Below are 144,179 nucleotides of genomic sequence, written 5' to 3'. Positions count from 1 at the left end.
AAGAAAACTGCTGAGTGAGTCATACCCAGCTCGTTGTGTACGAGGTTGAGCCCACCCATCCAGGCAGCATCCAGATGCTGTGCAGCTATTTCATTGCCTGATGTTTGAAAGACAGATTTAGAAATATTACTCTTAACATCCAATTTAATGTAATTACAAGAAGAGCAAAATCATTATTAAAAAAACCATAGAAATGTAACAAGGATATTAAGAAACATTTGTTCTCACCCCAGTATATCACTAAGGCAAAGTGTACAAAAAAGGACTATTAATTGCATAGGTTTAACCTTGTCTGCCAGAGCAAAACATCTGTGCTCCATTTAAAGACCGAATGGCATTTAAAAATCAAAAATCAAAGTAGCAAATATCTGACATGGTAGCTGTAGTAAGTAGTATATTGTGTCTTGAAAGGTAAGATATGGATAGCAGTTTTGGCAAGATCTGGTTTTGGCTAACAACAACGATTTGAACTTGCTATTATGGCACGCAGGGCAAAGGTAAGGCTATTCGCTAATTGTAAGCACATAGAGAAACCTAACAAGCTGATGCTTCCTGAAAGAGTTAGTCCAGAATAGAAACTGTTTAGAATTATAAAAATATTAAGTTATAGCACTTAGGAATGTCATTGGCCAGAGAGATCCCTCAGATCCCCATTTACTTTTGACCTCGTAGCTTCCCTATCTATGCAGTGGAGAATATGAATGAAGACAAGCAGGAACCAGCACGGGCTACTTCTTTAAAATGAGAAACAAAAAATCTCTGTGAAGGAGTCCCATGGGCCTCCCACTGCTCACAGAAACTGTCAGGTTGAGCGAGACAGAGGAAAGAGGGACTCGGTGTAGAGGACTTCTTCACCAAGCAGTCACACTTCGATGGCATGTGCCAGGAGGGAGCTGACAAGGATCTCCTGAGACTTTGTGGACCCTCAGATGGGGAGTGTGTGAATTTGATGAGGTCTGGGGAGAAGCCAGAGCCCCCAGCTATGGGGGGAAGCTTCAGCCAGCTTCCCTGGGTGTCACACTCGTGAGGGGGAGTACATCTGCCACACTGTACTGTGGCAGGATGTGAAGGCAAAGAGAGGCAGAGGCAGGTGTTCATGAGGCACAAAGATGTCTGTAGGACAGCCTGATGATTATTGTTCAGCTGGCTGTGTGGGTGAAGGGAAGGCTATGCAGAGGAGGGGTGTTCGACCCAGACTTGGTTCCAAGGCGGTCAGGAAACACCTGCACAGGACAACCACACTGCACCTACCTCTGCCAGCAGCTGCCTACAGCCTTCTGAGGCTGAGCGCATCAGCCAGGATCAAAATCCTGTGCAGAGGAGCCATGCAGGTCTGCCAGAGCCTCGTGCAACCGCAGGCACAGGCCATGGCTGCTGGGAGGCAACACCACATCACCTCTCTAAATGCTGCCGCTCTGCAGCTCCAGGCTCCCTCACCAGGACTGTCCAACCCCAGGAGACATGGAGCTGAGCCATGAAAGGACAGTTTCATTTGTTTCCTTATAATTCCTACTTAGCCTGTAAACAATGATGTGAACCCTGAGAATGGTTCGTGCTGTATTTAAGGAAGGGGACAGTGGTGACCTCCATATAAGCCATCCACGGGTTCTCTGACAGTGATGCATTTTGGCTAGACTGAAGTAGGCTAGACATGGGCAGCTGGTGATCTCTCATTCAAAAACCAGCATGCTGCTTCTGAATATACTGCTGTGTAGGCTTTGTGAGTATTACAGCTCTTGACACTTCTTGACATTATCCAGTACGTGGGCTCCACTGAAACAGGCTTAACAAATATAAATAAATACAATGATAAATGTAAAAACTAACAGCAGCATAACACAAACTCTCTTTCCCTTCACAGCTTCACTATTTGTTTCCTACGCCAATTTAAACAACCTTGTCAATTAACTACTCAAAATGTAGTCACTATTTTTATGAACTGGCTGAACTGTCAGTCATCAAAGATAAAGGGAAAAAGTACAATCCTAAACTGGTGTATGAGGTGTGCTCTGATGTACAAAGAGAAGTGAAGGATTAAAATGATTACACCAGACTGGGCAATGAGAACGTAACAGAAAATTGATACCATGATCACCAACAACAAACACTGAAAGCAGGTTAGTAGGTAAACTAAAGAGAGCTCCCAGATATTACAGAACTAAAAATACCGTCTGGAACAAAGCAACAATTTCCTGTGGCATTTTTCATAGCAAGTTTTACTAAGCCAGCTAAATCAAAGGTATTAGAAAACAATTGTGTGAGAACAATTAGGAGAAGATGATTAGGTTCAGGTAATATTTGAAGAAAAGCAGGGAAAACCCAAGTTATTCAGGAAGGCTATCGCAATTAAAAGGGAGAAAAAAGAAAAGGCTCTACCTTAGTAGTCTCAAACAGCCTCAGGAGAGGCTGCAGAGCCTGAAGCTGGATCAAAGAAGAGCCCAAGGGTTAGAAGGGCTGTGAAGAAATTGATAGGAACTTTTATCTTTTGGTCAAGGCTAGAAAGTAGTTTTTCAAATGATTCCTGGAATTAATTGGTTAAAGCTTTTTCACCCACACTAGCACTGTAAAAGGACTTTGAGGTTTGGAGCTGGTGCTTTTTGAGGATAAGTAAACATACATACATGTCAATCCAGAGGCAGTCCCTGCCCCAGAGACTTCCCAGTCTAGACATAAAGCATGAATCCTGATGTGGAAAGCAGATAGGGAGTGGAAGATGTTTTGTTGACAAAACCAGTTGTGAAATACACGGCACTGGGAGACAGCAGGAGAACTGGTGATTGAAAAGTGGAAAAAAGAAGTTTGCCAATATAAAGAACAAAATGCCTGCTGCTAATATACCTGTGATCAGATCAGAAAAAGACTCAAAGAATGGGGGGGGGGGGGGGGGGGGGGCGAAGTGTGTATGAGAGGTTTGTAAAAGAACTACAGAGAAGTTCTCACCATAGAGAAAATGTTGATGTAAATAGCAAACGAAACCACAGAGCCTCACCTTTATTGTTCTGCCTCCTGAGGCTGTATCTGTATGGGAGAGAGAGGAAGAACACTGCCAGAATTAAACATGTGTGATAGCAGTTAGACACTGACTTTTCCTCATTTCGCTGTCAGATCATGAAGTTATGACACTTATTTATTGACAGGTTTGGTTCCTGATAATTATTAATGGTGTTTATTGAAATTACCACCACAACTAAAGACCACTGTGCTATGTACTGTGTAAACACAGAAAGGCATTTCCTGACACTAAGTAAAGGGCAACAATAATAATAAATATAGCAAGTGGCAATGAGAAATTAAATTAAATCCTCTGTACCTCAGTAACACATGACCATTCAAGTTTCATCAGCTAACTGCTTCTGAGTGTCACAGTAGGAACAAGTCTTGAAAAGGGATTTTGAGGAGGAAGGTGAATTTCAGGAGATTCCAGTTGTTTAATGTGAAGTCATGCCTCTGAAATTCTGTCAGAAATTATTAGCGAAAGTTAGGCTTTATTCTTTTGTTATGTCTCCCCTAATTCCTTTTCACTTGGTCTGTCATCGTAAATCCATCTGTTTAATTTTTGGTGATTACATATGTATACCCACACACACGCAAACTGTCTCTCAGGCTTACTCTAAGATTTCTGACTAGATGTTTATCTACCTGATATCAGATTTTTTTTTTCCAAGTCCTTTGGGTAAGATCAGATTGACCTCTGATAGACCTAAGGCTCAAAGCACTGTTTGTACTTGCAGATAGAGTAAAAAGAGGAAAGCATTTTTTTTTGCCAGTTTTTCAACTTTTCCTTCTTTCTCTGTTACCTTTAAATATGCCAACTCTATGACCAGAATTATTATGTTCTGATTTATTGTTTTCTTTTGTTGGGAGCAGGATTTGTTTGACTTCGTTACACCACTCTTGCTGGTATTCTAGTCAGCTGTATGCCTTTATCAGCATCCAGAAGAAAGAAGAGAAATCTCTTAGAAATTCTTCTACCGGCATGCAAGAGCTAAAAAAATGGTTGGGGTACATTAGCCTTGAAAGGACTGCTGGCACAGAAACCCCCCTCCCAGACCTTTTCCAGGAAAGCTCCGGTGAAGACTCATAGCTACACTCTCCTTCTGGTGCTAGTAACTCCTGAAACTCTTCCACAAGCAAAAGGCTTGGGAAAATAACATCAGCTTCTCTAACCTCCCTCAGGAGGCTTTGTCTTTGAACTCCCTGCCATGGCCAGGAGGAGACCACAATCTGTCTGTATATCTCAGTACCAAGGTGGGTAGTCACCCCAAGAGGTGACTTGTGACTTCCCTCTCCTGGTGCAGGAGAGGACTCAAGCATAGAGGAGTGCCACTTTCTTCCCTACTTCACTATTTATGTTGCAGGGAAAAAAATGTAGAAGTTAAAGAAACTGCACAACGGTTACAGGATGTCCTGTTGCATTTATCTAGCAATGCAGGCGAATGACTCACCCAAAATATTTGATGATCGGAAACTATTATGTTTTTCTTTCTTTCTGACATTTCTTCCTGAAAGCATCAAGCAAACTCTGAAACATGGTTAAAGATGACATCTTAAAGGTGCAAGAATTCAAGGAAAGAGTAAGAAAACTAAGCCTGTCTTTGAAAGCTTATCACAGTCTAGAAAAAAAATCACGTGAGAAAATGTGCCTGCCCATCTCTGAAAGCTGTGTTACAATATCATCCAGATCACTGGAAAAAGTCCTGCCCAAAGCATATTCTTTGACACGGATTATATACTGAGTTTATTATCCTAATTACTTTTTTTTTAATAAAAAGGTGTCCATGAATGGTTAGTCACGCCAGCCACAATTCACACTAATATTAACAACCTTAAAATGTTCCCAGTTTGTGTTTTATGGAACCCAGTTCAAGGTTACTCATCTCTGAGTATCCAGGCTATAGACTGCTGGCATGTGGCCTGTGCGCAGCTATGGGGATGCTTTGGTGTCTTCTTCCTCCCTTTGCCACACCTCCTCTGGACCAAGCTGGGAGGGGAGAAACCTGAATCCCAGTCCCTGCTCCAAGGGACATATAAAGAAAATGGAGATCAGTTATAAAGCCTGGCTGTACATGGCCTTGTACGTACCTGTCCAAAGGAGTCAGCAGTTCAACACAGACCAGGAGAGGAAATACAATTATTCTCATTTCATAGAGAAAAAATGGAGGAACTGTTACAGTGACTTTCCCAAAGCCATGCGGGAAGTCTGTGAGAATGGAGGCTATTTCCATTGAGTACCGGGATAATAGCCTGAGCACTCAGTGTTTACGAAGAGCCTACAAGCCCTTTATTAAAAGTACAGAGAGAACAAGGCATGTGTAAGTTGTGAGGATATTCAACACACGTTGCTGTTGGCTGACTATACATAATACAAATAGCACATACTTTTGGATCTGTAAAGGAAAAAAGAAATCATAATGTGGCTGATTGGGGATGAGAGCAAAGACTGTTAGAGGATATTTCAATAGGAACCAGTTTTTTGTGTGGTCATGTCTAAGAAGCAGCCAAGAAACATTAGGCATGTTAACCCAGGAGGAGCGAATAAAGGGTCAGGATGACCATCAGATGATTTTATTTACCTTCAGGATTTAAGACTGTCTTGCTTCATATTTTCTCAGCAACCAGAAAGCTAGAAATTTACATGTGATTTTTTCACTGTGTTAATGAAGTCAAGATTATCATGTGGTTCCTCGATTACCATCAGCCGGAGAATTAAGAAAACATCAGATCCCATGACATTCACAAGATTGTGAGAGTTGATAGGGCTGGCTCTAAACACACGGAATTATGTCTACATGCTAAGATTATTTTTGGTACTGAGTGGTCAGCTATTCCTGGGTAAACTTTCTACCTCTCTCTTTTGCTTAGAAGAAGGAATTTTTCAGTGCTATGCAATAGAGAAACAGATAAATAGCAGTTCATCTCCCGGGGACAAGGCAGAAAAAAAGGTGGGAGGCAGAAGAAGACCAACTTAAGCAGCTCAGCAGCTTGGCCAGACACGGAGCTCTGCTCTGACTTTCAGTTCAGAGCTTTGGACCCCAGCACCATTTACACAGAAGAAACTGTTTTATAGAAGTCCACTGGTTTATGCAAAACAAGGCATAACTAAAGACAGTCTAAGAATATCATACTTAAAACTCACAAAGTCCATGTCTTAAAAAGTCCTTTTATGGGCCTTTTCCAAAATAATAGTTCCCTCAGGCTCAAATGCCTCATACCCAAGTAAAGGTTTTGTTTAATTCATAAAGAAGTTGATTTGTCTGCTAGATTGTTTCCCGTGGATCAGCCTGTTCGCAAACACAAAACATACCGGCATCCAGCTGGGTGTTACTGCTGCCAATTTCAAGACAATAAATACTTCAGTACAGAGCAAAATTCAAAACTTTTATTCCACAGAGCAATAAAAGCAGTAGACATTGCCTACTGACACACTGCCAGAGTAAATATTACCTACTGTCTAAATTTCCATTCAGAGCTTTCATCAGGTCAAAGTACCACCATGGACATTATCAAGCTTTACGCTGCATTAAAAGAGTTTTCATGAATGATTGAAAAACATTTTAATTAGATTTTCAAACATATTACTCATTGCATCTTAATGAGCTACAGTCTCCTTCAATGGAAGTATATATTGGGTTGGTGCTCTTCTCCTGAAGATAGGGGGTGTTTTGGGGATGAAGCCTTAAGGGAAGAGTTAAATGGCTTCCATAGCATTTCTGGCACCCCAAAACAGGTGTCCCTAGCACATAAAAAAAACAAGGGGAAGTGTCTGAGTGCAGCACACCTACAACGTGGCCCCTGGCAGCAGCCAAGCCAAGAGCAGATATTTGAGTTCACTGTTATTATTTGGTTGTTTGCTTTATTATTTGGTTGTTTGCTTTATTAATACACCCAACTGCCACAGGAAGAAGGATGTGTTGATTGTACGCAATAAGTACACCATCGGTAGGTTGGGTTAGGGACCTGTCTCCTAGTGTTGGTGGAAACACTCACTGCAAATAGACCTGCTAGGTTCTCAACTAACATGCTAGAAATAGGACCATTTGTATATTTTTTCCTTAAAAATAAACCCAGTATGTTCCAATCACATATTCTTGCACATATAACAAAAAGTCAGTTTGGCTCTGTCTGCACCTTCAGTAAAGCCACGTACCAGTTCACAGCTTCATCTTGCAGCCGGAGCGAGATGCCCTGTGTGCAAATACACCCAGGCAGTGATCAACAGACCTGGTTCTGTCCTGAGAGCTCCAGCATGAACATTTCACCTCTCCCCATGTTGGCAGTTAAATGGAGGATGTAGTTTCTATTTGAGCAATTCGAGCTACTGCACAGACAGAAAAACCCTGTATCAGCTGTGTTAAAAACCCAGGCTGTGTAGTGGGTCTGAAAGGTGAAGGGACTTGGTTGATGGCAAACCCAAGGTGTGAAGCAAGTGTCAAACCTGATGACTTACCATAATGGATATCTGCCAGCAGCTCCTTTACTTTCACACTGTATGAAAACCAGCTGAGATGCTTTGTCTGGTAATATTTCTGGGTAGATAACAAGGGAAACAGGCTTTAACTTCTGAATAATATGCATGTGTAGCCTGGTGAGGAGGACGATAGTTTACCTAATGGAATATAGTTGACTGTACCACAGTTTGAGGGCTCTAGGTATCTCCCAATCATTACAAAGGCAGATTTTTATTCTCCCTAAGAAAATTATATTCCCCAGGCAGGAGATAGACCATAAAATGAATATGGAGTGTCCTAACAAGGCTTTAAAATAAATTAATTTATTTAATTTCTAATTTCTATTTTTTAATTTCTAATATCTAACATCTATTAGATAATCCAGTCTCTTTTCCTCAGTTCAATGCAAGTCCTTGTGGCCCATCTTCCAAGGTTTCAGCTGGTCTGGATTTTTTTCTTTCTTTTTTTTTTTTTTAATTCCTTTGAAATGTCCCCTTAGAGCTTTCTCCAGTGAAATATCATCAATTTTTCAGGAAAACATTCTTCTGGTTTAATAACATACTGTTATTGCATCAAGCAGTGCCACACTCGAATCCTTCCCTCTCTTTGCTTTTATTGACTTGCTCTGCTACTTTGCTTCCTTTTAGGTCAAATTCAGATATATTTTTTTTTAAGGCAGTTTTTAAAAGCAAGACTTTTCTCTGCTCTACCCACTGCCTACCAGCTTTGTTTCCAGCTAGAGGGGCACACATGGCATTTTCAGGCTGCTCCATGCCGTAGCCTGGCAATGATCTGAAGTGTCTCCTCCCAGGGCTGGGGAATGTGTGCACAATTGGTAGGAAACATAAGAGCAGCCCAGGAGGGGCCAATACAGAAGCTGTTCATTAGGGCTGCTTCAAGTGAATGTGCTCTAAAGCAACATGCCAAGGGATGGGAATTGCTTAGGGACTGCATTTTTATTTTGGTCAAAAAGAGGCATTTGGTGGGAGAGAAACTCTGAAGAAATGACAGGAATGAGCCACAGAGGAGACAGAGGCAGAAAGAATGGTTTTTGGAACATCAAGAGTTAAAACTAAGAGGTTGTAATCTATTTATGGAAAAGAGCTAAGAGCTTTGTGTATGTCGTAACCAGTCCCAGCTCTTGGAGCCATCGAGGTGGCAGAATCAAACTCAGAATGCTAATTACTGTAACTGAAGAACGAGTATACTTATTATCTGATATAAAGCAATTTTAGAAACACCCACAGTTTTAAAATAATAGTAATAACAGTAATTGAAAACATGAACTGACAAGTCACTAACAACCCATTATATCACAGCAGTGTGGAAGAGCCTCGTATCTTTACAAAGCACCCTTCTGTCAATCCTTGACAAATATACACACCCCAACGTGGTCTAAAGAGCTGCTGCACAGAATGAAATATGTCACAGCCCAACAGCCAAATTGTGGTGTTTCTGCTAGGTCTTTTTCTTACTGGAGTAAGGTGGAACTCAAAAAAGCATATCAGGAGCTGGCTTCAAAAAGACATGGTTTGTCTAAACAGGTTTGTCCCTTGGTGAAAATCAAATTAACTTTTCTGAGCTATCTGTTTTCAGCTGGACCCAGGCAGGGTTCTGACTTCTCTTATTTGGGCTCATATGGGATAAGAATAAAGCTTAAGACACCAGAAGCTAAAAGACTGGCCCTACTTATCACACAGAGGAGCGATTCAGAAGATGTGTTGCAGAGAGACTTGTTGCTTAAGCCAGAACTCTCAGGTAAGTACCCTCTCCCTGGGGAGCTGCAGCTTGTCCTTGCCTGCATGTCTTCTGAGTCAAGGCAGACGAGAGGAGGGAGGAGGACGTGATTCCCATGTTGCTCTGTGTTTTCTTAGCCTGCCTTGAAAGGGAAAAAAGACAAAAAGTTTTGCAAAGAAGCAAGAAACTTAGTCAAATACAGACTGGATGCGGTAGGAGGAAAAAAAAAAAAAAGCCGTCTTTTCTTCCAGCCATTCTTGACTTCATTTCATGGAATTCAATTTTTGGAAGTAGTAGCACAACGCAACTGAGAAAAACAGCTACGTAAAAGTTCCCCCTCCCTATTCCACATTGGCATTCAGCAGATCTAGGATACCTTATCCTGTGGCTGCCCGTGGAGAGTGACAAGCAGAGGACGCGGGAGGAGGAAGAGGGAACGTATTTGCATTCCTTGTACTTTCTGAGTTTGGAATTTTAATCTGATATAATCTATAGGATGACCCAGTCTCTAATTAGCCTCAGAGCTAATGAGCTGCAAGAGCACTGTAAGTCAGTTTGCCTTCCTACAGCCCTTCTGTGTGCCCTACACCAAGAGCAGCTCAGCCACATCCAGGCTTGCCATTTCCTCCAGGTCGGTGCAACCTTAGAAGCTGAGATCTGGCTGGACCCTCATCCTAATTTTTCAGTTATGCAGGGGCGGCTGGGGAACTGGGGGCTGACTTTGTCAGCGTTTTCCCGTGAGCTCGCACCAGGGCCGTGATTTGCAAGTTTCCATCTGTGGACAGACCCAGCCTGCTTACTGCCATGCACAATGCGGTTACACTTTGCTCTCTCCTTGTGCCTTTCCGGATGCCTGCCATCTGGCAGACCCCGCTCACATTTACAGTACTCTCCGAAGAGGGTGACGGATTTGCTTGCCACCAGCCGCACAAACACACACATTGTACGGGGCTGGCTGCGTGCCTGGCTTCTCCCAGCTACAGCGTAGCCCACCCGTTCTGTACATCTCAACCCGGATGCATAATCAGTTTAGTATATAATAATAATTCATTCTTGTTTCAAAACAATCTTGCCCTACTTGCTACCACTTCATTAATTTCTTAGACCGAATTGCATCATTTCTTTTCTGAGTTACACCCAGCAGCTCCACTTCTGCATTGTGGCTCCAGAGCTGCACTGCCCGGAGCATCCACAGGCATAAGGATGGGAAGCATCTGTATGCACGCGGTGGCTCACAAGATCGAGGTGAATGGGAAAGAGGTGGAGGTAATGTGTGAGATAACCAATCTAGGTAACTGTGGTGTTTACATAGCAGCATCTGATATTTTAGAAAAAACCCACAGTAGATATATAATTAACAGAATAATATTTATTATTAAGTGAACCTCTGAGCCAACACCTGTAAGGGTGGTGCGTATCTGCAGCGATCACATGAGGTGTCATACAGGTTTAGGCCATAGAAAATGCCATGGAAGAGAAGGAATGATGATTTTGGAGAGACAGCCAGGATTTGGGCACTCCCTGTCCTGTGCTATGCCAGTGATACTCCAGTTCCCCGCTGCCTTTCGCTGCTTCAAACCAGCCTTCACGGCTCAAAGCAGAACAGCCCTGTGTGCCCCACATTCACAGGGCCTTGCCAGCAGCTCGTGGGCCCTGCTTTCACAGTCCCATCTGGGACTGCTGTTCCCTAGAGAATAAGATACTGGTAGTTTGCCAACCAGCCTGAAATCATTCAGTTCAAACTGAAATGAATTTTAATGAAGGCAAAGTGAAATTACATTGACATGCAAAGTAGAAGTGTTCAGTTGCTGTATGTAGAGACAGACAGACATAGAAATAAGGAGAAGCAGCACAGATGGCTAGCAGTGATTTGATTTATTTTTTTTTTTAGCTCCAGTTGGCCCTCCAGCTCTTCCAGCTAGAAAGCATCAGGGTGCCGAGCTGGAGTTCAGTCCCTGGGTAAGGCACCCGTGTTCTCTATGTATCTCTAGACTGGTAGTTTAATTTGGATCAAGAACACATTTTTTAAATTAATTTTGTGGTTGCCCCCCTTACTGTGGCTCACATTGCAGCATAGTCTTGGAGTGTGCAAGCTGGATTCCTGCCTGGGGGAAAAGTAGCCAGAGCATTACTTTCAGCACCAGTGCGCACTGAGCCCACAGGACCGGATTAGAGCTGCTCTGTGATAAAATCTGAGCAACGTGTGCTGCACGGGGCCTCTGCACTGGCTGCTTCCCTCTGTAGCTCCCTTCCAAGGGTGCCGCATCACCTTTCCTGCATGGCTGGACACTGATTTTGGGGGTGGAATCTGGGTTGCCCTGGTGGGAAGGCAACATGACGGAAAGAAACCTGAGAATCTCTCTTCTGCTACAAGGAATGGATTTGGGGCTCATGCCATCCCTGGTACCAAGTGTTCAGCTAGAATAACCAGGCATCAGCAACAAATCATGACTTCAAAACTTCTGCTGTATACTCTTACAATATTATTTATTCACAGCTCTTTGTGTTAACCCCCAATGGTCTTAGGAAACACAGTTTATAGTGCAAGCAGCAAACTGCAGCATTGCTATTTTCTCATATGACCCGAAAAACCAACAGTTATCACACCTCAGCAGCTAAGTGTCACCACCTCAGGCCACTGACTCATTTTGACCTGCTTTTAATGAAAAACGAACCAGGAAAGGACAGTGCAGGTGCTAGCCTGCATCAATGGGGGCTGGCTGCCAGTTGCACTGCCTTCGTCCCCTGGCTTTCTTCAGAGACCCATGGGGAGCTTGAAGTGTTTAGGTGCTGTGGAGAAGGTACCTGGTATCACCTTGCTGCCTATTCGGGTCACATTGGCCAGTTATTCTTTACCCCCAGCACAGGACAGCTGGTTCCCAGGCCTAGCAGCTGAAGCATCTGTGGTATTTTTCTCTAAAACAGAGTTTTCCTTGTGTCCTACAGCAGTTGGGAGTCTTGCTGTGGCCAGTGTGGAGCAGCTCGTGGATTTACTTCCTTTGCGACAAGCTGTGGATAATGGTCCTGCTGGTGGGCATCCTAGCATTGCTGCTTGGTGTGTAGTCTCAAAAACATGACTTGACACCTGTCACCAAGGTCATCTGATCACTCTTCTCATGTAAATGAAAAATGAAGTTCCCTGCATGGCTCAAAAGGCAATACAAAACTCATATTGCAGATGAAGACAGGAAAGGAAGACGCAGTGTTTGCTTAACACAACCTGGACTCCAGCAGGAATTTGATCTTTTCTTAATATTCCTTTATCTAAGCTATTGTGAATTGCCATGGATTTTGCTATTCATTTTTGCTCACAATGGTCCTCCTGTGCAAGGCAGCAGCAACTTTAGCATGAGCAAACCTGTGCAGTAATCCAGTCTGCTCCCAGGCATTCCCTCAAACACCTGCACTAGCCTGGGCACCACAATCTGCTTTTAAATCTCTCTTAAAACTCATGAACTTTCTGCAAGACCAGATACCTATAAACTGTGATCTATAAATTCTGGCTCCTTTCATTTCTCACCCAAGCAGTTGACTTCCAAGCTGGGACCCACTGCTCCTTGGAATTTCTTCTCCTGGCAGTTTTCTAAGGTCCCTAATCCTCACTTCATCATGTCTGTCCACATACTCCGAGCTGGCCAAATACTCAGGTTCACTTCTATCATGGTTTGTAGCTGTCAAACAGCTGCTCATCACCGGTTCCTCCTCTGGGCTGAACAGAGATCATGAATCTTCTATGGTTTTCTGAGCCTTCTGTGCTGGGAAAGGTCTTTTTTTTTTTTTTTTTTTTTTTTAGCTAACTGGACAGTGGTAATTTTGCCAAATCAACCAAATTAGATTTCTTCTTGGCAGACTTTGATTCTTCAGCCACCGCATCTGTTTGTGAACCAGTTTCCTACTTGCAAAAGATGCAATGATTTCTCCATTTTGAAATTTTACAGTAAGTGACAATAATTTTAGATTACATCATTCTTCTCATTAACAGAGAAAACAAGCATGCAAGAAGTCAGACTGTTTCCTACTTCAACCTATTTATAATAAATGCCTCCAGTTCTCTAAGCAAAGCTGGTAAATCAGCGCAGCAGCAGAGACAAGCAGCATGGTCAATACCAGCTGCTGTAAAAATTATCTCGACCTCTCTTCAACTCTGTGCCTCAGGCCAAAACATGAGGTGGACCTGCTTACAAAGCAATTGCAAAATAGTTACATTTTGGACGTTCTTATCTGATTTCTGAACTATTACAATGCATCCAGGTCTTGTTTTTGTGTTGGCTGTTTTCTGGGTTGTTTGTTTTATAACTGCAAGGACTACAGCTTTCTTTTTAGACGAAAGCTCTTCCTTTTTTATTTTTTTTGAGGCAATACTCTTTACAAGCTACAAAAAAAAAAAAAAATCAAAACGCTGCCAGTAAAGTCACAAACCTTGGCAGCCAGAAGCAAAAGTGGACACAAACAGTGTCTCTCGCAGCCGCTGCAATCCAGGCACCGTGGCATTCAGTTCTGCAGCCTGAACACAGCTCCGCTGGCCCTGCACTCTGACCTGCTCCCAGGACTCAGCTCATTCCTGAGCCACCAGGACCACTTGCTTGTGGAAGATGTCCTGCTCTACATTACCAAACCACGAAGGTTGTTCTCAAACCCGACCCTTAACAGCACCTCTTCTAGACAGGGTTAACGAATACCCCCGCTGGTAATTTCTGTATTGGGTGAAGAACCTCCATGAGACTCGCTTTTCTTGGATGAACTGGGCTTCTCGGTGTCAAACCCCAGCACTAAAGCACTTCCCAGAGTGTGGTTTCTCCCGCAGCAGGAGCCGCAGCCCGGGGTTCCCCACACAGGCACTTCCTGGGGAACTCCAGCTTCCCGTTTGGGGATGGTTGCTTTCCAGAAGTAGAGGTCTGAGCCTGAGCTGCAGATAACATTGCGCCTGCTGGGAACATCCAAATGCGCTGAGGTCCAAGGGAACCCTTTGGATAAGTCCAGCCGCAAACTGCATCCACTGGAAATGATTCCTGCACCAGCACGGACGTCTGGCATGGGCAGCCCCCCGGACCGACCCCCCCAGACCGACCCCCCCCAGGGCAATGGGCTCTGCCAGTTTGGAGTTTTCTTGGGCAAAGCTGTCCGTGTTTAACCTTCCTAGGCAGACTTTCAGATTAAGTCTGCATATACGGGGAAAGCAGAGGGTACAATTTGCCCCCCTGTTTGACATAATCACAGGCTGTCCCGGTACCTGGAACAAATTAATGAATACCTTAGGATGGGTTTTGCCGTCAGATCATAATACCGCCTTTCACAAAAGCTCTTGCCACTGTCACCATTGCTGTGTCTGACACTGTGACAATGTGATGAACCCCCGGAGCAGTGCACTCATATGGTAAATATATTTATTCAACCTTCAATAACTATGCAGAGGAATATCCTCTCTGATGCCCATTCTTTGGCCACATTTTTAGTATAAAATATTGCAGAAAGGTATTTCATTACTCCCAACACAACAAAGGCACACTGCAAGCCCCTTTAGTCGTGTTTATGCAGTGCTAAAGCTCTGGTGGTGCCATTGCACTCCCCTAATAAACCACAGGGGTTTCACAAGAAGGTTGCAGCACAGCACTGAGAAAGAGGAAGAAAATGAGTTGAGCCACAGAGGGAGACAGGAAGGATCGCGCTGCCATCAAACCCAGACTGCCTCCAACAGCACATTTTTTTTCCTCGGCAGTCTGAGAACCCAGAAACCTGGAGTGACGTTTCGGGTTTTCAGTGAAGCCTGTGCTGCTGGGTAGCGCTTTGAAACTCACTCTAGTTTTAGACCATCGTGAGGTGATGGGCCAAGACCTGAGATGTGTTGAAAGGAAGAGCCCAGCAAACACATTTGCATGAGACTTGAAAAAGAGTGCACAAGGGGTGCATGGCAGAACCGTGCTCTGACACCCAGAGATGCCCCTGCCGTGACATGTGCTAAAAAGACACCAATCCTTGGATCTTTATACAGACAAATCCCCAGCTGACTCAAGTTGGCGGGAGGAGAAGATAAATGGTGCAACCCTGCAGTATGTTGCAGGGTTTGTTTTGCAGAGCTGTGTGTGCAGCCCAGCTGGGGAATTCCCTGGTGCAGGGAAACCCTTGAGGAGAGCCCAGCTGCTGTCAGGGCTCCCAGGCAGGCTGCTGCCCTCCCCACCTCCAACCCAGGCAACAGCCCTGCTCAGCAATGCCCAGGCACTACCAAAGCTTCAGGCATCTTTGGGAGACACCGGAGGACCACACCAAGCAGAGGTAGAAACCAAACCCTGATGTGGTTTTAGCTGTTCCTGTTGCTTCCTTTTAGCTAGCGATCCCTTCTGTAGCCTCCTGACTAACAAGCTGCCTTTTTTTCCCTCTGCGAGTGTGTGAATGGGCAATACGCTGCCGGAGCAGGCTGGACCACTTGACAGCTTCACCATCTGACAACTGAAGCAGGAGAGAATCTGAATCGATTTCAAGTCCGATTTTAGAGCACTTATTCCTTCACCACTGCACACACTTGCAAAAATACCTCTGTTCTGTTTTCATACAAGTATCTAAAACTTTCTCACCACTGAAAATCAACTTTTTTTAAGTACTCTGGATCACACCAAGATATTTCACTGGCAGGAAAACCAAGATTTTTTGTGTTGGAAAGGCTAAGCTAGCAATGCTAAATTAGTTCATGCTACACATTAGGACTACCTTCCTTCCTTGGTATTTGGAGGTGGAAAGATTTGTGGCAGGGGGGGAAAGGACAGTTAAGGCAAACAGTGAGTATGAGGCATATGAAAGCAGAGAGAGTAAACCAAATGAAAATGACCCAATTTTCTACCGATTTGTTCAATGAGTTACTGCAAGTAATTTTTCCCTTGTGCTATTTATGGGATTTCTCTCTTCTAAATGTTACCATGGTCATTGTGGTGTAACACTAATTTGTTTACATAACCTGAGTTGCGCATATAGACCCAGATGTTACTTCAGAACCACTACACTTGGGGAAGATTTTCTAAAACCTACACATTAAAACTTCATGGAACAGTGATTTTTTACCATAACACTAATGGGGCCTGCTTCAGAGAAGGACACAACACTAACCGTCCTGCCACGAAGAGACGGTTGCTCAGCCCTGCTGATGCTCTGCTCCCCTTGAATCTGCAACTAGGCTTCAGCATTTTAACACACTTGTTTTAACTGTATGTTCTATCGCTCCTCTTCATACCATGGGCCAGAAAAAGAAACCGATGGGTTTGGTTCAATATTGGATTTCTTTACGATAAACCTAAGAGATGAGGAGCTCTGGAGCACACTGGAAAGTATAAAGCAGTATATATTTATTGCATTTAGTCCAAATATTAGTTAACTTCCCCCCAAAAATCTGCATTTTTCCGACAGCTTATTTTGTGGCTTAAAATTGGTAAAAGACCAAACCTCTATGAGCATTGCCACTTCACAGTAGCAATGTAACTTCTTTTTAGTCTAACATATCATACACAGAATACCACTCGCATCCCAAAAGGGTATTAATACTCTGGGCATGAGTAGTCCAGAAATTTAACTGCATCTCAGCCCGCATTAACTTTATTTCTACAGTATAAAACAGAATAACGTTTTACAGAAGCTCGTATCATGAATGAAGCTGTCCTCTATGAAGTATTTGTTGGTTGAAATTACTAACAACAAAGTAAAAATACTCGTAGATGTATTTTAGGCTTAACAGACTGATTCACAGCCTTGGGGAACTTCACCTGTTCTGTCCGAGTGGGAAGCTGAGAGCAAACATTTATCACAACCCAGCAGAGCGTATTCTGACTTCAAGTTTTGTTTAACCAAAAAGAAAAATAAAACCCAACCTTTTGTACTTGTTGGTTACAGAGAGGAACAGCCATGAAAGATATTCTTCCACTTGTGGTGCTTCATGTGCTTGCAAGGCTCAGCAGAGACCTTTGATAAATCATTCATTTTAACCAGCAGGTTCATTATATTGCAAATAAATATTAAACCAGTACATGTCGTACCTTTCATGTCAAATTTCAGCTTCCACATTTTGCATACTGGGCACCGAACAAAATCTGATTACATTCCTGAAGGTAAAAGTAAATTCACTGGTATTTCCCCCATAGAGCTTGCTTTTACAGGAGCAGCATTGGCAAGATCTCAAAATGTTTCTGAAGCTACTCCTTAACTTTAGGGAGGAAAAGAGGACAAAAGAATAAGACCACAATCTCTGTATGCAGCAATAAGCCCAATACAGTAAAATTTTAGTGTAGAGAGTACTGTGACAATCACAGTATTAATTTATTCTTCATTTGGCCTCATGACTCTTGGATTTTTTGTGTAGCTTGGAGCGAAAAGTTAACAGCATCATTACATGCATGTGCCACTGCCTCAGTAGGTTTGGACCTCCTATAATACCAGCACTCTTGCCAACCTCCCCTGCCTCCTAGTAGCAAAATTCTACGGAATACTGAAGAGCAGATAATTTCTTTCCTTTACAATTCCCTTTAAATATTGACACAGAGGCTGGCACTATCACAGCACTTCCTCCTTGCTGTGGTACAGCAGCAAAATGCAATGATACAAATTAGTCAAATTCTCTTCAAAGTAATCTAAAATACCATACATGAAGCATGGATGGAATGGCCATTAACAGCTTAGCACTCGTCTGGCACGAGTTTAGTGCCATATGGTTTAGTGGTGGACTTGGCAGTGATAGGTTAGCGGTTGACTCCATGGTCTTAAGGGTCTTTTCCAACCTTAACGATTCTATGACTCTATGGATGGACTGTCAAGTTAGAAAAAAAAATGATGTCCCAAGTGCTATTTTACCGTATGGTGAACTTGCACCGAGTCAGGCTGCATACGTGTTCTTTAACATCACATACATACACAAACACTTTGGTCTCCTAACTGATTTGAAGAGTTCAATTTCATTCCTTACAGGGGAAAAGAACCAAACCAACCTCTTATTTGGTTATGCTACACAGTTATTCTATAGAGTTTTGTTTGTCAGCACTAATGCGCAGTTTACTGCGTAGCCTCTGCTGCCTTCAGTGTCCTGCTGCACTCCAAGCAGAGGAGAAGCAGCACTTATTGCCTTTGAAACTATTTCCTACACTCTTACCTGAAAAACAGGTTCAAAATTGATCTTGGGCACTTAACACAAATGCATTTCAGTGAGAGTGACATATCTATGCCCTAGATGCATCTCACCCTAGATGCATCTCACCTACCTCATTTTCTGCTGGAGAAAGGCCTAAAAGCCACTCTTCCCTGCCAAGCCCCAAGTGAGAGCAGACAGCCCTCACCAGGGAGAGGTGGGCTCCCTCTGCTCTACCTGAAGCCTGTGCAATGATGCAAAAAGCCTCAAAACGACAGGGGACACATACCCTTCTGTTTACTGAGACAAACTTCCAATGAGACGGTTTCTTCAAGATATCTTTGTAAATAAGAGGGCTAGCAAGGAGGAAAAATATAAAATAAATAACAAAACCCAGAGGGTAGAGGTTTGTGTCACCAGCCACAAACACGTCTTGCTCTCTCCCTGTCCTGCAACAAGCCAGAGTACTCACTGTAAGACAAAGCAAAGCTGAAAAGGTTTCCCAGCGAGCATGGAGCCAGATGTTCAGATGCCTTTGTCTGTAAAGCACAGACAGCAGTTCTTGACACACGGTGGCTTTCAGGCTATTCTTTTTGACCCGCTGAACACTTGAAATCCGAGCAAGTACAGAAGTAGCACACGTGAGAGTTGCAAAGAAATCCTGAACTCCCCTTCAACTGGTCGGACTTGAACCTTGCAAGACTGCATTTTATAAAGATCTCTTTTCCTACGTTGACAGCTACTCGACGTTTAGAATTTTGCCAAAGTTATTATAAAATATTTATTGACAGTAGCAATAAACAACAATTTTTTTAAGCAAAACTTAAAGTGGAAAACGGCTGCAAGTAGTTTTTGACGAGCCAGTTGTACAAAAGCTTAAGCAAAGCAGCAGTCAGGGACATTGGTTTGGGAAGAATCCACACTGAGTTCAGGAGATGTCATGCCTTATTAGATCACCAAAATAAGCTGTTATTGTCTTCAGTTTGTTATTGAGAAAATTTTGTTCTATTTCCACTTTCCCGCCTGGCCCTGCTAAGGAAGCCACCTGAGAAACAAAGAACAAAAAAGCAAATCAATCAATGCACAGGAAAAGAGGCAGAACCCCAAACCTTTTATTCCCATGAGATACCACCTAAAACACATCTTTGCCTCTGTTAATACTAGTGACAATATTCCTTGTACCTAATGCTTCTGGTACTCTTTCGGTGTCTCCTTTTACTCACAGAAGTGGTTTGTGGCTTTCTTGTGACTGAAAAATCCTCTCACTCCAAGCCATGAAAATAAGAGGACTTCAGAACTAGACATAAGTAGTCATCACTTCACATGCTGTGCTGAGGCAAGAGGTGCTAGCCTCTGGCTTGCAGGGTACTTGCCATTTGAGACACCCAGTTGCAGCAAAAAAAGTAAAACTCCTGGAATTAGGAAGCATAAAGGTTGCACTGAAAAGAGTGTGGGGCGGGGGGGGGGGGGGGCACAACTCAAACAAAAGCAGCCCCAAACAGGCAGAGAGGCTCACAAAAAACCAGTTACAGTTTTGCTGTTGGTACTGCAAGCCAAAAAAATAGTAGTTGTGTGCACTGGAGTCTCAGGCAGTGTTGAGGGTAAGGCCGCAGGCAGCTGAGTAACTACAGACAGGGAGAGCCCGTCAGGCAGCGCTGGCCCCACCTCTCGTGTTTACAATCACTGGAGTGAGAATTTCACTGTTCATGCTCTGTTGACTGAGCTCAGTACTCACCTTTAATGCTTACTGGTTACAGACAGACAACGTTTGGCAGCGGACTTTGCATTTTGGACTAGAGCATGCAATACTCTCTCCTCTGCTGTTCCTACTCGTGATGCCTCATACCGCTTTGAGGGATGACGGCCATACAGCCTACAGATTTCTCACCAGGACAGACTGCACACCCAGAAAGACGATACCACCACCAAAACTGGCTGTTGGCTGTTTTTTTCCCCCACACTGCAGACCCCAAAGACCTGTGCTGTGGGTGTGCGCAGGGCGTCCCTGCTCCACAGCCAGTGCTGCTCCGTGCTGCTGTTTTCCCTTCCTGATGTAGGAAAATAACTGCTACAGTTCCCGGTCCAGGGAAACTTCCTGGGCAGACACAAACTGATCAAGGTCTACAAACCCGCAGTAGATTTTTAACTGATCTTTAAACTAAGAAGTCCCTGCTGTTATCAGCTGAAACTGAAAGTGCAGGCTGCATTATTGACACTTACAAATTCCTTTGAGACTTGTCTCTGTAGTCCAGGTTTAAATATAAACATGCTGAACTTCCTCTATTTTACTGTAAGTAAAAAGTCAGCCTAGTAGCAGGAGGAAATAACAGATTAATCTAAATTATACTTTGAACCTTTCACTTGCCCAGAAAATTACACTTATCTAAACCAAGCATTTACTTTTCTGCTTTGGTTTTTTTTCCCTTTTCATTTTTTTTTGTTTCTGCAGACAAAAACAAAAGCGTGGGCAGTTTCTTCATCCTTCAACTTAATGGTAATAGGAAAAAAAATCTCCACGTTCTTGTTAAAGAGGAACCTGCCACTTAAGTAAAAAAGCAGAAGCTGGCTGACTTATAAATAGCCAAGAATCTGAAACTGGCAAGTGATCAGGAATGTTGATTTTAAGACTTATCTTTTCTTACTTGAAATCCTAAAAGCAGTTAATATTGTGGGCAATCCACATTTTTTTTCTAGGCAGACGTTAAGTTTGTACTTCTAATTTATTATGAACAAACGCTGGGATGTCCCTTACAAAAAGTGTTAGAAACTTTGTACTTTATAGCTAATGTTGTTTAACTATTCTAAAATATTAATTGGATTAGTCAACTTAATTTAAGAATATTGAAGGTACTGTCTCGGGGTTATGTACTCCTGCTTTCAGGCACAGTTTGTGTCACTAGCATATCTAAGTATGACTAATGCATTGATACTGAACACAAATGTTTACTAAATATTTCTCTTAGGAGACCAAGTAAAGCAAAATGCTTCACTGGTAACACAGGCAAATACTGCTCCTCCGCTGAGGGGTGGCATCCGCCAAGGACACCTGAGAGGTTACAAATGCTGTGTCTAGTCTCTAAGTGTTAAATCCAGGAAAACTAACAGAAATTTCAAACAACTACTAAAAGTATTTGATAAAACCAAAGGTGACCAAAACCTAAATAAGCACATGGGCGTAAGCTCTGCAGGGATGGAGCCGGTACTGCACACTCCTCACCCTGCCGACGTTCAGAGGAGAGAAACGCAGATCTTCTGTGAGGATGCTTATTTGTAAATTGCTGGAGGTTGCACATTTAATTACGTAGGACTTGCCAAGTTTTCCTCAGAAGGGCTCAGTCAACCTTGACAGCGTAATGAGGGAAAGCTGCCACACACCAAGCTTCAGAAAGGTGCCAGCTTGGCGGATGCAAGCCCTCTAAAAATAACAGCAGATTGAGAAATGATGCTTTCAGAAAAGCAAAGGTGCTCACCTATTTTTAGAAATACCACATGCATCTCCTGTTTTCACAGTGAACTACAACAGTGACTATGGAAAGGCTTCTTCATTTTTTAGAAATTGGACTAGTCCAAAATTTTTTTATTTTGCGTTTTCCTGTGAAAATATGACTATTCCCTGCTGGCAACTCTCCTCATCCTGGTCTGTTCTTTAGCCCAAACCCACATACTCGGGGGGGCAGACACTGCCTCCTTTGCTGCGCTGGGTAATTCCGCACGTGCCACACGCCTCCCTGGGCAGAGGCAAAGGGTGCAGCTTCAGCTAACGCCTCCCTGCATTCCTCTCACCTGGATGCTTCATCAACTGCTGACGGAAATAGTCCACAGCTACAGAGAGAGCCAGGGAGCATTAAAAAAAGTGGCCAGCAGGTTTGGTCTCAAGTTTAAAATAGGAGACACCAGAAAAGAAATATGAAAAGGGACATGAACAAAGAAGATTACTTCAGGAGCACAAGTTGCTTAAGGTGCAAATTTGCTTTATATTTTTCAGGTGTACTTTTGAACTCTTAAGGTTTCCCTGCTAGCCTTGCAGGTTCTTTTTCATCATACTGAAATTCCTTTAGTAAAGTACCTTCCTATCTGTTCCAGCCACCAACTAAGTATTGCCATTTTTTGTCCCCTCCAAGAAACTTTTCTGGGGTGTGAGAAATACAGGCTTCTTGGCTTGATAGGCAGTCACACAAGGACACTGTGATTCATTTAATTTTATAGAACACTAGTAAAAAGAGGAACCCCCCTCCCCACACAACCAACCTAAAGGGTAGGGGGGAGAAAAATCCCAACCCACTTAGGAAAAAAAAAAGGCAATGGGTGTTCTTCACACTGAGCATAATAAAACAAAATGCTCTCAGGCAGTATTTTTCAAAATGTACAGGAATGCAGGTGAATTATGCCACTGCCATGGTGGTGCTGCCACCCTTTGACAGGCCAGAGATTTATTTATTTTTTTTAAACTTAAGGTGGGCAAACTACAATTCAGTATTCAAGTGCTATGAGCTTTAGGAAGACTGAAGATCAGAAGTGCCACTCTGAAAAGCTGTACACTGGGAGCATCTTCTGGCTTTATCTTTTATCAAGGACAGAGAACAGACGTGAGTTTAAAGTGGGCTGCTTAAATGCTGCCATTAACAACATGACAGTCACAGCTGAAGTGTACGCAATTACATTCATTAGAAAGGATCAGCCTGCAAAACACATCAACCCACAGTTTTTTACCTGCCAACTCACCTAATACCCAAGCACCTTAAAAATACAGTCAAATTAGTCTGAGTTCCTCTCCTGGTCCCTCACTCTCCGTTTTGCTTATTGTTATATTTACTCCTAAATAAAGATGGTATTGCTTGGCAGGTGCCATTTGGCTAGGTCTCCAGTCTAAAATCACAGCTAAATGAAAAGGGACAGCGGTAGCTTTACTAGTCAGCCTCCCATCAAATTTCTTAATTCACAGAGGTTACCATGTATTTTATTAAACTGATCTCTCTGCTATAATTTTCTGTTCTCTGATTGACACCAGATAGAATTAAAATAAGTAAATAGGTAAATGAGGTTTACTCATCTTTACACTCCCTTCATTGACCTGTAATTGAAAATAAATGGACTTTGAAAAACAGAAACACAGCAAACATCTTCCTGACCAGGCACTAGACTTGCAGACAAAACAAGGCTTTGGTGTCTAACTCTAGATTATCTCAAAATGGATGATGAAGATGGGGTAGGAACAAAGGCAGGGGAAAAAAGAAAAGTACCTGCGTAATGTGTATGCTTGACTACCAAGGTCAAGAGCACTTTGCTCAATTCTGAGCTCAGGGAATCACCCTACACACTAGACAAGGAACAAAAAGTAATTAATATCTCCTGGCAGTATTTGGAATATAAGCTAGGTCTGAGACACCAACATTTAGGACAGCAAGAGCTCCAAGAACAGTGAAATTTCACTAAATTAGGCATAGCTATCACAACCAACAACAAGGAAAAAAATCAAACTCCAAACCCAGGAATCTAGTAGATTCATAAAGTTTTGCACCAGTTATCAAATCTTCAAATAGTAAAGATCCACACAAAGTTTTCAACACAGAAACAGGAAGACATCTGAAAAGTGACTGGTTAAAAAAAAATAATTATCAACAGTGCATAAAGACTAACGTAAACCTTTTCCTGCCTCCAGCCCTGCTTCAGTTTTTAAAAACACAGTATCGTGAGTGAATAAATGCAGCCTGTATGATCTTCCTAGTGGGGACTCTGTTACAAAACTATACGACACCAAGCAGACTGCCTGTAGGTCAACTCATGATGGATGGAACTATAACTGGCTGGTAACAAATAAATCACGAGCTAGTTTAAATGGAGAGAGGCTGCCAATTTGCATTACGATCCCAGTTTATATAGTTCCAAGTCAACCAGTAGGAATCACATGGGAGAATACCATAAATAAAATAAACAGAAGAGCATACGCCTGTGAACACCTTGCTAGTGCACAGCATTTATCACTTCCCACAGGATCTCCCACACAAAAGTTGTGAACGTCGCACCACAGCCACCACACAGCTGCTCTCATGCAGTGCATCCTCCCAGTGCTGCCGCTGTTGCATCCCCAAGTAGTACACCCACTGTCCTGTGCTCCTCCAACAGGCCTATGCTCCTCAAAAGCTATACCGGCTTGCCTTCAGCAAGGTTCAAAGAACACAGACATTTTTGAAAACACTTTGATCAGTCAAGTGATGTGGTCATGGAGAACAGAGGCTGCAGTGCTACAGTCTTGACTAAAGTTCACAAAAAAAACAGGTCTTGATTGAAACTTAAAAGACAGAACCAGCTTTTCCTTTGCACAGGCTTAAGTTAAAACCCTTGAGGTGCTCTCTAAAGTTTCAAGGACAGGGAAAACTCCTGCAGATACTGAGTAGTAAGTTATCTGCAGCCATCTAAAAAAAGCCAACTAACCAAAACGAAAAACAAAACAAAAACACCCCCAAAACAATCAACCTGACAATGTTTTGCCTGTCATGCCTTTCTGCTCATGATTTTAAACCCAAGTATCTTGTTTGGTCCGTCAAATTTACAGAATTATGGTTGATGTGGACAGCAATCAACAATTAAGATTCACTGTTTATTCCAATATGTACTATATGATATATATTAATATATGTAATTATGTTAATATAAGAACATTAAGTTCTCTTAACCATAAAGTTTGTTAAGAATTTACTCCAATGCTTTATGAAGAGCAAAACTGTATATATGATTTGATGAAGAAATACTACTCAAAAATGGTTAAAAGAAAGAATATTATTATTTGACACATATAACCCAAAAAGCAGTATTGATCCTCTCCCTCTATTACCCTACACTGTTATAAGGGCCAAAAATAGCTGGCTGAAAAAGGGGACATTTTGCAGAAGTTTAAAGCAACTCTAACAGGAAAAGACATTATTTCCAATAAATAAGAGAGCTCATGTTTATGAAACTGTGAAGCACACTCAAATTTTGAAGAGGGGCTGCTTTTCAGTCATTCAACTTTTCAAAATACTTGACACTTTTTAAAAAAAAAATTAGATCTTTTCTCATACCCCATACCATCAAGAAGCCTGCTAGTGCAAAAAATTTAGAGCAAATTAATAGGGTCCGTGATGTGGTTTCACAACACGGTGGCTATAACCCTCTGAGCAGAGTCACAGTGCCACATCCCTTCTAGGGATCTATATTTAAGCTTCAACTCATCCATACAGAGAGAAAGGCTTCTGAACACTGGCATACCTTTCTTAAATCATATGGGTTTTTCTTTTGTCACAGGCTGGATCTTGGATAGACCAAAACTTCTCTAACTCAAAAGACAGCTCTCAAGTTGAATAATAATGAGGCATTTTAACTCTCAGGATCATCTTCAATTAGCAGCGTCACTCATATTCTGTCTTAAGAGCAGACCAATATTATTATAATAGATTCACTTGCTCTGCTGTAAGGATCTGAAAGATTGAAACGTTATCTGAAAATTGGCCTCAATTATCCTGCTGTTTTGATATACTAACACACGACCCAAAATTAAAACTTGCACTACTGTATGCTTGAGATATTGTATATACAACATTTCCAGCGGCTAGAAATCAGAAAGAATTAAAGATAACCCCATGGTAAATAGATAAATGTGTAAGATTGTCTTTTTGCTGAAAGAAGAATCTGTTTCTGCATTAAACCCCAGGCATTGAGACTACATTTGCAGTACTGTGTCCAGTTTTGGGTCCCCCAGTTTAAGAAGGACATGGAACTCCTTGAGCAAGTCCAGCAGAGAGCTACCAAGACGGTCAGGGGACTGGAGCATCTCCCTTACAAGGAAAGGCTTGAGACACCTGGGTTTGTTCAGCCTGGAGAGGAGAAGACTGAGGGGAGATTTCATCAATACCTGTAAATATCTAGAGGGTGGCTGTCAGGATGATGGGACTAGGCTCTTTTCAGTAGTGCCCAACAACAGGACAAGGGGCCATGGGCACAAGTTGGAACACAGAAGTTCCACCTGAATATGAGAAAAAACTTCTTTCCTGTGAGGGTGACAGAGCAGTGGAACAGGCTGCCCAGGGAGGTTGTGGAGTCTCCTTCCCCAGAGACATTCAAAACCCTCCTAGATGCATTCCTGTGCCCCCTGCTCTGGGTGTGCCTGCTAAAGCAGGGGGGTTGGACAAGATGATCTCCAGGTCCCTTCCAACCCCTACCATTCTGTGATTCTGTAATTTGTACAATATGAATGTCTTCAAAGAATGGTGAAGAAGTTTAGGATAACCATGAGGGCACAATACAGTATCTGAGCAGTTAACCATCCATGGTCAGGGTAAGTAATAAACTCCTCATTCGTCAGTACCCCATCTCTCAAACTTGGCTAGGCTGGTAAAGATGTGGCCATCTGTCTCACAACATGCCAGGTCACCAACCAACGTTTTAGGCTCCTCAGTTTACTGGGGAGAACCATCATGCAGCCTGACTCCATTCTGACCACCAGTGAAAGAACAATACCTCAACAGCAGCATTCAAAACACAGCTTACATGAAGAGTCAGAAGCACCACTAAGTTAGTATATGAACACTTGGGAGGGTACGTTTAGGTATCTTATGTAGCTGAGTATGCCTTCTGCAATAAGGTCTTCCACCATTAGGAAGGTCCTACAGCAACAAATCCCAAGTTCCTCGTCCTTTGCAGCAAATATTGAGATACAGAAGTATTTTCTGGTACAGAAAACAGCCCATGCAAGAGATCGGGCTACTTGGGATGAGTCCTGGTCCCTGAGGTGAGTACACACTTCCCACTTTGCACAATGAGGCAGATCACAGCTTGCTGAACATTTCATAAACAACATTTAATCATTCTGTCTCAACAAACTTGCTTCTGAAGTCACTCATAAAGGTCTCTGTTACATTTTGCCTGAGTATTAAGACCTAAATGTAGGATCTCCCTCAGATACCACCCTTCTTCCCCTTCACCTGGTAGAAATGAAGCAGCCAAGAAGAGGAAGGATGCTGGGGAAGGTTGAGCATTCCCTGCTGCCACTAGAGTCAATCAACAGCAGAGCAAGGGGAAGAAATTTATTTTCATTCACTTTCACCCCCTCTTTTCATCAAAACAAATTCTGCCAAGGCATGCATGTTTACTTTTTTTTTTTTAATATCAGCTTAAACTAGTACTGCTAATTCCCACAGAAGACAAGAACAGTTTTCAACTACCCAAGTATTGTTTTCACTTCATTTTGCTGGGGTATAATTTTCATTTAAATGTGCAAGCCTATCTCAAACAGTGATTTCCAATTTTTTCCTACTTTTTGGGAATTCTAAGGAGGTCAAACTTCTTATTTTGCTTTTCAAAAACACCAGGGGCAGCAAAATACAAGTTTAGCCCCCCACAACTGAAGCAGTATTAATATGCTTCTGACGGGTAGTTTCCACGACTTACCCTCTTTTTTTTTTTTAAAGGGACGTGAAAAAAACTTAAAGGACTCATGTAAAGATGCTGCAAAGAGATGGGTATCAACAAGGGTGTCACACATGAGCTACATAACAGACACCATTAATAAAACAATATATTTTTATGTATGTGCACACATATACAATTCCTGATAACTTAATTAGAAAGAATATTTTGAAAGATTGATTGGACCTAAAAATGGACCTGCATACATTACAAATTTTCTAACAAGTACATGCTTGTAAACAAGATTTGATGCAATTAAGGGAAACAGTTCACGTTTCTTGTAAACGAACTAACCATATTCCACTGGTTCGCTGCTCCCTCTTGAGGCAGAAGTACAGAAGTTCGTTTCTCCTCTTCCACCTAAACTCTGAACTTTGTAACGGAATTCAAAGAACCCCATCTCTCTCTACAAGAATAACCCCACGCAGAAAAGGCTGTGCCTGCAGACATAATAAGCACCGGTTTTGCAATAAAATCACGTGGAACAAGGTTGGATGTCTTGTCTACTATTAAGGCAATGAACACCAAGTCCTCCGACACAACTACGTCAAGGTCAGCTACCAGCTGCTTTCACACCAGCAGCAGGATCCCTATTCTACATTAGCTATCTAGCTGTAGAAAGAAGCACGTATCTTCCACTAAATTTGCACCACCTTAACTAAAGGTTAAACAATATTTTTATTTTAAGGTTGCTTTAACTGCTGGGCATTTATTTCCATTTTTGCTTGAGGTCCACTGTCAGACAAGCAAACCTGCACTGATACACTGCCTTACAGTCGGTATAACCATTGCAAACCTCCGTGAAGATGTTAATTAACTCAGCTTCTACATCAATTTTAACTGACAAAGCACACAAGCACACCTTGGCTGTAGATTCAAGCCAGTCAACGAGAGACAAGAGGCAGAGTACTTAAAGTTTTAATAACTGCCACCTTACATGTTAAGCATGTTAGACCACCTATTTTAGGAGCTAAGCATCTCTGAAAGCCTTACATACGTGTATGAGCATACAGAGTTAATATCTGAGGACACAGAAGAAGCAAATCTTACATTCCTGAGCAACGCCATCACAAATCAAACTCAAGTTTTTAAGTTTCCATTCAAATCCAAGGCATCAGATAATCTGTTCAGCAAATAATGCCTTATCCAAGTTATTCAGTTTTCAGGTATTAATCTCCTGCAAAAAATGTTTAAGATTTACTTCATCAAGCTTTTATATGTGCCTAGAGCTTATGGACTACATTCACAAGCCAAGCTCCATCACTACCCCCTAGCAGTGGTGTCCACAGGCCCTTGCCAAGGCATTTGTTGCAGCAGAAGCCACCCTATCTGGTCCACAGCAAAGTAAGATGGATGAGAACTGCAGGCAAAACCATGAGCAAACTGCGAAGACAACTGTCTCCACTAACCATTAGGAACTTCAATGATACATTTTTTTTCCCTGGAGTTTCACAGCCCTGGAAGCGTAGCGGCAGTAAATTCAGAAACTTAATTCTTAAATACAGCCAGAGACGATGGCAGCCAAACCCATAACCAGTCTCCTGCGGACCAGAGGGGGGACCGCTAAGGTCATGTTTGGGACGGTCATGTTTTATACACCTCTGTCCACACAGGATTAAGACTACATTTGCCTAAACACTGGGCTAGATTCACGTTCTCTTCCCCCAGCCTCAGATCATCAACATTTAGGTTTTTTTTTTTAAATACAGGCACAATCTCTAAACAAAGACACGAGGAGCTGATTTCTCTCCCTGAGAGTAGCACATAGCCTGGACAACTGACCTGAACCCAGGGCTCCAGCCACATGCTTTTAACAACTAAGCCGTGACCACAAAGCCATGTTTTTGAGAAACAGCAGTTACTCTTCAGCCATTTGTGTAAAGGCAAACCCATGGATATATATCAAGGAACGCTTAGAGCACACCAACAACATTCAGAGCCAAGATGTAGAGGTGGCAAGACACCTAACTCAACCATGTAGAGGTGCTGAGCTCTTCTGTAGGAACGGGTGCAAGCCTGGGGATAGTACTCTTATATGCTATGTGAAATGTAGAAGCCTTTGTGCATTTATAAATACAGTAAAAAGTGCTCAGTAGCAGAGCAGAAAATTGTTAAGGTTCATCACGGGAATGAAACATTTGATAAAATGCAGAAGTTGAAAGTATAGAACCTCTGCCTAAAATTAAGGTCCCTGTTCAGAGATTCATAAGCCACGTTGACATTTCACTAGCCTGAAATGCAAAACACAACCAAATCATCACCTGGTGCAGCAAATGGTGCTGCACATAGCGTCAGCTCATAGTGTGCTTATACTTAGGCCATGTGAATTTCAGCTTGTTCCTCAAGCTAGCTGTTTGCCACCAATGAATTCTGCAAGCCACCATGTGGCTTGAGACCTTGCCTGCTCTAACTCAGACACAGCTTTTGGAAAAGGAGGAAATAATCCTGAGAAGTTCTGTGGCACGTTGGAGGTGAGGAGAGCACCTCACTGCTCCCTGCTTGAGCTACAAGACATAATTAACATAGAAAATACACAGAAAATACACAGAGGAAACTAAACCAGACACTCAGGGGAATTGTTACAGTCATCTAATTACTTTTAAAAAAATCTAACAAAAATCTCTAACACAAAAAACCCCAAACCAGTGAAACAAATTGTGTATCTAACTCTCTAATCACTGCAATGCAAGCAGCCCATATGGAACTACACACTTGTGTGGAGAGCATCACTACCACGTCTGGTGGCATGACATTTGTCTCTGACCTGCTAATCAGTGATAGTAGTGACTGCAGGCTGTTCAGTGATTCCCTGCAACTCCTTCGTAACTTGAAAGCCATGAAAGTTTAGGACTCAGCAACTTCTGAGATAGTAAGAGCTTGTTAAATATTTTTTTTTCCATTTAAAATGATGTATCTGTCTGGCACCCAAGAAATCTACCAGCTTTGGATCTTCTATAAGAACCTCCAATCTGTTGCTTTATGACGGAACAGTATCAAAATCATGGAAATAAGCTACTGCTCCCATTTCTAAATATATCAAAAGTTCTGCAAACAGAAATCACTTAACATAAGGTTCAAACTTAAAACAGCCCACCACCACCGCCATTCATCTGAACAGACTTAAAAGTCTTAAGTTTGTGCTTACAATACCTATGTTTTAAGCCAGCTGAGCTTTTTGTAATTACCAAACCCTTATCCAGTAACACACCTGGTCAATGTCAGCATTCCGAGGCAGAAAATACACAATATTGTTGGTGATCTTCTTGGAGAGCCTAAAAATTTCAAATGTAAAAGCCAGTAAAGGAGAAAACAAGAATGGGGAAGGAGAAGTTGCTTTAGATTCATTAATTTTGAAAGTATGTCCCAAATTCAGTTATTATACAATTAAAGTATAGTTAGTCTTCTGGGCGTGACTCAGATACTCTTCTGAAATGCAGAAATTAGTATTGTCTAAATGTAGAAACTCTATTTCACCATTACTGCCTTAGAAAGTAGAAAAAAAACCCCTACACCCCACTTTTTAAGAAAATTTAACTGAACTACAGAGAAGTATTTGAGAAATTTGAATGTAGTTTATAGCTAGTACATTGGTTTGATATTTGTTTTCTAATCCATTTCGTGGAATCTCTCATGCGTGCATACAAAAATTTCCTTGCTCTTACAAATAGGGCTACATTTTAGCCAAAAAGGAAACAACCGAGATTATTTTGGGAGAAAAAAACCCACCAGACTTCATATTTGATTAAACTACTGTCCTAATACCTTCCCAGATGAATGAGTGCTCAATACCGCTGTTAATAAGTTACTATGGAATTTTATACATTAATTAATGGGTTAATATCTTGCTTGCACTCTTCTGTGATTTCCCAAGTCATAGGCAGGTGCTATGATTGAGAATAGCTTGAGTAAGATATTTTAAATTATTTTATAAATCAATTAAAAAGTGGAATTAATGACAAAGTCATGGCTCCCATAACTAGTTATTACCTACATATATGCACACTCATGGCTATTTGATTACCTCAGGGTATTTTAATAAAATAAAGGAGTTAAGACTGCTAAACTAATGTTTTCGTATAAGAAGTTACAACAATTCTCTAAAGGATTTTTTACTTTTAATAACAATTCTTTATGATTTTTTTTTTAAATAAAAAATGGTAATAAAAATATTTAATTTTAGGTGGTCAAAGCCATATAGCTGAGTTTGGGGGAGGAGACCTAAACAAATGTGGCACATCTGGGACTCCAGCCACGGGTCATATCACCCCCAGACAGCTAACTGGACATGCAAACCCCATGTTGAGAGGAAGGAGGAGAAAGAGAGAAAACTGCTCATAAACGACTGAAAACTGCACCAACAGGTAACTTCGAAAGGATATCCATCTGGGCAAATCATGGTTTGGATGTCAAAGATTTCGGCAGTGGCGTAGTCAGGCCCCCCCCAGGGGGGGCTGAGGAACACAACATCTGCTTGCAGGTCAGCAGCCAGCACCATGAAGTCTCCGCACACGAATTCTATCTGATCTGCCACGCCGTACACCTCCGCGTTGTTGCGTGCAAGACTGAGCTTCTCTGGATCAATATCGATAGCAATCACTGCAAACAAAAGAGGGAGCAAACACACAGCTTAACACGAGCTGCAAATGCCACCCAACCACCAAAAGGACGTTTCAGAAGGAAGGTGCTCTTCTGCAGCCACCAGATACAAGTCACATCTATAATCTACTGGTGTGCGGTGAGTGACTACCTCAGTTCTGTAGGTCATGGTAGACATGAAGCTATAGTTCCTCAGAGGGAAAGGACCTGCCCTTGCATGGCAGAAGCAGAGGTTCCACCAAGAGCAGAACCGCTGCGTTTACAAACCAGCAAGGGAAGCCAGGCATCCAAGACTGGGAACGTTCAGCTGCTGTTGCAAAGCTGGGAAGCTTTAGCTTTTGGCAGTCATACATCTACTACCATGATGATCCTCCATCTCAGCTCTCGTAGCGGACAGGTAAGGCAAAGAGAGGAAGTCCTCCTCACTTCAGTCTTGGCAGGAGCCTGATAGCTTAAATGGTGTCAGTTAGAAACTTACCTTCATTAAACGTTTATCTGTGGCTGAGCACATTGTACTGAAATTTGAGTTTAAAAAACCCACCCAACACAGCACAAGAAAGATAATACAAGGGCAGTACATAATCACAGAAATAAAAATTTACCCAGGAAATACACAAAGCTAAGTGAAATTTAGAAAAAAAAAAATATATAGAAAATATAGATATATATAGAAAATGTATATAGAATGGATCATAGAATCATTAAGGTTGGAAAAGACCTCTAGGATCAAGTCCAACCGTCAACCCAACACTACCATGCCCCCTAAACCATGCCCTCAAGTGCCACGTCTACATGTTTTTGAACACAAATGCAGTAGAAGCTACCATTTGTCTTGCTCAGAAATCACTGAGAAGCGTTAGATGAGCTGGTATTTCACCACAGGGTTTGATGAGTAGATAGTCAATGTTTTTACAGAAAGCACTCTCAGTGTTTCACTGCAATTTCATTACCTGGCAACAGGAACTTAGACGAATATTAAGTTATCGCTTTTCTGTATTTGATACTCCAGCACCTGCAGGTGATCCCATTCAAACGTTTTAAGTACTATTCGCATGTAACCTGCTTTTGAGTACACAGACTTGGCGTAACAATTGTGAAAAGGAGCATCTTTGTGGCATCTCTGCAGGATGGCACTGCAACAGAACTCAGCCTTTACCAGCAATCTTCAGAGCACCTGAGGGTCTAGTTACTATGTCACATAAAAACAACTTTAAGTATTACAACTCAAATCCAACTCTGAGTTAAAGTAGTAGTTTTACAGAAAAATAGAAAGCTTATATTGTGAGTCTGATGAAGCAAAAAAAAAAAAGCTTCTGTTGCTTCAGAAACACTGATAAAAAAACCTACAAAAATCAGCGAACAAAGTGTATACCCAAATTTTTAGGGAAAGAAATTGAAGAAACAAAATAATGTGCTATATACAATACCTGCTTACCTCTTTTTGAAGTCAACGCAAACTGAATAGCATTTCCTCCAACGCCACAGAATGCATCCACTATGATATCACAGTTGAATGACTGACTAACACGGATGGCAATATGCTCAGCTATTTTCTCAGGAGTAACAGAAAACCAACCCTCTGCAAAGGAAAGAGAAGACGTATGGTTTTGCCTCTTATTTCAAGGTCACCTAAATTAAAAACAAACAAACAACCCACACAAACTGAAGGTTTAGCGTTAATCCCAACAATTTTGGCTTAGAGCATTCGACCAGGAAATATAGGCTTTGAAGATGATAAACTCTGGTCAGTCCAGCGATTTGCTAAGCAAACAAAGTCTCACTGAAGCAAACAGATATGCCTGAATCTCGGTAAATGCTTTGTTGAACTTAGTGCTGAGGATTCTGGCTTATCAAGGACAAGTCCACCAAGACGGCTATAAAAAACTTTATACATCACAAATACGCTCTGTAACAAATACAACCAGAGATATATTCTCTCTTATCCAAAATGTTATTTTCTTTACAGCAATGTCTGGTCTGAGAAGTAATCTATGTGTTCAAGTGGGAGAGCATTAGAGGCAAAAGGCTTACAAACCCAAGATACAAATAAGCAGTAATCCTAATTCCTCCTTTACCTATAAATTTGTGATTTGGAAGTGGTTTTCACGTAAACATGGAAAAAAGTAACTTTGAAAGTGACTACTGAAAGAACAAAACTAGATCCGATCCATCAGCATATTTGGAAGTTTCACAAAATTATTTTATAAAAAACATTGAAATAGAAATATGTCATCCAGTTTCTGAAAAAGTCCTGACCAAGCATAATTTGGGTACAGTATGATCTTCAGCAAACACCAGGACTAATGCAAACAGGGGTGTCCCATGCTGGAAGCTCCAAGACTTCTGTTCACCTGCCTGCTGTGGGATGGGATTAATCCAGAGATGCACGCACACACTCAGTAATGCTCGTTCTGTAAGAAAATCAGTAATAACCTGCGAGAAGGGCCACAGGTTTGGATACATTTTATACCACCAAGTCAGTGCACTCTGTACTAAACACACCTCTGTCTAGTTTAATTCCCTCGTCGAACCGAGAGAACAGCCGGTAGCGTTGTGCCCAGTACTTGGCCAACTCTGGATCGGCAGCAATCTCAGCAGGTATAGCTCCCAGCGTGATTTTGTTCCTCCTTCTCCTTTTTTTCTCCTTCTTCTTTGCAGTCATTTTTTCATCTACAGCTGGAAGACACTGCAAAAGTTAACAATCACTGTTCTCGTAGGCTAGGAACGTAACTGGTAGGTAGGTGGATACAAAATGCTCATGTTTAACACCACTGCTAAGTGTCCTTTATTGCTGTTTGCCAGATTATGCAGAGTAGTGGTTTAAGGTAAAAAAAAAAAGCATCCTGTATTTCAAGGCAATAGTGTTACCTGACAGGTATCAGACACAGTCCCAAAAATCGTAACACTTCAACCATTATTGAAGAGCCTTAACAGGCTAGCCATCATCTTCAGCTGACGGTGATAAGCTCTACATAGTGAGCAAACAAGTGGATCAAGCAAGTGGATCAGAGACAAATTTAATGCCTTATATATATGTAAGGAATATGAACCAATCTAGACAAGAGTTTTACAGTAGAAATCTACCATAACTGAAGTATTGTAGGAAGTATTAAACTGTATGTAGAAACCTGAATAATCCTGTTTTCCTTTGGTTACAGGGTTAATAATATATTTTTTCCCCCTCCCTTAGAAAACAATTTTAACAACACATGTTCACCAAAGCTCAACAATGTGCAGCTGAGACCTGGGATTCTGGCACTCCAGGAGTAAACTACTTCCACTAGCACAGCTCTCAATCGGCCTCATTACCCCTTGGACCTAACAAGTCTCTTTGAATAAACAGAAAAAATACATACCACACAACGCTGTAGTTTGACAAGGCAGTATTAAGCCTACTACCAATTCATTTCCAGTTTATAGGAAAATGATGTACCTTGGTTGATGTCCTCTGTCTCTGCCTGGAGATAATCAGGAATATCCAGAGAGACTATCTGCCGCCCGCAGCCATGCTCCTGTCTCCCTGCACCCTGCCCATCGGAGCTGTTCGCCGCCGTGTCCTGCGCTTCCTCCTCAAGGTTACTCCCTCCACATTCTGTGAAGGCCGCACTGGAAGATGGTGGCTTTTGTTTTTCAGTGTTCAGTGTTGCAGTCTGTGCAGCAGTAATGTTTTCCTGATCCTCTGAGTCGCTGCTCACCAACAATGCCTCCACATTACCCTGAGGGGAGGCTGTCTGGGATGGGGCTTCCTCCCCAGGTTTACTGACCTGCTTTAGGAACTCTTCCACCTGCAAGTGTCAAATATCATAGATGATTAGATGGTGCTGCTAACCAGCTACCTAAAGCACGGTTTAAAAGCCTTACGGTTCAGAAGCACCCACCATGCATGCACTCTGTACCACATGTATTTTGAAAAAAGTAAAATATCCAGAGTCAAAACATTCAGGAAGTCCTTAACTGTGCTCCCTTTTTACAGCATTTGGAAACAAGTTGTCTTTGGGAACTAGATACCAGCTACTTGCAAAAGAGAAACTCACAAAATTGTCTCATAAATGCATTTATAAGCATTAGTAAGGTAATCACAGCAACGCTAACAATTAAACCTACCTTCTTCAGAGTTTTACTTTTTTTACAAGACGTTTCAGATTCCTCTGTAAAGAAGATGTGTGTGTTTTTGCTCTTCCTTGGTTTACGCATATCCAAGAATTTGGACCTGAGCTTCTCTTTTTTCTCCAAGTACTGCACACTTCGGTGGGTGAAATCCGGAATTCCACCATACCTGAAATTAAAAAAAGCCAAAACAAATCCAACTAACAAAACCCAAAACAAAAACAACCAAAACCCCAAAGGCCATAGTTGGTTCATTTCCAATCTGGAAGCTTTAACATGAATGTTGATGTCTACAGAAAATTATTTAGACTAAACTGTTTCTTTATGAGACATTTGCTCCACACTTAAAATATATGTCACTGGATGTAGCTGCAAAACAATGTACCTTCAGGAAAACTTTAAGATTTCTATTTGAAAATGTTTACCTAAATTGGTTTTAGATTTTTTAAATTTTTTTTTCAATAGTTGTGTAACTTTAGGTGAAAACAATTTATCAGACCAGCCTGAAGAATAGGAAATGAAAAAATGTCTTGATTAGTAGAATAAAACCTCTTTTTGGTGGATGCAAAGAACCTCCAAAGCAGCTACTTTTGTCCCCTAGCAAATATAAGGGCAATCACTTAAATAAATTTTAAAAAGTAAAACAGAGATTGTCAACTACAAAACACACTATATATATGTCCTAAACAACTGACATCTTGCAGAAGTGCTAGACCTAAGCTACAGTCCACCTGTACCCTCTGATGTTACTTCTACAGCACTGACCACCATATCTTTAGGTCATACCACCAAAAGTGAAATTTCACTGGTCAACACCCTGGCAACACTTTTTTAGTATAGCAACAATTTACTAGAATGAAACAACCTCATTCCAATACGAAACAGCTATAAACTATGACCTAAGCTCACAGGACTCCAAACTGAAAGGACCATTTGTTGTCAGAGCTTTTAAGGTCTAACCAAGTAGCTGACCAGCCATTTAACATTTACACAACTGCAAGTACCTTACGAGTTACACTTCTGTTTCAAAGCACTTTTCTTGTTCTTTAATTAGACCCCGTAACTTTGCATGTCTCTCTAGCCAAAGGATGACAGTTTTATCAAGAGCAGACTAACTTTGGAAATCATCTTCAAAAGTTTTAACAAAATGGGAATGGAGATGAATGGTCTATTTGAATAATAACAAGGGAGCTGACTTGCTATGAAAAAAAGCCCTGAGTTACTCATAAACAATTACTTTTGTCCTGTGCCACACTTGAAACCCAAAACAGAGCAGGTTTCCTCAGGATCTTCCACTGGGTTCTCATCGACATCCAGTTCATGGCTAGGAAAAAATGCAGATGACAAAGTTACTTTCTGTAAAAAACGCTCTTACTTTACAGATATACCAAAACAAAAGTATTGAAAACATTTAAATGTGGGCTTCAGTAAGTTCTTCTGTGCACTGCTGAAACCAAGCAAGGCAGATAGCATCAGCCTATTCATACGCATGAGCACGTACCTTTGGTTTTTTTCTTAACCCAATTTTAGATATATGTGTCCTTCTATTGGGGTTAAAATTTCCCAACTATTCTGAATGACCTCTTAAAAATATATCAAGCCGTAAGTGGAACTGATGAAGATAGCGTTTGTTCACCCTATTTCCAAGTTACATTCATCATCTATTATGTCATCTATAGTATTATCTATTAATGCTACAGCAACAGCAAAATATTAGAACAAAACCAAAGCTATGTGATTAACCGATAATAATTCCTTCACCTTTGAGTTTGTAAATTTATTAGAGAGGAAGACCCCTCTCATAATCTTTGAGGCTATTAATTTTCTGAGAAGAAAGAAAAAGACTGTGACAAGGCAGAGGTTAGCTATTTTATGATTGCCATAGCACTCAGCACTTTACTGGCACCACACAATCCAGTTAAACAATACAAATTATTCACTATTGTTCTTGTATCGTCTACACTACTTAGACCTAGATAAGCACGTTGTCCTATCCAGTTTACCAATCTTGTGTACTTCAGTGGCACAAGAATAGTGCTGTTGCCTTGCACAGTCACTGAGGCCATACGGTTTTCATAAAGCAACAGAAGGGAAGAAATATCCACTGCTTGTTGCCAGGTAAAGTGATAAGCAATGATGGAAGACTACGTGGTTTCGTACTGAAGTTTTAACCCACAATCTCAATCAAATAGTTACTATAGATCAGGAGTCTTCTGGACCTGGGCTTCTTGAGGAAAAAAAAACTCGTCTAAATTTCATGACTTGCCTTCTCTTGACTTTGGCATGTCTGTATTCAGGAGGCTCTTCATCCTCATCTTCATCTCGGTCATGAAGCAGCAACTGCTCTTTGTTATTTGAATTCAAGCTACACGACCCCCGTGAACCTAAAAAAGATAGATGAAATCGTATTTTCCTTCTGCATAAATCCATTCCTTTTCTTCCTGTCCCAAAGTACGTCTGCAGCTACAGTTAGGTTGTTGCATATACCCAACTGTAACAAAGAAGGCACAAATGCCAAAAACACGTATCTTTACCTGTCTTCGTTTGAGGGGCAACATACCAGTACAAACTTCCAGTATTAGTCACACTGTAGAGTTAATAATCTTAAGTAGGACCAACTTCAAATTATCTCAGCTAGCTCTCCAAGAAAAATAAAATGCCTACAAGGTAGAAATTTAGAACAGTTTCTTCCTTGCGCAAAAATTTTGTTTCCATTTCATTAGCTATGCAAAGATATTCACATACAGAATCACAGAATGGTACGGGTCGGAAGGGACCTCTAAAGATCATCTTGTCCAATCCCTCTGCTTGAGCAGTACACCTAGAGCAGGGTCATTTAATAAGAGACAATTCCAACACTCCTCTCATTTCTTGTTGGAAAGGAAATTTTCCTTTCACTTCTCCCATTCCAACTCTACTGTAGGATCAAGATGGGACCACACCTCTTCTTCATTCCCTAGAAAGTCACTAGCAACAGAGTCAGAGGTTTCCCACGAAACTGAAGCCCCAGCTGCTGACACTTAGCTCACCTGCTTCACCCCTCCTCTTCACCAGGAGAAATTTTACAGCAGTCAGGAAAGACGTTACACTGCTGCTTACAGCAAACACTGGCAGGAAGAACTGGCAGGCGAATGAGATGGCTCTCTCTTTTCTCTGCACGCTGAGCTGTCTGGCAAAAACGTCTCCAGCCCAGTCTTGTACCTCCCTCACAGAACAGCAGTGTAAAGCATAGCCACTGGCTTTCACCATACCACAGTATTACCTGGCACTTTCACTTGTTAGCACTAGTTGTGAACGTATGAATTTGGGATTGTAAAGATGACTGCAGCTCACTGCCTAATTGATAACTCAATGCTGGAAAGCACCTCTCTAAGACATCTGGTCCGCAGCAACACAGTACAACAAAACAAGAGTTTACTTCAAGCATGGCACTTTTAGACGAAAGGCAAAAATAAACCCTAACCCCAGAACTGCTGTTCTTAAAATCTGTCAGATTCATGAGAACATCAACCTGGGTTTTCACTCATTTTAGATTCTCAGTGAGAAAAGACACATCAGCTGAATGACACAGCTGCAATACCAATACTAAGGTAAATAAATAAATAGGCACTAGCAGTGCTCTCACTGCTTTCTGTAGTGCATTTGAAGATTTATGAAGTACCTTTTCTGTTAAAATCACTTCTGGCTGAAGAACACATTCAATATACAGGTTAGAGAGGAGAGACATGGTCCAGAGAAGCAGAGGGAAGAAAAAGTAATCATTCCATAAAAATACATGATTGACTTTTTTAAAATGGCATAATACAGACATGCCATTGTTTCTTACATAAAGCCACCTAGAGGAATTCTGGTAGAATCAATTTTAGCTGATTTTGTATTACCTGACTGGTTAATACTTTTATTTTCACAAGATGCACTCCTTTTCCTGGTTCCTCCATCACAGGGCTCCTTCTGGCTTTCACAGTCAGACGAACTATGCTCTTGAGGGCTTTGGTGAGCTACTGTTAGAGCTGCGCTGCTCTGCTCCACCTCCTCCAAATTCAGATTTAAATTACAAATCCCGGAGATTATTTCACGGTGGAGCTCAGCACCTGAAGGGAGTGTTTCCTCACTTCTGGTGTTAGAGGGAGACATCTCCAAGCTCAGCACTTCACTGCGTTCAGCCCCTGGGCTAACCAAGTCCATTCTTCCCGAAAGACCCATCTCCTGGTTAACTCCATTAGCTTCCACACTGTCACCGTGTGAGCTCTCAGTAGTCCAACCTTGACTTGTCCAGTACTGAAACTGTTCCCAGTAATACCAGTACAGTTCGCTATAATGCTGCTCCCACTCCGCCCTGGTGTCTGGACTATTCCAAGGTTCAGAGGCTGTGGTGGTCTCAGACGATGAGACCTCTTGATGCTTCTCCAGCCAACTTTGCCAAAGAAGGCCCTCTCCGTACTCACTCCAGTACTTCTCCCATTTTTCTTTAAGTTTGCTGGATAAAGCCTCATTTGCAAGACTTTCTGAACTTTCACAGTTCCCTTTACTTACATCCTGAGGTTTGCTGCTGTTCTCACATTGCTCTGTAGCTAGGGCCAGCTCACCAGAAATGGACTCGATATGACCACCACAAGTTTGATTCTTGCAGTTCTGCACCATTTTATCCTCATGTTTTTGCTGTAACTCTTTTTTCTTCTTCTTTTTCTTTTTAATAATCTTCACGTTACCCCTTTTTCTATAATTTTCTGTTGCCTAAAATACAATGGAAAAACATATTTATAAGTCCACAAGGTATATGCAGTCTTTTCTTGTCCTCTCTCCAAGCACATTTCAGTTTCCATTGTAACCTTCTCTCTCACTGCAATCCTGCTGTTAGCTTTCTCCCCACAAAAGGTTGTAGGGTTTATGGGTCTGATAGGGCCCCACCGCATAACCTTGGCTGACATTTCTGAGGAAGCTGTGAGAAAGTCTATAGAAAGACACACACAAAAAAAAGGCAGAATTACAGACAGAAGTGGGGCTGCTGAGAGGGAAGTCATTAGTAGATCGAGGATTCAGAAGGAAAGACAATGTGAAACACTATAAAACACTAAAGGGACGTTGGTCAGGAATTGAGGGGTCACTGGGTTGAGCTCAACAGTAACAAGGTATCTCAGGAACATCAAGGACCTATCTTAGGGGTCTGTGGAGGCTGACCCTTCCTGTTGCCTGGTAGCTGCCCAGCCAGCAAACGCTGTTCAGGTGTCTTATTAGGTTAGCGAACATATAATGCTCAGCCTAATGGAACGTTAAATCCTTGCTATCTCTGGGTGATTTAAACAAAAAAGTATCCATTTATACTTGTAAATTCTGTAAATCCTGCAGCTGAATCTCTGTAAGTCTGAAGAGACTGACACAAAAGAGGGGTGTAATATTCTTCCCATCCCATACTGATCTCCAAGTTGGCTAACAGAAACACAAGGAAACAGCCTCCTCTCCAAAGAGGCGGCCCTTTCATTTGTGCAGTACAACCATTTCACTTCTTACAACAAACTCAGACTACTACAGCTGTCTAGTGAAGACAGAAACCTGTTACTAAAGGGAAACACTAAGGTATCTGATGAAATCAACAAGTTACAACTCCCTTGTTTCAGTGGGGCTTCCTGTGCTTACAGATATAAACAAGATAAAAACATGCAAGAATAGTGAGTTTTTCTATCAGATAAATGTACCATTTTTTTTTTTCCTAAACTGCCAAATTAGGTTTGGCAGGTAAAAAGGTGGTGGTGATAAGGGACTACAACTCACATGGGCAAAAGACTGCAAAGGTACAGATATTACTCCAAATGTCCCATCAGCTGCAATCCTTAGTTTTGTTGCATTGACAAACGTATAAGGTGGACTATAAAGAAGTCAGGTTCAAAGAACTGGCATTAATCTTTCATCCACATCCCTCATAATGTCAGGTTAATGCACACAGTGCAAAGCACAAAGCTTAGTTATAATCTAGTAAAAACACACATTATTTTCTCATTCAACTTATTTGCAGTATTACTACATAGCAACAAAAATTGTGTGTATACTTTGGGCTTGAAGTTGGATGCCTGTAAGGTCTATTTACATGCCACCAATTAAAATAATGTACAAGTTTCTCCTATTTATTTACAAATTAATCAGGTCAGAACCATGAAGTGCTCCGCACAGAAGTACTCTCTAACTGCTAGGGAGGTCTATATTCCATGAAGCGGACAATGTGGATATCCCACTGGCTTTTTCTCATCTGTGAACAACTTCAGTCTTTCTCTAAAGCCCAAATGCTCCCTATGGGAAGCAGAGCACCCAAAGCACTCCCACCCTTTGGAACAGCCTGGCTTTATCATCTGCAAGGGGGATCTGAGAAACTAGCGTTTTAGATTAGTATCTAAAGCTACATGGTTAAAGCAGACACTGTGAGCGCACATGCTCAGGCTGGAGTGTACTAGCTGTCCTGATGCAAAGCATCAACGTTACCCTGGCTGTTTTAAACTAGCTCCCTCTAGTAGCAAGAGGAATATAGATATTGAAGCATAAAGCACAGCCTGACCCTGTTTAGTCAAATTGGCAGGCGGGTTTTATAAACTGCACACACCACGGTGCTGTATGTTGGTACGAGCATGTGAGACAGGCAGCTGAAAGCCAGCTTGGATACATTTCCATGAACTACAGTCTCAAAAATAACTGAGCAGACATGAGCTACTTCTGGAAACACAAAGTACACAACAAATAAAGCAAATAAAGTTTTACCACAAAGTCCCTGTGGGCTGACTGCCCACCAAAGTGAAGAGGCAATCCCATACTCTTCATAAGCTCGGCCTCCGAGTCTAGTTCAACCTCTTCCAGATCAAGAGCATGATTAGTATCCTCCTTTAATGTCACATTGGGACAACGGTTCTCCTCCTCGGACGCTTGTTCCTCCCCTATTAAAAAGATTAAGTGAATATAACCTGCTTCAGGTACCTTAATGCAACAGCATGACCTACAAAAATTAGCAGGACTGCCTCTTAAGCTTCCTTTCCCATTTAAGATTTTCATCACAAGCATCTTATTTTCCCACATCTATCTATCTATCTATCATCTATCTATCAGTAGGAACCAAAATCTAACTTTGCCAGCCAAAACATTGCACTGGGTCTGGCTGGGATGGAGTTAGCTTTCCTCATATCAGCCTGTATGGCGCTGTGTTTTGGATCTGTGGCTAAAACAATGTGGATAACACACTGATGTTTTGGCTATTGCTAAGCAGTGCTTGCACAACATCGTAACTTTCTCTTTTCCCTACTTTGCTCTCCCCAGCAAGTAGGCTGAGTGGGGCAAGAAATCGGGAGGGGACTCTGCTGGGACTGCTGACCCAAAATGAAGGGATAATCAATACCATATAATGCAGTGCTGAGTAATAAAAAGAGGCAGAGGGTGCAAGTGCTTGGGGTTAACCCACCACAAACATTCACCTCGATAACTTGCAGAGCAAACTACAATAACGCCCAGCAAACAACAGGGAAATTAGTATTAGGAAAATAAAATTCTTTACAGGAGTTCCTTTGGCATGTATCAGAGCAAGCTTAAAATACAAGAAACTGCTGGTTTTGTTACAAATCTCTCAAAAACACACTAACAAAGATAATACGATTTTACAGAAATGTAATGTGTGAACTACAAGACATAATTACCTCAGAAATAACTGATCAACTGTCAAAACACTGTTTGCAGATCAAATTTTTAAGCAACACCATATGTATATAAAATGACAAATACCACTGAGAAAGTAGGAACTGTATATTGATGAAACCAATGAAATAGAAAAGCTCTTGAAACACTTGATAAAACTGAAAACTTTAAGATTTGGGTTTTGGGTTTTTTTTGGTCAGGATATATTTACTGCCAAATTATCGCACTGCACAAGACTCTTGTTTTTAAAAAAAAAATTGTGGTGGTGATTACTCTCACCACAATTCATCATATATGCACAAAACCAGGGTTTACATTCTCCTTCTTCACTCCATTCACACTGCCTCCATTTAACCTGCGCTATTCATTCCTAGATTCCATGGACATTCCTTTCTGTTCAGACTCCTTCCTTTCAAATCAAGCTATTATGATACCGGAGCTAGCAAGACAGCAATGGAAAAATTAGATACCAAGGGAGTTATGTTCAGATAGGCACGTGTGAGGAATCTGGGAGGATGGAGCAAGGGACTGGTGTTGAATTTGCTGGAGCATGCACCATGATTATTCCTAAAATACAAGCAAGTAGGGAGAGACTTACTCCTCTGGTCCTCCTCATACATTTCCTCATGTACATGCAAATCATAATTTCCCCCATCAGGGCTATTGCTTCTTCTCTACTTCTGGCCCAGCAGATTAATCAGCAACAGCTAATGTCCCAGGCTGGGGCAGAGTCAGCAGGACAGTATTACTCCCAGGCAAACATCTAGGATTTGCAGACCTTCTGTTATATAATTAAATTTGAGCTAGGGAAGTTGAAGTTATGCTTTGAGAGCAGGTCAGGCACTTGTGAGCTAATCTGCTCTGTGCACCAGGTGGAGATTATGCGAGCTGGTAAATTTGCACAAACATGAATAAGCATCACACCTGGTTTGACACAAACTTCCACATCAAGATTACAGTAACTTGAAAGTTATCCAAGTGCTAAGTTGTTATTCACATCACCCCCATAACAAAAGTACTGAAAAACAAGCCAGAAATAAGAACAAAACTATGTGTTAGCAGTTATACAGTCCTACTGCATAACTTAGACAACCACACCTAACTCACTTTCGGTACAATTGCACATCGTATTGCACAGTACGTTTTATTGCCTTACCTGTACTGTCATTGTCATCTTTGACATAGAAGCCTTTTAATCCCAGTTTATATAATTTTCGATCTCTGTAAAGATAGAGACATTAACGCAGAACATCATCATTAAAACGAGGGTTTTTTTACAGTAAAAACAATCATTCAGTGGAACAACCTTCCCAGAAACATGGCAGAGTCCCTGTCGCTGGGGTTTTCAAGATGCGATTGGGCAGGGTGATAGGTAACCTCATCTAGGCTCCCTTTCCCACAAAATGCTGGCCCAGATGATCTTTCGTGCTCTCTGTGATTCTAAACACAGGAAGCAAAGAAAAAACTATGAAACAGGCGGCACTTTAAAGCCTGACGTGAAAAGGCTACGCGGGACGGGGTCAGAAAGTGTTAGTGCTACACGGAATACCTGGAAATTAAATTTTTTGGCCCTCAAAACATTCTGCTCAAGTGGGTGGAATTTAGTGCCTTCAGTCCGAAACTGCAAATAAACACTGCAGCCACCACCCAGCGCTGAAGGCGCCTCATCTCTGCAAATGCCTCCCTCCGTTAAACACCGCGTGTGCTTAACATCAGAAGATCCGGTAACGGCCACGGCCTCCTCTCCCAAATCGCGCATCTGCGACCGACAGACAGACAGACAGACAGCCCGCCCGCCCGTGAGCGGCACCTCCCCCTCCCCCCCCGAGAAACCCGCTCGTCCTCTCTGGCTCGGGGAGGCTCCAGGTCCCTCCGCGGCCCTTTGGGGAAGGGGACGAGAAGGGGACGAGAAGGGGACGAGAAGGGGACGAGAAGGGGACGAGAAGGGGACGAGAAGGGGACGAGAAGGGGACGAGAAGGGGACGGGGGGCTTCTGTGCACCTCTCCCTGCTTGCGGCCGCACCAGCACGGCCCTTCTGCCCCACCCCCCCGCGGATACCTCTCCCGGCCACGGGGGACGCGGACACGCGGGGCCCGCCCGGTGCCGGCGGCGAGGCCGCTACTCACTCGACGAAGGCGCGGGAGCAGAGGCAGAGGATGGTGCGGGCCGGCCCCGCCCGCAGCAGCAACTCCGCCACCAGCTGTCCCCGCGTGTCCTGCACCATCCCTGCGGTGGCACCCACGCCGCGGTACGGACCCGCCGCTGCCTTCCGCCGGAACTAGGAGCTTCGGCCGAGGGCTCGGGTCGAGCCGAGCCGAGAGGTGCCGAGTCGGGCCGAACGGAGCCGAGTCGGGCCGAACGGAGCCGAGTCGAGCCGAATGGAGCCGAGTCGAGCCGAATGGAGCCGAGCGGAGCCGAACCACCTCGGGTCCGCTCAAGGAGCACCCGCTGCACCCGAATGGGGGTTCAGCTTTTAGCACTCTGCTTTGCCTGTCGGCGTCCCAGGCTGCCCAGCTGCAGAGGAGCTGGGCTGTTGAGAGCTGTAGTTGGGGGTGCCTGTGAAAGGGCAGCCGTAGTTACACGACTTCTGGTGCTTCCAGTGACTCCCTACAAGGGAATATATGTATCTTGATGGTGTTCAGAGTGGGGAGAAAGGAGGGGAGGAAAGGACATGGCAACAAAAATCTGCCACAAAAGATATTGCAGCAAAAATCTGGCAGCAAAATCTGTGGGGAACAGGAGTGGAAGGCCTGAGCAAAGCGTATCGGAGTAGTGACTGGAGCAGAAGTAATAGGAGAGCTTAAAATGAGGAGGGAATGGGGACAGGGTGTACAGAGGGAGTCAAAATGAAAACAAAACCTGGTGAGCAAAGGGGCCTGGGTGAAGGCAGGGCAAGGTGGGAGTGAGGAACCCCAGAGGGAGGCAGGGGTTGGGCGGGTGGGGAGGGTGAAAGCGCTGGGGAGCAGCCATGTGTGATGAACGTAATGGTGTTTTGCTCCCGGACTTCTTTCCTGTGGAGGGAGTCCTGCTTCAGGCAGCGGTTCAGATATAAGCTGGGAAAGCATTGTTGTGGGGTGAAAGAGACTGTTTTATCCGGGAGACCTAATGACCTGCTGTGAGAGTTGGAGGGTGTTCAGAAAAGGAGGTCAGTAGGAGAGAAGGGAAAGCGCAGTGTTGAGCAGACCAGGGGAAGCTGCCCTGTAGAATCAGATTTTATCCTTGTCTCCATTGCAGAGACTTTATATGATGATGCACAAGGTTTGAGAGCTTTTCTGCATAAAACACTGAGCAATGGACTATTCAGGAGCAATGGAATATTCAGCTCTACTTAGATTAATCAGAGTGTATCTGTAAAATGCATGAAATCCAGGTGTGTCTGAAGACCATCGCAAAGCCCTCCCTAGACATCACTGGGGCAGGATTTCTCAGATAACGGTTATGGACTTTATGATCTCTTCTTATCTGCTAGCCTTCCTACTGGACGCTGGGAGAGTATTAGAAAGAAGTGTATCATACATGCCTGCCCTGCTTTGAGGTCCTCTGCAAGGTGTTTGCTTTTGACAAGCTGCGATACTGGGCTTTACGTTAGCTGCATTCAACACATGATGTGCCGTGTGGTTTGTCTGCTGTGCTGTCCCATTGCATTCGTATCAGTACATTTTGGGTAAGAAGGTTATACAGCCTCATGCGGATGCAAGATGTCCTCGGGATTTGTAAGATGTTTCATGTAGGAAATATGCAAAGGGGAGTTTGGAGGCAGAAGGACTGACCGTTCAGGTGACAGTAGCACAAGTACTGTCCAACAACAAATTCTGTCCACTTACAGACAAAAATCTTAAACCTAATTGTATCCTGAATCATGCGATATCTGATAAAACCAAGATTATCAAATCCCGTCATTAGTCAGGATTTGTGATACATCTATCACAATAGTAATTAAATACTTTAGAAATACAGGGAAAGGTTACACCAGTTCTAGCACTTGTATGGGTATAACTGCATCTGCAATTAGGGTGCTACGTAACCCTCATATTTCAAAACTGAAAAAGCAGTAAAAATAAAATCTTTCAACACAAATAGTTTAGCAACAGCCATGTGCTGAGTGTTTAAAATTTGAACTGTGAATTGCAAAATATTTTGAGAATTATTATTATACTCCTTGTCTTAAGAAAACAATACTACATCACAAGTGAAATGCAGAGATTCCTTTTGTATAAGAACAAGACGGCTGTTCTTTTATAATATCCAAGCCCGATATCCTGCATCCTCCAGGAGGAGCCACCAGCAAGTAAGGCTAGACACATGTGGGAATGCCTCCTAATACTCTCCCATTCTCCAGCCATCCGCAGCTGATGGCATATTGCCTGTTCAGTAGGACAGTGGATTTCTCCTCATGGTACTTGTCCAGTTTTCCCCTGTGCCCATCATCTAGCAGTGAATTGCACTGGTCTATCACCTTGCATGAGAAGTCACCTTTTTAATTTTGAATGTGGCTTCTCCCAGCTTCTTTTGATGCTTCCCTTATTGGACGAGTAAACGAGTGATTGGGTCCCTTCCGACTCAGGATGTTCTATGACTCTACGACTGCTTCACATTGGGTTGGTATGGGCTTGATACGTCCTTCCACTGGAACCTCAAGTGATTTACCTGATCCACACAAATGAAGCCAAAGCAGCCAGGGGCTCTGTAGCCTGCTCTCCAGGCTGCCTGCCCTCCTCTGCCCACCCTTCTTTCCCCTGGCAGGCCCTGTTCTGAAACGCTTCTTTCTCCACTTCCCTCATCTGTTTTCTGCTCCTTGCTCCTTGCTCTCACTCACTGTCTTGGGTCCCAGCTTCAAAGGCCTTTTTGGACCTATCTGTTGCTATTTTTTTTAATATATATCTTAGGTGGTAGTGAAAACATCCACTTCCCAGTGATCCTGGATTTGCCGCTTTTATCTGTGCTTCTCAGAATGTGACCTTGCCTTGTCAGCTGGGAGCTGACTTTAAAGCTTTTCATTATTTCCTTCTTTTTAAATCCCTTTTCAAGGCTAACTTCCATGACATATACTGACCAAATAATGATAAGTTGAGGGATGCTGAGAATAGCATCTGTAGGTATTAAAAATAAGAAAAAAGAGCAAATGTATGCAATGTGTATAAAATAGAAGATACTCTCACAGTAACTCTTACCTGCTCATGTAATTCTGAGCCCCAGCATTACATGCACATCTCTCTTACATGTATGAGAAGCGCTGAAGAAATACGGCAAATATTTCTGGGTCAAGTGTTTTAAATTACATAAAGCAAACATGATATCCCCGCATGTTATTTAGGCCTATTACTTGCTATATGGTGCATTTTTGATCCTTAATTGCCTTCTTAAAGACACCTTAAGTCTCATCCGTCTAGTAATAGGCAGAATCCTCTAATTGTGCTGTAGCTGTACTCAGATTGTGTCATTAGACAAATCTGCAGGAGACGCAGGTTCTTGTAATCATTGTCATTGCCTTAGCTGTTATGGTTTGTTCGGCATTTGCAATTACAGTGACACAATAACACTGTTAAACAGTAATTACTTTGCTTTCACAGAAGCAAAGCGAAGGTGTTTAAGAGAAAGTCTATCAGAAAACAAGAATTAAAGGAGTTCTTCGGTCACAGCTCCACGTCCCTTAATTCCAGGACAGAACATGAATTTTAATTGCTCTTATTTTTATACAGTGAAGGGCTTTGGGTGTTTTTTGTTGTTGTTGTTGTTGTTGTTTTGTTTTCTTTTGGTTTGGTTTTACATCTCTCTGTGCTTGTATAGGGTTGTTGGGGTTTTTTTTTTGTGATGGTGGTGTCTTTTCTGTTCCCTTTTCTGTATAAACCAGGCCAAATAAGCATACGTGTCATTTCACCACAGTGGAGAAATTGCCACAGAATAGGTAACTGGTTTGTTGCAGCGCTGGAGAGTCCCATCGGTTATTGCTGGTAACTTTAATTCCTACATAAAGAATCCTCTAGCTCACGGTTGGAGGCAAAAGCCAGAAAGACAAGAAAGATAACAGATAACTTTTATAATCCTTGTACCACGGGTTTGATTGTCCCTGATTCCATGTGCCTTCACAGCCCAAATGAATATTGTCAGTGCCTGCTGTCTTCAGAGCACCTTTGAATCCTGTGAGAACCATAATTAATTGGAACAGTACCTGTTTGGTCTTGCCAGTTATCAGACACTGTTAACCTAATACTTCTGTTTCTGTCCATTGCGGTCTTTGGTTTAACTTTTTATATTGCATTTTTTGTACGGTAGTACATGCAGTTAAATTGTATCCAGCTACATAGTCCTAGATAATGGACCAGACCATTTATTTTACAAGCAGCCACTATTCATTTGCACTTTTGGAAGTGCTGCCAGTGTAGTTTAAGCCAGAGGAGACCAGATCCTGAGACTGTGAGCACATCAGGGGCATCTTAAAAATTAATTTAAAGACGTGTAGCTTTAATTCTTCTCTACCGAAAAGTATATTTCTCTTTGAATTGGACTAGTTTTTATAGGTGTAGCCTTCTGTGACTGTTCCTATAAGGAAGTTTTGTAGTGCTTTATTACAGCTCTGTTTTCCAGTATAGCTCTGAAAATAACAACTTTATGCTTCTCTGTTGCTTATTATTTTTTCCTTGCAAGTTCATAGAGGTTTTGCCATTGTGTAAGAGCCCTAGTCAAAGAGCCATTATGCTAAACAGTATATACTTACTGAGCAGAAACATTGTTTCTAACAAAGAGTGGGTAGCAACTTTGTGTAAAGAATGCAAGACTTCTGTGGAGATTTGTTACGCTTTCAGGCCAAAAAGTGATGTCAGAGAAAGACAAATCAACGGACATGGCCATAGGCAAGAGGTTATAGAAGCAATTAATTTTTCACCTCAACAGCCACCACCGACCACAAAACAAGATCCTGCTGGTTGAAGTAACTGCAGGGTAAAAAAACCCATCTAACAGATCTAGCCTCCCAGAAATCAGGGTGGCAAATTAGGGACATGCCCTTGCCTATCTGGAGTAAAACAGTTTAATGTTAGTGCTTCCATAGTAAAAAGGCGGTCTTCCATACAGGGGTTTTCCTCTGACACTGAACGTGTTCCTGCTGAGGTCCTGACCTGCAGGTGGAAGGTGCCCTCGCTTGCAACTTAATGCCTGAAGCTGGGGAAAGCTGTAGCAGTAATGGGCTGGCGCTTGCTAGAGCTTCTTTTTTGTGTTACAACTTTAAATGACTGGTAACTTTAGCATTTTCTTTCGGTAAAGTTAATAACAATTATATATTTATTTCTTTCATGGTACATTTGGATTATATGGTTTTAAATTTATTTGCTGTGTTTTACAATTAGTGTTTTCAATAAAATTCTACAGCATATGTTGTTTCTCTGGAACTAGTCATTGAGCTTTTTTGCTTCCCAGTTCATATTTGAGGATTCAAAAGCTTTACCTGCATTTTTGTTTTCAAGGGGTTTTATTTTCTGAAAGGGAAACTTTTATTTCATTCTGCTCTTTCTGCACTTTCTAGGCCCATCAAGTATTTTTAATTTCCTTAGATACACCATGTGACTTTGAGAAACTATAGACTGTTCATCTGGGAAGTATTTCCCCAAATTCAACAGTTCAGTTGCAAACAATACTGACCAATGTGAGGAGAGACTACCTACTGAAATATAACTTACAAGTAAGAAATTTCCTTTCTGTATTAGAAGTTCACATTAAAGGGTGACCATACACAGAGATGAATGGCACAGGTACACACCAAGACAGCAACTTTCTTTGAGATGAATAGCGATATAATTAGAGGATCAAGAAGAAGCTTGTTAGCTTCTGGCTACATTTACGCTAGGAAATGAAATAGTCAATCATCTGAGTTAAAGACCTATTGTAATTTGAGTGTGATTTGGGGTACTTAAGCTAATTCCTTACTGTTTTTTAATAGCATATGACTTTTTTTAACATAAGGGAGTGTGACAGGGAAAACTCGCTTGTCTCATGGGCTTTAACTCAAATCAAGATCAAAGTGATTTACTGATTTATTAATGACACTTAATTAGCCGGCAGTCAGTGAGCTTCACATTCTGGATCAATACCAGCAGGTCAGCAGATAAAGCAGAGTACAAGACACTTGCAAAATGTTAAAAAGCACCTACAAGTTTCTAAATACCCTTTTATAACTAACCTCTCAAATTTCTAGTCCCACAGGAGCATGTTCATGTGTGCGCACCCCACTCTTGCAGGACAGGGGGTGACAAGCGCACCCCCTCTTTTGGCAGTGCATGTTCTCCTGCTGGAGATGGGGCTGCTCCCGCTTTGTGCATAGCAGTGCAGCTCCCTGCAGCCTGGTAGCTTGTGCGCTGGCAAGAGGGCACCCCACGAGTCCCTGCACACACCCCGAGCTGTGGGGCCTTCTGCTGCTGCACCCTGTCCCATCAACCCTGCTCCCCCTGTGGGATGGAGAGGATGCCGTGTGTTAGGCTGGGACGAGGGGGTGATGGCAGCAGGGTGCCTCCTGACAGCATCCGAGGCAGAGGTCTGACTGCCGCGCTGAGCACCTTCCCACTCCCAGGTCTCACCCCAAAGGCATGAGTTTACTTCCATCTTTTATATGTCTCCTCAAACTGACTCTTCTCAAAATCCTCTTGGTAATGCCTTGGTTGCTACTTAATCCAACATAAACAAACATTGTCATTATTAGTTTCTTCATCTGATTCTCAGTTTTGGGGGAACCTCCTCTTAGACCAGGCAGTTTTGGGTGTCCTGTCCATGCGGGCTGTTTACATTCACACTCCTGCCATACCACCAGTTACTATGCAGGCCATGCTACCAGGACAGGTCCATCAGGAGGTTCTGTTACCTCAAAACTCAACTGGTATAAAATTACTACTATAACATTTCATATCCTTGACAGGTGAAGAGCTTTGTGGGGTGGAAGAAATGCCAGATGGTCCATCACTCACCCTGGAGCCATCCCTGCTGCCTCCTTGTACTTGATTGCTGGCTTATTCAGCCAGAGCACAGGCTGGTCATTTCACATTCAAAATACCAGGGAAATATTCTCATTGTAAGAGAGAATGCTAAGTAAGAAATATTTTAAATGAAAGTATTTTGATGAAATTCACAGATAAATATGTATCTACAGCAATTCTGGAAAGAGAAGAGTAATATAAAGAGCCAAACCAAAGGGGCAGTTATCCCAGTCATCCGTCTTCAGTCACGGCCAACTGTAGCTAACCAATGCTGAGGAAAAAAAATAAGCCATGTATGCTATAGTAGTTCCCCAGCTAAATTTGAATGATATATAATGGCATAATTATATTTTCTGTTTTGTTTTCTATTTATTTTCTTGTAATTGCCAGCATTTGATTTGCTGTTGACCATAACTGAGCATGGGACTCAGTAATAACATTTTCACAGAAATATCTGTTAAAAATTTTGGATCTCTTTCCCAGCTGACTCTCACCGCCTATCCCAAACTGACAGAAATCATGTGACTTCTATTAGTCATAGGAAATCTGTGGTGTGCTATTGCTCATAACTGTTAACAGGGCATAGCTTTCTAGAAGCCATTATTAACGTAAAGCATAGCAGTGCCCTTTCTCCTGCTCTGTGTCTCTTTATTAACACTACATTTTATTTAAGGTAAATCCAAGAAATTTCCTTTCTATCCTCTTTCCACACACCTTGATTTTTCAGTGCTTTTAAAATGCCAGTTCACTGATCCAGTCCTGAGCACAGTTTCTCTTGATGGCTACCAAAAGCAAAGAGGTACATGACAGGGACATGAGAACAAGGGCTGAGGACTTACTAGACCCACTTTGCCACCAGAGAAAACATGATGTTGGATGACATCTTAGAAATAAGGCAAGTTAAATAACGTATTGCTAAATTGGGTTTATTCTTGGCTCTCCAAGCTCTAAAACAAAGCTCTTCTAGGCATGGCCAGGTGATGACTTAGCAAGGAGATGAGGCAATGAAAGATGTTACTGTGTTTGCCAGTTTAGCTCTGCTCAGGAGGGAGAGCGTTTATGACCATTAGGTTCACCAGAGACAAAATAAGCTGGGTTAGTCTAATATGTGAATAAGCAGGGTGAACCAAACAGGCTGATTTAGTTTGAAACAGGCCAGGAGTGTCCACACGAGCTTTTTGATGGAGTTGGGTGGGGGTTTTGCTTTTTCTTTTTTAAAATCTTCAGTAGCATAATAAATACCAATTTTTAAGGAGGTGTAATGTGTATATTTTGGGCTCTTGTTAACTGAAAGGTTGGAATGTTCTTTTGATACTGCTTTACACAGGTCCAAACAAAACTCATCAGTTTGCCATGTCAGGTTTTTAATTAGTGTGACTGTGGCAATATCAGACAGTAGTGAAGTTTGGATATGTGCCCTACAGGATTCCCTGTAAGGCTGTATTTGGTCTGGATCAGGCATGGCCATGCATTTTTTCTGGATTAGAAAGAGAAAGAGGAGGGGAGGGGGAAGGAAAGGGAGTGGAGAGGGAAAAGCCTCAGTCTCTTTTCCTGGGCCATCTCTCTAAAGCCTTTAAGACTTCTAGGACTTTGGCACATGAATGCAATTCGAGACACAAGACAGGGTTCACTGGGCAGTCTGGACAGGGTGTCACATCAGGTTGTACCACAGTAATTAGAAAAGCTGTTTCTACTGGAAACCCATGCTGATAATTTTTTTTTCTGTTATGTAAATCTTAAGTGGTAGATTTATTCTCTGCTCTTCATTTAAGATTAAATACTATATTCCTCAAAACAAGGATGAATGAAAAACCGTAATGAGTCCAACTGCTTTGGGGGGCAATTCTTTATTTGAGAAGTGGCGCATGGAGATGAATGAGAGGTGCCATTCAAAAGAGAGAAGGATGTTTCAGTGTTTGTTACCAGCAAAGGCTTGTAACCCTGAGAGAGGCCTGGGGGAATATGTTTTTGGATCATGGTGCTGGCTGAAAAAGGTTTTGAATTGTGAGTAGGAAGATTTCCCTAATTGCCTGAGTCTTCCAGTGTTTGGAAAAGCAAAACTCTGTACTGTATGATAAATTTATTCAGTTGTGTGATTTTACCAGCAGTTTCTTTTAACCTACAAGTCCCTAAACATTTGGCCTAAACAAAATCTATGCAAAGAAAAAGCTTTAGAAGGCCAAGGCAGAGATTTTAGATCTGAAGAAAATTCCTGGTTTTGGTCTCACATCAGCTCCACAACAGAGTAATAACCTGTCCTGGTTATGCTGTAGCTTTAGAAAGAGGGATAGGATTTCCTGTTAAAACATGATTAGAATATGAAATGTATGGTGGTTTTATTTTTTTCCTAGGCTTCTATCTGGAAAATCCACAGCGTGTCACTGATGTGTAAGGTTGGGGTCTCAAACACTTTGCAAAAACACAAAGAAGAGACTTTGGCATTCAGACTTGTTTTTATGGTGGTTTGGCTCAGTGGCTGCCAGGTTTACTACAAACCATAAGAGCCAATCCACATTTGGCCTAATGGTAAGCAGATCAGGGGTTAAGACATACTTTCTTGTAGCAAGGGGGTCTGAGTAAAGCCTGAAGGCATCCCCTATGGCTATCAATCATCTCATAGTCTTTATCCTCTTTTACAGTGATCAGAAACAGCGCACCTTGGAAATTTATCCTATCCCTATCCATTAGCAAACCTGTGTGTAAAGAGTGTACATTAACCAACGATCCATGGAGCTCAGCAGTACCTGCTGAGACTTCTTGCCCTCAAGAGGAGGAGTGGTATAGGGGAGGTTGAAGGTAGGTGGAGTTTCACAAATTTATATTGTGGCTCTTACATACAATCATTAAAGCATTACACATGGACTTATGAAAGGGTCGAGATAAAGGGACCAGTATCCGCCGAGATAAAATGAAAGACAGTAGCTAAAATGTGATTATGGGTGATCAGAAGAGAGACAGAGTGATTCAGAGCATTAGCAAGTGGAATCCAGAATATGGCACATCTTGTTTTTGATTTCATCCTTGACTAATGGTTGAAATCTATTGCCATCTTCATATAGGCTGTTTGCCTGATGTGAAATAAGTTTGGGATTAGCTTGGTTAGCCATGAGCACAACAAACATCAACACAGTTGATGGTGTTTATGCTTACTGAGAGCCTCAGGCGCTAGCTATGCTGGGAAATGAAGCAGGATGGGGAAGGGCCAGGCAATCACTGTTTCTGTTTAAATGCCAGCATAGTCCCTGCGCAGTTTTGGCCCAAGCCATCTTGCAGCCTCCTAGACAGTTCCTGGGCACAGTCTGGGGGACAGAATTAGCCATTGACTGTTCCCATCAGTCAGAATGGATGAAGCTACCCTGCTTTGGGGGAGGGAGGAGAAAGGAGTTCAGTCCCATGGACGTAAGGACCCCTTGTCCTCAAGGCCAAGAAACAGCGGTTGTCCTGTTTGATTTGCTACTGGAGGTACAAGCAAGGAGACTGAAATACGTGGCCCCTAAGGTGGGTCCTACAGATCAGTGTTAAAGTAGCAGCATAGGGAAGCTTGTGCTGCCACTGTATTTGCTTGAAAAGAAAAAAAAAAAAGCTTCTATTTCCAGTGTGCCAGTCTGTATCCTAATCCCTGTCCATATTAAATGTCTCAGTTACAGCTTGAAGTCCAGGGCTCCAAGATGAAGTACATTATTTGATAGGGGCTCCCGGAAATATCACCCTGCAGCTGTGCATGGAGGACCCTGGGCAGCTCTGCTCCTTTGGAAGTTCCTGGTGTCACCTCTGCCATGGGACACCCTGCCTGCTGGGGTGCTACAGGATGCAGGGGCCCATTTTCTTTTCCCCTGGGCTGCCTGTTCCACAGGCAGGCACATTTCTCAGGATGTTTAGAAAACAAAATACATGATGAATTAACTTAAAGCAGGTTTACACCAAACCCTGCAGTAAAGCAAAATACAAAATAAAAACCAAACCTGACAAGCACACAGAAACTCAGAAGAGAGGTCAGAGCACATTTACAAGACAGCGAAAATATAAAACAGTTATATACCAGCCAGGAGGAATAAGACAATGCTGGATATAGATATCAAATATGGATGGAGGTACAGATATACATGACACCAAGTTGAGTGGGGAAGTAGACACTCCAGAAGGGAGAGCTGCTCTGCAGGGACATCTGGATAGGCTGAAGGAGTGGGCCAGCAAGAACCTTATGAAGTTCAACAAGTAAGTTCAACAAGGAAAAGTGTAAGATCATGCACCTGGGAAAACATAATCCAGGAGTGCAGCACAGACTGGGATCCACCTGGCTGGAGAGCAGCTCTGTGGAAAGGAACCTGGGGGTCCTGGTGGACAGAAGCTCAACATGAGCAAACAGTGTGCTGCTGCAGCCAGGAAGGCCAACAGGATGCTGGGTTGCATCAAAAAGGGCATCACCAGCAGAGATAAAGAAGTCATCATCCCGCTCTGCTCAGTGCTTGCCAGGCCACACCTGGAGTACTGTGTACAGTTCTGGTCCCTGCTCTACAAAAAGGATGTGGACAGGCTGGAAGGGGTCCAGAGAAGGGCCACCAAGACGACCAAAGGATGGGGAAGCCTGCCGTACGAGGATAGGCTGGGAGAGCTGCGTTTGTTCAGCCTTGAGAAAAGGAGGCTCAGAGGGGATCTCATCACCATGTACCAGCACTTAAGGGGTAGCTACAAAGAAGATGGAGGCTCCCTTTTTACATGGAGTCACATGGAAAGGACCAGGGGGAATGGACACAAGTTGCTCTTGGGGAGATTCCGATTGTACATGAGAGGAAAATTTTTCACAGTGAGGATAGTCACCATTGGAATAATCTCCCCAGGGAAGTGGTTGCCTCAGCCACGTTGGACACCTTCAAGAGTCGGCTGGACAGGGTGCTGGGCCATCGTGTCTAGACTGTGCTTTTCCTAGAAAGGTTGGACTAGATGATCCCTGAGGTCCCTTCCAACCTGTGATTCTGTGATTCTGTGATATATAAAAAGTAGGAACAGACATTACAGTTTTTGTCAGACTACAGGAAAGGTAAGTACTAGAAATAATATTAGGGGGATTTCTTAGGAAAGCGGATAAGGGGTACTCTGTTTAAGCTGTGGTATTTAATTATTCTGGAGCATCAAGAGTAGAATAAAGAACGATAAATTATGTTTAACTAATAGAAGAACTTATTCTTGTAGAGATATATGACATATATATTGCTTTTAGAGGAACAAAGAAAGCATGACAGTAATTTTCAGAGTAATTTAACGCCATTCTTTGGGGGATCAGGAGAGTTTATAGAGTACGCGATACTAAATACAGAATTATGAAACTAAACAAGAAACCACAGACCTCTTACTTTTAAATTAATTTGTCAACAACATCTTAAAGAAATCAGTTTTAAAAATGCACGTCCCTTCCTTTTGCTTGTATTTTCCATATTTAGGCAAGGTGATTCTGGAAAATAAAATGATATGTGGATGGTACACTTTAGGATGGTCAGAAGCACTCCCCACCAGGGCATTGGAAATGAAAGGAAATTAGCTGGCTGCACTGTGGTTTCAGTTTGTGGCTGTGATGGAAACAGCATAGTAGTTGAAGAGTTGAATTAAGAACAGAAGACAATATTTGTCCTAACATGACAGTCTCTTAACCGAATGAAGTAATAGTTCATTGAGTAACCAATGTGCCAGGTCAGTCCTGACCCCTCTGGCAGGCTGCTTTTAAAGCTCAGAACACCAGAGTTGATGCAAACAAAAAATGTGTTTCTCTAAGCAGCGTCTGTACACCCTGTGAAAGTAGGAGGAAGTGCGTCATGAGCACTGCACTTCATTGTTTCACAATGAATTACATTAAAATTGGCTATTGGTTTCACTTTATCCGATGCTAGGTGCAGCATAAAACTGGTAATGTAACTATAAAACTATATGAGACATCAAAAAGCAGTCCTCTCACACTCAGTTCAGCCGCAGGACTTTCAGGAGGTCTGATGTGCTACCGGAGCCAGGCATTTCAGTCCAGCCTGCCCTGGGGAAGATGTTGTGGCAATGGTTCAACTATACCCTGACACCCTACTGTCTGTTACAGTGGTCTGAGCTTTCCACCCACCTATTTCCCCTGGGAACACTGAGCAGTAAAATAGAAACTACTGCCACATGAAGTGTTTGGGGTCTTTAGAGCAGTCATCCTGTTTGGGGAAGGAAGGCTGGCTGGGGCTCAGAAGGCCCCTCACACCAGCAGATATTAAGTTCACACTTTGAATATGAATCCAGTAGCATTAAGTGTTGGGGACTTTTGATGGCACCGTGGGTTCTGCAGAAGAACTGTGCAGGAATACATGCTCATGAGCTGTACAGTGGCTTTCAGTCCAGTCTAATCTTCATTTCAAAAAAGGGTGGGTTTCTGCAGGACCATTAAAAGGATGGTTTAAGTAGCTCCGTACCTCCCCTTACCACTTCTTCAGCCCCATGGCTGAGGAGCAGGAGCCTAAGGGAACGGATAGAAGTGCAATAGGGTAGTGTGATGAGGAAGAACAGTTAATACAGAGGCAAGGAAGGTGATGAACCAGAGCTGAATGGGAAGATGGGCACAGCCAGCTGCCTAGACCTTGCTCCCTCATGCCTCTCCTTTAGAGCACCTTCTGACCACACTAAGCTGCTGATAGCACCCATTCAGCATGTTGCTTGTGTGGCATCAGGCGTTAGTTTGCAGGTCTGCTCCTGGGAAAGGAAGGGTGGTAGTGTGAAACCTAGGGCCAGGAGAGAGGTGGCTGTGCTGGAGCTGAAACCAGGCCACCACCAGCTAGCCAGGCTGGGCAGGGAAGTCCCAGGGGGCTCCCCAGCAGTGCTTCTTGTGATGCTGCTCCCCTGAGCTTTGGGGCAGATGGTGGAAGAGGCCACAGTAGAGGCTGGAAGGATCCAAGCAGAAATACTCTCAACGCAGGGTAATACCAGCCTTGAAGAGGAACAGCTTCTCCCGCTCAAGAGCTGGCCTCTTGGCCTCTCCCTCTCTTCTGAGGCTTGGTTGGAAGGTATGAGAGGGCTCTGATACAGTGATGAGCATGGGGGAATTTTCTGTTGGGTGAGTAGAAAGGAAGTGGTTGGAGCAGTGAGTGGAAAAAAGAGGGTCCACAGCGCTTGGGCACACAACAGATGGCTTCAAAGGCATAAATAACGGCCTTTAGAGGAGAGAAAAGTTTTCAGACAAAAGCAGGATCTTTCACACACTGTGCAAGTACTGCAGGATGCTCTGGGCAAGGCATCATTTGAATCTATGGTACCAGATAAAACGAGTGACATCTTTATGAATCTGGGAAGTGTTGGCTGTGCAACAGCTGATAAAAAAGCCTGCAAGTGACATCCTGCTAATCTTCAGAGATTTGTATGTAAGTGGTGAGAGATTAGACTACAAAACTGATTTTTAAAATGAAAATAAATCAGACATGAGCAGACTATTCTGGAAACACCATCTTTATGGCATTTCAATAGATTTTGTAAGAAGTCCTGTAGTGTTCAGGCCAGAATAAGAGGAGATATGAAGGTAAGACATCAGATGTACAGGGTAGCAGTTTGCAAATTTATTTTTCCTTTCAAAACAGTTCTGTCCATGCAGGTGCTTCACTTTCAGGACCAAAAAGAAAAATCCTAGTAAATGATTTTTCACTGTGGAGTTCACTTTACTCCCTTGCTGTTGTCAGTGGCATTAAGGCTGTCTGTACCACAGCACGGGTAGCTTGTGAGTCTCTGCAAGCAGGAGGTGTTTTGCTAATGGTTTTCAAAGATCTTTGCTGATAGTGGCGTAACATCGGGTGCTACTTACAGTGGCTGCAGGGAAGTTATTATAGTTTCTGCTGCTTATCTGTTCCCAGTAGGTGTCATTTACCGCAGCTCCTTTTACCTGTTAATGCCGTAGCCATGTTCTTTTATTACCTCTTGGTTTCTTTTATTCTCTAACATGTCTTCATCCCTGCTCCTTAGCACAGTAAATCTACTATTTATTAATGGCATTCTTAGTTGTAACCTCTGTTAGCAGTCCTGGGCTCCTTCCCAGGCTACCTTTGGCCTCAGTCATTCTGGAAAAGCACTTGCAGCAGAATTGTGCAGCTTTGAACCTGGTGTTCAGAAGTTAAAAACAAAGACCTTACAGTGCACTGGGCTGTAACCTGCTTCCATGAGAAACTGCTTCCGAAGATCCCTTTGGTTTTGTTAGTGAAGCGCTTTTAAATTGATTTTGACTTGAAATTTCCAGGTGAATATTTCTGCAGGTTAAAGTGACATGTATTCTGCTACGTATTTTAAACCACAGCTGGTCAGAAAATAGGCTTTGTTTTCTGCCACTTATTTTTAACTTTATTTTTGTTATATATATCTTTTTTTCTCCTGATTTGAGGACAAACATTTAAAAAGCAGTCTTCTGCTGAAAGGGAAGTCCATGGTATGTCATTTCAAAAACTCAAATACACAAAAATGTTTTCAAAGCCAAATACACTTCCGAACACTCTCGCAGCCCAGATTAATTCAAAAGCTTGTCTAACAGCATGTCTAAAACAAACAAACAACCTCCCCAAACCAAACCAAACCAAACCAAACCAAACCAAACCAAACCAAACCAAAAGCCCCAAACAAACAAACAAACAAAAGGTTTGCTGGAATCCAGGGGACAAGGAAGATTTCTTCTAAAATTCTCTGAAATTTCCAAGAGAATACTCTTGTCTTTTAGAACCTGCATTTTCTGAAGAACAACATTAGAAATGTTATTTCAAATCCCCTCTATTTAAAATATGAAGCAATATGTAATGAGTAACTGCAACTTCTTTTAAAATAGCTTTGTTTATTTAAAAATAAAAATATTTCCTGATCTTTATGGTTGTTTTTTTATTATGAATTAGATATGAAGACATGTTCTCTGACAACAGGGGTTCAGATATTTTTGTACAAAAGGGACTAACCAGTATCATTATATTTCCTTCCAAGCCAAACATGTACAAACTATTCTTCTCGAAAAGGTATTTCTTTGAGCTGGCAGAAGCCTCTGCAGCTGTAAATATTGCTAAAACGCCACCAAATCCAAGAGAATGAAAAGCCTGTAACCGTTCAGACTCCTTCTTTGCACACTTCAGAAGATGCTGCAGGAAGACTGTGAGAATTCTTGATTTTTGAACTGAAAATGGAAGTGCAATCTCACATGAGGCTTTCATACTGCAGGAAATGAAAGTCCCTGTGCTACCTAGAAAACAAAAAAAAGGACTGTCTATAGATAGATTGCCTTTCCTTATCACTTTTGCTTTGTTTAAAAAGAATTTTGAAATTGTGGGTGTGTGTGTTTTGGTTTTAGAATTGCCCTTTTTATTAGGAGTCTTTTTTTGCTTCCACATTTCTGAATTAAGGGTGAATTTCTTTGGTCACCTTCCTCTTTGGACATGCATATGCAATGCTTACTTCTTTTTAATCACGATGTCCAGAGAAGTAAAAAACTGAATTTTAAGATCTCTAACAGGAACTAGCTATGTGCTCTTGGTTGTATTGTATGCACAAATACCATGGTGTTCATAGGCCAAGAGACAAATAAAATCTCAGGTGCAGATTTTTTAAGCAGCTTCTTTGCAAGGTGTAATGAAAAGTTTGATCACAAAAATGGGTGACTTTTTATCACTAGGATGGTCTCCGGTGCTCAGTCGTGTGATGATTTCATATTTGTCTTCTCAGATTTCTAACTTCAGAATTGTTCTTACTTCCCTCATGTACTCATTTATTTTGGTGTTATTTTTATGCGTATATTTAAATTCCAAATGATAGCGTGGTACATCTATTCATGTATTCATAAGTTATACAAGCTGGTGCTAAAAAAGCTGTTATTGAATGAGCTTGTAATAACTGCACAAGCGTCACAGAAGCTATACAATCAAGAAATTTTAGACCTCTCTAATCAAATGCTACACAAGCAAAGCATTCCATATGTTATGCTTGTCTTCACAGCATTTTGACCATACTGGCACTCTGAAATGTTTCACTGCCAAGACTCAATGATAATTGCTGAAATTTTTAATTCTTGACTGCCCACTGAATATTGACTAGTGTGTACTTTCATTTACTGTGTCCTCAGCATGTTGCAAGGAGTTGAATTGTAGGATGGCTTGCCTGAAGCTGTTATTGGAACTATAGCATTCAGAGCACCTGACTGTTCATGAACAATGTGGTGCACAAACCACACTGGAAGGACCTTTGTGTATTGCTTATTACCACGATGCTGGTCTTATGGATTACAGATGATTTCTGCATTAACACAGGCTGGCTCTGCCACTCAGCAATTAATCACTTTATCAGCAGGATGCCAGGTAAATAATTCTGTGGTAAATAAGATGTTTAGAGCCTAAATTTGTAACCTGAATTCAGACACCAGCCTCCATACCACAATATACAGAATGGATTTTCTGTTTTCTGTTCAGTATTTCACTTATGCTTGGTTCAGACACAACTACTGTCAGCTGGAAGAATTAATTACCTAATTATTTTTTTACAATCATTTGGCGTCAGAGTTGCAAGCAAAAATATGAACCACTTTAAATAACTTTTTACATCAGCATAACAAATGGATTTCATATACAGTAATCAAATCATGCCACACTGCTGTGTAAAAGTAGAAAAGGCGTATACAGGTTTTAAGAACTGTGCAAATGAAAAAGGGGACAGCAGAGCTTTGGCAGAAGCAAGAACAGTCCAGAGACAACTTACTCAAAGAATGTCAGACAGAAGTAATTCAGCCCAAGGATTCAGATTCAGCTCTCTGTGACCCAGAGACCAGTTTGGTGCATCACATCTATGCCTTAATGCTTCAAGGAGATTGTTTTTGAGCTGCAATGCAGTACATGAGCTATAGCCATGCAAGATAAGACAAGTAAAACCACAGGCAACAGGTAATTATCGAGGTGGTAATTGTTAGTAACTGAGGGAGAGAAAATAGGAAGAAAAAGATAGAGACGTGGAAGACAAGGGTGAGCATATTAATGCTTAGCTTAGTTGCTTGTTAGTCTCTGCTCTTTATCCTTTGTGTTAGCCAATAAATAATTGCTGAGTACTCCTCAGCTATGTATACACTGCTCATAAAATCTCTCTGTGAGTGATGAAATATGACTAGACCTGTAGAGTGAGAGTTATTAAGGGTCTCTCTATAATCTGCTGTAGGTATACGAGACAGTCTGTCGTCCATCCAAGCGGCTGGATCGGTTAGAATGTTGTGTGCATTCTGCCTTCTGCCTGTGATTCCTCGAGAGAGCAAAATAGGCTTCTCTTTTACAGCATAATCATATGTCTGTATGACATATGTATTTGTCCTTTGCAAACAGGTGCCAGCTTAGAAACATCTCATGTTGCTAGAAGTGACATGTCCATAATTTCTACGGTTCTGCCCTAGGACCCGTTTTTATTTGAGCCTTTCTCCCTTCTTTATCCATTCTTCTGTGAATATATATCATGTAATTTAATATATTATGCTTATAGTATATAGCCATTAAGTATAAATGGCATACTTATATAATATAGATTCATTCAGTTTCAGTCCATATTGGTAAAAAGTAGACCAATTAATTTATATTACCTTAAACACAAAGATGTTCTTTAATACCAGGAAATGGAATTGTATTTATTAACATCAAGGAAGTGTGTCTAGAACAGGGCACAAACAAAATGTTTTTTCTTAAGAATGTAAGACATGCCGTACTACAACAGACCAGTGATTCCAATTAACCCAATATGCTCTGAGAGAGGCCATAGGAGGTGCTATTCAGGAAGACCACATGAGCCTGGCCATTTTCTGCAGTCTTACTTGCATATTTCCCCAGCATGCAGAAATGTATTAGGAATGTTAGAGGGTACAATTCTGCCTGTCCTTTTTTGTGCCTCTTTAAGGAGCAGTTATTCATGACTTTGTGCAATCTCTTTTTGAACCTATTGACACCCTTGACCTTTATGAGCTTCTTTGGTAGCAAATTCCAGAAGTCCACTGTCTGCTGTGTAATCAAGTATTTCCTTTCATCTTTATTTAACCCATCTCCAACTAGTTTCACTGAGCGTGCCTGAGTTCTAGCTCTGTGGGAATTGATGAATAGTTCTCCATTCACCTTTTCTGCTGCCTTCATGACAGCATAAACCCCAACCACATCCCTCTCAGCCTTGTCCTCTGGAAACTGAGGACTCTCAGGTTTTTGTGCCTCCTCAAAAAACAGCTATTTCATTCTTTTGATCATTTTAGTTGCCTTTCTCTATTCCCTTTCTAACTATGCCCTTATGAAATATAGCTACCCAAACTACACAAATGACTCAAGGTTTGGGAACACCATATTTTTGCATGGTCACAAAATGACACCCCGTCTTGTGTTTTGATTGCCGCTAAACATTCAGGTAATGTTTTCAAACAATCATCAATGATAACACCAGGATCTCTCTTCTGAGTTGTGTCTCAAATGTAACTCTCTTCAATAAGCACTTTGCAACAAATCACAAACAGCTATCAATCATTGTAATTTATCAGTAAAATGAGCTCTGTGAATTATTCAAGGAACTGGCTCTAGAACTGATTTTAGACTACTTTTATTGAAAATATTGATCACTTGATACAGGGAATAAATTGAAACAGTACAAATGTTACTTGAAAGAAAAGTATCTCTCTTATAACATTTCATTTAATTGACAGGTAGGAATCTTAATGCTGAAAATTTATGCATTCTAAGTTGTTAAGAAATGTATACAGGAGGCCAGTATCTTAGGGATAGACATTGCCTAAACTTCAAGATAATAGGGTGCAAAGTGAAGGTCTCATTGCATCTCCAGGTGGGAGTACCAGGATAAACACAGGCTCAGGAGTAACAGGACAAACACCAGAGAGCTGATCCTCGAAGAGAGGCCCTTCCTTTATAATCTTACTACTAAGATGAACTGCATTAAAAGTAGAAGAAGTAGATACATGTAACTGGTCATATCCTGTCTTGGCAATCAAATCTAACTTTAACTTAATTTTGTTACTCTGTGGTTATCTAAACCAGTCCAATATTACACCCTGTAGTCAGTTCTGCCACAGGTGAGAAGTCCTCCATTCCTACAGCTCTTGCTTACAGCCACTTCCTTTGGCTTTCTCTACTTTAACATTGCCTTGTGGCCTGACTTGGGTATAAACTTAATATATAATGTGTAATTTGGCTTACTAAAAGGCCTATTACTGTTATTACTTTCCCTGCTGCTTTCTATGAGAATGCCTTCCACTTGCTCCTGCATCAGGTGCAGACCTTTTTGTGTTTACCTGGTACCTAGAATAACTGGGTTCTCAGTCCTCTGCTTTTAGATGCTATTTAAGTTTTACACCAGGGGTAAAACAGACTCTGAAGAAGAAAGAAAAAAGAGAGAGGTAGTGTAGAACTCACCACTGGTGAATAGCAACAGATATGAGTGGAGAAGTTGCTGCGAAGGGATCACATGAGATTTCGTCTTGCTTTCAAGAAAAATATTCTAACCAAATACAGACGAAGTTGCCCCAATATCTGCCCCAAGATACACAAAAATCTACTGGCAACATACAGGTTGAAGTGAATGTTGCAGCCCATTGCAATACATTGGTTATCTCAACAGAGAAGCTGAGATAAAACAGAAAGAAGGGTGAGAAACTGGATTTCATCTTCTTAAAGTATATGACTTTTTGACCTAGATTAAGTAAGGGAAAAAACACCACATATGGAGTTAAATATGGAGGAGATTTGTTTAAGTTAAGGGACAATACTGGCACAAGATAAAGTGCTTATCTTGGTAATAAATACATGTAAACTGGAAACCATATCTGAAGATCAAGTTCTGGAATAATGTCCCTGAGTTTGAATGTCCTGAGTATGAAAAACCTAAAGGGTTTTAAAACTGAGGTTGAAACATTTTTTGAAAGGTTATATAGAAGATCCTTTGGAAAGAAAATTAAGTTCTATATTGTATGTGTTACTACCTCCAAAAGGGCAAGGAAAACTTCTATTTACATCTGAATAACAGAATGCAACCATTATATTGATCCCATGTGTCAGCTTCTGCTGCTTGTCTCTGGAGCAGGATGGGAGGTTCTTCACCGCTTTTTCCTAATCTTTCTTCCTCTTTCCTAACCTTGGGCTTGCAGGACAAAATCTCCTTTTCTTCCTATTGACATTAAAACTGCCAAGGTGTGTTTGTGGTGTATACTGCTTACGTGCTCAGCATTAATCTGTGTTGCCAGAATTGCAGTCAACAGAGAATTTTTCCTTAAGTCAGTTTTGCAGGACAACAGTTTTTTCCCACCATCTGGGAGTTTTCCTCAACAAATCTTTCTTGTTGCAGATAACTCTATCACTAACACCTGCCTTGATCTGTCCTATTCTCATCCTGTGACACTTAATTGCTATGGCTCTTGACCTCTTATTAAAATTCTTAAGCTTGATGATGTGGAGGCATCATGTGTCAAGTGGGGTAGATGCTCTGTGGGCTTTTTCAATAGCCTCTGCCTGTACCTGAGATTTCTGGAGACTGGATTTGCCCCATTATTCTTTTCAGTTCTGTGTTTTTATATTACAAATGGGAGTTGAGTAGCTTGTTCCTATTAGGGTTTTTCAGTATTTGTTCAAAACTCTGATGTCGTTTGTTCATATGGCAAATGAAGTGGCTTTTATCTGTGCTCCTGAGTAAGTTGTCTATGTTTGCTTTTACTGAGCAATTAATTTTTAATGTTATTTACTGAGAAGAAAAAACACAATTAAAAATACTTACCATTAAATTATCATTAAATTCCAAGGAAGAGAGAATTTAAAAATTAAAACAGTGTTCTTCAAGCAAGAAAGCAAAAGAAGTTGGATCTTTGTACGAAAACATCATATTGCACCAATATTAAAATTATGACTATAGAACTTAAAAGATATTTTCAATAGAAATTAATCTTATTCCTGGCCATAACTGCTAAAGTAAAATAATAGTGTGAGAAGTGAGGATGTGAATTTATAGAAGAGTTAAAAAAAAAAGAAGTACTGGAATTACATTTCATCAAAAACAGATAAAAATGCAATCCAGATTTAGCTTGTGAAAACTGAAGGAACTGTGTTCACACTTCTAATAACAAATTACATGTGGGAGAAGAAACATCTATGCAAAATGTGACCATTCACTTGGTTTCTCTTTTACTGATATATCAAAAGAAGTGTAAGATCAGTCCATCAGTTGCTCTTTATCAAGAACCTTGCTTGAGAAACTGCCACGATCTCAGGATGACCAAAAAAAACACAAACTCAAAAATCTTTTAAGTAATCATGAATGAAATGTAATATTATAGGCTTCCACAAAATATATTTGGAGATCGATACTCTTTGAGAGTATCTGTCATCCCTTTCACAGAGGCTAATGCCACTGACCTTCTGGAGTAATTATTACTTTCTAGGAATGCAAGGGCTGAGACCAGTGTCTTGTCACTTAGTGGAGCTGTATGAAGGTCCATGAAGGCATGTACACGTATCTCAAGAACAGAATACTATCTATCTGAAATAACTTTGGAAAAACACACTGTTATAAAATGCAACAAAGACTTAAAAGAAGTCCCCAAAACTAGAAATCAGTAAGACACATTTTGGGGGAGATGAGGAAGCAAAACAACTCTGTGTATTATGGCTACACAATTAAGAGCAACTTCTAAAATGCACTTTCACTAATTCAAGCGTAGATATATTTAGACAGGGAAGACTTTGCCAGCAAAAGTGCTGAGATTGTCTGAGGAACTACAAATGCTTTCTTGCAAGCAAGAAAATACAAAGAATAGGAAACACATTAACAGGGACACTCTCCCAGTTAATGGGTTGTAGTGGTAGACCCTAAGTCTTACAGGGGAAGTCATGGAATTGAATCATGATCCCTCCAGACTGCAGAGTTGCCTGCTTTCTCATTTAAAATGTGAAATGACTGTCAGTCAGAGACAATCAGAGACAGCTGAACTTCCCTTAGAGTAGGGATGGAGAAAATAGCCTCTCAGGGTCTCTGCATTGTATTTTTTAAATTTTACACTATATGTCAGGGATTTTTCCAAAGGAATTCCACTGAATTTTATGTGAACCTGCATCAAATTTGGATATGGTGTGATAATTTGGGAGGATGATAATAGGGTGGACGTTCTGAGATCCTGACGCTATGAATCTCAGTAGCCCACGCTTTTGAATGTTTCAGGCCACTGTTGTGATATCTGGCTATTTTTCCCAAAATCGTGATGGTCCTTTTGTGGCCATATGGCATACAACATAAGGGGTGAAGAAGACATTTTACCCTCCAAATCTAAGATTTCTTTTCATAACCACTTGGGAAAAGTGGCAGATATCATCATATGCGTAACTTTTAGAAATGCCTGAGGGACTTCTTTAAGCTTTATGCAGTAATAGTGACATGTCAATAGAACAGGAGTTTCTAATCTACCAGATGTCCAATTGTTGTACTCTAATGAATTTTGTCAGAAGCTGCCTCTAACCTCCCTCCAAGTCTCCATTTATGCTGGAAGTAACCATCTGTTGTGGTTTAACCCCAGCCAGCAACTAAGGACCATCCAGCCACTCACTCACTCCCCTCCCACTGGGATGGGGGTGAGAATTGGAAGAGTAGAACTGAGAAAACATCCCCCACTTCCTTCTTCTTCCCCCAGCTTTATATGCTGAGCATGACATCATATGGTATGGAATATCCCTTCGGTCAGTTGGGGTCAGCTGTCCCAGCTGTGTCCCCTCCCAGCTTCTTGTGCACCCCCAGCCCACTCGCTGATGGGGTGGGGTGAGAGCAGAAAAGGCCTTGGCTCTGTGTAAACACGGCTCAGCAGTAACAAAAACATCCCTGTGTTATCAACACTGTTTCCAGCACAAATCCAAAACATATCCTCTAAACACAGGTACTATGAAGAAAATTAACTCTATCCCAGCCAAAACCAGCACACCATCTTGCTAGCTTTCTCCGGCTTTAAATGTAAGGCAGGTTACCTTTTCTGAATCTGGTACCAGGCCTTCAACTCTAAGCAATTAATGTCCTTTGTAAATGATTAGGAATAATTTTGTATAAGATGAAGAAAAGAAAATCTTCATTAACAAATAGAAGGAGTGGAATATGAAGTGGTAACCTTGTATTAAAATACATCTAGTCCTGTGGAATTTCGACAGGTTGTTTCAACAGACAGTGCAATTCCCACTATTACATCGAGGGAAATACATCTGTAATGCATGTAAAACACTTAAGACCTTTAATCTGGTTTTGTATCATTTACAAGTAATTTATACAGACAAGCACAAAATAGAAAGGACAGTAAGATTTGCTAATGTAAAATCACAAATTGCCAATCTTAGGCTAACTACTGCAACATGAGCTGACCTCCTTTGTAGATGAACATGGCATAATTTTCTTACAGGATGCACATATTAGTTGGTGCAAGTGGGTGCAGATGCATCAAGGCACTAAAGATACTAAAAATCCTTTTGTGTTTTACATCACTGTTGTATTATTAAAGAGCTTTTTTTATGAAACTCTTTTAGAAAAAGAACAAACCCCCAAAACTCAGTCTGTACCTAGATATATATAAAATATATAAAGAAAAAGAAAAATATTGATGGAGAAAGACTCTATATAATGTCAGCTGTTACACAACATTATTTACTGGCACTGCTCTACCCAGGATAATTAATAAGATTATTTCCACATCTGGGCGGCGTTAATGGAAGACTTAATTATTTGTTATAACTTTGATTAAACTGTTTACGAAATATGACTTTAATATCAGCTCTACGACTTATAATGTCTAGGTAAATGACACTCCTATTGGTTTCAAAGATGGTCTTGACCCACAGATGTGAAATCAATTAATGGTTTGTTCTCTCACTTTTACATAATGATCCTGGTAAGTTCTGACAAGGGTACAAAAGGAGCTTGAATCTCAAAGAAGTCCCTGACTTTAAACAGCTTCTTATATTGGCCACATTTGCGAAGGTCAGGAGATGCTTCTTCACTGAGGCATCATCGCACAGAGGCACACCACTGAGGCAAGAAAGAAAATAAAAATCTACTTGATTTTTTTTTCCTGTTGGCTACTTTCAGCTGCACATTTAGCACAACTGTCTTGTTGGGTGAATGATTCAAAGACGCTGTTCTGTCTATACCCTGTCTACAGGGTATAGGAGACAAGTGTTTTGTTAGGGCTCTTTGGACTATATTACTGTAAAGCAGAACTTCTGAAACTCCCATTAACTGAGTAGGCTATTTAGCAATCTACCTATAGCTCATTAGGTAGAAAACATCAGTGTAACGACAGCTGCACTTAACTGCAGACACTTCTCAGCAAATATCCTCTATTTTTAAGACTACCATGAGAAATGTGTTTTAAGAATATAAAGAAAATGAATAAGAATAAAAGAAAATTAAAAGAACATAAGAAAATGTAATTTTAGTGTATTTGTCCTGATTCGGGGAATTAAAAAGGGCATCTTTTTTTTTCAGGTACTCTTTGATTAATTAATTCAACTATGTGTTCTCAAATATAAATAATAAAAATTTCAGAAGCTTCCTACCTGAGGATGTCATGAGTAAGGACATCCTTCCAGGAGCAATGGCATTTTGTTTTCAAATTCAGTTGTTAGGTTTGGAGTTATGTGGATAACCAGTACCCTTGATGGATGGAAACAAGAATGATCTCAGCTGCAGGACTGAGTCACAGAGCAGACAGGCAGTCACAAGGCCTCGAGCAGCAGCTGAAAGAGGACGTTAATTCAAGATGAAATCTGTAATACTGTGACCAAATCATCAGGGAGTGCACTCTTTAGGACTCGTATTTTACCTAACAATTACAGGTAATAACAGAGCATTAACAACATACAGATATTTTTACAATCTTTCACCAGAATTACTTAATTTCTTAGGGACTAACAAACTTCTCCTTGTCCATCAAAGGTCAGTAAGCTAGGACTGTTTCTGACATCACAGAATCACAAAATCACAGGTTGGAAGGGACCTCAGGGATCATCTAGACATGAGGCAGTCCTGAGCCTGTATCCTGTATTAAAACTCCTACTATATTAAAAACTAGCCAGATTATGCCAGCTGTGAAGTATTCTCAGCAGCAAAGTAACTGGAGTCTTGAAGGTGTGCAGGTTTGCATGCTGGTGTGCCTGGTCTTCAGAGCTTGAAGGGTTTTTAGTCTTACAGTGAGTAGGGTAGTCATGATCCCTCCTGCTCCCTTCGTGCCCACCACATGAGTACATGGGATGGAAAATGTCTGTCATCAGGCAGACCTCCTGATGCCAAAATCCCAGAATCTGTGTTATTAGCAGATTCTGGAAGAGAAAGGAAGAATCACAAGAAGTAAATATCCATAAAGGCAATACATTTCAAAGGATGGGAGCTGGGGGAAGTCACTGTTGTTTTTGCTTCCAAGTGGCTTTTTATATGCATGTTAACTTCATGGGAGACCTTCAGGAGCTGTTCGCAGTTACTGAGTGATGGGCTTTATAATCCCTGAGGCAAATAAGAAATGTGGAGGCCTTTGTCACTAGTGGAAGTCCTTCTGGAGGGCTCAGTAGTGGCAGGGCTGTCAGAAGCAGTATGGATGCAGTTACAGATGGGACATGGGCAATGTGAGAACAGCAGTACACATCCTCAGTACACTGAGGCCACAGATACAGCTTGAACTCTGGTGACATTGGCTGTGATGACAGAGGACAATTCCATCCACCTTAGCAGTGTCATAACATGTCTTGATGCAATCTGCTCTGTAGTTACGCTTCCTCAGTGTGGAGATGACTGTACCTCTGGATTTCTTGGCTGCTACTGTGATCAGCTTCCCAGGCCATCTGAAAAAAAAAGTGTTGAAGAAGTAAAAAGAGATGTCATTCCTGATATCTGCAGCATATACTTCAGCCTCAGAGTTGCAAGTTTAGGAAAGAGCACAGGTAATTTAATTCTCTGATTAAATTTTAACATCTGGGAAAAATTTGTCTCAGAAGTACCCAACAAAAAAAGAACACTACATTTGAAGAAGCAGCCACACTGGTCTTGATTTCTTCCAACTTCACGACAGCTGTTATCATTTGGGAAAACACCTTCCTGAACACATGTAATGATGAAAAAATTTCCAGGGTCTCAAAAGGTGGATCCAGGAAGGCTACAAATACTGACATCAAGCTTTACTAATTGACAGTCTTTTACCAATGGGAACAAGTTGGCCAATCCCTTAAAAAAGTTGTGTATAATTAGCCATGAAAATATTGAAATATATATATTTGTGTAAATACTGAAATATAGAAATACCATGCAGTGCCCTAAGTTAACTACCAGATGAGCTACCAGGTGATGCAGTTCTTTGACTGACCTAAAAAAAGGGTAGGCTCTTTCAATTCTAACTGAGAGTTTAGGATGATTAAAAAAAAATTTGAGTGGGTAGGAAGGTCCAAGAACACATTAGACTGATAAGCTGGTGTATTTTGTCAAAGAAGTTTCATGGATCCATTTTTATAGTTACTGAGCACTTCTTTCACAAGGAAAGAACAAGCGTTCTACAAATGCAGATGAGCAGCTGTTTGAGTCATTACGTCAGGCATCTCTGGGTTGGGATTGAAGAGCACCACAGGGTTCTGTGATAGTAATCTGGGAAGAAAAAGGCAAACTCCTTGAATTTCTCACTGAAAAAGACAGTGAAATTTCATATTAAAACCACTTACTTAATTCTTCTTTCTGTTTCATCCAGAATAAAATCTCTGGGAATATGCATACTAAATTATCAAGTATGATTTTAATCACAACATGCCAGAACATATTGAGTTGACCAAGGTTCCATAATTTTCTCAAAGGCAAAGCTGGAAATCAGTGGTGAGAATATCTCTGGCCAGTACTCGTTACCTCCCATCTATCTTCCTGTAACCAGGGGCAAAAGAAACAGGACTAAATCAAAGTGCCTTGTCCAGATTAAGGCTAGCATCTTTAACTAGAAACACCATTGTAGCTCCTTCTGGTCAACGACTTGAATACACTTCTGTGGCTCAGACTCCTTATCCAGAAATATCTTCCAGGAAATCACTTAATGAACTCTGGAAAAAAGCTCTAGTTATCCAGACAGGAAAAGAAAATTAGTTCAATCCTCAAACAGGTGGAAGCAGTACTTATTACAGAATATCCTCAGAAGAAAATATGAGAAGGATGAATTTTGTGATTCAAGTTATTTGATCCCAGGTGGCTGAGCATAGGCACTTTCACACGGTGGGCACTGGAATGAATACACGTGAAAATACAATACGTATTTTTAAAATGAACTGCATTTTAAATTAATTGCCTTTTCATTACATGAGCTACATTTTAAATATGAACTGCATATTTTTAGAAAATCCTTATCTTAGACCTGCCTCTAAGACTGTGAAGATGACCTAGAGACATATACAACAGTAAGCAGCTTTTCAGGTATACTCACAGTGTCAGAGCAGTGTAAAATGAGCTCAGATGCAGATGAGAACCAAGGATCCTGCTCTGTTGAGTCGGTGGTGTTATTTGAAAGATCTGTGGCAGTGAAGTGAAATGAATGCAGTTTAACATATTGCAGCATGCCTGCTAAATTCAGATTCTGTTCTGAAGCATGACTATGCACAAGATTGCACTTTTTCTTTCATGGATGGCTCTATTCTAGATACATGTTTAGTTAATTTTTAAAAAAGTTTTTATTAGTAGCCATTGCAGCTATAAATGTAACATTAGATACCAATAAATCCATGATAGAATAATCAGCAGTTTATCAGCAATTTAATTCTTTACTTGTCAGCGAGGTCTTGAAAAATTGAAAAGTGTGGCTGGTCACTGAAAATCTAGAAATTGAAAATCTAGAAAAAAGGAATTAAGTTCAAGATGTACTTTGATACTTTTTCTGTAAGGACAGGTGATTGAAAGACATGCAGGGAATAAAAATGGTTTAGTGCAATCTAATTAAGAAAGTATGAAGGTTTGTATTCACTTTCTTATTACTAAAATATAAGCTTATTTTTTCCCCCATTTTTCAAATTCCTTTCAGTTAATAGCATTGCTTTTGTGACATTTTTTGGAATCATGATCTATTATTGTTTTATTGCAAAGATTACTTCATTTTACATACCCCCGAAGAACTCCTAAATTTTTTCTCTTGTGCTAGGAATCGAACATCTAAAATTGCAACAAAGAACACGGATGTATATCTGTGATTACTACTAGTGTTAATGGAATTGCCTTAATTCATCATCTTTCAATCCCTCCCAATAGACCAGTCTATCTTCTGAAACATCTTTGCTTTACAGAAGACTCATAACAAAATAATAATAATAACAATAACAATAATAATAATAATAATAATAATAACCATAACAACAACAACAACAACAACAATAATCTTGTAGTGCTGTGCTGTAATCTCTATCGTTACTTTTTTTAGACCCGATCCAGGCAAACATCTATGAAGACACAGACATTGGAGGCACTGCCTTAAGCAAGGGGATGGACCTGATCACCTCTTGAGGTGACCTGATCCCTTGCAGTCCTGCTCTGGCCATAGAAGGTTGTCCCTCTACTTCCTTGAATAGAAGAATTGGGCAACATTTTTTGTCTGTGAAGTGATACCAGAGATCATTGTCACTGCCCTTCTATGGTTAAGGCCATCAGGCGTGGCTGAATTCAGTTCTTCATGTTACCAGGACTAGAGACAGAACAGTCTGGCCTACCAGTGACGGTAAAATCTGGTCTCAAATACATGAAAATATAAAATAGTCCAAATATTTTGCCATTATCTGTGTGAAAGGGTGGCTTACTGAACAAATGGTTCAAATGCCTTAGTGACACTGGACCAAGCATGTTATGCAGGCATTAATCTGTTGTACTTTATTTCATAAGACAAACTGCCCGAGTAAGAAGCTAGACTACAGCTTCTGACTTCTCATCAACCTACAAGTGAGGTTTGTCACATTTCTGGCTGGGTTTTGTGGTTTTATTTAAGAACAAAACATTCCTGCAATCTGAAATGAAGCTGCAATATTTTCTCATTTGTCTTTAAATATATACCCCTATGAATGTGTTCTCTAATATTCAGATTCTCAAAAAACGCAAACAGGCTTTAACCTTTTCTATCTGCTGTGGTTTAGTCAAGATTATAATTCATATAGCCTTTTCTTAATGACGCAGAAGAAAACATTTATAAAATTTTCATTTTAGGCACAGTATTTGAAGTTAGTTTCATAAATGTCCAAATGAAAATTACTTGAGAGTACATGAGAAGATGTTAGGGAAAAAACTCCACAAAACCAAAGAATGCCTTTGTTTGGTGTGTACAGCCTGCGTGGGCAAGCTGAAAAGGTGTATAAAGGAGGCATGTCACCCACACTTGATATTACAGCTCACCTATTTCATTTTCATCTGTGCAAATTCTACCTGCTTAAGCAATTGCTACACACACACCCACTGAACTGCTTGCTATTATTATAGCAATGCTATAAAATGCTACTATGACAGTATTTAACTGAAGTAGTAACTAGAGCAAGGCTGCCTAACCTCTTGGCAATCAGGACCTGAGTTATATTACAATGTTTATTTTGGGATTCAATGGTGAATAGTTTATAATGCTTGAACTGGTGAAAAATCATTCAGGAGCAATGGGACCATCAATTAGACTGCTCTGAAGTGGAGACCTCATTCCTGACTGTGGTCCACCCATGGTATGAGCTTTGCAACCCTAAAGGAAAATGTCTAATGAGATAAAGCCATATTTTACTATGTCTACATGTACATGAGTTTAGAAAATAACCAGGTATTCATGTGCACATAATAGTTAATAGCCATGTAATTTGCATACATGTCTGTCAGTAACACCACCACAGGGCAAGTACATTAAATACACTTCGTCCTGTTAAAAGATGTATACTTATGGTTATCACTAGTGTTTTGACTGCTCACACCAGCACTGGGCTTGGCTCATGCTGCCCAGAATGACACTGAGTTATCAGAGAAACTATGTGTGTTTTTGCTGAGGTACCAGCAAAATGTTGCAACCCAGAAAAGTGTTTAATTACTGCAAATGTTTCTGAACCTCTGTGTGTATTTGGGATGAATCATGTTTTCCTCCCTCTTCTCTGAACCTTCTGACAGCCGTTTGTGACACGATTATCATGGTCTAGAGGCAAAAAAATATTTCTATCCTACGAGCTATACACAGCTCTTGGTTGACTTTACCAACTGCATATTGAGCTTTCAGCCATTAATATGAAGGCTGGTCCACTCTGAAGCTGGAGAGAAAGGAGGAAAATCAGCAGATATATTTCTGACCTGCATCTAGGCTGGCCTACCATGAAATGTAAAAAAATGCAGTGTGCTTATGTTCAAAAGACTGTCACCTTTTCAATATCCAAATCTCTGTGAAGATGCTGTCCTCTCTGTATACTGTAATTTCTAACAATATATAGCATTGATCAAACAACAACTAAACAGAACAACTCATCCTATTTTCCCTACCTCTAAGCACAAAAATAGCTCAAGGCTATCTGTGCAGGCAATGAAATTGTATGGTAACTGCTGAATTCCAGGAGACTGGAGGGAGAGAGAAGTGCAAGGGAGTTGTGTGGAGGTTGTGGGAAGGAAGGGTGAAACATCAGTAGGGTTTTACAGATATGAAGGTGGGCAAGAAGGTGGGGGAGCAGTCTTTCTTTTTTAAAAAAAAAGACATGGTGTGTAAAAGAGCTGGGAACGGGCAGTGGCATTTCCAGATAATGTGGCTGGGGAGAGTCAATATGGTTTTGGATCAATGAAGAGCTGCTGGGAAGAATGCACCTAATCAGAGAGGGAAGCTTTCATTGGTGACATTGTGACAAACTGGGCAAAGAAACTAGGAACCAAGGTGATGGAGACAGGGTGGGGGTTGTTCAAGTGAGATGGATTAATGTTGAGAACAGAAAGAGAGAGATGGGGAGGGAGACAATCTCATCCTAAGAACTAGTGCTGGGAAGAAAGAATAGGGAGTAAGAATAATGTAGACTGAGATTAGATAAGAAAGATAGGAAGGGAAGGAAAATGATATGAACGTCAGTAGAGTGGCGATATATTGGAACCGAATGCAGAGGACACTTGCAAAAAATTGAAGTATGGAGAAAAGAGAAAGAACAATACCTCCTAGAGACCGTGTTTCTTTATAAATTGGTAGAGACACAAAAATTCCTGATGACTTATCACATCTCTGCTATCCAAAAATGATCTGCTGAAAACCATTAATAAAGATTGCATGACAAGAAGGCAGATGAAAACCTATTGTATAGTGAAGGGTTACACCTATGTCAAGTGGCAAACTCCAGCTGTAGTGGTTAGAAGGTCTCCACCCCTGCAGGCTGAGAACCAGTCTCTGCCAGCAGTTAGATGCTGAAGCTGGAACCAGCTGGCCTACACTGACAGCTGTGAAAAGAAGAATAATGAGGCTGAGTAAAAAATGAAATGGGGAGACTTGAATAACTAAGCAACCTTGGCTCCCATGATCCTGAGTATGTAAGAGGAATGGCTTACATAGAGTGTTGCATCTGACCAAGGAGCTCTTCCTGGAGCTAGGATTAAGTACTCTGTGTTGTTGCTCAGGTCAGCACCTTCTGCTTCAGGGCAAATTAACTGAATTAGTTTTTAGACCACAAAACCTTAATGTCAAGTGATTTCCTGCTTTCATCAAGGTCAGCAACAATATTTGCAAGAACAGGCTAAGGCTGAGCCCTCAGCCTTGGCAGAGTTTGACTTGACTCTGCCCATTTTACGTAGACAAAAAGAGACTAAGCTTTCACACATAGTGTCCTTCCTTATTCCTCTGCCTAGGCAATATAGCTCCTCACACCATCTACTGACAGCAAATTCAATCCATCTATCAGCTTTCTAAGAATGTGATTGGGGGATGTTTCCTTCAGGATCTAAGCAAAAAGCAGTATCCTTTTCTTTATCTGCTCCTTTTTCTTCATCTTCATCAGTGAAGCATCTCTCCCAGAAAATAAAAATAATTATTCTTTGTCTCAGCTCCCATCTCTACTGATTCGAAGCCCACCTGGAAACAATCCCACAGCTGTGGTACTATCCTGATTCCCACATTTTAGCATTGGTGATTAATATCTCTAGAATACTAATTCTGAAGGAAAAAAAAAATGGGTTCAAGTTCAGTTTGTTGAGACTTGAGACTTCCAAGACAGCCATCTCTTCCCATCACTCTACAACATTACTGGCTGAAACGATCTAGTCTTAAGGACCCGTGAAGGCCACCACTTGCTCCAGAATGGAGTCAGCAGCAATTGCTAACCCTGTCTAAGTCCTGGTTTTCATGCACAAGCAAGTATTAAGAGACAGGAGGCAAGACTGAGGCACATTTTTTCAACTAGCACCAACTCATCAGTTTTTTTTAGGTAGGAAACTTTCCAGCCTCCAAACCCAAATGGTCACTTTATGTTAAGCAGAGAATCATAGAATCATTTAGGTTGGAAAAGACTTTTAAGATCACCAGTTCCAACCATTAACCCAGCACTGCCAAGTCCACCACTAAACGATGTCCCTAAGTCATACATCTTTTAAATACCTCCAGGGATGGTGGCTGAAGTGCTTCCCTGGGCAGCCTATTCCAATGCCTGATAACCCTTTCAATAAAGAAATTTTTTCTAAAAGCCGATCTAACCTTCCCTGGCACAACTTCTGGCCATTTCCTCTTGTCCTATTGCTTGTTACTAGGGAGAAGAGACCGACCTCCGCCTCGCTACAACCTCCTTTCAGGTAGTTGTAGACAGCCTCCTCCAGACTAAACAACCCCAGTTCCCTCAGCCGCTCCTCATAAGACTTGCTCTCTAGACCCTTCACCAGCTTTGCTGCCCTTCTCTGGACACGCTCCAGCACCTCATTGTCCTTCCTGTAGTGAGGGGCCCAAAACTGAACACAGTATTCAAATTGTGTCACCTCACCAGTGCTGAGTACTGGGGCACAATCACTTCCCTACTCCTGCTGGACACACTATTCCTGATACAAGCCAGGATGCTGTTGGCCTTCTTGGCCACCTGGGCACGCTGCTGGCTCATGTTCAGCTGTCAACCAACAACCCCAGGTCCTTTTCCTCCAGGCAGCTCTCCAGCCACTCCTCCCCAAGCCTGTAGCGTTGCATGGGGTTGTTGTGACCAAAGTGCAGAACCCGGCACTTGGCCTTCTTAAACCTCATACAGTTGGCCTTGGCCCAACGATCCAGCCTGTCCAGATCCCTCTGCAGACCCTTCCTACCCTCGAGCAGATCAACACTCCCACTCAATTTGCTGTCATCTGCAAACTTACTGAGGGTGCATTTGATCCCCTCATCCAGATCATTGATAAAGATATTAAACAGAATTGGCCCCAATACTGAGCCCTGGGGAACCCCACTTGTGATCGGCCGACAACTGGATCAATCATTCCATGGTCAGCTGGAACCATCCTTGGCAAAAGGAAGACAGCTCTGAGCACAACTCACCTGCAGTGTTGTGCAAGCAACACCAGACTGGGACCCCCAACTTTCTGTAACCTATTTGTTTCAACTTCCAAATAGCAGTAGGAACTCTATTACTCCTCTTGGAAAGAGATTCAGAACATTTTTCTTGCTAGAAATCTTACCTGAATACAAAACGTGCTAAAGTTATAGACTGGCCATTAACTCTCATTTACTCTGTGCTTTGACTGACCTTTAACTGAGTTACTTTTCTCCCTTGTTACCGCCAAAAATATTTAACAGCAACAGTTATACGCCGTTCGAAATTTCATTTTGCTAGGTTAAAAAAAAGCCACATGCCTCTGTCTTATTCTCCTAAAAAAAGATTCTGCATCTCTGTCATCCTTTTGACTCTTTTCTGTTCTTGTTTCAATCTAAACTCTCTGTATAAACATGAAAGAAATAGAATTAAATAGAGTATTTCAAAGAACACCTCAGTAATGCCTTCTACACTGACTGTAATGCTTCACTAATCCTACCAGGAATTCTTGTCAGATAAACCCTAAGGTTATACCTACCCCTTCCATAGCTTCATCCCACTGGCAGGATTGCTTGGCAGGAGTTACAATTAGAAAATGAAACATGAGTTTACCATTCTCCACATCTTGAACTACTATTTTCTTAACACGTATTGGTCTGGAACACACTGCGTGGTGCAGAATACAGGACTCCTAATTGTTCTTACTTTCGCACATACTGGTGCTAAATTTGCTATTTTTCAATTATCTGGTATTCTTAACTTCATGAGGCTTCCAAAAAAATCCTTACTACTGGGCCTGCAATTACATCTGCTAGACGTTATTCTTGTACAGACTGAGAAAACTAACTGGTTCTATCCTTGCAATTTCTGAATCTTGATTTTTCATTCCAACTTTGTAATTTCTGCTCCTTCATATTTATTATCAATCTACCAATGTTGCACCTCATTGCCTTTATTTAAAATTAGAGTGAAGTCCTTTTTCAGCCCTATTAATTTTTTATTTCTGTCTCACCTTCATTGGTTGCTACTTTAGTTTTTACCTGAAGGTAGAAAATCTTGAGTGTTATTTTTTTACCCGTTTAACATATGCTTCTGATTCACAAGACACAGTTCATTACACCAATCAGTTCCTTTTTTTCCAGTTGTCTCAGGATCTTTATTTTAATGATAACACACATTGTATACTAGATATTTGTACAATTATTTTGGAACCTTCTTTCTAAAATTTTTGCCCATTATTTCATCAAAAAAATTCAGACTGTTGAAATTTTGCATCTCTTTAATATTGTTTTCCACTCCCTGAGATTCAAATGCCTAAATTCTGATCTCATGTAATGACATGAACTCCTCAGAGTAGCTTTATCCACCATTGGAAATCTCCCTCCGTATCCAAATCTGCTGCTGGTGGCCCATACCAGATTCCTAAAAATACTCTGACAAAGCCTCATTCCACTCTTCTTCAAGATGACTCTCTCTCTCTCAAAAAAAAAAAAAAAAAAAAAAAAAAAAAAAAAGGAAAAGCAAAGATAGCAATGCAATTCTTTTTTATTACACAATGATATTCAATACTCTTTATTCCAATCCATCTTTCAATATCCATGTTATCACGATTGTTATTTCATTATAGTTGTTTTTCAATAGTAGTTTTAGTTCCCAGATTCTTTGCAATTGCACACCATCATGCAAATACAAGGAAACAAAACACATGCAAAGCAAATGAAACACATGCAAACAAAATACTTAATTTCAGCTACATTTGGTGTTGGCCAGTAAGTATTACCTACAACTTTTTTTTTGTCTCCACTGATCATCTAAATCTACTTTTGCCACGTTAAGACTTTATATCTGCATTCTATTGACCTCTCTACTTGCAAAACAACTTTTCCAATGATTGTCCAATGCTTCGAGCTAGGCAAGTTTTTCCTAAATGTCTTCCCTCATGAGAAAAGCTGTTATTGAACAGATCTGTCCTGAGCCATAAAAGCCAGAAGCCAGCAGAAAAGCATCACTGATGGATGGGGTTTTTTTGCAGGTTTGTGACTACTTCCCCTGAACCACAGCTACAGCACAATGTACGTGCAGGAAGAAATGTACTGCAGTCATGCATTTTAATTCATGGGAGCCATGCAAGGGCTGCAACTGGGATGAATGCGGATGTAAGAGGAGATGCTCAGATTGGAGCACTGCTTGCTATCCTCTGCATCTTCTGAAGAGCAGGTGGCAAGCCAATCTGCTTGTGTCAGCTGAATCAAGACTCTCAAAAGTTTGGAGGGAGGCTAGCTGTTGAAGAATCCTCTTTGCGAATAAATCCTACTGGACAATCATTGCAAATCCCCTTTACAGGGTTACTGAATACGCTCACTTAGTCCTCTGAGTGTTTTCAAGTTTGGGTGAATGTTTCTTAAAGAAGTGTCACACTGTGAACCGCAGTTGGTGGACAATTCTGCCTTCCTTCAGGACCCGTTTTGGTCCTGAATCAGTATGCTGTATCCTGGCAGAGGCAAACTCCAAGTTCTCTCTTCGAAGCCTTTTCATTCTTAAGAAGTTGACTCTAATCATAGATACATTTTTTTTCTGGTGTTCACCTGGGAAACTAGATTCTAGGTTCCTCTCCTCTTTGCAGATCACCGTTATTCCTCAATTTCTTATTCTGTATCAAATCAAATCAATGAAATTTTACCACCTTAGTGGTAATAAGAAAAAAAAGACCCTAAGACAACTCTTGAACAGGTCCGATTAATCCTTTTCTGCACTTAAAAATTGGTCCCAATTCATCTTATCAGTCTAAATATGACCTCTTTCATATTAGCCATAGGGTGAACAACAGTACAACATAAGGGTATTATGTTTCAGGTGTCCTCTGCTTCATTTAGCCATAATAGCATAGGCCTAGCTGCCTTCTATTTAATTATACCCCAGGTCTGCGTGACACCCTGTTCTCCCAGGCTTTTTAAAGAGATCCTTTCCTTTGCAAAACCACTGCACATTCTCAACACAGTAGTCAACATCACTGTCTGAAAGCTTCCTTAATGGAGGTATGCACGAATTGACTGGAAGCACATCCCGGGAAAGCTTCTTTCTTCCAAGCCGAGAGCAGGTACTCCCGCCTTATGACCGGTGATGGGGTAAATCGTGCAAACACTGAAATCCACTACCTGCAGCTGTTTTAAATCTCATCTCCCTGTAGGATATATTGGCTGAACTGCCTGTAATTTCCAAGTAACTGGATGGGAAACACCGCTTCAGGCTAACCCGCGGGCTTTCACCCCCGCCTGCAGCCACAGCTGAAGCAGGCAGCGCGCCCTTCAGCCCCGCGTTCCCTTCCCAGAGCCTCCTCGCAGGCTTGCTCGTGGGCAACTCTTCCCCCGGCACCCACGAGCGAGGGGGAAGGGGCGTCTCTGCCTCCGCCCGGGGAGGGGGACACCTCCGGGTGGGGGGGGGGGGAGAGGAGGGGGCAGAGGGGGGCTGAGGGCACGGCGGCGCCGCCGCAGTCTCCGCGCGTCCCCCATCCCCGTCCCCTTCGCGACGGGCAGCAGCGCCTCCTCCGTCCCACGGGTCCCGGGGCGGGGCCACCCGCGCCCGTCCCGGGATGCTTATCATTGAAGAATTAAAACCGGAGACGTGGGCGCGGAACCCACTGGGGCTGCCGGGCCCCAGCCCCGCCTCCCGGGGCCTGGGTGCGGGGGCGGCGGCGCGCTTATCCCGGGACGGGGCCGCACCGGCGGGCTCCTTGTGCCGGCCGCCGCCGCGGGCAGGTGAGCGGGGCCGGGGCCGCGGGGGGCGGAGGGCGGCCGTGACGGCGGCCGTGACGTCACGCCGCGGCGGGCGCGGGGAGGCGGTGTGGGGGTGCGGGTGGCGGTGAGGCTGGCGGAGGCTAGTTCCGGCGCTGGGCGAGGGTCTAGCGATGCTGCCGTACTCCTGTGTTTGAGCAACGATCCTCCTTGGGGCCCCTTAGTTCCAGAAATTGAAGACACACACCCCCCCGGCCCCGAGTTTTCGCAGACTAGTGACGTTTGAACACGTTAATGATGTTTATCAGGTGAAGAAAAGGGGATAAATATAGGTGTCGGGCACTTGCTGTAACGTTATTTCTACCTGAGCACGACAGGTACCACCGCTGAACGCAGATCCTGCTCCTCATAGACCAGCTCTTCCCTGCCACATTTCTGGAAACGGAGCTGAGCGCTGGTGCCCAGCCAGGGAATAGTTCCTCATTTCCACGTGATGAATCAAACCCGAGAGGGAATTTAGCTCATCATATTTGCTGAGGCGGGATGGGAGTAAATGGGAAACAATGCTCTGGGTTAGGAACCCTCGGTGTGTGCGGGAGCAGGAACAGCCACCGAAAGTAGGGGACGGGGCTCTGTAATTGCTGACAGTTTCTATTTTAGGGGGATAGGCCTTTCAGTTTTGGGGTGGATGTGCTGATAATCCGTGAATGTAGGTAAAGCTGTAGAAACGTAGCAGTGTACAAGATGGTGGATTTATGGAGACAAATAAAGTGGGTGGTGATTGTGTGAGACCAGCAAAAGGGTGATTTTCTGTGGAACTGCCACAAAAAAATCTGGGAAACCTAAAATTGGAATTTCATTTACATTGAAAGGCAAGATGAGAGTTTTAACTGTTAGATCACTCTCCTTGTGAAACAAAGCGTTTGAGTTTGACAGAAGAGAAAGGAGGAAGGAGCCTGCCACAAGAAAGCAGGTGTCAAAAAATTCTCTGTAGAAGAGTCTCCAGCTACTTTACACTCATCTTCCTACTATGCTCTGCTAAACCTACTGCCATGGACAAACCGGTGAGCAGCAAGACCAAGGTTATCTACTCTTCAGTCATGGCTCAAAGCCAACTACAAGGTTTTAATTTTGATGCCAGCCTCTTGTGAGAGCTTTGTTGTTTCACTTCCATTCCCTGTGACATAGTGTTGTTAAGATTATCCTTATCAGCAAATGATCCTTCAGCAAGAGCTCAGGATCTGAGTGACTTGTAGTACAGGAGGTTTTTGTTGGAAGGGGAGTTCCTCTTCAGGTAAGGAGACATTAATTCTGTCTCCCTCTGACATCACCTGTAATTTTACACTATAGATACAGCTATTACTCTGGAATTCGATATGTTTTATAGGTGGAGCCCAAACAAACATCTCGTGTGTCAACACAGATGTTGTTCTCTAGAAGAATAATGAAATCACTCAGAACAGTAACGCTTCAAGTCCATCACTAGATGAGATGTGAAAAATATAGACGATTTTTAAAATGTTTGTTCACAAAACACTATGCCCACTTGTTAACCTCCTGTGGGATGTTCAGTATTGAAGAACATGGGAGCTGCTCTTGAGTCACATTTGATAAAAGCAGAAGAGAAATTTCTCTCTTAAATTTTGAGACTTGGGGCAAACCAGAGCAGTTACGAGTAAGCATGTTGCCGTAATGCTCTTGCATTGTCTTCCAGTGCATAATCAAGCAGGTCTTTAATAATAGCCTTGCAGCAGGCACTCAAATAGTTATGTAATAATTTTATATATGGTGTTTGATTGAAAGGATGCTTCAAAATTGCATTTGTGGTCTCAACAAGGGGCTGGTGAGAGATGGCCAGTCGAACATGGCAAAAGCAGAAGTTCTGTCCTGTTGTAGTCCTTTGATATTATACTGGCAGTACAGAGGGATGCAGTTACCATGTTGGACTCACATCATATGGTCTAAAAACCAGGGTCAGGGTTCATTCTTTCCTTATGAAATGTTGGAGGTGGTGTACAATTGAATGGTGGGAGCAGGAACTGAAACCTGGTTGAGCACCCTACCTACCAGAAAAAAGCCATGCCGCTTCTATTTTTTTCTCAATCAGGCATCATTTATTTTTTCTCCACTCTGGCTTGGATTCAGCTGGAACGATGTTGGATTAGCTTGTATCCCACCCACCCAGCTAGCTGGCATAAAGTGAACTCACTCCCAGTGTACCCAAGTACTTTCATATATCCTCAGTCAAATCTGTACTGTTAATACCTCTTCTGTAGGTTTTTTAAAAAAATACTTTCGGACATTTAAGTACTTTAATTTCTTTCTAAAGCTTTTTTTTAGTGTCTACACTGAACTTAAAATCAGAAATGAGTAAGTTACTATGTTCATTTATACTGTAGTCTGTGAGCAAAAAAGGTTAAATGTAGTGGTATTCCAGCGAGCAAATTTTCTGTTACATAAAAACCGGGATGGAAGAAGAGGAATCAGTGGGATGTTGCACTGTTTACATTGATCAATTAACAATTAATATTAGGAGAAAATTCTGAAAATGCTCAGTAATGTAGGACATAGACTCAATTCGTATTTGATGGGGGTTCCACTACTGATACTTTCTTGTCATGTCAGTTGATGACATCATTCATGTAATTTGTGTTCTATTATAAAGAGCTTTATTTTTTAATCAAAATGTCAAGTGGCATTGTTAATCCCTGTAGGCCAACTTAAGTTTGGGCTGTTCCCCAGAGTGGTTTTGCTTGTGCCAGCATTTTCACAGTCATCGTGTTAGCAGGGAGCCATCTGATCCTGTTGGAGACCAGGCTGGTGGTGAGAACTTACAGTGAGTGGCTGGTGGAAGGACAATTTCCAAGTAGCAGCTCACGTGTGGCTTCAAGTGACTCTTTAACAAGTCCCTAGTAAAACTATGTGCATGACACCTGCACAAGCTATTAAACCCCTAATTTCCTCAAAGAATGGAGATGCATTTGTTTACAAAATTATGAGTGGCATCAATTACCTTTATCAAATACCATTGTTTCAGTAATCTTACCTATGAAGTTCAACAAGGCCTGCACCTGGGTCGGGACAATCCCAAACATGGATATAGGCTGGGTGATGAGTGGATTGAGAGCAGCCCTGCGGAGAAGCACTTGGGGTTACTGATGGATGAAAAACTGAATATGAGCCGGCAATGTGCACTCACAGCCCAGAAAGCCAACCATATCCTGGGCTGCATCAAAAGAAGTGTAGCCAGCCGGTAGAGGGAGGTGATTCTACCCCTCTACTCTGTTCTGATGAGACCTCACCTGGAGTGTTATGTTCAGGTCCTGAGGCCCCAGCATAAGAAAGACATGGACCTGCTTGAGCGGGTCCAGAGAAGGGCCATGAAGACGATCAGGGGGCTGGAGCACCTCCTGCAGGAGGACAGGCTGAGAGACTTGGTGTTGTTCAGCCTGGAGAAGAGAAGGCTCTGGGGAGACCTTTATAGCAGCCTTCCAGTACTTAAAGGGGGCCTACAGGAAAGATGGGGAGGAACTCTTTATCAGAGAGTGTAGTGATAGGATGAGGGGTAATGGTTTTAAACTGAAAGAGGGTAGATTTAGATTAGATATTAGGAAGAAATTCTTTACTGTGAGGGTGGTGAGACACTGGAACAGGTTGTCCAGAGAAGTTGTGGATGTCCCCTCCATGGAAGTGTTCAAGGCCAGGTTAGATGGAGCTTTGAGCACCCTGGTCTAGTTGAAGGTATTCCTGCCTATGGCAGAGGGGGTTGGAACTAGGTGAAGTTCAAAGTCCCTTCCAACCCAAACCATGCTATGATTCTATGATTTATCTGGCTGCTGAGTCTGTAGTTACTTTTGGGGACTTTGGAATAATCTTAAATTTCTTCAAGTCCTCTGGATTTTCCCTAGACTTTCAAGAGTTACTAAAAATGAAATGAGGAGGCCAGAGGGAATTTCAGGTGTTGTTTTAAAGAATGTTAGGTACAAGAAGTTACCTGGGCATGTTAATCTTAAGATGTTGGTATGTTATACAATCTTTTTGTCACCAGGTTCCAGTCAGTAACCAGTATATCCAAATTAATCCCCATGTCACATAAGGGTTATTACTGGTACATTTACTATCAGCATGGACACTTCATCTGCAATTTTAAGCCAGTTTTGCTACTGGCTGTAGTAGTCTGTATTCCCAGTCTGAAGGTCCCATAACAATTCAAAATCCACTCCCCACTTTCAGCATATGTTGCAGCCTGAACGAGTTATTCTAAGTACTGCTCGGTGTTTCTGATTCAGTAGCCTGAGGCAAGCCCTTAACATGGCCTTCTCCTGGGCTCTGTCAGCACAGCATGCTTCGTAGGCAATGAGGATTTGTAGACCTTGCTCTTACCAGCAACTTTAAATAATACTTCTTATTCTAGAGTATCACCACACCGTCAGCTTTATCCTTCCTAAATGCGTTCTAAGCAGAGATTTTAATATCCAAATCATGCAGACTATTCAATTTTATTTCTTTCATGTTATTGGTAAAATCTCTTTTCAGTGAGAACTTCTAGATCTTCCTATATATTAGTCAGGCATCAGTCACCAGGATATAAAGAATTCCTTACTAATTTTCATCTTGTTCTTTGCCACTTTGGTTTTGTTCATTTGTGCCATGCTGAACATCATTTAATACAATTAATACAATGCTTGATTACTTTGAGCTCCTATCCAGCTTGTGCTCTACCTATTAAACCGTCTCTATCTTAAACTGTGAGTTTTTGCACTTTTACCCTTCTGATTCTCTCCCCCATCCCACTGCAGAGGGGAGGGAGCGAGCGGCTGCCTACTGGGGTTAAACTACAACAGTCCTTTTTGGTGCCCAACATGCGGCTCCAAGGGTTTGAGATAAGGACAGATTTGATTGGAGTGTGTGAGACCAAATTTATAGCTGTTACAACTACTCATCAGCAGGGCTTGCCATGGGGCTTGCTTGCCTTACTGCATGTTAGAGTCTCCTGCTTATTCATGTGGCTGCTCTTTGCTTTTGCTGTACTCCTTGTCATCCATAACTCTGAATGGAGCTGTGCTTCACACCAGTCCACCCCTGTATTCTATCCAGGGCTTCAAAGAAGAAAAACAGAAGTGGAGTGGGTAGCGTATAACAGGTTTGCTCATGTAAGTACGCAGCTGAAGACAAAGTCAGAAAAGTCTGGACTTGCTGTACTTTATGATCTTGGCACTGACTGTGGCAATTATGATTTGTTTCTTGTAGGTACATGTTCTGCTGTTGGAGCAGAAAAATTCAGTCGTTAAACAAGTAGTAACATGATTGAGGAAAATAAAAGCTGTATTGAGTTATGGATTACTTAACCTGATTGCAACGCTTAAATCTCTGGCTAATGCTCAAATCATCCAGTGATGCTGGAGTGCTCTTGCATTCCAGAGAAATCTCTACCTGCTGTCAGGCAGGCCAGGTCAGCTGTAGGAATAGACTAAGTAGGAGCTGCATGTGGCAAGCATATCACTAGGGCCATGGAGCCCACTTGGCCTTTGCCAGGGTGGGAAAATCTGAAAGACGGTGTGTTGACATGGTTGTGTGGATGAGGGCAAAGAGCTGCTTTCCCCAGTGCTTCCAGCAGTACCAAATGCTGTCCCAGGCACCTCCAGCCCTTGGGAAGGAGCCACGGATGCTCAGGTTTGCCTACCGGCTCTTCATCTAGCTCAGCTGCTCACTCCACTGTTTGTTCCCCTTGCTGCCAGCTGCCGCCAAACTGAGAGGGACCAGAAGCCCAGGCTGGACTCTCTCCATAGAATCAGGAGAGCCCAGACCTCTGGTAGAAGTGTTCTTGGCTAACGCTGCTGAAAACACTTATCACTTGCTCTCTTTTGAGCGGCTATAAAGTAAGCTGTACTTGTACAGAGAAATAATCTGCTAAATAGTTTTGACAGTGAATGTGGTCTATGTTGCACGGATCCCGAGGCCTCCTTGGCCTCCAGTCCTTTCAGTCCCTATTATCTGGCTGTATAAAAAAGAACCATAAAAACATAGGAGAATCTCATCACCCTTTAGAGGCAGTAGTGGTTGGCAGTTGCCAGCAGCTATCTTAGCATGACAGAGGGAGACAAAATGTTTGAGTTTGTGCTATATCAAAATATGCATCAGGTGTATCTACAGAAAGCTTTTTTCCTAAATTGAGAAGCTTCCATGATTAGAGGAATTAGAGCTGGGTTTTTTTTGTGTTTTTTTTTTTTTTTTTTCTCTTCATGCAGGACATGATAGGTAGAAAAGAATCCTGCACTTCAGGACAGATACCAATGACCAACCTAAGCTGCCTTACCTACGTACTGGAAGAATGGATTGTTGTGGAGTACCTGAAGAAATACCTTTTTCATGTGGTCATCGTCTCACTGACAATGAGTGCAATATTTGTTCTATTTATAGTTCCTATAACAATCCTCTTTTTCATTTACCTTAGCAATATTTTGCTTTTAATATATCGGAGGAACAGTGAGGTAAAAGCAGATCCCTTAAGTGATGTTTGGGATAGTGCAAGGAAAACTATAGCAAGCTTTTGGGATATATATGCAAGAATATGGCATGGTAAGTATGACATGACTTGTCTGAAGCTTTGAATTACAATAAATAGTAAATATACATAGGTTTTAAATTTTTTGTATTTCTTCCAAAACGATGCAACGAAACAACATTTATTATACTTTGCATGGCATCTAAGCCAAAAGCTTCTGCCTCGAAGACTGATTGCAATATAGAATAAGCAGAATGAAAGGGAGACATTAGTTTATATAGGGTGAATTTCTCTTAAGTGGATAGGCAGGTACAGTTCTCTGTATATGGTATCAGAGTGAAGTGCAGTGTTCCTGTTAGTTCTAATAATGTAACTGCAATGCAGATGTGTGATTTATTTTTTACCTTAGTAGCCATTTAAAACCCGCTTAATAAATGATCAAAAGACAACATCTAGTTGGAAATGTAATTAGTGTATTTTTAGTTGGCGAAAACTACTTGGTGTTACGAGAGTTGAAAATAATTTGAAGAGCTGTATGGATAAAGAAATAATTAGATACCACATATAAGTTTGTATTGTGGCAGAATTTAAAAGTAACCTGATTTTTCAGTTTCATTATGCTCAACCTTCAGATACTTTCAACACACCCTGCTCCCTAGGAAAATCCTCAGCAGCATGCTAGGCATTTGTTCTTTCCACAGTTGTAGTTTAAGGCTATCAGCAAGACTTATCTTTGCTGCCCTAAGGATGAATAATAACAAGTTGTTATCTATGTTGCTATCCTTCCTCACAGCTTTTTTTTCTTTAATCTTTGAACATCTTGCAGTACAAAACTTTCTCCACCTCTTCCTAGGACTCTGCCTGCTCCATCCCTATCCTCTTCCCTAAATGGCTCATGACAGGTGCTGTAGCAGGGATGGAGATGAAGGCAGACAAAGTGGAATAGAGCTCTTAGGTGGCAGAAGGTGTGGCTTTCTCAGGCCTTTGTACACATTAGCCTCCTACTCTGGTTCCACCTAAAACCTAAATCAAATGTAGGAAGAGCCAGGAGAGGGATTTACAGAAGTCCATATCTGTGAGGAAATTCACTTCCACTGGGACGTGAATACATTTAACTCTAGTGGAGAGAACCTCTCTGGGATTCTTATGGATTCTGGTTTGGTCTTAAACATCTCAGCCAGAGAAACTTTTTATTATGTAAAATCCAAACCTGTTCATTCTGCCTGACACAGAATGAAGATTCATGCTTCCATATTTCAGGAAAGCATCCTGACTGGTTGGTTGCTTCCAATTCTGCCGATGAAGTAGTTTCACACCAGTATAGCAATTTTCTTTTTTCTTGTTATATTTTGGACTGGGAAAAGTTCCTAATGGAAAATAATTTAGTCCCCCCACTGGGGAAAATGTCAGGTTCAGGTCTGATCTAGTAATTAAACTGGCCAACAAATTAGTCCACCAATAACCTGTGGTGTTTGAGGGGCTTTCTCTTTGCTGTTGACCAAAAGTTCCATCCAGAACTTAATTCTTTTAAAAGCTACTGCAGAGGCTTTCACAACTGTCTGAAAATCATTTAACAAAGGATAAACAGTTTTCTTTCAGTTGCCAGATGATTTACAGCTATTGTTGTCAATGTATTGCTTTCCATCCCAAATAGGTTATGAGCTTCATGGCGTCGAAAACCTACCAGAAGGACCGGGCATTCTTGTGTATTACCATGGAGCTATTCCTGTCGACTACCTTTACTTTTTGTCTAGGCTGTTTCTCTGGAAGAAAAGACTTTGTCTGTCAGTAGCTGATCATTTTGTCTTTCGTTTACCAGGTAAGAACATGTTCTCTTGTATTTAAGCATCCTGGATTCACTCAACCTGTTGGTGGTTTTGGTGAAATTTACATTTGTTACATTGTAAGAGAGCTTTTAAACTAAAAGGCTGCTTTTAGACTTTCAAACTAAAAGCTGATAGATGCAGAAAAGGGCAAACAGCTTAGAATACCCTGTGTTTTAAGTGAAAGGTTATAAAACCACTGCTAGACCCTCCAAAGCCAACAAAAAGACATTATATAATCCCATTGGGATGAAGCATCATGCCTCAGTAGAAAGTGTAGGATAGGACTATATTATTGACCCAAAGCTGGCTGGTCAGCAATGGGCTGTGAGTTCAGAAGAGCCCAGTAAATGGTAGGATATCAATTACCTACTTGCCCTCTACACTGAGTAGCCATTGCATTGGGGTATGACATCAAATCTATCTTCTGATCAAAGCCTGGAGTAGGGCACAACACTTGTTTGAAGATTTTACTCTTGAAGACAGCTCTGTAATACTGACCATCACAATGCAGTCAACACATTGCAGACTGAGAGAGGAATAAATAATTCCACTGTGAAAAGAAGATACAGAAAAGGGAACCTCTTTTAGAAAAAACAAGGCATAAAGAAGCAGCATCCAGAAGGAATAGCAGGGATATTATTTAAAGGCACCTTTATGCTACTTGTATTAAAATTATTATAATACTAAAGAGTAAAGGAAGCTATTTAAAAGAAGGATGTTCTTCAGAAAAGGAAAATGTATTCAAACACTGAAAACAAAGAGCATCAACTCAAGCAAGTTTGATGCAAGAACATATTAAGGCATCCCTAAAAAGATGGTGAGGAAGAATTTGCTAAACGCATACTTAGTAAATGCTGTGTAGTACTAAACACATCAGAAGCACGAAGTCATCAAGAGGTGACTTGCTCTAAAGAGGACCGCTAAAGGACGATATAGATTAGCAGAATGTCGCAAAGGAGACTTCTTTTTTTAAGGGATAAATGAGAGGGTACTGCTTCAAACTGAAGTGTCCGTAGCACAGATTATTATTACAAATGTGTAGTAAACTACTGTCAGGACCAAGCAACACTCTCAGCGTTGCAATTTCTGGACTATGATGGGTACAAAACGTACTGCTTGAATTATGTTCACGCTAGAGGAAGGGAAGTGGCAAATATGGTGTCAAACTATAAAAAGGCTACCAAAAAGGTGTCTGGTAAAACAGACCACAAATAATGGAGATTAGGCCTTCCCGTTTGCTGCATTAGTAGAAAATGTGGCTGAAAGTAATATTCTGAGTGAAACTTCTCTCTAACCTTCTCTTGTTCTACCATACTTACCTGCTTTTTGCAGAGAAATGTTGCACTTCACAGATTGGTTCGTTAAAGAATGCTCCTGAGCATATGCTGAACCTCAGTCTGTTGGATTAATTACTGTTATAGGAGAAGCCTTCTTGTGAATGAATAACTGGTTAAAAGGTAGGAAATAAAGTGTAGGAATAAATAGCTCATTTTCACAAAGGAGCAGAATTCACCAGGTATACCAATGATGATCAGTGCTGGCACCTATATTGTTCGACATAATCATAATCTAGATCAGTAGTGAGGTGACAAAGCTTTAAACTGGCTGGTTTTTTTTTTTTTTCAAGGCAGTAAAAGCCAACACAGAGAGTACAGTTATCTACCAATACTGAACCACTGGCTGATTAAATGGCGGATGAAACCCAGTATTAGTTAAAATGCAGTGCAGAGGGAAAGAAAAACAAGTCTAAACACATAGACATGTAATTAGGCTTTAAATTTTCAAGATGACTTTAGGAATATGTCAGCTTAAGCCTCAGCAATCGCCAAAAGACAGAATTTTAGGCTTATCATGAGAAAAGAAGAAACAGAAAATACTATTAGGTACTCAAAAATGCATATGATGCCCACATCTTGAGTACTTGCGTGGAATTCTGGTCTCCCCAGTCTATTAGATTTTCATTTAGCTGTAATCTTGTTCCTACGTGCAAGCAGTATTTTTAATATATTGTTACAATAATAAGTATTTACTACTTATTTATTGCAGGACTTAAATTGTTATTGGAAGTGACGGGTATTATGCCAGGCACAAGGGAGGAGTGTCTCGTTGCACTGAAGAACGGACATTTGGTGTCCATCTCACCAGGTGGAGTTAGAGAAGCACTATTCAGCAATGAAAGTTATCAACTCATGTGGGGAAATCGGAAAGGCTTTGCTCAGGTTGCTCTAGATGCAAAAGTGGTGAGTATTATTTATATGTTACCAATCCCAGTTTATGCTTACTGCATATATGCTTCATTACAAAATGCAGCTTAGGAGTGTTTGTTGGAAAATCTTCCAGACAGAAGAAAAGGTTCAAGAGTAAAGGTTTCTTTTCCTTTTCCCACCACTTTCCTTAAGCACATTAATCCGTAGGGAGCAAGGGTTTTATGGAACTGTGTAGCTTTTTCTTGACTGTTGCAAGGCATCCATCTCTACAGTTCCATCATGCAAGCATCCCATTTCTTGTCTTGACTGTGTTTCGGGAATCTCCACTGTCGTGCTTCTCCATATTACCATAAGGTTTCATTCTTTTTTTCTCATCCTGCTAGACTTATATCTTTATCTTACTTCTACATACCCAGTTATTTTCTTGTGGCTCTTTATTTATCCTTCTTTTTTATATATCCTGTGAGGGTCCAGGATTTTGTTCTTATTCTTGCTTTTCTTCCTGTTTATGAAAGATTGTGTTGATGAAAGATTGTATCAACCAACACAAGATGTGTCTACATCAGTGTCTAATTTTAAATCATGCGTGCACTTTTGAAGCAGTTTTTCCATCTCCCTGACTTACCATGCTTTCATTCATGGAACATACCAGAATACCTGAGCTGCATAACTTTTGGCTGAAACTAAACCAGAAGTGGGACTAATACTAATTCTAATACTCTCCAGTTGCAAATGGGCATTCAGTCAATGGTACCGGACAAGAATTAGTTCTGCATAAAAACAGCACAGGAATGTGTTCAGTGTTGATGTCAGATCCTCGGCATCCTCTAGAGATGTGCTTCTATTGGTTTTCACTCCACTAATATACACATGGCCACAATTTCAGTTACATTTTCTGTGTGGATGATGATCTACAAACACAGATTTCTACCACTGGCTCTGACTTCTTCCATAATATTCCATGTAAGACTATTTCTCTGATACAGTCTCTGGGAAATAATTTTATTTGGGATGGCATAGAGCTGAAAGAGCAGCAACCATGTCATTTTGTAACTGCCACTTCACATCATCATCACCACTAAAGACGAGTTTTCTGTCTTAATTTACACTTAGCATACCTAGCACTCTGTGTCTGACAATACTGGTACACATCCAGGCTTCATCTGTTCTGCCATGAGCTTTCTTCTGCTTTCTCATGCATTGCACAACTGTAATTGTTTTTTTTTACATTCCTATGAATATCTCATCAATTGCAGTACTCTTCTTTGGCCTTCCACATAAACTTAATCCTTTCCTGTCTATATGGGACAACCTGTGCAGGCAGTTGAGTTCTTCCCATGAAAATTGAATTTCTTACTACCCCTTTCAGGTTTTTTGCGCGGTTATATCTCTGTCTTTCCCCATCCAGTTTGTTGCTTCTCAAACTTTGCTTTAGTCTCTTGTGCTAAAGCTCCTACTACAAAATACCTAGGGTTGCAAAATGCATGCTTCAGGTTAATATTTCCTCATAATTTTATCTATCTCTGAAGTCTTGTGGGCAGATAATTAAACTAGAATAAATTTAAGGGGATTTGATTACCCGATGGATAAAGTAATTTTAGGCTGGGAGTCCCATTTCTACCTTTTTGTTTGTCTAGTTATGTAGCCTTTGAATAGCCATGTTTTATGTGCTTCTGTTCTCTCTCCTACCCTTTTTCTCAGAAAGTATGGGCTGGTAAATATACTTAATATATTGTGTGGGCCTGTAAACCACCACTACTAGGAAAATATCAGAATGAAAACAGGATAAACCAAATCAAATTCATATGGGCATTTTGAATTCCCTTATAGTCTTTTGTCTTCTTTATTAATTTAATAATATACTCCAACAGTCAGAAAGAGATGCCACTTCAACAACTTGAGTGATTTCTAATAATTTTGTTTTCATATTTTTCAAGCTACCTCAAATATTTGACCAATCTTTCGCCAAATGTTTTCACTCCACTTGCAGCCTTATAGTGTAATTCTACAATTTAATACATATATTTTTTAAAACAGAAATTGAATTAAAACAAAATTGAGTGCCTTTAATATAGAGTGCCATCTATGTGAAAACATATCACAAGAATCCTTTGTAGTAATCCTCATAATCCTTCCAATCTTCCATAATTTAGAAGCATATGGAAATAGCTGAATAGTAGTACCTAAAATTGCTGGCACCTTCTATTAGCAGGGTTTTCTTTTGTTTTGCTGTTTTTTTGTTGTTGTTGTTGTTGAATTGGGTATTCATTGCGGATAAGGTTCCTGCAGTATGAAAGGTTCTCATGGTCATTTTCGTAACATGTTTGGTAAAACAGGAACTACATAGGATTATCTGTTACCTGAAGGGCAGAGAGAATATTTTCTTCTTTGACGCCTACTAGACTGAGCTCACCTTTACTGTGAGTGCTGCTGGCTCTCGTATCACTTATATTGCAGTCACTCAGGGCTTTTTTTTTTTTTTATGATCAGGAAATTTGACTGGATCTCAGTATGGTGGGCATAGCTGTAATTAGCTTGCAGGCTCTGCTGAATTCTGGGCATCTTTGATATTTCTCTGGAAATCTGTGATCAGATACACCTTAGATAACTAAACACTTAAAAAAAAAAAAGTGGTATGCATTTAACAGTAGAGGGAGCAATATTAGCCTTATATACTGTTTCTTATATGAAGTTAGACCCATAGCAGTAACTGGATTCCATCTTTTGACAAATTTGGAGTTCGATTGCTCCTGTTTGTTCTTGCTGCACCCTTTTCAACACTGGCCAAACCAGTCTTGTAGGTTGACTGAAGACTGGGCATAGACTCATCTAAACCAACAAAACTTGCTCTGTAATGTAGTAATTTGTATATCTTTTGCTAATACTTATTCAGATCCTGGATGAAGGTAAGAGAGGACTAGAGCACCTGGTTTTGAATTTATTCTACGTACAGTGTAGCCATTGACCAAAGAACCACACACACTTTACCGCGTTCATAATGACTTCGTGGTAGTTTATAACCTGCCACGGGTGACTTGAATGGGGATTTCAAGACAAAAATAACTTTATATGTGAGTGGACATTCCCATTTTTATTATAATGTTATGGAAGTTCAACAGTTCTTCCGTGAAAAGTTGAAGAAAAGCAAAGAAGGAGTGTAGTTTCAGCCTCAGTCCTTGCCTGCAGGCTTCCACATTCAGTTTCCACTTCATCTTGTATAACTACTCTGCTTACTTGGGGTCAGAGGAGGACAGCATTACTATTTAATATAATGTTCTGACTCAGTGAACTTCAGAGACATACATTTGTCTCAGGTGAATTAATGTAAGCCAGGGGCCTGAGCTTCAGAAATACTCTCTGCCTGTGGCTGGAGTTTGACAGGCTAATGGGGAGGAGTCATTGTTCCCCAAGATCCCTGCGTTTTATCTGTGCCAAGAAATTGGTTCAAATCTAGTTAGGTAAAAGATAAACAGGGATTATGGTTTATAAAATTCTTAAAAAAATAGAATAACCCCATGCACCAGTACATACTGGGGGCTGACCAGTGTGTGCCAGGTGTTTGGACAAGTCCAGAGGTCCCTTCCAACCTCAGCTGTCTGTAATTCTCTGATTTTCAAGATGACCGGGTGTGATCGAGCTCATTTCCAGCACAGCAAATCTAAATCTGTGGGTTAGTGCAGATCTGATTGTGCTGCTCTACAGACACAAGCTTTTATGTGTACCCGCTTTTATTAGCTTAGGGACTGAACGCCTCTACTCACTCTCTACTTCATTGGCTGATCTTTGTATGCAAGTAGCTTTTGTAGTTGCTTGATTTCTTTATAGCTGTTGTGGTTTAGCCCCAGTCAGCAAACAAAACATCCATAGCCTAAGGTATGTTTCTCTTGCACTATTCCTAAAATTTTAAGTGTTTTGTCTGTATGATAGGTGAGTTTCAAATATTTTAAATGTAGACATACAGTATTCAATCAATAGCTGAAGCTGAGTGTGGTATTTTCAGTGTCTGGTAGTTGTATGCTTTTAAAATACATTACTGATTGTTTTTAAGGGTTTATTTCTTATAATTTACCATAATTTCTCATTCTGAAGGGTTTACTATGACAATGTTATATGTGTTTGATATTTTTGTTCTCTGTCAGGGTTTTTTTCCTTTAAATGGTTTCCCTCACATTGAGGTCTTTACTAGGCTCTAGTTAGGTCTTTTTCTTGCTTGCTTTTTTTTGTCCTGTGGTTTCTGTAGTGATTCTTAACAGCAGAAAGCTGTTCTTTCATTACCTTCTGGAAAAGTAATTCCAACAACATGCTCAAATTACAGTTTCAAAAAAAATGAAAAGGGACAATAGAGGGGAAAAAAGTCATTGTATGCATGGATACAATCACTGTTAATTTGTCTACAAACTATGAAATCTTACCTCAGGCTCTAAGACATGACTGTTTTAAGTTCAGGTACCTCAAGTGTCTTTCTTTTTAGTCACAATAATGAAGTGAACTTGTTCTGTAACTGCCTAAGGATCTGCCCTCCGGAAGGGGTTTAGTCCAGGTCAATGAGGATGTACAATTGCCTTATTTGTCTGAGTGATCTGCAGAAGTTTTTTCCAGTGGGATATTATCCAGACATTACTGCTTCAGTGAGACTTTACTTTGAGAAGCAGATGAGATGAGCCAAACGTGAATTCTACTTGCTTTCTGCAAGACTTAACTAACTGGATACTTTCCTATTCACCACACATGATTGTCCTGGGTTTGGCTGGGATAGAGTTCATTTTCTTCCTAGTAGATCGTATTTGTAGCTGTGTTTTGGATTTAGTGTGAGAATAATGTTGATAACATGCTGATGTTTTAGCTGCTGTTAAGCAGTGCTTACACTAGTCAAGGACTTTTCAGCTTCTCATGCGCTGCCAGTGAGAAACTGGGACGGGGCACAGCCAGGACAGCTGACCCAAACTGGCCAAAGGGGTATTCCATACCATATGATGTCATGCTCCGTATACAAACTGGGGGGAGTTGGCTGGTGGGGGGTGGGCAACCACTGCTCGGGAACTGGCTGGGTGTTGGCTGTGGGTGGTGAGCAATTGCATTGTGCATCCCTTATTTTGTATATTCTCTTATAATAATTACTATTATTTTCCCTTCCTTTTCTGTCCTGTTAAACTGTCTTTATCTCAACCCACAAATTTTACTTATTTTTTTTCTGATTCTCTCCCACATCCCACTGGGCGGGGGGAAGTGAGTGAACAGCTGTGTGGTATTTAGCTGCCTGCTGGGTTAAACCACAACGGTCGTTTTGGCACCCAATGTGGAGCTTGAAGTGTTGAGATAATGTCAGATCTGACCAGAGTGTGTTAAGGCACGTTTGTTATAAGCATTCATTTTATTGGTTTAATAGTTGCTGGTCACAGTGTTGATTCATTTGCTCTCAAACTTGTTGTGCTTGCTCTCAAAGTTGTGTTACGTCACACCTTACTTGCAGTGTATGTTCCCTGTTGTGCTGTTTGTCACCTCTGGGAGCTGGGTCAAGGTTATCATTTTGCTGCACTTTGTTACACTGGTTTATGATATGATAAAATTATTGGTTGTGAGACTAATCTAATATTTGTACTCTGCCTTGCTGTCATCTCTGTGCCTCGGGAGCCACCTCTCGGAAGCTATTACTAATTACACTCTTTACCTTTTCTCCTTGGAGAACCAATCTATGGGGGAGATGGGCAAGAACCCTTTCCCCTGCTCCTTCACCTTCTGTTTCTCCACCAGGCTAGTTACAATAGCTCTTGAGAATTTTGAATATCCTTGGGATGTTCAAACCAGCATGTTCCTATTGCTATGTTCAGGTCTTGCTTAGGGCTGAACAACTATTTAGGAATACCATCCAGAGATCTACCCCCATGACAGGCACTGCTGCTACTCAAACCCTGGTGACAGGCACTGTGACTGAACCAGAGAACCAACCCATGCCAGTATCAGCTACCCCTATACACAAGAAAAAATACACAAGAAAATCAGCTCATTTAGTAAGGGATGAAAATGAACCAGGGCCATCACAAGAAGAGGAGGAAGAGGCAGAACCCATAAATGAGATGGCAACCACCCTGATCCCTATCCCTGAGTGAGCTGCGAGATATGTGAAAGGATTTCAGCCCTTGTCCAGGCAAGCACATCGTCACCTGACTGCTCTGACGCTGGGATAATGGGGCCAGTAGCCTGGAATTAGAGGGTAAGGAGGCCAAGCACCTGGGATCAAGCACCTGGGATCCCTTTCTAGCACTGACAAAGCAATTTCAAGTGGGGCCCTGAGCAACAACAAGCCTTTGAACAAATCAAACACAAAATAGTTCATGCAGTAGCCCTTGTGCCAGTCTGGGCAGGACAAAATGTAAAAAATGTGCTCTACACCGTGGCTGGGGAGAATGGCCCTACCTGGAGCCTGTGGCAGAAAGCACCAGGGGAGACTTGAGGTTGACCCGTGAGGTTTTGGAGCTGGGGATTCAAAGGATCTGAGGCCTGCTATACTCCAACTGAAAACGAGATATTGGCATTGGCAGCACATGAAGGTGTTTGAACGGCTTTGGAAGTGGTTGGTATTGAAGCACAGCTCCTCCTGGCAGCCCGACCGATGGTGTTGGGCTGGAGAGTCCCCTCTACACATCATGCATCTGATGCTATGTGGAGTAAGTGGGTTGCACTGATCACACAACAGGCTCAAATAGGAAACCCCAGTCGCCCAGGAGTCCTGAAAGTGATCATGGACTGGCCAGCAGGCAAAGATTTTAGAATATCACCAGAGGAGGAGGAGACACGTGCTGAAGAGGCCCCACTGTATAACAAACTGCCAGAAGATGAGAAGCAATATGCGCTGTTCACTGATGGGTCCTGTCGTCTTGTGGGAAACATCAGAGGTGGAAGGCTGCTGTATGGAGTCCTATACAGCAAGTCGCAGAAACTGCTGAAGGAGAAGGTGAATCGAGTCAGTTTGCAGAGGTAAAGGCCATCCAGCTGGCTTTAGATATCGCTGAATGAGAAAAATGGCCAGTGCTCTATCTATCTCTATACTGACTCATGGACAGTGGCAAAGCCCCAGAGAGGGTGGCTACAACAATGGAAGCACAGCAACTGGCAGTGCAGAGGCAAACCCATCTGTGCTGCTGCATTGTGTCAAGGTATTGCTGCCTGGGTAGAGAACCTGGTTGAAAAGTATGTCACGTAGATGCTCACGTACCCAAGTCGAAACAACGAGCACATGGATCAGGCTGCTAAGATTCAAGTAGTTCAGGTGGATCTGGACTGGCAATATAAGGGTGAATTATTTATAGCTTGGTGCACCCATGACACCTCAGGTCATCAAGGAGGATATGCAACATATAGGTGGGCTTGACCATGGACACTGATGCACAGGTTATCCATGAATGTGACACATGCGCTGCAATCAAGGAAGCCAAGTAGTTAAAGCCTCTGTGGTATGGAGGCCAATGGCTGAAATACAAATCTGGGGAGGCTTGGCAGATTGGTTATATCACATTCCCACAAACCCACCAAGGCAAGTGCTGTGTGCTTACAGTTGTGGAAACAACCACCGGCTGGCTGCAAACATAGCCTATGCCCCATGCCACCATCCGGAACCTTGGAAGACCTGGGCTTTGAAAAACAAGTCATGTGGTGACATGGCACCCCAAAGAGAATTTGAGTCAGACAATGGGACTCATTTCCGGAACAACCTCATAGACACCTGGGCGAAAGAGCACAGCATTGAGTGGGTGTATCACATCCCCTATCATGCAGCAGCCTCCGGGAAAACTGAACGATACAATTAGCTGTTAAAGACTACACTGAGAGCAATGGGTGCTGGGAAGTTCAAGCTTTGGGATGTATGTTTAACAAAAGCTGCCTGGTTAGTCAATGCTAGGGAATCTGCCAATCAAGCTGGCCCTGCCCAATCAAAACTTTTATGCACTGTAGAGGGGGTTAAAGTCCCTGTAGGACACATAACAAATACGCTGGGGAAGACAGTCTGCATTATTCCTTCTTTGGCAAAGGCAAACCCATTCATGGGTTTGCACTAAGTGCACTCAAGGACCTGGGTGCACTTGGTGGGTGATGCGGGAGGATGGGGAAGTCTGATGTGTACCTCAAGGGGATTTGATTTTGGGTGAGAATAGCCAATGATTTGAATTGTGTGATGTTAATTACTGTATAATACTGTATATCATCACTTCTATAGTGGCTATATGCCATATCAACAGATCTACAGTATTACAGTAAGAATCACCCAGATTAATGAAGAATTAACTTTGAAACTGAGCAAAATGCAGTGATGATGGAACTAGAACTGGCTTCAGCATGCAACAATCCAACACCACACACCACCTCTCCTGCCCTGAAGGACTGTTATGACAGATGGAGCCCAAAGTCATGGACTAAATGAACTCAACAAACATTTTATAGGCATGGCCCACAGGCTAAGGGAACAATAGCTGTGTGTATATATCAAGAGACAGGAAAAGTGGTGGTGATTAATTGGAATGTATTGGAAAGTGTGGGACCTGGGTATGACATAGGTAGTATAGAATAAGGGGTGGATACATACCTGTGGTGCCTGTAAGCTTTAGAGAGAGAAAGTGCAAAACTTCATTTTATGTTTCAGTCAGCAATACTCCAATAAATATGTAATATACAAGTTAATTTTTTATTAGAATCCCAGTTAACTTTTATAATGTACATTCAAAATGAAAGCTATAAACCTTTAATACAATGTCAGTCATTTTCCTTACAGGTGGTGACTTTAAAACAGCAATGTTTGTGGGAGCTGAGAAATAGATTTTGATTTCTGTTCTGGAGTTTATTTTTTATAACAAGATTCCTTGCTTGCTACCAAACTGCCTGATAATTATCCTCTGTATTCAAGTGCTTTTCTTAGCTGCATTAACAGGCACTAAAACATAAGTTCAATCTTGGTATAACATTTCCATCTTTTTGGGTTTTTTTTTTGTGATTCCCTAGCCCATCATTCCAATGTATACCCAAAATGTCCGGGAAGGATATAGGATGTTTAAAGAAAGAAGTAAGAACTTTAAAATATATTTTAAGTATTTGGAATGTTTTCTCCACTTTTCTTTCAGCTTTCTCTCACTTTCCTCTTAGATATTCCTTTCAGACCTCTGCTTACTTTGGAATCTTTAATACACTTGCAGTGGGTCAGAGGTATCTTGAATATGGAAATAGCTTGTGTGTAACTGGTTTGTGCAGTGTGATTTGGTTCTTTAATGCAGTCTTATTTCAGTGATCTATTAAGTCTGTTGAGCTTTGTTTTGGTGGACAGTTAACCTAAATCCTGTAATTTCTTCTTGACTGTCAAAGCATGTATTTTTAAGAAATCTTCCATATTAATCAGATTTCAAGTTTGGATTGTGTCTTCTGTGACTATAATCTCACTTTTTCCTCCCTTAAACTATTTCAGGATTTTTTAGAGAATTGTATGAAAGTACTCGATTGCCATTTACTCCTCCGTACGGAGGACTTCCAGTTAAATTTCGCACATACATTGGGGAGCCAATCCCTTATGATCCAAATATAACTACAGAGGAATTAGTTGAAAAGGTAAGTTAGCTCTCCTTGTAATACTGAACTGCATACTTTGCCCTCTTTATATATGCACTGGAAACTAGTTTCTTGTATGCTTGAATAAAGACAAACACACTTTTACTAGCTCGTTGAAGTAATGGGCAGTTGTCCTCTCAGGATTATTTAGTGTACGGATACCTACAAGTAAGTATTGACATAGTAGTAGTTGATTGGAATGTCCTCCTCCTTTCAGAATATGTGAGCTCTGTCTTCTTGGGATGCTAACTTTGTTTCTCCCATGCCTTTGATAACTTTGATAACTGAAATGATGTAAACTATGATTTTAAGTTCAGTTTTCAGAAACTAGAAAAAAAAAAATTCATATAGAAAAATAGCTTTGAGAATCTTTGGTAAGTAACATAAGGCTCTGGAAACAAAGTTCCACAAGAGCTTCAGACTTATTGTAAAAGAAAAATATTAAAAGAAATTTGCATCTAAAATATAAAAATATTTTGAGTACCTACAGCTTGGTGAAATCAGTGGTGCCCGCGAGCATAAAAATGTTTATAGATCCAGAGTTTGGGCATTTCTCGAAATATCTATACAGAAAACGCGCATTTTAAAATTCAGTCACAGAAGATGAAACGAGGGTTTTATGCAAAAAAAAATCTGCTATGGCCTAGGAATGCACAGATCAAAATGTCTTAGGAATCACTGACGTAAAAATCACCTTGCTGCCCCCAAAAAAGATGCAAGAAGGCTAGATTTTCTTTTTCCTTTTTATTTTTTTTTTTAAGTGTCTACTGAAGGTTGTTCTGGGCTTTACAGCAGTGAAACCAGAATGATAGGTTTGGTCTGTTACAAGTGAACTGTCCCAGCAAGCTGCAGAGTTTGGTCTTTGCAGGTTTAGGAGGCTGGAAGCATTATTAGTGCTGAGACTACCCTTACGGTTATCCGTATTCTTGTATTTTGGGGGAACAGTATTTTGTGCACCTGCAAAACTGAAACTGAAATTTCCTACGATACTGATTTGCTTTACTAAATCAAGCCTTTGACTGCCTACTTCAGTGGGAGTACAGTTAGGTCTTACAGGGCTCATGTTAGTTAAAAAAACAAAACAAAACAACCAACCAACCAAACACAACAACAACAACAAAAACGACTTAAAGTTTGAGAAGAGCAGTGGCCTGGCTGACCTCTATCTGATCCTGCCCTGGAAAGGAGTCAGGACATGAATCCGTCAGGAAAGGTTTGGCCACTCTTTTCTTACATTCTCAGTGATATTCTACCATCATTCTGGGGTAGATCACCTGAGCATGTAGCTACACCTATTTCAAGTTTAAATACATGAGGAAAAACTAAAGGAGATTATTTCTTATCCCTAGTGGAAATATAGAATATTTTATGCATTCTCTTCACAAACTTGCATTTGAATCTCATGCAGAGTGAAAATGAACAGAATTTAGATATGAATTATCTTATTATGTGCATGCTGACTATGATACAGTTATGGAAGAATTAATGTAAGAGAGGGCCTGCAGAGGGATCTGAGCAGACTGGAGAGCCAGGCAGTCACCAACCATATGAAGTTTAACAAGGGCAAGTGCTGGATTTTACACCTGGGGCACGGCAACCCTGTGTGTACATACAGACTGGGGAACGAGAGGCTGGAGAGCAGCTCTGCAGAGAGGGACCTGGGGGATCTGGTTGATGGCAAGTTGAACATGAGCTAACAGTGTGCTCTGGCAGCCAAGAGGCCAACCATGCTCTGGGGTGAATCAAGCCCTGCATTGCAGCTGGTCGAGGGAGGGGATTGTCCTGCTCTGCTCTGTGCTGGTGTGGCCTCACCTCGAGTGCTGTGTGCAGGTTTGGGCACCACAGTATATGAAGGATATAAAGCTACTGGAGAGTGTCCAGAGAAAGGCCATGAAGTTGGTGACGGGTTTAAAGGAGAAACCGTATGAGGAGCAGCTAAAGTCACTTGGTGTGTTCAGCCTGGAGAAGAGGAGACAGGGGAGACCTCATCGTGGCCTACAGCTTCCTCACAAGGGGAGGAGGAGGGCAGGGGCTGATCTCTTCTCTCTAGCCAGAGGGAAGGTCAGGAAGATGTGCCAGGGGAGGTTTAGGTTGGATATTAGGAAAAGGTTCTTCACCCAGAGGGTGGTGGAGCACTGGAACAGGCTCCCCAGGGACCTGATGGTATTCAAGAAGCACTTGGACAATGCCCTAGAGATATGGTGTAAATTTGGGATTGTCCTGTGCAGGGACAGAAGTTGGATTCAATGGTCCTTGTGATCCCTTCCAACTGGGGACATTCTATGATTCTATGTTGGGAAGGACAGACGGAGGTCCCTACTCTGAATTCATGGTCTCAGCAAGGTCAGCTATGAGATCAGACAAGGCTAGTCAGGCTAATATGAAAGACAACTTTTTTCTTAAAGTAGATCTTATGTGTGAATTTCCCAGTACTTCTTGAACCTCTGAGATTATGTCAGTGATTGTACTATTCTTCCTTGCATAAGCAGGTCTGTAAAGGCAACTTTCTCTTTTCTTTTCAGACAAAGACTGCTGTCCAGGCTCTCATAAGCAAGCACCAAACAATCCCAGGCAGCATATGGAAGGCTTTACTGGAGCGATTTGATAAACGTCGCAAAAGTGATTAGAAAAGTGTTTATTTCATTGTTTTACAGGATACACTTAAAAAACAATGTCCTATGGCAATGATGACTAATAATTGCTGTTCAACCAGTTTAATTTACAAGTTTCTACAGGTTCAACAGAAGAAAACAATTAACCTCCTGAAGGTTCCCCTGTGTCTTTGAGGATATTTTGAAGTCAGAAAGACTGAAGAAGAAAGCTTATGTATAAGAGCAATGCAACAGCCAAACACCCCAGAAGGAAATAATATTGCCAGGATTTGCCTGGTTCTTAAAACATCTACATACATCTGAGAGCCTCAAGTTTTGTCTAGATCTGTGTTTTTATGTTTTGAGTGGTTCACGGTCTAGTCTCAGAGCAGAACCTCAGAGTCAGTGTTGTCCCACCAGAGTCCTCTGCTTGATGGGCACCTCCCCTGTTGAACCCCATGCACGACGGTGTCAGAAGATAAACCGTCTCGCTTTAGCTAATGATCTACTGCTTAGACCATTTTTCTAGAGAGACTATACAATAAGAAATAATCCTATTAAATTAGATATTAGACTCCTACAAACACATCAAGTTAGTGGTTCAGTACCCTGGAAAGTAGGAATGCCACATCCAAGACTTTGCTTGGACAGAAAAAAGAAGAGTCTCTCAAAGAGAGAGAAAAAGCTTTAGTTAAGTGTGGCACTATGCAAATACATGCAGAAAGTAGTTTCAAGTCTGAGCTGGTGCACTATTCAATACTGGTTCAGTGGATGAGGCTGCCCCAGCTTGAGAATCCCTGCATCATAGCGTGTTTGCAGTACGGATGTGCTGTACTCACCTGGATCTCCCGGGGAGCAGGGAGTGGGCTGGGGGCGAGCTTACTTATGTAATGCAACACTGAGGCTTATCATCACTGGTGGTTTGCCCAAAAATGTGGTCCTGCAACACTGCCGTCCCCACCTGGATTGAACCGAAATGCCTGTTCGGAAAGGTGGACATAAGCAGTGCAGTCTTGTTACTACAGCTTTCAGAATACTGAAACTTGATACAAAGCAGAATGTGTTTTTTACAAGCTGTGGGATGTTGTTACTGGTGGGAGTCAAGAACTTTGTGTAATCTATCCAATATGCTATTAAATGCAACCAAGTCTGTTAACTTCAAACACTAAGAAAAGTAAATTTTGTACCTTGTTTTTCCTTCTTGTACTTTTAATACCTATATAATCTTTCTCCTCAACATCCTAAAACTTTCTGTAGCATCTAAGGAAATGTGTACAACATTTTCCCATTTTCACTAGAAAACTGAATCTGCTCTTTGGATTAAAATAAATCCCTCCTCTTCCCATGCTATTTTTCCACAAATATTTCTTGCACATCTAGAGAAGGGAGCAGGACAGACACGTGACCCATTTCCCTGAAGCAAAAAGACAAGAATCCTGTCCTGAAAAAAAATCTCAAATCTGTCCTAAGACACAGGAATGTTTACTTGAACACCTTAACTATAATTGTTGTATGCAGGCAAAAAGACTTTTCTCCCAGCTGAGACTCAACATGCATAGGAGATGATAAACTAAAGCAAATCAAGATGCTGACTGATATGCCTGGACAAGAAGGGGAATTCAATCCATGCAGTCTTACATAGTGCACTCTAACAATATAAGCTAAAATTCAAAGTCTGAGCTTGAGTGAGAAAAAGAACTAAAAGAAAGGGCTATCAAATACTACAGTGAACTCAGATGAAGAAGCAAGAAGACTTAAGAGTAATCTGAATGAGAAAGCATTCCTTGCGTTGCAGAAATTATGGAGAAGGACTAGACAGGACCCTTCTCCGACCATCCTATCCTATTTTTCAAGTGCATTAGCATCATCAATGAAAACACTTCAGTTACCTGAATTTGCACATTTCAAACTCTATGTCCTCTGATACTTGATGCTGGGGGCTGTGCTGCAACTTGGAACAGAGCACTAGCCTTGGACAAGGTATACGTAATCAGAGCACTGATTATTTTTCAAAGGGAGCATTTGAGCCTGGATCTTCTGCATCTCGGACAGCTGTTAACAGTTTGCTAACAAAGTTAAAGTTTTTCACCTTACGGCAGCATTCCTGTATTATCTGCAGCTTAGCTGAAGTGAGCTGGAGTAAAAATTAATTTCCATTAGCTGTCTTCTGTCACAGTTGCCTTAAGAGTATTTTCTGGGGTCTCAAGATGATAGACCAAAATATTACTGAGAGACGTGTGCAGTTTTGAATGACATATAATACAGTGATTTTTTTGAATAAAAAAAATGTAAGCCCTTTTTTTCCAGAAACATTATAATACTGCTCTAATAAAGAGTAGTTACAATTTTAGAAGTCCCCTCTAAATTTTTACTCTTTCTAGAGCAGTGTTATAGAAACTAGAACTAGAAACTGGTATTGTAGAAACTAGGAGAAACCAGAATTTCTTTTCTTACAAATGGAATTGTAATTGTGGACCAGATTACTCCCCTACTACACATATTTTCTAGCGTCTCTGTCGTACAACAAAAAAGAAATGAAGACCAGAAAATGCAAATGACCAGTGCCCGCCTCAAAACGTAAGCAGCATTTATGACTTGTTTGGGTGTAGTTTGCATGATGAACAATGCAAGGAAACCCTGTCTCTTGTACTTTTCGCATGTGAGGTTTATCCAGTTCAAACTACAAGATTTTGCTTGGGGGAAAAATATCCTACTGGTGACACTGGGAAAATAAATTAATTGGACAACAGTGCAAATACAGTTACAGACATGCACGACTGAACAACCACAGGAGTCGAACAGGCAGAGGATGTAAGAGGCAGCCAGTCAGAGAAGCTTGACAGGCAAGGATCTGAAAGAGGCTGCAGCCAGTTCTGGCGCAGCTGATCTCGCTCGCTGTTGAGGGCACAGCTCAGGGCAGCGTTAGTTTTGGTGACGCTGGTAGGGGAGCTACGTCAAACTGTGTGCCTGGAGCCCAACCTGGTGTAACTGGAATTAGTGTCTTAGATTTATTTTTTCTTTATACATAGATCCAGGAATCACACCCAAGGCTGCAGGCCAGTCAGAAACACCTTACCTTACACAAAAACATGCCCTTGCTGTCATGTCCGCGCTGCAAAGCGTCAGGAACGCCGACTGCGGGCGGGCACCGCTGCCGGCCCCACCGGCACCTGGGGCAGCTGGGGAAGGGGAGCTAAACCCAGGCTTAGCGCTTGCAGCCAGCAGGGAGGCCTCGGCTCAGAGGTAACTGCCGACGGCAGCAGCCGGGCAGAGCATGCGGAACCCGGTTTTTGCCGAGTTGCACGGCTGCACGCCGGGCGGGCGGCCCTCAGACACGCCGCAGCGCCGCACCCGCCGCAGATGTGGGAGGGCACCTGGCGGACACGGAGCACCGCCGGCCCCTCTCTGGGATCGCTGCCGCCGCCAGGTCCCGCCCCTTCCCGGGGAACGCGCGCCCCCTGGCGGCCCGCCGCCTCTCCCCCGGCCGGAAGCGGCGGGCGGCGCGTGCCGGGCGCAGTCCGGGCGGCTCCCGCCCCCCCGGCGGCGTGGAGTTCCCCTCGCCCCGCCGCCGCCGCCGCCCTCGTTCTCTCCGCGCCCCCTCGCCAGCTCCTCCGGTCCCGCCCGCCGGCGGCACGTGCCCTCCCGCCTCCGCCTCGCCGCGGGGAGCCGCCCTAGCCTGGCGGTCCCGCGGGCACCCGGCCTCCGCGGGGGTGGCGGGCGGAGGAGTAAAACCGGGCCCCGGCAGGGACGTCGGGCTGGAGCTGGAACCGGAGCTGCCGCCGCTGCCAGGTGAAGGTGAGCGGGCGCTGCCCGGGGTAGGGGGTTCCCGGAAGCCCCCGGGCGGGAGGCGGTTGGCGTTGTTGTTGGTCGCCGCCGAGCTCGGGGCCTTGCTTGAACCGGCGTCGGGGAGGGGGAGTGCGGGCAGAGCGCGGTGCGGGAGGGTGCGAGGGGAGGCGGGGAGCGCCTGGCCGCGGCGGCTGGGCTCGGCTTCGGCCCTTCTTGCCAGAGAAAACAAAACTCGACACCCCCCACCCCACCCCCCAGCCTCCTGCGTAAGGAACCGCCGTCCTGCTGCCGCAGGAGCAAGAAGCTGGGCGGCTCTTGTTTCAAAACAAGGAGAAAACCACACTCAGGCTCCCAGGATCTCCCCAGCTGCAGCTGCCATTAGCAGGATTAGCAGGGCCTTCTGCTTTTTTCTTTTTTTTTGTTGTTTTATGTTTTTTTTGGCGTTTGTGGCGGGATTGCAAATTCTGGTAGAAATACTCTCCATTAACTGTGTGATGCTGTGGAAAGCGGTGTATTTCTGCTGGCAGGGGCATGTTGTAGCTGTTGCTTTTCAGTGTATTTCTAGTTCGGAGGTACCGGAGCGTTCTCCAAAGGTTCCGCTTACACATTTCATATACATGCTGAAATCACGCTGCGCGTGGTTTACAGCAGTGTATGTTCGTTTCCGTAATTCCTCCTTCTAGCATGATCGATATGGTCACAGTTAACCCAGCGTTAACTGACTACAGCTGAAGACTGCTGATGTAGGTGGTTTGGTTAAGGTCTTTCCTGGGTCATACGCTAGAAATCAGTGAAAGGAATGGTGTGTTAGCCTTGTTTCCATTTCACCCTCAACGTAAAGCCTGAAGCGTAAGCATAAGTCAGCATATGCCATCATTAGTCAAATGAGAAATTGATCTTTTTTATGTAGTGAAAATATGTGTGAGCTCCCCTATTAGCAAGTTAGAACTTACATTAAAAATATTTAGTTTGAACTGCACGATAGGAAATGTGTTAGTGATGCTTGTTAAGATATGAAGTCCTTGTATGGTATGAGGGTATGCCTTACATGAGAGGGTATGCTCCTGTTACAGAGGGGTTCAGCCTGTAAGCTGGCTAAGGGTGAGACTTAGCAGTACTGCATCCCATTGTAGTTCTTGGGTTTGGATGGTGGCAGATGTCAGAAAGCCTCTGACAAAGAGGGCAGGATGGTCCCTCTTTTCTTGAATGTGGTCCTAATCAGAGTGACTTTGCTGCTGTTTCTAGAAGACAGTGTGCTTTATCCTGTAATTTTAACTGCTCTGTAGAGTTGGAACACACCAGATGATGTTATCTGTTAGTAGCATACATGAACTATGTCAGACCTTTATTCAGTGTGGACCATCCTGGTCATGGAGGCAGAATCTGTCTTCCCTTCTTCACTGCTGTTGCCTTTGGTAGGATGTTCAGCCTGGCAGTAACACAAATCACACTTGGGCTTGGATACGGAGTATTTTTGTGGACGTACCATGGGTGATCAGAACAAATGCTGGACTTGTTACAGCGGGAACAAATTTACAGGGGATAAAGGTCTGGAGGAGGCCTTTATCTGGTGGACGGTAAGTCAAATATGAGTGAAGATAGCTGTCTACATTTTGGGCCACGTTAACAAGGCTGTAGCCATGCAATCGAGGAAGTATTTATTACCTTATTTTCAGGACTTTTGAGACCACAAGTCCAGTTTAGAGCCCTGCAATACAAGAAAGATGCTGATGGACTGGAAAGGATGCAGGGAAGGGCCACCGACTTTGTTAGGTGTCTGGAGCACGCGGTGTCTGTGGAAGGGCTGAGGGAGCTGCGTGTGTTTAGCCTAAAGAAGAGAGGGCTTAAAGGGGATTTTACTGCTGCTCTTAATGGGTGGTTATGGAGAGGGGTGTGTTAGACCCTTCTCAGCAAAGGGACAGGAGGCAACACGCACAAACTGCAGCAAGGGGAATTCTAACTAGAATAAGGGAAAAACATTTTCACTCTAAGGGTGATCAAGCACTGGATAAGGGGCCCAGAGAAGCCACAGGATTTCCATTCATAGGGATTTTACAAACTGGACTGGACATGGCCCTGAGCAACCTGATCTAACTCCTTAGTTAGCAAGAGGTTTGACAAGTGTTGTCCAATGCGTCTTTCCAATATAAATTATTCTACGATTCTTTTCAAGATGAGGAAGCAACATTGTTCAGAGTAGAGTTGACTCTTCCTAAGAGAAGGCAGTACTTTAGATGTTACCTCTGTGGTTGGCAGCAAAGATGATGTTGGATTTTAGTAGTGCAGAGATATGCAAGTAAACTTATAAAGCTGCAATGATTGCATTTGAGGTTTTGCATCTAAAATTACAGGCAAATGGACAAATAATATCTTGCAAGGCTGACATGTGTGGACAGGACTTCAAATTTACTTGATGAGGATTTTGTTTGGAGAAAGCCATAAACAATTAAAATATAATAGGTGGGGGAGTATAAGTAATCTTTAAAGCTATACAATAACCTCTGAGTTTTGAAAAACGTTTCTGTGCTGTAACACATTATCCGTATTGTTCTCTAGCTAGTAGGTGGAGCCACTGAAAAAGTCCAGGCGTAATAATCTGATAAATATTGTGGTGTTGAATGCTAGTCCTAAATCCTGCTTGGTCTCACAAGTTGTGTTTCTTGTACTTGCTGTGGGTGTTTGCTGCCTGACAGGTTCTGGAGTTCAGCTCTGGCAACTGGAATGAGAAAGAGCTTTCTCTTGCTCTCCCACACGCTCGCTCTCTCCCGTCCTTTCCCCCTAATTCACACCCCCAAACACACGTGCATGAAATCAGTGAAGTGCATGTCACTGATGCTACGTGCTTATACATTGCTGAAGAGAAATCAGCTGCTCCTTACATTGTCCTCAAGAACATCCTGAGGAGCAAAATGTTGTAAGCCTGAATTAGTGGAACAGGCATGGATTGTGGGAGCAAAGTCTGTGTCACGAGATCAGCTTTCTTCTCATTAATAGGAATTATCTTGAGCAATGTGGGTAGAGGACGATTTCAAAACAGGAGAAGGAATGTCCTTGCTCTGTTGGAATGGGAGGAAAAACTGAGACTGGGAAATAAGTGAGATGAGTTCTGCTGTAGTACATGTTTCAACATCTTACAGCAAATGTTGAATAAAACTGATCTGCTTGTTGTCATTGGGGTTCTGACAGTATTCACAAAATTATCTTCTAAATTTCAGTCGCTTGTTGCTTGCAAAAACAGAGCAAGAGTAAAGGAGTGATAGACATATGGCTGTCTAGGCATAGGAACTCTGCAATCATACATGCTGTAAGTCACATTTTAATAACAAACCAAAACACAACAACCCCAAGCTTAGATTCTTTCAGAAATTATTACTCTCAATCCATTTCTCTCTGCAAGCCTACAGTATAATTGCAACATGCTTTTCTTCTTGGTTCTGACTAACAGTTGTTTCAGGTCTTGACCAAAACTTTATTCTAGACTAGGATAACTTTTTCCCCCGCAAGGCATTACTTATGTTGTTCTAAAACTGTAGCAAAGATAGCCAAGCATACAGGTTGTCACGTGGTTGTAAGGTGAAGCGAATAGCAAGTTCTCCCCTAAATCATACGAAATTAAGAAAAAAAGTATTGCCTAGAATTATCAGAAGTCTGAAATATCAGCCCAGAGAGGTCTAGCCCTGAAAATTCTCAGATGCTGGCGTTGGAGAAGGGACGTTCTTACACATAGACACAGGAAAGCCAAAGCAGTTAAAATTTTTAGAGGACTTTTTGTGATGGTTTTTTCCTTGTCCTTTCTGCTGCCTCTCTGCATTGTGCTCTGGGACTTGGCATTTCACTATCTGTATATTTCCAGGTACAGTTAGAGGTCTCAACAGGAGTGAGACTTGCTCATTTGAGACCATCTTCTTCCAGAGTCATCGTATGCTTGTGGTTAGTGGAAGTGTTCAGTAGGCTTTTTATAGCACTGGACTTGAGATTGTGCTATTTCCTGTTGTAGTAAGTGCTCTGGAGAAGGCTTTGAGTGTACAGTGTATTGTGTAGAAAAATAAATCAGACTAATCAATACAGCTTTCTGAAAATGGAAAATACCGTATAAATTGGTGTTGATAACAGTGTAAATGTTCTGGATCTGTGTAAGTTGAACAGTTTTTAATGAGAGAAAATATTAGTGCAATCGCTTAATCTCAGGCTGTCGTTCTCTGTTAGAATTGTCAGCATTTGCACTACACAAAAGACAAGGACCAAAAAAATGAAGTAAAACCTTTGCTGTATTAACATTTTATTTCTAATAGGTACTGCTGGGATGTGGGGTAAATGATATATGAATAAAATGCATCAGGGATAAGTTTTTATGATTAAACAGCATAGGCAGGTTTGTCTTTTTTGAGGATTTATTAATCTTATTAATTTTTTTTTTTTAATTAAACAGGAGATGATAGGTGGAAATGAATCCTGTACTGCAGGACCAATACCTATGTCCTACTTAACCTGCCTGACTTATATATTGGGAGAATGGACTGGTGTGGAGCACATTGAAGATTATCTGAGTTACGCAGTCTACCTTGTATGGGTGCTTTTTCCACTCGCAGTAGTTTTTCTGCTTCCGGGAATTCTTGTCATCCTCTTCTACACTTCCATTATCCTTCTTCATATTTATAAAAGGAAGAATGAACTAAAGGAAGCCTATTCCAATGATTTTTGGGATGGTGCAAAACAAATGTTGGCTACCCTATGGGATGGACATGGAAGAATATGGCACGGTAAGCTACTGCAGAAGCTCTTATATACTGATAATCCTGAAAGGTAAACCAGGAATATCTGATTGATTGTTGTTGCTGTTGCATGAAATCTAAAATTCAGGCCAATATTTTTTTTTCCATTTTATCAATGACTGCCAGTGGTGCCTGGGAGAAAAAGCCATTGAGACTTTTCTGGATGTAAAATTTTTTGTCTTATCACAGAATGGTAGGGGTTGGAAGGGACCTCTGGACATCATCTTGTTGAACCCCCCTGCTTGAGCAGGGGGCACAGGAATGCATACAGGCGGGCTTTGAATGTCTCCAGGGAAGGAGACTCCACAACCTCCCTGGGCAGCCTGTTCCACTGCTCTGTCACCCTTACAGGAAAGAAGTTTTTCCTCATATTCAGGTGGAACTTCCTGTGTTCCAACTTGTGCCCATTGCCCCTTGCCATGTCGTTGGCCACTATTGGAAAGAGCCTAGTCCCATTGTCCTGACACCCTCCCTTTAGATATTTACAGGTATTGATGAAATCCCCCCTCAGTCTTCTCTCCTCCAGGCTGAACGAACCCAAGTGTCTCAAGCCTTTCCTCATAAGGGAGATGCTCCAGTCCCCTGATCATCTTGGTAGCTCTCTGCTGGACTTGCTCAAGCAGTTCCGTGTCCTTCTTAAACTGGGGGACGCAAAAGTGGACACAGTCCTCCAGATGTGGCCTCACCAGGGCTGAGCAGAGGGGGAGGATAACCTCCCTCGACCTGCTGGCCACACTCCTTTTAATGCAACCCAGGATATTGTTGGCTTTCTTGGGCACAAGGACACAGTGCTGGGTCATGGTCAACTTGTCCTCCAGCACTGCCAGGTCCTTCCCAACAGAGCTGCTTTCCAGTAGCTCAGCCCCCAGCCTGTACTGGTGCTTGGGGTTGTTCCTCCCCAGGTGCAGGACCTTGCACTTGCTCTTGTTGAAAATATGTTGAAAACAAATGAACATATGTTGAAAATATGCATTTCTTTCTTTGCTGTGACAAAATGAGATCTTTCATACAGTTGAATGTAGATGCAGTTTTTAAAAAAATATTTAATTTTGTTTTTCTTTTTTACTTTTAGAACTACTCCTGGATTTCTTCATTCCAGGAGGATCTGAAATGATTGCTATGTTAAAAATTAGATCATTTAACTATATTGTTTCAGAGTCAATATATGAACACTGGAAGTTAAATGCCAGTTCCCTGATAGTTACTATGTCAGCAGGTTAGCATAATTTAATTGCACTTAACCAGCCTTTTACATATAATGCCAAATGATGGCTAAAAGGAGCACTTAAGTGTCAGTTCACTCACTAGTTGCTACTTCAAATTGACTTTAGAGCCCCAAACTGTTACAGAACCCTACTTTTAAAATTTTCTTTCTATGTATTTTTGACAACTACTTTCTCTACTAGAATGTCAAAACTAAGGGCTCAGTTCCTTGTCCTTCTACTATTATTTCTTTTATAAAGACAGACTTAATAAATGATTTGGCTTTTCTTTCTAAGGAAATCATAAGCCTCTTTCAGAACCATTCAGTCTAGATGCAGCTAAAGGAGAAAGAGATGTTTAAGAGCAATTTACATAAAGAACAAATCCTTCTTGAAAATCATCTCTATTTGTTCTCTAGTCAAAGGGAAGCAGGTTTTCAGGGCATTGATAACCAGATGGTGCAGTGGCTGTATCAGATAGGCTTTGTAAGACTAAGATGTAACTTTCAAATCTAGGAAAGTACACTAGATCAAAATCACCAGCTATGTCAAAGAGCTTAAAATGCTCACTTCACAATAAAAAGCTATTTACTTTTTTCATAAGAAAATGACTTTTTTAAGGCCTTGGCTCTTTTCATCCTTAGTAACTTTTTCTTTTTATAAGGTATAACTTTTATTTGCACAGAAAAGATTCTTTTCCAGTCCCTCATTGACAGTTGTGACTTTTTTTCTGCCCTGACAGCTGCTTCCATGTTCTCTATACACTTCTCTTACTAAAGAATGAAATGTTTTGTGATAATTTCCCCCCCACTTGATTAATCAATATATCATAGGAAGAACTTTTCATCCTGAAATCTCAGAGCATTGGGGAAGAAAAACCCAAAACAAACAACAAAAACAACCCCACATCCAAAAAGCCCCAAATCAAAACCCCAAACTGGTGTGTGATGCTTGTAACTTTACATATATTAAGCAAATATTAGATGTAGGTGACATTCTGGTTATGACTGGTTGGCATGGAGCACAGTTAGTGATCACTTGGGATGGTACAGATGATATGCTTGCAGTATGTTGCAGCTCCACAGGTATAGAAAGTAAAATAGAGGGAGGAGAGCCAAGAGTACCTTCAGAATTAAAGAAAAAAAAAATTGAATAGGAACTGCAGCCCATATTAACTTTGGAAGAAGTGACAGGGCGTGGGTTCCATAAACATGATACTGTAATGCTACTGCTCAGTACTAACTGAATATGTTCTATGCTGATGTGTTTTGATATTTTGTTTTAACTGAATATATTCTGCACTGGTAACTTAATTAGAAACGTAAGTTCAGTAAGAAACTTGTATGTGTTTATGTATGTTTCAGTTAAGCATGTAAAGCCCCAAATAGTTTTAGTGCTTAATGATGGAAAAATGGAGCAAGTATAACTGAGGGAAATAACAAAGATAAGCTTCATGCCCTGGAGTAAACGGAGACAGGTAAATGGGTGTTGTCATGTCAAATCTTCTTAAATGATTACTGGTGGCAATAAACTTTGAAGGGTAAATAATAGCTTGAAACGGTTGAGTTTCACCACTCCTGTCCAGTCCTTGTTTTGATTTCTCCTGAATGATTGATTCAGAGGACTCTAACCTTGAAGACAGTGAACTGAAAATATAAGGGAAAATTTTATAGTTCAAGACAGTGAGACTGGATGTTTCTTTTTCAAGTTTTTTTGTTGTTCTTTCTTTAAATGTGGCTCTTCTGCTTTAAATGAAACTTATTTCCTGTGAAAGCAACTTAGTAAACGCTGCAAGTCACCTCTTGACTTCTTAGCAGTCACTTTGCTCCTACCACTTCTCAACAGCTATCAGTTTCAGTTTGCCAACTTGCCGCAAGTTAGTTTCTTTGGGATAGAATTGTATCAGACTTTGACATCTGTTATGCCTTCAACTCCTAACAGGTTATGAGCTTCATGGTGCTGAAAATATTCCTGAAGGACCAGGGCTTATTGTGTTTTATCATGGAGCTACTCCTGCTGACTATATCTATTTCATGGCTAGACTTCTTATACAGAAGAAGAGACACTGCCACGTAGTAGCTGATCATTTTGTCTTTAGACTACCAGGTAACATATTTCATTGTAAACAATCAGTTTGAGAACTCTGTGGGTTTTTTTTATGGTGTAATTAATAAAAATTGTGCTACAGGAACACAGCTCTCAGAGCAGACATTCAGACAAATTTAGTAGGAGTGTTGAAGTACAGCTGTCTCTCACATGTTCTTTATAAACAAGAATGAATTTGAGACTGGCCTGTGCAAGAATGGGTCATGTTCCTGGCTGGTCAACACCTTCCAACGACTCTAGGGTGTTTAGAAACAAAGAAAAGGAGATCACAGGAGAAACAGTTGTCTTTGTATTAACCAGTAGCAGAGACTTCAATTAGATGTTTCTTTTTTTAGTAATACAGGCAGAATGAGTGGTGTAACCTGATTAATGGCATTGCTTCCAAACAGTTTATTTCTTAAAGTTGACAATATTAGTCTGGGGAAATGATGTATTTTCATATCCCACCCAGTTGAACCTGTGGAACAGGTTCTGCTGGTGGGCAGTGGAACCTGTCCCCAAGAAGACTGTTCCGAGTAGAATCTTTCTTGGAGGAAAGCTGTAGAAGTGTCCAACAAGTTTGTGTGAAACATGAGGTGAAGCATGAAGAAAATGAAAAAGATGTTTAGGGTGAGACTTTGGCTGAACAGCCTAGTGAAAAACACTGCCCATTGGTGAAATTAATTATGTGAGGAGTTTGCGTTTTGTGTGTGTGAAATACAGTAGTACCCAGTTCTTTTCCCAAGTTCAGGGTGTTCTGCAGTGTACTGATGCTTTTAGTGGAAACACCTCATATCAGAATACTGTCCTTTTGCCAGTATAGTTTTATTTCAGCCTTGATCCCTGGCTGTACCTCTACAACTGCTTTTGTCAACTGACTAGGATTTGTCAATTGATTATCAAATCTTTTGTGCACAGCTGACTAACGTAACCTATTTTGTGATTTAGATTTGGCTCCATATTATATCTATTAATACTTATGCACAGTTGTTTATCAAATGGGAGATTATTTTGGTTTTCTCTATTTCTGCTTTAAATTAAGGTTCTAAGTATGAGTATACTTATGAGTCCCCCAACTATTGTTTAGTAATATTGCAGAGACATACAGTGTCTAGCTAACAGGTGGTTTCTACTGGCATACCTCAGGGATTGATACTGGGACCAGCGCTGCTTCATGTTTTTATTGCGCACCTGGATGAGGGGTTAGAATGTGTTCACAGGAAGCTCGCTGATGATACCAAACTGGGGGAGCAGTTGATACACTGGGGGTTAGAGCTGGTGTTCAGAGTGCCTTCACAGAAATGAACTGGCAGAAATATCCCAAAGTTCAGCAGAAGCAAATGTTAAGTGGTGCATCTGGTATGGAGCAATCCTTTGAGACAGTACCCTGGGTGGAAGGTGGCTTTGCAGGAAAGGACTTTAGCATTCTAGTGGACAAGTTGAACGTGAGTAAGCAGCATGCTTTTGCAGCATAGAAAATGAACTGCATACTAGGCTTTTTTTAGCATGAGTGTAGCCAGCAGGTTGAGTGAAGAAGTTCTTTCCCTTGTCTTGGCACCTGTGCAAGCACATCTCACAACATGGTGTCCAGTATGAGACAGATTTTGACACAGTAGGGCATGTTCAGTGGATGACTGGGGGCTGGAGCACACAATGTATGAGGAGGGGCTGAGAGAACTGGACTTGTTTGGTCTGTACCCGATAAGGGTGGGGGAAGTTATTGCTGTCTTCAGTGACCTAACGGAAGGGTGCAGGGGAAAGGGAGTCAGACTCTTCTCACAGGTGCACAGTGATAGAATGAGAAGCAACAGAGACAAGTTGCAACACAGGAGATTTTTATTAGATGTGTGGAAAGGTATTTTACCATGAAGGTGATCAGACACCTGATCAGATTGCCTAGACAGGTTGGGGAATCTCCAACTCTGGAGACTTTCAAAACTCTGCTGGGTGAGGCCCTAAGCAGCCTGATCTAGTTGGACCCGCTTTGAGTGGGAGGTTGGACTAGCTGACCTTCAGAGGTCCCTTCCAACCTACGTAATTCTTTGGTTCTGTGAATGAATTAGGGCTATTCAAGGAAGACAAGCCCAAAGAGCCCAGATAATGTTCTGGATGCTTTTTCAAAATCTGCCCAGTAATCTATGACTGGCAACCCAGATAGACACCACTTCTCTTGTGAATCAAACCAGAAAGACTGCAGTAGTTTTATCATAGTACTAAGGCTGCGTAATCTTGATTAAGGCTTCAAATTAAATTGGATGCCTTTTCAGAAGATGTTCCAGTTAACCAAAAATTATTATGCTCAATGCAGGAGAAATGAGGGGGTGGGGTGAGGGGTGGGTTTCAGGAGTCTATAGGCTGTTAGACACCCTTGGGTTAGATAATTTAATGCTCCTTCTGTTTTTATGATTTTGAATCTCCTGTGAATAGCTGTGAGGATGGCTTGTCCCGTGAATCTGAATCTCGGGGCCATGCCAGTAGGCAATTGCAAGTACATGGTCTCATTGCATCATTGGGCACTGCTGTCCTGAATTAACTGGAGTGTTTGTAAAATGTTGCTGTGCTTCCTAAGGGATGCATGAGCCTGCAGGGGGTCAGACATACCTCTCCCTACTGCTTAGTCTTGAAACATACAGCTTGATAACTTATGGAAGGGAATCTAACCTAAAAGGAGACCTCCTAGAGATAGCTGGAGATTCCTGTTGAACATTGCCTAACGCCTCTTTCTTTCATGTTGATGCAAAAGGAGATTATTTCATTGTCTCAATTTATACTGTATCAATACGATGTATGCTTTTGTTGCTTATGGTTTGGGGCAGAAGGATATGAAATATGGTCCTGCAGCTTCTTTTTTTTCATTTTTCGTTCAAATATTGGAGGTTAGTCACAGGAAAAAAAACCCAAAACATTCCAATGGTTTCTGGTTCTTTTAGATTCTTAGCTGTGTTATGATCAGGATTATATTGATTTCTCTAAGGTTGCGTTAAGAGAAAATCTTTCCCTGAAGAGTGCAGTGAGGACTGAGATTTTACTTGTGTTCTTCTCCATCACCCTCTGCTGTAGTATGGGCCACGTCTGCTTCCTACAGCCATCTGGGAGCTGTCTTTAAAAGGTTGCCTGCTATTTTAGGGATCTAAGACAGTCCTCCTCCTGTAATGCCCCAGAGGAAAGGAGCTGTGGCTTCTTGTCTGTTACATACACAAAGCATTGCAAAGTGTCTTGTGGACTAGATGTTCTGCACATAACTACGCATGCGTACCTACTGTTGTGGAAGGTTGGATTCAGTGGTCTAAATGATTCCTCTCTATGTTGTGGTCCTAAAGGTAAACCACAGAAAAACAATTACATCCTTGCCATCTCACTACCAGGTAGCTGACAGCCCCTGTGTTACAGTCACTGGGACTAAGTTAGAGAAATATGTGCGGTGCACTTACCGAGATAAGCGCTAAATGCATTACTGGGTACTCTCCAAAGAGTTTTCAAACACTGGTGTGGACACAGTATTGTGGAAAATAGGAGAAGAGTGTGTTGGGGCAAAGGGCAGAGTCCAGGTTGAACTGTGGAATAAAACAAATTTTTGACTTCTTGGTGTTTGGAAAAATTATCATTCCTTCATGCTCTGGAAGGCTGAAAAACTGTATTTAGGTAGTTTCGGGAGCTGTTATGTTGTTTGAAGTAGAAAAATAGATTCTTGGATACTTTGATGTAGCAGATAGGTACTACCCCAGTGTTTCTTCTGACTCCATGATGTCCCGTGCAGTGGGCATAGAGTACCCTGGACGTCCCTTCAGGGCCACTGCACTGGTTTTCCTGTTTCTCTGCTGCTCTAACAGAGCCAGGTTCTTCGTCTTTGCTACTGGCACAGAGATATTGATAGTAATGTATGATCTGCTGGCTAGGCTATGAGGTACAACTCAGAATATAACGTTTATACTAAAAGTCAAGGCAGGAAATACGGCTGAGAAATTTTCTGGAGACTTGGAAACCCACCCCACCACTATTCTGTATTACAAATTTTTGCCTGTATGCTGTCTATATTCTGTTCTTTTTTTTTTTTTTTGGACCTATGAACTGGACAGACCCATGGTGTTGCTCTATCACACACCATCCCACCCCTCTTCCCCAGCATGTCCAATGCAGACGGGAAAACTATCTTCACAGCTTCTGCTTCCTTGGAGTCTCTCTGCTCAGCTCAACACTTCTCACGACTCTCTTGTCTCTCTCCTGAAGTCACTGACAGAAAGGGCTTAGAGGCAGGCAGCTTCCTATCACCAGGCACATTCCAGAGAGCTTGAATTAGTTTGGGAATGTAAAATATTGTAAAAACCACCTACTGAAAATCCCACAAACAAAGCACCCAAAAGAAATTTAATTACTTTAGGAAAACTCTATTTCAGGTGTCCTCTGTGCAGATGCTACTAGATGAAGACCGCTGGTGTCATCAGCAGTATGTGAGGCAGGCACAGCAGAATATGAGACAGGTGTAACACAGCTTGTGTTCTGTTGTCATGTTTACAGGCAGATCCTGATTGTATATGGGTGTAAATAAAGAGTAATTATACTCACACCAACCACAAAGACTAGTTAGAGGTCAGAGTTTAGTTAAGAATAAACTAATGATATGCTGCCTCCTGCTTTCCTTTCCAACTCCTTAGTTTGTGCAGGCTGTAAGAGCAGACAGATCTCTGTCTTAACTGAATTTGGACTCTTCTTCAGTGTGTTCATAGTAACAACTATTCATGTATTAACCTGAGGCTAAAAAATGAAGATTTGTTACTGAGGGACAAACTCAACTAGATCAGTTCTGTGTCCTTGTCTATGGCTGATAAGGTGGCTTGCCTCAGTGTGAAACTTCAAGAAAGAGAAGTAATCTTTCACATACTGCTCAGTCATCTAAAGTTCCCATTTTGGTATGCAATACTTACAAATATGTATACGTTTAGAATTTATTGAACCAACTGAACATGATTGATTTCCTGCAAAGAGAGGTTTGTCCTAGTTATGTTCTTTCACATTAGACTAGTTGTCTAAACTGACAGGTATGCGCCCATTTGATGCTTGTAAGCAAAATTTTCTTCTGCTGTTCCTTGAAGAGTAGGGTCAGTATGACATTTCAAATTCAAGATGATATGAGGAGTTTATGTAACTTTACTGTTTAAAACTGGTATTTGCTCTTGTGGCACTTTATTAGGACTGTGCTACATTTGAAAAGTAGAACTTGGGCAAGGAGCCAGTGCCCTGGAGCTGACTTAACTCCTTTGAAGGGACACATGAAAGATGTCAGGGAGTGCTTGCCATTTTTTTTCCAGTTTAGTCCTGATTGTGAGATAGCACCCTACTTTATAATGACAAAAAGCCACTGAAAACCCTAAATCTTCAACTTTTTAGACTGAACTTTATAAGCAGGACTTAATGCTTCAGTCCCTCTAGAAACATCTTTGATTTGGGATTATAGGTCATTAGACAAATAAGTTTTAGCCATTGCGTTCTGGGTTGGGAATCTGTACTCACCGGTAGTATGAATTAATATTTTCTAAATTAATATTATCTTACCCTACAGGTTTTAAAATATTACTTGATGCACATGGAGTTATGCATGGACCAAAAGAAGAATGTGTCAGTGCTCTGAAGAAGGGCAATCTGATAGCCATTGCTCCAGGTGGAGTTCGGGAAGCACTCTTTAGTGATGAAATGTATACTATTATCTGGGGTAATCGGAAGGGCTTTGCTCAGGTGGCCATTGATGCAAAAGTGGTAAGTATGACAGATCACAGAAGAGAAGCAAAGAGTGCTAACTTATTTGTACTTTCTTCCAGGGAAAGCTGTTTTGGTTATCATGTATTTGGTGTTACATTGCTGAGTGTCATGAGTATGGTCTACTTGCACTTATAACTGCATTTCAAGACTCTTTTTGCTTGCTTTCGATACGAAGGCTTTGGAGTCAGCTAAAAATAGTGTGGTCAGGAAATCCAGAGTTCAAAAGAATGAGAGCTGAAACCCAGGACAGTTTCTACATTACAGGCTTGTGCTGTTTTGCACTTACCTGGTCAGGATTGTGACAGCTCGACCCCTGACCAGGATGGTTAAGAAGCAACCATACATCAACACTTCTGTTTCCTGTGTTGCTGAAGCATACTGTAACCCAGCACAGTATAGCCTCACTGGCACTATGTGCTGTATTGGCGGCATTTTATGGTAGTAAGGGATGTCTAGGGCATACAGCAGCATGTATGTTCACTAGTGTGAACTCTCTCTTCAGTTCTAATATATCTGTGCTTGGTCAGCAGGTAGATAATTATTCATATGGGACCAAATGTGAAAGGCACATAAGTGTATGATACTTTTGAATCATAACTATTTTAATAATTTTGAGTCCCTCTCATTCTATATTTGTATTTGAAAGACGTGCATATGTCCATAGGTCTGCATATACCTAATTTGAAAGTAAGTCTCACACTAAGAGTTTTGTATTTAGATACTGTCAAAGAGAGACTGGTTAAATCTCTGGATTTTATACAGAAATAAAATACTTTAAGACCCAAATTTAAGTGTGTGTCACTGTTCTCAGGAGGAAAATAGCACTGTTTAAACAGGATATTTGAAACAGATGTAGATTTTACTAATGTATTGTAATAGGTTAAGAGAGGCCATACTTGGGATTCAACTATGGTTGTACTAGTTATATTTAGTTTACTGAATGCATGTTTAATTTCCTTTATGCGCTCACAAAGGTCTTGCAGCTTCCTCTCCCCCCAAAAAAACCCTGAGAAATACAGTAGAATAGGAATAGTGTCAGAGGCAGGCTGCAAGTGGTGAAAATATCTCTATTTAGATTAAAGATGAACTTTAATTCACCTTTAATCGTAAGCATAACTTCTCATGGAAAGAAAAATGTGTCTAAAAATAGACCTTCAGCTTCTTGAAGTTGTTTTATTTCAGCAGTTTGCCAGAATTCTTGTCATATAAACCAACTTGGTACGTACAAAAATCTCTACCTCTACGTCAAAAGTAAGATGTTCCGAAGAAGATGGTTCTAGAATAAAGAAGTTTGTTACCATTCAGTTTAGGCAACTGCACTTCTTTTTATTCTCTATAGTTGCATTGGATTATTTACAGGCTTCCCCCAACAAAAAACAACTTGATACCTGTCAGAAAAGTTTCATTTACTAGCTCATCTCCATGCTTGTTTAAACAAGTTTGAAAATCCCATAGAGTTCTGTATTTCTGATGATGCTATGTACAGTGAGTACATACTGTAAAACTATAATAAAAAACTTCGTGTAGTAGTCGACCCTCTCCTGGTTCTTGTAAATCTTGATAGCTGTTTGCAAGTTCAAAAACAGCAATAAAACTTTGAAATATTCGAGACCATTCCAAATATTCATCAGCAGAAATAAATCATGGACATATATTGAATATGACACATCAAGTGTGAAGCAATACAATCAGCATAGCGGAGATGAATCAGACAAGTTTAGGGTTCCAATCCTGTGAATTCCTCCCTTTGAGCATAACTACAAATTAGGTAAGAGGTTTAACTACTGAAGTCACAGCCTGTGTTGCACTTAAGTGCAAACACTGCTGGACGAGGGGAGGCCTAAATGCTCCATAGGTTCTGAAATCCTGGAGTACTTTGAGAAAATGGACTTGCTGAAACAGTGACTCACTGAAATCTCATGGTATTCTCCGGCTTGAAACCTCATGGCAGAGGGTTGCGGAAGAACTTAAGAATACTTGTTTTGCTCTCTATATGTCCTTGTCTGAGAAACACTTCTGAAATTAATTTGCTTGTTGAGTTTAAGTGAGGTAGAAGTTTTTTAGACAGTGCTATCTTCATTAAATTCTTAATTATTTTTTTTCCCTCCTAGCCCATCATTCCAATGTTTACACAAAATGTTCGAGAAGGCGTTAGGACATTAGGAAGAATAAGTAAGATATTTTCTATTTTTTTGTAGTTTATTTTTTCCATATATGTTTAGCCTATCTCTGTAGAAATAATCCCCATATATATTTGACACAGGCTTGTTTCTGGAGGTTTCCTCTCCGGTAGTGTTCAGAGATATTATTAGGATTTAATATCAGCATTAGACATGGTATTGGCTCATCTAAGTTACTCTCCACATAATAGTGTCCCTTCATAGAAGCAGAAGGAGAAGGGAGCCAGAAAAAGGCAAACAGATTTAGAGCACTTTTTTTCTCTGCTTGTATCTGCTAGGCCAACTCTAGGCTTTCTGCTGTCTGTTAAGCAACAAAGCAAACAAGTTTGCAGCTGACCTGTAATTTCTTTAAATGTCCTCCTAAAGCTCTGTGCTTACACCTCTACCTGTACTTAAACTGCAAATGGTTTGAAATATATTTAATCTATAGTTGGTTTACTATTCAGCACTAGACCTGTAGTTCCTCACAAAACTTTGCATTTGCCTGCTTTCTTTCCTCACCTCTGTGGGACTCCAGCCAGCATACAAACAGATGTCTGAAGGGTCCACCTCTAGGATGATAAGGTGCCCACATCTCTGCTGATCTGCTAGTGTTAACCCCCCATTTTTTTGTGTTCTCCAATTTACTATCTAGCAGAAAGGGCCTGAACAGTCTCCTTCATGCCACATGTTCTGCCTCAAGTATGGCATCACCATCTTCATCAGAGGACTGCAGGGCAAAACAGTTCTGTTTCTCTCCCCCTCTAATTAAAAGCTATATATTGCATGGAGAAAGCCAAGGCATCAGATGTAGACGTGCAGAATAATTCACACGTTTGTCAGGTTGTACAAAAATAAACAGCAATTAATTATTGCTGTGTTCAGGAGAATCTTCCCAAACAAGCAGAAATTGAAGCCAAAATCATTCATGTTACTTGTATTCTACAGCAGAGGTGCTAGAGGAATTGGATTGTATTGATCACTGGAGGTGTTACTCCAGTTTCAGTAGTTTTGGAATATTCTTTGTTCCTATAGATTATGTACAGAAAATTCCGCATCTTGGTCAGTAGGGATTTCTTATGCCAGCCCCTCAGTTAAAGGAATTTGTCTAAATTTGGGAGAGAGAATATCAGCACCCATTCTGCAAGGAATCTGTTTTGGGTGCATTTGGGTTAGATGATTAGATGGTGGCATGTGGGGAAGATGATGTGTCCTCTTAGAGCTGATTGAAATACCTGGGTTTTTTTCTCTCTTTTTATATTGTTTCACTGTAACCAGTGTGTGATCTGAAAGAGCAATTTAGTGTTTTAGCATGACTGGCGTTTAGGCAGATTAGATCATTTCTGATCCTCTAGACCTCAGCAAGACTGAACAGAACCGCTTTCCAATAGTAGTTTCTTATGCTAACCTGTAAAACTAACTGAATTGTAACCTCTATTGTGTAGCATTTCCTTCCTCTCCAGAGAGGCAGCTACTGGATTTTTCTTCTCTTCTTCCTTTTCTTTGCAGCTCTTCTTTGGAGGAGAGATTTCACACCAAGTTAGGGTGGAAACAAGTCTGATGTTAGCATTAACACATCTTTTAGGAAATGGAAGTCAAGGGTAGAATAGCAGTTGAGATGACACGTTTGAGAATCTGGGTCAGGGGCTGAATTACTTGACAAGCTGTCGCAAAGGAGTGATTTAGATGGCTTAAGGAATCATCGTCAAAGGTATTAGCAAAAGTGGTTTTAATATGATGTTGTAAGTTTTAAGACATATTGGGGAAAAAACCTTTACAGAATAATCTCAGTCTCTCTCTCTCTCCCCCTCCCACCTCCCCTTTTCCTTCTGCTTTTCCTCTTGCCCTTAAATTTTTTTCACATTAGAAATACTTAGGTCACTATATGAACATATTAGATTGCCAGTAGTTCCTGTGTACGGTTGGTTTCCAGTCAAGCTTCGTACATTTATTGGAGAACCCATTCCATACGAACCAAATATAACTGCTGAGGAACTAACTGCGAAGGTAAGATAGATATGCATATATGTATTTAAAATACTGACTGTTCTGATAGAAAACACTGGAATATTCTTGTCAAGTGTTTTCTGCGTTGGTGCTAGTTATAGGAGGTGGTGGAATCATGGTAAGCTTTGGACCTGCTTAAGTCTGAATGCCCTTCTTAAATGATATCTTTTTATTACTACACCTTATGGATGTTCTGAATCTTTTAAAGTCAATACTGCACCTTGTATTTGCTTCCAGAAACAACGTGCTTTAGGGACTGAAGAAGGTCAGTCAGATAAGACTGCTCTGGGTTGATAAAGGCATAAGCACTTTACCCAGAGAAAATGTTCTGGTTCTTGGTCTTTTCAGAAAGATACCAATGAAGCCTTTCAGGTATAGCAAATCTGTGTTCACAAACTGTTGAAATTCCATACAATAAAAAAACTAAGGAAAATAACTTCATTGCTTTGTACAGTGTGTTTCCATTTCTATTTTCTCCAACTTCTCACCCAACAAATTAACTTTTGAATGTTCCCCTAGTTCAGATGTAGGTGGTTTATAGAAAAGATTGTCAGGACTTCATGTTCATTCAGTTTATTAATAGATTTCACAGAGCAGAGACATAAACAGTTAAGTGATGGAGCAGTCGGAGGGGGCTGAAATAGCCATTTTTGAAAGCTCCACAGATGGTCACTTCTAGCATTCTGAAAACTTCACTTAGAGACTTTTCTTCTTGACCACGCAGGTGTCAGTTCAGTTGTCTCTCCTTATCTGTTTACCCTCTGATTAGATTGCTGCCAAATGACATCTTAAAGTGTTTATCTGCGTTATCTTATGCCCTGGTTATAGAAAGCTGATTGTTTCTTTTGGGCTTTTAGCCTGACAGGACTTCAAAACTGCTGGCTTTCAGGAGAGAGTGTGTGTTTAAATGACTTTCAAAAGTGCTTTGGCATCTTATATTTGTGCCAACCCTTGCTTGCTTCTGACTTAAGTGTAAATTCTGCCCCTAGAATGTGAGTCCCCTAGAATCCTAGTTAGAGTGATTTTAAAGTTGTATCTCATGTTTCAGGGTATGGCACAGTATGCATTTTCCCATCTATATAGAGAAAGTTAAGCTCAATTTTTTTTAGCTAATAGAAATTTTAGATCTGTGGAGACACTTAGGGCCAGATCTGTAGAGAGGTGTGGGCAGGAATCTTCTCCCAGGACTTAACAGTTGATCACATACGTCATATAAACAGTGGGAGCTTGTACCAAGAATCAGTTTTCCCTTTGCTGACCACTGGTTTATAAAGGCAAATAGTTCTCTGTTCTGCCTCTAGCCTTTAGAATTCAGTGGTCTGTGCTTCTCTAGGCAGAATAAGAAGGTTACGGCGTGTCCTCCCCGTAGCTTTTGCATATTGCACTGATTTTGAATGTTCCCCATAGAGCTTTTATATAATAAGAATGGCTGCTGTTAACTTCCTGGCCTGCTACATTTTTGAGTGACAGTGAATGCTGTTGCCATATGCAGTATTTTAGGTGTGGTCTCAGCGTGCTTTAAAGGACCAGCTCCTTTAGGGGGCTTGGATGCAAGGATAATTACTTTGTACAAGCCAAATGTGCTGAGACACAATTGCGTTTCCAGTGCTGCTTCTGAGCGTGTGTAGGAGCAAAGTTCTGGCATACTGGAAGAGTGTTACTGATGCAAACCTGGGCATGGGCAGAAGTTTCTGAGTTGCAGTACAGCACGCAGGTGCTGACATGCTTTATAGATCTAGGCCTCTTCATTAATTGACTCCCTTGTCATTTTACCGTTGTGTATCTCTGATAGAGCTTGTGAACGCAGCTTCCAGAGATAAAGGTACTAGTCTGTTGTTCTGTTTCTTGGCAGTGATCCCACAAACACATCCTGTGGGCTTAAATATGGAAAAATAGTATTTTGAACTTGCAGTAGTTCTGTGATATTTGAAAGGATGAAAAACAGCCTAGAAATTGTGTTAATGTGTGGCAATATAAAGATGAGTTAATCTGACCAAAAACTTGTCTCTTTCCTTACAGACAAAAGCAGCACTCCAAGCTCTAATAGAAAAACATCAGAAAATACCAGGAAATATATTTAGGGCTTTAATGGAACGATTTCAAACACAAAAGAAAGAAGATTAAGGTCTTCTGAAGAAACTACTATTTAATTATAATATTCTTAAAGTCATATTTGTAACTTATTCATTCTTCTAATAATAAGTTTTAAGTACTGGCCTAATGATACTGCTGTATAATTTAAGATATAAGACAATTTCCCTTGCCCTTCCTCCTGCCCAGTATCAAGCTCAGGAACCCAAACTTCAAATCATTCATAATGGGGCAAAGCTTAGTTTTTGAGAAATGCATTCCTACCTTCAAAGTGGCTTTTTTTTCTTCCCCCCAGAAATGACACTGCAAATCTTTATGTACGTGGTCACCTGTCTACCTGTCTTTTTTTCTTTGGTGTCCTGTCTCCCCACTGCCTGTTGCTCTTTAACCTGAATGTTAGGCCTGCTGTAGAGCTACAGTCTGATTGTCTTGGTTGCCATCACTGCAACTAGGTTTTGCAGGCCAGATTAATGCCATACAGCATTTATGAAAAATTTCTTTAGGTTGTTACTCTTGTGCTGCTGGAAAACAGCCAACTTTCTGGGGCCTGCAGAACCTGTAGCTATGCCTGCAAAACCTACGGTGGAAGATGTTTAGTTTTACTGCGCTAAGCTCAGAAAGAGTTCGCAGGAGTGAAAATTCATTTGAGAACTGCAGTGAACCAAGGAAGTTTGTTACAGAAACCACTTCGATGCAGTGAAAGAGAACCCTACAGCACAACTGCTATTCCAAGCTCAGCCATATTGGATGCCTGCCCTTGAGTAGAGAATTGTCCCTTACACTTCTCAGTGAATCTGCAAATCAAAAAAATGAGCCAAGCATTTAAACTTTGAGACGTGGAAATGAGAGTACTGTTTGGTAACATGAGCTCATAAAGCTTTATTTTGAAGGAAATAAAAAATTAGTGCAACACTCCTTTTAAAAATAGTAGTTCTTTTCAAAAGCAGGATAAACATTCTCCAATACCCTTTAAATCTAGTATATGTTTAATCTGTTAACTGTGTGTGAAGAATATGGGTGTTTATTTACATAAGTTATTAAATCAGTGTTGAGAGGGAAATCCTAAATACTTTCCTTACGGGAAAACAATTGGATGAACAGGAAAGAGTTGCAGGATTGGACTTTTGTGCACTTACAGTAAATTATATTATTATACTTTTTTTTCTGAACTAAAGGCTATGCTTTTATTGTCCAGATAGGAAATACCTGAAATATTTCTTCTGTTTGCCAGCAAGTTTAATCTACAGTTCTTAAATTAACATCTGGGAACTCTTTAGTTTTGGGATGAGGTCAAATTCCTTAAGGAAGGACAAAAGAGATTTTTGCTATATTACATGGTCTTCTTTCAATATTGTTGGGGTTTGACCTTTTCTTAAAAAAAGAAAACAACAACAAAAAAACCCCGAATTTTGAAAGAGCAGTTATATTCAACTTAGTATCCATTCCTCCCACCATTTAAGCACATGCTTTGCTTTATACTCTTTTAAATGTATAAATTAGTGAGATTCTGTAAGTGCATGAGGATGACACTCTCTGTTAGAAAAATACCACTTTATGGGAAGGAGTCTATAAATTATGGTTTACAAAAAGCAAAAAGTTTACTTATTTTATGATGTTATTTCATATCAAAAGCATTTTATGTGGTGGTGAATTAAATTTTTAAAGCTTGGGGAAGAATCATGTTATATAAAAGCAGATGCCCATTTTGAAGTGTTTTAAATGACTTGGTTTTGTTCGAAGGCAAGATCGTGTTCTTTTTAATTTATCGGAACGTTTTTAAAAAATATTATGTTAACACAATATGTCGTTAAAAGTCATAATGCCAAATTCCTACATCGGAGTATCACTTCAGTATGGCTTTGTTTTTACTGTCCATCTTGAGGAAAATGTACATCAGTCTATATTGTGAAATTCTGAAAGGTACCTGAACGTAGTTTGTGTTAGAGGTTGCGTATGTGTAAAAGAAAACTCGGTCTGAAAGGTTTTGTTATACGTGAACAGACCTTCGTGATCTGAGAGTTTGTATAATTTATTTTAGTAAATATGTGGGCTGTTTGATGCAGTTCTGTCCCTTTAAGTATTGAAAGATGAGTATAAAAAAATGAAGGGCAGTATTGGTACTCTTTGTGTTCATATTTGTATAGGCCTTTCATATTTATTTCTATATATAAAATAATGTATAGAAGACACCTTTCGAATAAAATTGACAACTGGAGCAGGCTTCTGAAGTTTTGTGTTGTGTTTGAACTAAATGAAATTACATATGGCCTGTCTTGCTGAACCTTCAGCGGGTTTGAGCAGTGCGTAATACCCTTGAGAAGCTCTTCTTCCCTAGTGTCTGAATAAGGGGTGGAAGGATCAAAGCCCCGGAAGGAATGAATTAAAGGAAAAATAATGCAGACAACAGCGGAATAAAGGGCAAGAGTCACGTAAACAATAAGATCTGGGTTTTAATAGTTGTGATCAGTGCGGCAGGAGGCCTTAACAGGCACTGCAATGCCATTAGGGTAATAATGTTAAGTTACATTTAAGATTCCGCAACAGAAAATGTGTCATAAATACTGACTAGTAAGGTTTATTTGTACATGTTTCGTGTGCGAATGATTTCCCTGTTTATTTCATTGAAAAAGGGCAGATCTCGAGAGAGACAGGTAAGGCTACAGACCAGGCTTCCTTTAAGCTGATTTGGTTTATTGTGTGTTAGGGAGAAGCATTTGATGGAAGTTTTAGGAGTGTTAGACTAGACTGCTGATTGCCTGGTTAGCCTTTGGATTCGCTGAAGGCATTGCAGGTTTTTCTGTGCGTACAGCATAAACAGGATGTGTACTTTTAGGTTGTTTGGAAGTAAAAATTGACTGACTGCTGTACTGACAGAAATTTGTCATTATCGCTCAGCAAGACCCAAATCTCCTACTGGCCAATTTACTGTCCTGTTGTGTAATAGCAGAGCTCAGTCTGAACATCTATTATTAGGATGCTTTCATATGATATTAATCACCGCAAATGCAAGGTAGAGCTGTTAATCAGCATTGTCAACACAATTGTGCGGTTCATCCGGTATTGGGTTTGCTGTACAAGTATACCATTATGTTGCTTCATCCTATTACTCTGTAGAGAAAGATGCAACTATGGTGGCACTTAACTTGTTAGCTCTACAGTGCTTAATCCCTATTAAGCCTATCATAGATGCTAGACTGCTTTGTGTGTGTGTGTGTGTGTGTGTGTGTGTGTGTGTGTTATTTTTGCTTTTTTTGAGTGATTTTGTTCTGCTCAGATGGTTGCGAATTTACCACTTACTCCCTTGAATTTTGTCACAGCAACCATTGAATGCATACGATATGTTGCTTCCTGAAACATTTAAAAATGGTTATAATTTCTTTGTGTCAGAAAATTGGTTACAAAAGTGTAGTAAACTTCTGAACTTTAGGGAGAATTTTTTTAAAAAACAAGTGTTCGCTTGCACTTCCTGCTTTTGTGTGCGTGTCTGAAATACTGCGAGAAGGTAAGATGCCATTTGGAATTAACATCAGGCTGCGTATACATAAGGCAGACCCAGGGCTTTTTTTCCTACCATGGAGCTGAGTCTGCTGTTGTACAGCAGATCCTATTCCACCAGGCCTTGTGTTGCAGCCATCACATGAGAGAGAGCCCACCACTCCCTGCTGTCCGTTCTAGTTACTAAAGTGAATGATTCTTCGCCTTTGGCTTCTGTTTTCTAGCTAAACCCACTGCATGCTCTGGAAACGTGAGATGCCAAAGTTCTAACAAAATACAGAGAGGAGTACTGTATTATTCATAGAAGATCTGAAATGCTAAAAAAAAAAAAAGGGCAAGAAATGGAACCATATTTACCTAATTCCTTTCAATGGGAAACAGTGTGTGCCAAACATCAGGGAGGGTAGGAATTTACCATTTTGTGTCATCCTCACAGGGAATTTGTGGCAGGTGAATTGGGATAAGTCCTGTTGCTGGTGTGGCTGATCTTCATATATTCCAGACTAGGGCTTGGTTTTCTTCCAACAGTGTTTTCTTATGGTCAGGTCTACGCTGTGCTCAGAGCAGCTCCAGTCTTCCTTCAGTTACTTTTTAAGTGGGAACAGAAACGGAGACCTCTATGAACATTAGTTAGTTCTCTTTTTGACCTATTTGGTGTGTACCAAAGGTACCTAGAAACATGTCTGAGCTCCTATTTCAACTGCTGTGATGGAGCTGACATCTCTTTCAGACACTTCTTTAATGATCAGATTTCTCTGTACCATGTAAAAGCTACTCTCCTGACAGATCCGTCAAAGCTTTTGAAGTGTCCTCTCCATTCAGAACTGGATTATTTTTCTTTTGCCCATCATGCAGTGGATTAATTTTCTTAACTGGCGGGCACAGCAGTTGCAGGCTTGTTTGATTAATGTTTTTACCAAAGTTTTCGTCATTCCAGACAGACTTTTTGGTATCTTGGTCTTGCTTTGTGAGTACAACCTTGTGCGAAGAGGCTGACTGCAACTTGGTTCAGTCCCTGAATGCGTTAATGAAAATATAAACCAAGCCCCACAACTGAAGCGAGCACATCCAAACCCCCAAATAGTTTTAGAATCCTAATTCTGGACAATTTTGAATCACATTTATAGAAGCAAAACTTCCTGGCTCCTTTTTCTCCTTGCTAAACCTGGCACCAGCACAGAAGCATAGTGCTTCTGACAGTGTTTCCAGGACCGAAGTTGCCATCCAAGTTGAGCAGTGGTGGGAGCACTCATTTGGGAGAGGCAGCCTCAGGAGAAAAATCTCAGCGGCCCTCGGGGCCTGTCTGGAGCAAACTATAAGCCAGTAGACTGTAGTATCTGGTATCCAGACTGTAGTACAGGTATCCAGTAGTCAATGCTGTATTAGACTTGCTCATCAGGTAGCAGCAGCACGTCAAGGGTTGCTATTTCTCCTTGAAAGCAAGCTAGCAGTCATGCTTGCTACCCGGTTCCTCTCCCTGTCCACTAGTCTTGGTCTACGTTCTTTCCTGCAGACTCCCCTTCTCCCCAGGAGGATACCCAGGATTGTTCAGAGCAAGGCTTGAATCACACTAAAGCTTTGCCTTTACAGGGGAGTGAAGCAACCTCGAGCACCTGCAGACGCAGCGCTGAGGCTTGCCTTGCGGTAGGAGTAGTGCGCGGGGCTGCCTTTGCAGAGAGCAGGCAGGGGAAGGGGCAGCAGCCAGGCTGGCCCAGCCACCATTGTCAGGGCCTCAAGTGCCCTGAAATATCTCGTTCAGCCCAGAACTGGCTCAGGTGTGGCCAAACAGATGAAAGGAGTTAGAGGTGAGGAGCTAACATGGTTAACTTCTGGTCTTTGTCCACATCCCAGCACTGCCTTCAAGATCCCCACAGAGAGCAAACCTTATAAGGGAAGACTGCTGTTCTAACAGGTGAGAAAGTTTTATATAAGGACCCTCTGGTATTTTTCTGTCATATGCACAGTAGCCACAAATACCATTTCTGAGAGGCAATAACCTTTTTGCATAGCAGCTGCAATAAATGACCCAACAGACACTCTTATACTAAGCAATTTATTTGACCCTACTGGTGCAGCAGCCAGGTCGTACACGGATCTGAAGTGGTGCTGAACACAGCACCTTCAAGTTGTTTTGGTTACTCCATGCCCAGTGCCTCATTTGCAAAGCTCTCCTCAGGAGCCAGCGGATGTACAGTTTGAGAAGCATTTAAAATTGGAGGATGGCTTTTGTTGCTGTCTGTAGCAAGGTGAGTCAGGAGAACTCGGCATGTGGGCGGCTAAGTACCCACGAGTGCGCAAAACCACTCTTCAAGGAGCAATGGGAGTAGAGAGCTGACCTAAAAAGGCTGCCAGAATATCTCAGCTGTTGGAATGCATTAATCCATCTTTCTTTAGTTTCTTAACTCTTAACATCTTCTGACCATTAATGGCTACGGGACCAGATACTGTCTGACTTTATTACTTACACAGCAGCATAGGTATTTGTACATGTGTGTTTGCGTGATGCCCTGTTTGCTCAGTATAAACAGGAGCATGGAACCTATTTTAGCTGCTGTTGCAAGGCAAATAGCAGACCATTATTATTTAATCCACCTGAGCTTTTCAAATGTCAAGATGATATCATTCTTCCTCATTTTGTCATTATTATGCTTAATCATTTTTTATTAGCTGGTGAACCAAGAAGTTCCTGTAGATGTGCTGATTTCTAACAGATCTTTAAACCATGCAGCAAAATGTGGATAGCAAGCAAATAATGATTTCTGGAGCCCAAACTCCTAATTTTAATGCAGATTTCTGTAAATGTAGGAACTAAGTCTATAGGAGCATTTTCATCAACGAGCAATTTGCCCACCTCTGAGGATTTGTGCCCCATTTCCAGCATCTAAAATAAGAGACAGCATCTGTGTTAGCAGCATGCTCACGTCGGGGCAAATAAAGGCAGAAACACTCAGGTTCCAGAATAGCATTGCCACCTCAACAAATATTTGCAATACTGACACCCCTGAGCTCCGGGGTAAAACACAGAGGACGAGCAGGTTTGGCAACAAGGGAAACTGATACACTCAAATATAAAGGACCTTCTGAAAAAAAACCCTGAAGTTTATATATCAGGTCTGTCCTTCGGAAGAAGCTTTATTTCTTTGTCAAGCTGTCCTGTTTTGACAGTTCCTCCACCTTTCCAGGCAGCACACCAGGCAAGAGACAGCAACGGAGACAGGCAGTCAAAGGAAAACACACGAGCCTGTAGTATTGGCTCTTTTGGGACAGAATGAGGACCTGCTTCCATCAAATTTAATCAGATTTAATACTTAGTTGCTGGGAACAGCTACTATTTTGCAACTGGGGAGAGGAAAAGACATTTGGCTGAGCGCAGGCAGGCTGCGTAGGGAGAAGGTGGTGGTGATTCATCCCATTATAAATGTGCTGCTGCTGGGGTGGGGCAAAGTCAATTTTAAGAGGTGTAGCAAGTGTTGGCAGCTGTGTGAAATAAATGAATAAATCAAATGAAAAAACCATTACTGGCTCCAGGTAATTCATACGTGCATGATCCACGTTTGCTGTCCTGGGATCCGATACTCTTCTCTGAGTGTGCTGCATTTACCTTATATTTCAGCAGAGAAAGTTGAAGGCTTATTTCTCCTAGGAATCTGCTTGTCTTCCAACAGCCCATCTGTAATGGAAATGTTTGATCCTGCACCATGTGCTGGGCTGTTTTCTTTTTGGTTTTCCCCCTTTCCATTTCATACCTTTTGCCCCTTTGTTTAGTGAGCAGTGCTGCCCCACTACGACCATCCTAATAAAAATGACAAACTTCAGCTGCCACCAGCACAGAGATGGGTTAATATTTAGCAAGGCAGGTTATCTTACCTTAGAAAAGCTGTCAAAAAGTAAGATGGCTCAGCGCGGCTCAGAGAGCGCAGTTATACCCCTTTTTAAGATGAAAGGAAAGCTCTTTTTGTATGCCTGAGCCCCAAATACATTTGCCCTGTCCAGTCTGAAAGCAGCCCTGTCTACCCACTTCTTGAAGTTAGGTCTGCTTTTTCACACTTACAATACAGAAACCATACGCGAGGCATGGGATAACCCCAAAACTGCATCACCTCTGCAGACATCTGAGGGAAAATGAAGAAAGGAACTTTGCATGGGGAAGTTTACGGTGTGAAAAAGGGTAGTTTGCTAACATTTTGGCCCACATTTTTTTTCATTTTTTTTCCCCAGGCATATTGTCTGGAAGTTTGCAGCCAGTGTTCCCTATGTCAGAAACAATAAGGGCATGGGGAATTTAAAAGCACTGCTGCCTTGGCACAAGTGGAAAACCACATTGCTGAAGCAGAGGTTTTTCCTCTGAACACTTCAGTGGAGCACCTCTGAGTGCTCATACCAAATCCTGCATACGCATCCTGGCAGCTTGCAGGAAGAGCTCAGCTCAGCGCTGTGTACTGTCTAAGACAGCAGCAATGCAAGCTGGCACATAAGGTGTGACTTGTTCATGCAACCTGATGTGGTCTGAAAAAGCCAGTATGAAAAAGTCCTCTCTGCAGTCTCTGCTTAAAAAACCGGACGTGTGGGACCTGGAAAGTGCCAGGACATGGAGCGCTGCCCTGCCATGGATAACAGCTCAGTTCTGGCAAGGCAGCAGGCGATGGTGCCTGGCTCTGTTACTCACCCTCCCCACCACACCTGACAGGCTGTGTCTCCTCACTGGCTCTGCCTGCTCCTGCTACACAATCTGATCTGTGCGCTTACACCTTGACAACTAGTCACAGAGTCTTTTATATTTGTCCCAGAGAGTTGTAAGATAAATAACAGAGAGATCCTGAGCCCAGAAGCTTCGCTGCTTTCTTCCCCCTACACCAGCTGCCTTCATATAAGGCAGAGCATCTGCCTATGGATTGGGCTTCCTGTGTGAATTTGAATGGCACCTCTTCGGTACTCTTTTTGAATTGAGGTAGTAGATAATGTAGAGCAAATTACCGCTTCTGATAACTCAGGTTTCAGAGAAATGTCAGATAAAGTCTTCAAGGCAAAGTGTAATGAACACAAGACTTTTATGTTCTTCAAGATTATTTTTCTCTAAGGCTGCCCTGTTTTTTCTTCCTCTTCCTTTAGGAACTATGAGAGCTATGATCTCAAAAGATGTTGCACATGTGCACACAAGAAAAAGTACTCTGAAGGATAAAAGTGCAACCAAACACTTCCCTTCCTATTTTGATTCTGCTTCAGGCAGAAATACAAAAAGAGTATATTATCTCTGTGCACAGTCAGAAGCATCCTGTGGCATAGGCTGCTAGTGAAAATGAATTATCTATGCAAGAGAAGTTAATTAAAGAAAAGGTTTTATGAGATCTGTAGTCAAAATAATGTTGAAAGAATTTAAACTTAAAATTGAGGTTTCTCATGTCCTGCTTGCATGGACTACTGGGGGAAGGGCATAGCTGATTGGAAATACAGTGCAGTGACTTCTCAGCCACAGCTCAGGGAGGGGATGTGCCACACTGGATCAAATCATTAGCCCATATTGCCACCTAAACCAAGGCATGCACCGGTGAGGCTGGCAAATTCCCGCCAGACAGCTTGCCCTTGTGCAATTCCGTAGGGCTGTGTGGTGGGAGAGGCAATTCCAGACCAAACAGCAACATCCCTGTGCCAAGAAGGAGGCACAAGAACCTTTCAAATGGGCAGAAGCCACAGGTGACATCATGTAGGTGGCTGAGTAACGGGGTCAGGCAGGAGCACGATTGGTCCTTTCGGTTCCCTCCACCCCTGCCTGCATTTTAAGGTCTCACCACGATGAGGAAAAGCAAACAGTGTGTCAGAGGGCCAACTGAGCATGAATCCTGAGGGACAGACTCTTTGAATCCCCAAATTTCCAAGAACATTTCTCATTTAATTGCATATTTTCTGAAGATGTCTGATTCTAGCAATTCACACATGGAAATCAAAGACAGAAGTTTCACTCTGTAATCCTTTCTGCAACAAAACCTCACAGAGGTGCTCTACAGGCAAGATACATTAATTTTATACGCTAGATATTACACCACTTCAGTGAAATCCTGTCCCATTAGGGTGTTGAAGAAGCTGTTATCACTGAAATCTCACATGCCTTACCAGCATGGAGTAACAGTCTGGGATAAGGTGATGTGGCCAAATGTAGAAAACTGTTAACTACATAATAGAATAGAGTTGGATAATTATAACTTTAAAGATCAGATGGATTAGATACAGAAACAAAAGCCCATCTAAAGGCTGAAGTTGATTCGTTATTAGTTACAAGTTACACATAGCAGTTCATGTCACTTTAAAGAAAAATATAACCATGAGCCATATTTATTCTTATTTTCCAATAATATCTTCCCTGCTGTCAGCTGGGGCAGAGAAGGGAGAGGTGTAACCACTGTGTAAGCACCAGTGCTTCTCGCAGCAGGCAAACTAGCCCATTTCTGCCTTTATACCATAACATGGAACTTAAACTTCAACCTGATTTTCCCTTTACAAACACAGAATACAATGCACTGTGTATGCTGCTCACATGGGTGTGATATTTGGAGATGCTCATTAAGAGCTATCATTAAGGCATGCTATATGCTTCATGCTGTAGCAGAGTTTATGCACATGGTAATTATTTGCATTTCTTGGAAACAGTGCTCTAGGACATTATGGCTGAGCTAAGGCAGGGTCTTCTTATTTTGGGGTAGGGTTTGTTATTTTTTTCTTTTTTTAGATTTTAAAATATAGGCTAGGTACAGTCACACACAAAAGTCGAAGAAATTCCAAGCCAGCACAACAGATCCTGAGGTGAAACTGTAGGCAGAAGATGGCACAGGGTACCTAGCAAAACACTGACCAGTCAGACATCAGACCTCTGACAAAATGCCACACACCTGTAACATAACCACACAGCTCCTCTCCCAGGGCTGCACCAACATGGTCGGCTGGAATAAAAATCAGCATGAAAAGGTGACAGCATTTGAAATGTAGACTCAAACATAGCAGATGGCAAGCACAGCCCAGAGCAAACACAAATTCCCAAAGGAAAACACAAAACCAAATATCAGAGACAAATGGGTGTTTAAAATAAAAGAAAAAAACAAACAGAAAAATAAAATGCCTTCAAGGGAGGATCTTGGAAGAGTTATAAAATCATCAGAAAAGAGAAAAAAGGATCAGTAGGGACAAACATGCAATAAGGAAGGGCTGAGTTGCATACTGCTGCTTGCTCAGTCTGAAGGAGCCTCCAGATGTTCCCTCTTACTCTCACATAACTACAAGTTGTGAAATAGCTTGTTTGCAGAGGGTGGCTAAGCTGAGGCTGGTCATGGTGTCTCTTGTCTCACACAAGCCCCGGGAAGAGAAACTACATTTGTTTCACTCTAATGGTGGATCCACTGGCATGGAAGAAGAGTGCATGAAGCTAAGGGATGGAATAAAGTAAGGCCAATGCTAGTGAAGATACAGAGGAACTACTGATGGTGACTACTGCCAGAGCCCCACTATTCACAGATGTTAAAAATGAAGTTAGGTCAGTATCTAAATGATCTTTGGAGTTTATTGAATTAATCATACTCCAAATTTGGACTGCTACAGTCTTTACAGAAACAGGAAATTAAAAATTAATAGAAGATTAACTTGCTGAAAACTATGAGGTCGTCTGGCGATGAACTGCAGCAGCCCACAATATCAGTAATAATCCATTAGCTCAATTCCAATATTTGTAATGGCAGTGTATTTAAGTTTATCCTTCTGAGTTTTGGGGTATTTTCACTGATCTTGCCTTCCATAAACTGGTCCATTTGGTTAATAACGTAAGTCATGACTGCACATAGCAGACACACAGCAGAAGGAAACACCATGTATTTCTTGGGTGTGATCATGGCAGTTCAGTTTATGCTCGCAGCAGTTAATGAGAGCCCAGTTAAAAATAAAAACTTGGTTACTGGAAGACACGGTAAGTATGAGCATCCCTTTGTCCTCAGTTTTATTGTGTAGCCTCCCATGAATGAGAAATCTTTCCATCTTGGAAAAACCTACCGCTTAAGAACAAACGTGAAGCCTATGATAAGCATGGCCCGCTGTGCATACACAGCCTTAAGCCACCCCTCCAGTCAGTCCGGCTCTACACCCTCTGGAAGCTTTGCTTTTGTCAGCAAATCAAGCTCTCTCCCCCTTGCTCAGTGAAAAGAAGAGCAGATGACCACATGAGAATAACATTGATGTAAACTGGTTAAATATGCATTATTTTGTGGTCAATATACTTGAGAATTCACTCAGTCCAAAAACATGCCAGAGAGCAGGTTTCTAACCCATCTTCACATCAGATTCACCTGTGGTTCTGTGCTTGACCATGGGTCTGAAATGCTCCCACAGCAAAAATACTACACAATATCAGTACTTTCCTACTTTCCAGCTTCATTTCTGAAGTCACCTGTGAAACATTCAGGAGAAGAAGAATAACTTCTCATCTCTAACCTCCCTTTCCAAGTCTCCCATTACTGTGGTAGGAAGACACTGCTCCTTCCCATGCACGCAGGTCTCTAGGTGCATTAGTAGCAGTATTAAGTCAAGTGTCTTACTAGCTCCCAAGCTAAGTAAATTACAGGAAAAATGTGCTTGAATAATTTTGCCAAGACACTTGGGGCTTTTATTACTAAGTCCCTATATTTAGTTTTTCTACATTTTTTTTTTACTGGACCATAGATCTATCTTCTTTTAAGGCAGGAGAGTAAAGAAGTGCTCTGAATAAGCACTGTTCAAGCCACTTGCAAAAATTTTCTCTCATTCCTTTCTTAAGAATGTAATTAAACTGTCTACTACCTTTGTTCAGCCTAAAAAGAAACTGCTTTGTTTATTTCATGCAGAAGGCTTACATTAAAAGCCTCCTGAAGAAAGCTTTTGCCTCAGAGGTTAATAATTTGCCTAGAAACATGCAAAGTAAATCCCGTTTACCCCAAGCTAACTAGGCCCGTGCCATAGCAGCTACCCACCCAGTTAATGTGTCCCGTGAAGCCCTGCATTTGGGGAGAGCAGTAGGCAGCTGTGTCAGAGGTCTCCAGCTCCTTTCAGAGACACCTAAATGCAAGGACAAGATCTTTAGGTGGAGACCTCTGGCTTCAGAAAGGCTGGTTAGCCCAGCCGCCCCACTTGTGCAAAGCAAGTGTTTTTCTGGGGGTGTGGGGCAGTCCAGCTCAGCGGAGAAGACCAAAAATGCTCCTTGTGCTGCCTTTCTGGGGGATGCTGTTTCACCTCACCTGCTATCTACTATGGGGTGTCATCAAATGACTTTCTGGTGCTCAAGATTGTGGCTTTGGTGTCTTCTGCCCCCTGATTCACATGACTGGTTAAGAAAATTATTTAAGAGTGTGTTTCTATTACTTGCGTTTTGGTTTCTGAGCCTTTGGTGGGGAGTCATAGGGTTACAGGGACTGAGGATTAAAGACTCGTTTGAAATAAAACAGCTACCAGTGGTGTTGGCTGGGCTGCTGTTCCCTCTATTATGCTTTGCCAAGCTACAAAAACAAACTGCTCCCTCCATGCCCTTAGCCAAACAAGATACACATAAAAACCAAAACCTTTAAGAATCTGTCACATATCATCCCTGTTTGCAGTCAAATTCACTTACCTGAGACATATGCATATATATTCTTCCCTCTTTTTGAACTTATGCTAATTATTTAGTTGTTTGATAGTTGGTTTTCCCCTCATCTCCCTTTCTTGGTCACCTGAGGGAGGCCAAGAAGCAGCATCTAAGAAGGAGTGGGAACATGGCTATGGGACAGACAGGCAGAGAGATCTGGGCACTGGCCTTCATTGCACAAACTTTAGGTGGTGCTTTGGGCAACATTG

The 144,179-nt window shown here is 41.6% G+C and overlaps 3 protein-coding genes and 1 long non-coding RNA gene across 9 annotated transcripts; 2 read left to right on the top strand and 2 right to left on the bottom strand.

The window, feature by feature from the left end:
- Positions 1-16,494: 16,494 nt before the first annotated feature.
- TGS1 (trimethylguanosine synthase 1) lies at positions 16,495-46,394 on the bottom strand. The gene is made up of 13 exons (XM_075085036.1): positions 46,219-46,394; positions 45,248-45,312; positions 43,171-43,343; positions 40,308-41,160; positions 38,693-38,810; positions 37,664-37,750; positions 36,424-36,595; positions 35,753-36,104; positions 34,822-34,995; positions 33,755-33,898; positions 32,103-32,319; positions 30,932-31,010; positions 16,495-19,327 (listed from the first exon to the last, which is right to left on the bottom strand). The coding sequence occupies exons 1-13, from the start codon at positions 46,314-46,316 to the stop codon at positions 19,211-19,213; spliced, it is 2,649 nt and encodes an 882-aa protein (XP_074941137.1). The 5' UTR covers positions 46,317-46,394; the 3' UTR covers positions 16,495-19,210.
- A 35,070-nt stretch (positions 46,395-81,464) lies between these two features.
- Positions 81,465-110,397, bottom strand: LOC142053414 (uncharacterized). Of its 2 annotated transcripts, XR_012659210.1 has the most exons (4): positions 110,065-110,397; positions 107,828-107,968; positions 87,318-87,403; positions 81,465-81,962 (listed from the first exon to the last, which is right to left on the bottom strand). It is a non-coding gene; the product is annotated as an uncharacterized LOC142053414 (long non-coding RNA). The 2 variants fall into 2 exon arrangements; XR_012659211.1 differs by lacking the exon at positions 107,828-107,968 and having other exon boundaries at positions 81,468-81,962.
- Positions 84,127-107,848, top strand: LOC142053413 (DGAT1/2-independent enzyme synthesizing storage lipids-like). 3 transcript variants are annotated; one of them, XM_075085034.1, is made up of 7 exons: positions 84,127-84,295; positions 90,520-90,850; positions 92,431-92,595; positions 94,649-94,842; positions 103,801-103,861; positions 104,258-104,397; positions 106,920-107,848. In XM_075085034.1, the coding sequence occupies exons 2-7, from the start codon at positions 90,523-90,525 to the stop codon at positions 107,022-107,024; spliced, it is 993 nt and encodes a 330-aa protein (XP_074941135.1). In that variant the 5' UTR covers positions 84,127-84,295; positions 90,520-90,522; the 3' UTR covers positions 107,025-107,848. The 3 variants fall into 3 exon arrangements, with proteins under 3 accessions (XP_074941135.1, XP_074941136.1, XP_074941134.1); XM_075085033.1 differs by lacking the exon at positions 84,127-84,295 and having other exon boundaries at positions 90,307-90,850; XM_075085035.1 differs by lacking the exons at positions 84,127-84,295; positions 103,801-103,861 and having other exon boundaries at positions 90,306-90,850.
- Positions 110,398-110,477: 80 nt separating the features above from the next.
- LOC142053412 (DGAT1/2-independent enzyme synthesizing storage lipids-like) lies at positions 110,478-133,064 on the top strand. 3 transcript variants are annotated; one of them, XM_075085029.1, is made up of 7 exons: positions 110,478-110,783; positions 115,204-115,534; positions 118,690-118,854; positions 124,391-124,584; positions 126,699-126,759; positions 128,614-128,753; positions 130,773-133,064. In XM_075085029.1, the coding sequence occupies exons 2-7, from the start codon at positions 115,207-115,209 to the stop codon at positions 130,875-130,877; spliced, it is 993 nt and encodes a 330-aa protein (XP_074941130.1). In that variant the 5' UTR covers positions 110,478-110,783; positions 115,204-115,206; the 3' UTR covers positions 130,878-133,064. The 3 variants fall into 3 exon arrangements, with proteins under 3 accessions (XP_074941130.1, XP_074941132.1, XP_074941131.1); XM_075085030.1 differs by having other exon boundaries at positions 110,649-110,777; XM_075085031.1 differs by lacking the exon at positions 118,690-118,854 and having other exon boundaries at positions 110,648-110,783.
- Positions 133,065-144,179: the final 11,115 nt, after the last annotated feature.

This window comes from Phalacrocorax aristotelis, chromosome 2 (assembly GCF_949628215.1).
Source record: "Phalacrocorax aristotelis chromosome 2, bGulAri2.1, whole genome shotgun sequence".
Classification (NCBI taxonomy): domain Eukaryota; kingdom Metazoa; phylum Chordata; class Aves; order Suliformes; family Phalacrocoracidae; genus Phalacrocorax; species Phalacrocorax aristotelis.
The sequence above is the reverse complement of the archived record's forward strand: the minus strand, read 5'-3'. Positions and strand labels throughout refer to the sequence as shown.

Bases quoted from the DNA above. Each gene is read 5' to 3' on its own strand.
- TGS1 (XM_075085036.1), bottom strand. From the start codon at position 46,316: ATGGTGCAGGACACGCGGGGACAGCTGGTGGCGGAGTTGCTGCTGCGG. The intron at 41,161-43,170 runs GTAAAACTTTAT...ATTGTATTTTAG, and splicing joins CAGCCCACAGGGACTTTGTG to GCAACAGAAAATTATAGAAA. The intron at 38,811-40,307 runs GTAATACAAAAT...TATCTTTTTTAG, and splicing joins TAAAAGTATTAACCAGTCAG to GTTCACGGGGGTCGTGTAGC.
- LOC142053413 (XM_075085033.1), top strand. From the start codon at position 90,514: ATGCAGGACATGATAGGTAGAAAAGAATCCTGCACTTCAGGACAGATA. The intron at 94,843-103,800 runs GTGAGTATTATT...GTGATTCCCTAG, and splicing joins TTGCTCTAGATGCAAAAGTG to CCCATCATTCCAATGTATAC. The intron at 103,862-104,257 runs GTAAGAACTTTA...AAACTATTTCAG, and splicing joins TAGGATGTTTAAAGAAAGAA to GATTTTTTAGAGAATTGTAT.
- LOC142053412 (XM_075085029.1), top strand. From the start codon at position 115,207: ATGATAGGTGGAAATGAATCCTGTACTGCAGGACCAATACCTATGTCC. The intron at 115,535-118,689 runs GTAAGCTACTGC...AACTCCTAACAG, and splicing joins ACATGGAAGAATATGGCACG to GTTATGAGCTTCATGGTGCT. The intron at 124,585-126,698 runs GTAAGTATGACA...TTTCCCTCCTAG, and splicing joins TGGCCATTGATGCAAAAGTG to CCCATCATTCCAATGTTTAC.